The 124505-nt window shown below is 43.8% G+C and overlaps 2 protein-coding genes and 1 non-coding gene across 3 annotated transcripts; 2 read left to right on the plus strand and 1 right to left on the minus strand.

Annotated features, from left to right (window-relative positions):
• Positions 1–77630: 77630 nt before the first annotated feature.
• Positions 77631–77737, plus strand: LOC116764825. Its single transcript, XR_004353034.1, has one exon. It is a non-coding gene; the product is annotated as a U6 spliceosomal RNA (small nuclear RNA).
• A 3163-nt stretch (positions 77738–80900) lies between these two features.
• On the minus strand, positions 80901–95686 carry CMPK2 (cytidine/uridine monophosphate kinase 2). The gene is made up of 5 exons (XM_032653265.1): positions 94898–95686; positions 93375–93489; positions 92238–92439; positions 85660–85893; positions 80901–82567 (listed from the first exon to the last, which is right to left on the minus strand). The coding sequence occupies exons 1-5, from the start codon at positions 95570–95572 to the stop codon at positions 82450–82452; spliced, it is 1344 nt and encodes a 447-aa protein (XP_032509156.1). The 5' UTR covers positions 95573–95686; the 3' UTR covers positions 80901–82449.
• A 7955-nt stretch (positions 95687–103641) lies between these two features.
• Positions 103642–119181, plus strand: RSAD2 (radical S-adenosyl methionine domain containing 2). The gene is made up of 6 exons (XM_032651975.1): positions 103642–103995; positions 108348–108509; positions 110069–110298; positions 112367–112516; positions 115498–115530; positions 117259–119181. The coding sequence occupies exons 1-6, from the start codon at positions 103647–103649 to the stop codon at positions 117421–117423; spliced, it is 1089 nt and encodes a 362-aa protein (XP_032507866.1). The 5' UTR covers positions 103642–103646; the 3' UTR covers positions 117424–119181.
• Positions 119182–124505: the final 5324 nt, after the last annotated feature.

Genomic DNA, 124505 nt, shown 5'->3' on the forward strand with positions numbered 1-124505 from the left:
ACACTCTACCCTCTTTGAAAGGACATGTTGCTTTAGAGTAGAACAGTTATAGGCTCTGAAGCAAAATAGGTCTTTTTTATTTTTCACTGTTCACTAATTCTGCGATCTCACCCTCACTGTACCCATCTGTAAAATAGATCTTAAGTGGAGTAAAAGAGAAGACTTATGTGAAGGTCCAGATTCACAGCAAGACATCAATAGATCAAAAATATTAGCTCCTCTCCTTCATTGTAAAACAGAAAATTAAAAATTCATGGTAGTATATGGAGGAATTTTTCAATACATTCAAGCTAAGTAAGATTTAACTCTTACGTTATTCTCTTTTCTGTTCCCCTCAGGTTTATTGAGGTATAATTGACAAATAACTTTGCATATATTTAAAGTATTCAATGTGGTGCTTTGAGATTTGTCTACACTGTGAAATGATTACCACAATCAAGTTAATTAACACACTCATCACCTCACACAGTTATCTTCTTTGCAGGGTGAGAACTCTTAAGATTTACTTTCTTAGCAAATTTCAAATATATAATAAAGTGTTGTTAGCTGTAGTCACCATGCTGTACACCAGATACTCAGAACTTATCAATCTTATAAAAAAGTTTGTTTCCTTTGACCAACCTCTCCCCATCTCCCCCACCCCCCAACCCCTGGCAGCCACCTTTCTACTGTCTGTTTCTATGAGCTCAACTTTTTTTAAAAATTCCACATATAAATGATACCCATAGAGTATTTGTCTTTATTTCACTTAGTACAATATCCTTCAGGTTCATCTGTGCTGTCTCAAATGGCAGGATTTCCTTTCTTTTTCATGGCTGAATAATATTCCATTATATTTGAATAAATATGGAAAATGTAGCATATATTTTATAGGAATTGTGTTGGTACTGTTTGTGTGAAGGACCAGGGGTAGATATTTCAAAAATTCCTACAGGTCAAATACCAAAAGCTATTCAAAAGAGCCTTGTAAGTATGACAGTCTACACTTGCCAACACAGGTGGGACATTAATCCATGTTTATTGGCAGGACTATGGCATCCAGTTCACTTGGTTGAATGGTCACATTTCAAAAGTATTAGACACTTGATTCAAGTGGTGAACAGGTCTTCCTCTGGTCCTTGATCATCAACCCCACTGTCTGGAAATGTTTCAGAATGCAAGGGAAGCACAAGAGGGATTTTTGTGACATTTCCTTTAGCAGATTATTGTTTCCAGAGCACCCAGCTCAGTAAAAGCTTACTCCAGGATAACGAGTTTCATGTGTACACATATTGGTAGTAGCCCCCTTTCCTCCCACACCTATCACTGTATCATTCTAGACCCTGGATTGGGCACCATAGTGAAGCCAGCTGGCAGAGCTCAAGGATGCCAGCAGGGTAAGGGCACCCCCAGAACACAAGTTCATTTCTCTAATAAATAATAACCAAGGCAGGTTAATATCTGGCTTTTGTTCATCCAATAATCTACGATGCACTGAGTGATAAAAACCCTTGATGTTCAGGGCCCAGTGTGGTTTCATGTTTGGGCCACCCTGAGATGGTGAATCCCCACCCTATACAGTGTAATGAAACTTAGCTCTGAATGACTCTCCTGACACATCCCTTGAGTTTCTGTCTGTTCTGATCTGAACCTGCCCAGCAAATGGCCATCTGTTCATTTTCTTGCCTTTGAGCTCACCTTGCTGGTTGCACGAGGCTGACCAGGTAAGGCAGGCACTTTCTTGTTACATTCTTCTGGGAAACCTCCCCAGACCGACCGTGAGCACAGCCCCCTTCAAAGGGGCTTCGGACACACAGTGCTTTCCATCATGGGATGCTGCCAGCAGAGCCGCAGCCATGGGAAGAAGCAAGGTACCTGACCAGAGATGGTCAATCCTTAGAACAGCCAACTGCCTATAGTCCAGTAATGCTGACAGCTGCTCAAAGCATCAATAGAATCCACTCTCACGGAGTTTGAATAAGAACCACACCAAAAAATGAGCAGTTCATAACCAGGGCAGAAACTAAAAGATTCCCACGGAGAAGCTTTAAGCAGGAGCCCCATGAAGTGGGTCAGTATCACAGGCATCAGAATTAGGGCCCTGGGAAAGCTTCATCTCCGTTTTGGCTGTGGATGACAGAACAGCATGGATCCTGAATTTCCTCAAGGGTATGTCCCAGATAAGTAGCCAGCTACGTCTTCTCTGTTTTCCCATATCGGTACAACACAGTTGTCTACATTACCTGAGAAATTCTGAGTTTGTCTCATTCTTGCAGCATTCTGGTCATGACCTTGTTTTTCCTCAGTCACAGTTCTCATGGTCCCCCAGTTGTTCCACATTCACTAAGTTTCCTAGAGTGAAAACCAGCTCACCTGTTCTTTCCTCCTGCAGTCTCTTCCCCTTTGGAGCTGCTTGCATTCAACATGACCTGGACACCTGATGCTCCACCAGGAACTAGACACTTATCCAAGCTGCTCCTACATCACAGTGAATGTTGAAGGTGGGCTTTGAAGATCTCTGAGGTACTAATTCAGTTACCTCCAAATACCTATAACACCTAGGGTCATTGCTTAGGTTCAACAGGAAGCCACCTACCGACTAATTCTTGGCGAAATAGAAGACCCTCAAAATTACTGTGCATGTCCATCTTCTTTGATGTCTAGATTTCCTTGGTAATTGATTGTTCCAGGCTACAACTTCATAAAGTGGAAAGGCCAGTGGACTAGGAGTCAGAAGAACCTGGTCCTCTCCCGTTGCAGAGCACAGGCTCCGGACATGCAGGTTCAGCGGCCATGGCTCACGGGTCCAGCCGCTCCGTGGCACGTGGGATCCTCCCGGACCGGGGCACGAACCCATGTCCCCTGCATCGGCAGGCAGACTCTCAACCGCTGTGCCACCAGGGAAGCCCTGTTTTTTAATTTTTAAAGCCAGCTACTAAGTACAGCTTCGTTAACCTTTGTAGCTCCTCCGCATTGCTGAGCAGAATGAGAAGATAGGTCTGCATCCACACTTGAGATGAGGTCACAGGAAAGAGCATCTTTCCTTCCCACCAGGCATCCCTGAGGCCCCTGGAGAAGGTGGCAGGTGATCCAGGTGGGGCGGTGATCAGAGGTAAGCAAACAGGATTGAAGCAAGGAGCTCATGCACAGAACGAAATGTGACCAGTGGAAGGTGAAACCTACAGATTCAAAACCCAGTAGGGGAATTCCCTGGCGATCCAGTGGTTAGGATTCAGCACTTTCACTGCAGTGGGCTTGGGTTCGATCCCTGGTCTGGGGACTAAGATTCCATAAGTCACGCAGCGAGGCAAAAAAAAAAATAAATAAATGGTAGTTTTCAGAAAATCAGCAGGAGGGGCCCCATTACCAAACTCAAGTGTTTCACTGAATGTGAAACAGAGGTCCTGGGGATCCAGCAGACCTGGGACCTCTTTGTACATCCCCAGAGGTGGAAGTCTTACCATGAAGACAAGGCAATGCAATGTCCTTTGAGAAGCTGGCTTTGAGCCCTGTGGCCTTGGGTAAGGTGCTTACATTCGGGGGCTCAATTTCCTCAGCTGCTAAGTTCCTGCAGGGCTTCTGTGAGAGGCAGAGAGAACACCTGTCGAATACTTGGACATGGTTAGCAAATGGTAAGCACTTTGGGTATATGCAGAGGCATGCAAGTCCCATGCCAGCTGTAGGTGACAGCAATTCACGGAGGCAAACACTGAGAGTTTATTTTGAGACACACTTACGCTTGAAACACAGGCTTCCGGAGGGCAATGCCTGGCACACCGAGATTGTGTTGAGGGCCGTAGACACCACAGCATTCACTATTGAACAGCCAAGCTCTTTCCACACTACCTAGCAATTTATTTCTGGGTTAATATGAGGTGATGGTTTCAACATGTAAATCCCATTAAGTTTGAATCCTGGTTACTTCAAGGTAATGCATAAGAAGCAAGGTTGTCATGGCAATTTAGATCTGAGACTCACAGGTGATCATAGACCCTAGCTCTGAGGCTCAAGGGACAGTATATTTTCCATGCTTCATTTTTCATACTGGAATTCTCTTCCCCTTCCAACATCCAAAGACTCGATTGCTGGAATCTCTGTGGGGCAGAGATTGACTTTTTACATTGTTTGAATAATGCTCTGAGGTGGTAACTACAAATCTAATAGATACATTTTTATATCGGGAAATTTTATATTGGAAAATTCTATGTATCTGAGAGCTTTTAGTAATGACTGTCTTTTAATCTAACAGTTTGAGGTAAACATAGGGATAACCTTCAAGCATATTCCCCTTGATAAATGTGTGATATCAACTCTGCACTGTTCTAAATAAAACCCCTTCATTCTCTAGTTTGAGGCTATATTTTCAGCAAATAAAACGTACCTCTCACACTTGAGAACTCTCTCACTGCATTTAGCTCAGGTACATATTTCAGATTCCTCTTTGTGACACGATCACTTATATTATTGTAAGGCACACAAATGGCCCAGACTGTTTGAATTGTGACTTCTATACAAATAGGAAGATCACTTTGTCATGAGACCTTTCAGAGAGGTTAGAGGTTCTAAACTACTTACCCTGTTGGCCCAGAGTGTGGTAGCAAAGGAATTATGTGCTTTTACAGGCCAGCCTGGCTGTTTCCAGTACCCTTTTTGACAGTTTTGCTTGTTTTCCTACATTTATTGTTTTCGAAGAGCTCAGGTTTTTAGATGCAGGAACAGAACTACTGGCTTTTAGAAGATCGGCAGACTTCAAGATTCATCTACTGACATGAGGGCAGAGACGCCATGATTGCTGCCTGGTCCCAAAATTTTCTTGATCTTTCTGCTTTCAAGCACCACTTACCACTTTATGTAAGAAAATGCTTCTTCTTGAGGAGTATATTATTAATATGTCCAAGGGTATAAGATGACCTTCGGCTGTATCTACATGTTCTTACGTACATTGCCTAGAAATTCATTTAAAATGAAAATCGTTAGGTTCTGTCAGCCTCTTTATAATTATCAACCCCAACTGAGAAAAAAACATGGAAAAGGGCTTCCCTGGTGGTGCAGTGGTTGAGAGTCTGCCTGCCGATGCAGGGGACACGGGTTCGTGCCCCGGTCCGGGAGGATCCCACGTGCCGCGGAGCGGCTGGGCCCGTGAGCCATGGCCGCTGAGCCTGCGCGTCCGGAGCCTGTGCTCCGCAACGGGAGAGGCCACAGCGGTGAGAGGCCCGCGTACCGCAAAAAACAAACAAACAAACAAAAACACGGAAAATGTTACTGCATGATTATAAACATAATTTAGAAAGTATTCTTTAAAGAAAACAATTAACTTAATATTCAAAATAACCGTACATGTAGGTATTTCTGTTAACTCTGTTTTACGAAGGAAGAGAGTAGATTTCAGGAATGTTGTGAAGATTTCCAAACTCACAGTGCCAATAAATGGCAGGCCCAAGATCAAATATTCTTCGGTTGTATTAATGTATTCATTAAACTCTCCTGCAAAGCTCATATATGCCAGCCTCTTTGCAAGGTCAAGATTCCCTGCCCCACTCTTTAGGAAGATTCTGTCACAAGGCAGACAGATACACCAGCCAAGAAATTGCCATACTATGTGCTACATGCTACAAAAAAAGAACATTCATTGTCTCTGGTAGGCTACGAAAGTTTCCAGGAGGGTATTCTATCTGATCTGGGTTTGAAAGGGTGCTATTACCTCATGGACTAGAAAGAGCATAGACAGAGCCAGGGAAGCCAGGAGCAGCCTCACTTGCTTGTGGATGATAGTGGTTTGGGACTATGGGAACATGAAGAGTCAGGGCCTGAGTGGCAGGAGGTATGACTATCTTTAAGCTTTAACTAGCTACTTTTAGGGGCTGGATGATGTGCTCATATGGTCTGAAAGTCCTAACCCCCAATGTAAACTTATTGGTCTTTAAAAAGGTAATTAATTAAAATGAGGTCCTTAGGGTGCATTCTAATCTTATCTGACCTGTGTCCTGATAAGAAGAGATCAGGACCAACAGACACACACAGAAGGAAGACCCTGTGAGATCACAGCAAGAAGGCAGCCATCTGCAAGCCAAGGAGAGAGGCCTCAGGAGAAACTGCTCCCATCAACACCCTGATTTTGGACTTCTGGACTCCAAAAGTGTGAAGAAATACATTTTTATTGTTTAAGCCACCCAATCTTCTTTGTTACAGCAGCCATAGAAAAGCAATCAGCTGCTTCTATCTTTTGAAAATCTTTATTTAGACCACTCTATGCCTCCACCAGCAGCACAGGCAAATAGCACTCAGTTCTAAGGAAGAGGACCTGTGCTATAATCACCCCAAAGCAGGAACTGTCACCAGGACGGTAGGCAGGGTACGATGCAGCCACATTCCAGCACCAGCTGGATAAGCGCCTTGCAAGGAGACTTCTGCAGGTGCTAGGCAGAAGTCTTTGCAGGTGTACAGCTTCAGGGGCCATGGAAAGAATGGCCTGGGCAGAATGGCTGGTGGCATACCCCACAGAGGGCCTTGCCAGAAAGCGGCAGGGGCGGCCGGAGCAGAGCAAATCTCCCTTCTCCATCCAAGCTGATTTGTGGCCTGATATAGCCTTTTATACGGCTTCCCTCAAACTTCACATAATTCATGGCTGCAGCTCATTTTCATTACCATGCTCAGGACCAGGCTTCCAGAAACCCCTTTGAGGGTGCCCTCCACAAGGTCACCCTGCAAAGTGGAAGGAGGATGCACTCTGGCTTGTGTGACAGCCACTGGGAGGAACAGGCTTCTGAAGGTGTCATGTAGCCCCTTAAGGCTACCCCAGGTTTTATTTTTAATTGTTACAGACTTAACTATCTCTTTGAAATGCTGCAACAGGGCTGACCCAGCTACAAGTCAGCTCCTGCTAGGGAAATCATGTGAACCCGTAACTCTCCTCCAAAGACCTCCCAGTACATCTCCTGGCCTCTGGTCTTCCTCCCTGACTGTTTCATCCTCCAAAGAGCTGCTGGAGGGTGTGCTCCTCCCACAGGGCTGTCATGTCATTCCTGATCCTGAGTTTCATCTTTTAAAACAGTGTTTTTAAAATTTGGTGTCACTGTTGTTAAACACATTTTTTGAGCATGCATAATATGTGCATTTATATCTTTTTATAAATTAGACATTTAGGGCTTCCCTGGTGGTGCAGTGGTTAGGAATCTGCTTGCCAATGCAGGGGACACAGTTTCAATCCCTGGTCCGGGAAGATCCCACATGCCGTGGAGCAACTAAGCCTGAGGGCCACAACTGCTAGAGCCCACGCAACTAGAGCCCGTGCATCGCAACAAGAGAAGCCACCACAATGAGAAGCCTGCGTACCACAACGAAGAGTAACCCCTGCTCGCCACAACTAGAGAAAGAACGTAAGCAGCAATGAAGACCCAATGCAGACAAAAATAAATAAATTATTTTTTTAAAAATTAGACATTTACTACTATATACATATAATATATACTATAAAACTACAAAAGAAAAAGCAGAGAAATTAAAGGAAAATAAATGTAAAAGCTGAAGTCCAAATCCTTTCACCCTGTGTAAAAAACATCACAAACAACTCTGTCCTCAGATGACAGCCTTCCTTTCTGAGTGCCCTGAAATGATTGGCTCACACCAGCCTCTTGCCATTGTCCACAAGACCATGCTTCCTTCCCAGCTCTTTCCTTTGTAGACATTCTTCCCTCTGCCTCCATGGTCTATCTGTTCAAACTTCTCATCTTTCAAGATCCAGGTTAATTATAAACAATGAAAATCACATACCCAAGTAACAGGAAAACTTGTTACGCTATTCCAGAACTCAAACAAACAATACTATACTGTTCTTTAAAATTACTTAAAGACATTTTAATCACAAAATAAATATACAAATTAAGGACTTAAGAATGGAAAAGTAAAATGATAAGAATTTCTATAAGCATTGAAAATAGTTAAATATAAATCTAAGAGTTTTGGATCTGGTTATAAACATAACTGTAGGTGCCCAGAATTTATTCTTATAAAACATATGGAAATAATAATTAATAATATTAACATGAGTTCAAAATACCAAACCCTATTAGTAGAATGTATAAGTGGAAGAAGGACACTAAGAATACCCAATTCATTATCTAATTCCCAAATTCATTAGGGAATTTGAAATAAAATTTCATTTTGAATTTTACTTATAACAGAAATATACCTTCAAAAAAAAAAAGAAATATACCTTCATAAATTTCAGGGAAATTTAAATATAACTCCTAGTAGTAATTCAGATGATACTTGAGTCTTCCCAATTATAAGGTAAAATAAAACAATCAATACATAGTTTATAAAGCAAAATATAAAAAAGAAGAAATAATAAGAATGCATAAAAATCACCATGAAATAAGGTGACAGGATTAAAAACATGTAAATTGGTTATGGCATATATTCAAATGTTTTGGAATTTTTTGTTGATGTTGGGAAAGTATTTATTGAAAATATTAGTTTAAAGAAAACATAACACAAATATTTCTAAAGTAAGCACATACCTATATTTATACACACACATCATATACAGGTATATATATGTGTGTTTATACATGTATGTGTGTATGTGCATATATACAACTATACATAAAACTATATATTATATGCATGTATATATACACACACATATGTATATATTTATTTACATACATACACACACACACATATATATATTTTTTTTTACCTCTTTATTGGAGTATAATTGCTTTACAATGGTGTGTTAGTTTCTGCTTTATAACAAAGTGAATTGGTTATACATATACATATGTTCCCGTATCTCTTCCCTCTTGCGTCTCCCTCCCTCCCACCCTCCCTATCCCACCCCTCTAGGTGGTCACAAAGCACCTCCCTGTGCTATGTGGCTGCTTCCCATCAGCTATCTATTTTACGTTTGGTAGTGTATATATGTCCATGCCACTCTCTCACTTTGTCACAGCTTACCCTTCCCCCTCCCCATATCCTCAAATCCATTCTCTAGTAGGTCTGTGTCTTTATTCCTGTCTTACCCCTAGGTTCTTTATGACATTTTTTTCCCTTAGATTCCATATATATGTGTTAGCATACGGTATTTGTCTTTCTCTTTCTGACTTACTTCACTCTGTATGACAGACTCTAGGCCCATCCACCTCATTACAAATAGCTCAATTTCGTTTCCTTTATGGTTGAGTAATATTCCATTGTATATATGTGCCACATCTTCTTTATCCATTCATCTGATGATGGACACTTAGGTTGTTTCCATGTCCGGGCTATTGTAAACAGAGCTGCAATGAACATTTTGGTACATGGTTCTTTTTGAATTATGGTTTTCTCTGGGTATATGCCAGTAGTGGGATTGCTGGGTCATATGGTTTTTATCCAAAACCTTACTATAATATCAGCACAAATAAAATCATAGTAACAATGATTAACCAGAGTTTATGTTGCTGCCCTGCAGGCACTCATAGGGTATCTGCTTGTGCAGTCTTCTCTAAGGACTCAGATTTTCTGGAGTCAGATAGAGGTGTATAAAACAAAACAAATCAAAACAGCAAATATCCAAAAATATCAGTTGCCAATAGTTACTAATGGAAAATCAAAATTTCAGAACCAATATACTTTCATGCCACATATTTTATTTTTTTCTTGTTATTTATTTATTTATTTTTGCATCTTTATTGGAGTATAATTGCTTTACAATGTTGTGTTAGTTTCTGTTGTATCACAAAGTGAACCAGCTATGTATACATATATCCCCATATCCCCTCCCTCTTGCATCTCCCTCCCACCCTCCCTATCCCACCCCTCTAGGTGGTCACAAAGCACTGAGCTGATCTCCCTGTGCTATGCGGCTGCTTCACACTGACTGTCTATTTTACATTTGGTAGTGTATGTATGTTGATGCTTCTCTCACTTCATCTCAGCTTCCCCTTCACCCCCACCCGTGTCCTCAAGTCCTTTCTCTACATCTGCATCTTTATTCCTGTCCTGCCCCTGGGTTCTTCAGAACCTTTTTTTTTTAGATTCCGTATATATGTGTTAGCATACTGGTATTTGTTTTTCTGTTTCTGACTTACTTCACTCTGTATGACAGACCGTATGTCCATCCACCTCAGTACAAATAACTCAATTTTGTTTCTTTTTATCACGCCACATATTTTAAAAGGTAAAAATGAAGTTTACCCAAAAAAAGAAAAATATAATAATAGCTTAGTTCTTGAACAAAAATGACCCTTTAAGACAAGATTTCCCTTAGGTTTTCTGAATATTGTGAGTTTCCTTGTTTTCAAATGTATTTTAATCTATTTTTTATATTTGTATCATCCATGTTTCCCTTCAAATTGCCTACTTGAAGCTTGTTCAGTTCTTTCCATCTGAATCATAAAGCGATTCCTGGAAGAGGTGGGTGGGGAGCTCTGGTGCAATCCTTGTATATAAAAGAGGATCAATGGGTTTAGAAAGGAGCCTTAGGATCACCAAGCTCTGGCTGGTGGCACTTTTCACACATTTTTCCTGCATCAAACTTTTGAGAAAATAGTCCTGGTTGTAATCTAAGTCTAGGGACTGTGGTCTTTCTCTGCATCACTGCCCACATCTGGCTGCCATGTTGCTTCTTTGACTTCTAATTCCCTGAAATTGGTGTCTGGGGCTTCTTGGGCTCCCAGAAGGAGACACTCCCTCCACAGGTGAGTCTAAAGGTGCCCATCTCCCACATCCCTGACAAGGGTGACATCTCCTGATGCTCCAGCATGGCCATCCCTTGAGGTGCCAGAAGTGTGTTGGTTCCACATGGAAGCAGGGAGAAGACCCTCTCTGAAGCCTCCCACTCCTCACAAACGCACCAGGCACCTTCCACAATCCAAAAACTTTGGTGTCCCATAATGTCGTGCTGCCCTAACTGCCTGAGAGCAGCTTATTCCTTGAGGGAGGCAACCTGTGGAAGCTGAAAAGGTACGCTGAGAGGAGACACAAGCCATAGCTCTCAACACAACTCCATCACTCACCTGTCTGCAGGTTTGGCAAATAATTCAACCACTGCTTGGACACTATTTTTATCATCTGGAAAGAGGGGGTAATAGTTTATGTCCTCCCCGTATCTCAAGACTCTTATGAGAATCCAGCGAGGCAATACATGTAGTGGTACCCTGTACAAGTAAGACATGCCGGGCCAGCAGAGGAAACTGCTATGTGTACAGCTCCATGGTTGCACTTTGCATCTCCATTAAACATTTACAGGACATTCCCCAATCTCAAATGTGGGCTTCTTACAAGCATACAGTAAATCCAGGATTGCTATCTAATGCATTCAGTATTCAGAATGTGTGTTTTGTTATTGATTTATTGATAAATTCTCTATACAGTCACCCGGATTAATGATATCTATCCTGAACAATTGCTAAGCTAGTGGCCATAGACCTGCTTTCACTCAACTCTTCTACTCTGTTCCTGATATAGTTCTATGCACAGCTTGGTCTTCAATTCAGTACTTTTTGATTATGGGAAAATTTTTCTTTTTCTCAGTTCTAACCCTGCTAACAGATACCAGTAAACTCCTGATTAATGGAATTACACATCACTTTCCATCCCATCATTTGGAGACCAGTGGCAATATGCATAATGACATTCCACATGCTTCAGATATTATTGGGATGTCCTGGAAAGATTATTTATTGCCTATAGGAGGAATCCATCAATGGGAAGGGCTGGCATCCTGTCCGTGAGCTAGCTGTCACATACCCTGGGAAATGACTCTTTGTGGGAGAAATCAAAACATGTATTTTCTCCTTGCTGGCTGGCTTCTTATCCATTGTAACCCATCTTTTATTTGGCTTATTAGTCCCAAAGTAACACAAACTCAATCAGACTTACTGGCTTTCGTCATGTGGATGAACTGGTTAAGGATTTTCCCTAAGCACACTAAATGAGAGAAATGGAGTGAAATGCACGATATTGGTGAGACAAAAGGCATAGGGGCAGAAGTCAGAAGAGCTGTGAGTTACAGCTGGCTTTGGCGTTCACAAGTTTGGTGGCTTCAGGTAAGGTTGCACCTGAGTTTCCTCCCTGTAAAATGCGAAATGACCTCACTGGCTTATCCTGAAGGTTAGAGATGGCAGATGTCAAGTACACAGCCTGGTGTCTGGTACAGGTTGGTGCCAAGATCTCCATGTCTGTTCCTGGATTCTCAGGTCGTTCTACTTCCCAGGATTGTATGATGGTCAAGTGAAATAATCCCTGTAAGAGATTTCACTCACTTTGTAACCTCCAACATTATAGAACAAGATGTGACCATGCAGAAGACTGGTTAAAAAAAAAATTTCTTTTGCTTCACTTCAGCAAAATATTCAGAGTATCTTCCATCCAGCCACTATGATCGGTTCTGGAAATTCCAAAGTATCTGAAATACAACTTGACCCGGAGGAGCTCACAGTACACAAAAGTGTCAACAAATAATTCACTTATAGAATAGCATGTGTTACATTCATAAATAAACACAGTGCTATGAAAACTCAGGCAAGGGGATCTCATCCCGTGGGGCTCAGGGAAGACTTCCTGGAGGACAGAACAACTTATTGGAGTCTCAAAGGAGGAAACAAATTATAAATGTGATTTTTTTGTTTTGTTTTGTTTTGTTTTTTGTCAGGGGAAGGTAGTGGGGGGCAGGGAAGGGGGTCTAAATAAAGAGAACAACGTGAGCCAGATACAGGCACATGAAAGAGTGTGTGTGTGTGTGTGTGCACAGGAAGCCACCCTTAGTATTACTCCAGTGTGAAACTTGATCTGGACTACTGCAGGAGATGGGATGAAACCAAACACTCAGCTTTGAGGGCCATAGGGGGTCACTGCAAGATTTTAAGTCAATTTACCTTTTAGGAAGATTATCCTGAATGCAGTTTGGGGAATTAATTTAAGGGGAAAGAAGAAAGGCATGGAGCCAGTTAACTGGCTTTGGAACCATGTGAGAAGAGATGTCCTCTGATTCAAGGGTGTGGTAGATGGGAAAAGAGGAAGGGGTTTAGCAAAGGCCTGAGCAGTAGTTTGAAGACTGGCTGAAGAGAGGACAGAGGCAGAGAAGAGAATCTAGGACAATGGCCAGAGGGCGGGCTGGGTGCAGTGCCATGAACAGTGCAACGCTGACGGGCCAGAAGTTCAGGCTGCGCATGCATGCGTGAGTCAGGGGGCACTGGAGCTTGGAGACGGTGGAGAGCCCACGGAGCTGCAGTGATGCTGAACCATCTAGGAACTTGTAGCCTCTGCAGTTACAGAGCAGACCAGCCTTCGCTCAGCAGCAGTTGATTTCTTTCCAGCCAGCTCATTACCAGCCTCACGGCACGTGCTGGACAACCACAGATAATGAACAACCAGAGACACATTTTGCAAAACTAACCGAGGCTCCCAAACTCGGAGGGCCGTATCAGCTCCTTTGCAGAACAGGAGAGTTTATTGATACCTGTTTCAGAGTGAGATTAACCCCACTCTGGCAGGTTCTCTGTATTGTGCTTCTTTATTAGCTTTGGGATTCCCAAGAACATCTCACACCCAAAGTCCCAGTAGCCAATCCAGGGACGAGGTAAGTTAGTGAATACATAGGAAATACAGACGCAGGAGGAGATCCTTGTAGACCAAGGATGGGCCGAGGAGAAAACTCATTGTAAAGTTAGTTTACAGGAGTAAAGGACCGAGGCTAGTCGTCAGGGCAGCTTTGGGCAAAATGTGAAGAAGTGTTTGGAGCACTGCTTACTTAAGGCACCAGATGGGGGATTTGGAAATGGAGGGGAAACACAGAAGCAGATAATTACACAGCCTACACCAGGAGCTTACACCGCAGTGCCAGAAGTGTTTCTATCCACGGCATTGAAATAAGGCATGCTACATGTCACATGCAGGGTGTTTTGGACTGTGGTTTTCTGCCTCTTGTTTCTATGTAAATGCAGTAATTTGTTCTTTTAAAAATACTACATTTTTGTCGTTTCAAAAGGTTTGGCGTGGGAGAGGTTTGGCCTTGGTATTCTCTCCCACCTTGGTCCAGTCTCCTAGGGAATTTGATGGACCTTGGTTCTAATGTGTTGGTATATCTGTGACCTCCTGGAGACAATGCAGTAATACAAAGAAGGCTGTTAATGGTGGTGATTTCTAATGCATGGAACTACTTTGAGGCAAGTGAGCTGTGCCTCCCACCCCAAATTTCACTCCATGCTAACTTTAGGCTTTTCAGAAGATGACACGTGAGCCATATAGGCACTATGTGGTTATAATAGAAATAACACAGATTACTGAAAGGAAGACAAATCTGTATGTTGGAATACCTGTGCTTTTAGTTTGCTTTTTTCTGCTTGTTTTTTTATTTTAATTCTACAACTTTTCTAGCTCTGAAGATTTTGGAAGTCAATTGTCAAAATGTTTAACATTTTTTAAAATGTCAACTTACATGTCTTGATTATGTGGTTATCAATTGATTACATCCCGTAAATTCAACTACACCAAACATTTCATTTATCTTAAGGTAAAGATGGGAGTGGTTAATGACACTGACATTAACGTTTACCCTAATTATGATCTTAAGAAATAACACTTATATTTCCTAAAAATCAATATAATTAATAGCATCCTACACCTGCAGAAGGAGATGAGGGGACTTTCTCAAGACAGGGGCTTTCATGACAAGTTAACAACTATGGGCTTTGTTCACAAACTTGCCAGAATTCAAAACTGGGTTTCTACAACATCATGGCATTGCTCCTCATATCTGCAAAACTTTCAGGGTTCCGTGGAAAAGTAAACCGAAGTTCAAAACCGATCTTTGAAGCTAGAAAATAAATGCCGACCTACTATTTTCAAGACCTGATGATAAAGCAATATAGAAAAAAAATCAAGGAAGGAAGAAAGAAAAGAAGAGAAAGTGTTCTCTATCTCTACAGAGGCAACCTGCTGGAAAGCTCATCTGAATTCAAAGGGCAACACTCACCATTAATTAACTCTAAGGCTCTAGAGCCCAGGGCAGAACAGCAGAGCAGGAGAGCAGAAAACGAATTCAGGCAAAATGCTCACCGTGTATAATAACGAATAAGGAAGAGTTGTCTGACCAGCAAAGTTGTAAGTCACTACAATTCTCCCCAGGGAGAATTATGCCCATGGGAAAGGTACAGAGGAGGTGGGATGTCCAGAATCCGCACCTGCCTCGGGACAGCCCTTCAGGGTCCTGCTCACACTTGTCTTACTGACTGAGATTCGCCAGCTCACCTATATTTGGCCCTATGTTCTCTACTGTTTCTTCAAGTCCAGGCTTTAGACAATCCTCTGGCTTTGCTTTCGCTCTTCTCAGTCTGGAACATCACCCACTTTGACCCTCCTCATAAATGCGACTGTGTGTCCAGCCCTGTTTGGCATTTGCTGACCATGTTTGGTGAATATACTTCAGGGAATCATGTGTGAGATTGAAAACTGAAAGAAGGAAGGAAGGGAGGGAGGGAGGGGTGAAATCTGTTTTCTCAGCCTAAGTTGAAAAGAATAGGCAAGTGAGAAAAGGAAAGAGAAGAAGGTTCGAGCTACCATGTGCCAGGTACTAAACCAGGGCTCTATCTGTAGTAGCTGCCTAACATGCTCTCCCATCACTTAATCCTCAGAACCATGCCTATTTTGCAGGTAAGGAAAATGAGGTTTAAATAGATTAACTCACTGACCTAAGGACACACAGCTTGAAAGTGAAGAGCCAAGGTTTGAGGTCACGGGCATTTCTGGCTTCAAGTCCAGTGGCATTTCTAGAAGATTTTAGAGCCAAGGTGGCAGACGTGCTTACACCATTGGTGTGCAATGTTAAAAAATGTCTCCATCCAGTGCCCCAACCCCAACAGGAAAGGCTTCTGCACACCAGCAATTATGATTTCAGATCCACACGGCTTCAACTACAGTACCTCATTAGATCAAGACAGGAATCTTGACACAAACCGTAGTTCAAACCAGCTAATTAGATTAAGATCAATATGAAATCTTTAGACAAAGAAGCAATTGCATGTTTCTGGCAGAGATATCTGCAGGTTGAGTCAATAAGATAAGGACAAAAAACACATGTTAAAGAGTATCCATGAACCAGCATCCTTCCTCCATTCTCTAATGACGTGAACAAGTGAAGCTCCTTGGGAAACAGAAGCGAATGAAATAAGCAGGGAAGGCTGGGAGCTGCCTGCCAGCGCCTGGTGTTCAGGACTTAGAAGGCATAGGGCCTGGTTATGTAGCTTCTGACCTCAGTTTTCTCATATCTAAATGGGGTTTGACACATGAAAGAATGCTCAACATCATTAATCATTAGAGAAATGCAAATCAAAACTACAATGAGATATCATCTCACACCAGTCAGAATGGCCATCATTAAAAAATCTAGAAACAATAAATGCTGGAGAGGGTGTGGAGAAAAGGGGACACTCTTGCACTGCTGGTGGGAATGTGAATTGGTTCAGCCACTATGGAGAACAGTATGGAGGTTCCTTAAAAAACTACAAATAGAATTACCATATGACCCAGCAATCCCACTACTGGGCATATACCCTGAGAAAACCAAAATTCAAAAAGAGTCATGTACCAAAATGTTCATTGCAGCTCTATTTACAATAGCCCGGAGATGGAAAGAACCTAAGCGCCCATCATTGGACGAATGGATAAAGAAGATGTGGCACATATACACAATGGAATATTACTCAGCCTTAAAAAGAAATGAAATTGAGATATTTGTAATGAGATGGATAGACCTAGAGTCTGTCATACAGAGTGAAGTAAGTCAGAAAGACAAAGACAAATACCGTATGCTAACACATATATATGGAATTTAAGGGGAAAAAATGTCATGAAGAACCTAGGGATAAGACAGGAATAGAGGCGCAGACCTACTGGAGAACGGACTTGAGGATATGGGGAGGGGGAAGGGTGAGTTTTGACAGGGCGAGAGGGAGTCATGGACATATACACACTAACAAACGTAGTAAGGTAGATAGCTAGGGGGAAGCAGCCGCAAGGCACAGGGATATAAGCTCGGGGCTTTGGGACAGCCTGGAGGGGTGGGAGGGGGAGAGTGGGAGGGAGGGAGACGCAAGAGGGAAGACACATGGGAGCACATGTATATGTATAGCTGATTCACTTTGTTATAAATCAGAAACTAACACACCATTGTAAAGCAATTATACCCCAATAAAGATGTTAAAAAATAAAAAAATTAAAAAAAATAAAATAAAATCCCAGTTTGGCATTTAACTGTGTTAAAAAAAAAATAAATAAATAAAAAAAATAAATGGGGTTTGAAAACCAAGATGATTCATAAGATGATTCTTTCCTGGAGGGTTAGAAGCTCCTAGTTCGTTTTCACACACAGTGTCTTCTTGATCCTCAAAACAGCTCTTTAAAGGGGGTGTTATCATTATTATCTTCATTTACACAGTAAAGAGACGACTCGGGCTAAGGCTTTTAAGTGAATTTGCCCAACATTAGACAGCTAAAATGGAGAGACAGAGCACAGATCCTTCTACCTCTCTATATGATGTAGGTTTTCTACTTGAGCACACGTCCTTGGGTTGATGGCATACTGACAAGCCCAGAGACAGACCCCAGTCCTACCTCCACTTAATGCTTCTGTGTCCCAGAGCCCTCATCTGCAAGTCCAAAGTTTTAGATCAGTGGTTTTTAAACTTTGCGGGTCATAGTTTGCTCTGAAATACCAGTGAAAGCTGTAGACTTGACGCCTGGTGTGGGCGGGTTGGGGAGGAGGTCCTCACTCACACAACATGTGACATCAGAGCATCACTGCTCCCATGCACCTCTGATGCGGCGTCTACCCTGGAGTTGGGCCCCCAGCACGGGCTTAGCTCTAAGGCCATTCTCACGCTTAACATCTCAGTATCCTATGTGGTAATTTTCTCCTAAGGGACAAGTTCTTATATCTTATTTAACTCTTCAATGTTAAGAAAGGTGATGATTAAATAAAAAGAAGTAAAGCAAAAATGAAGTAGTTAAAACGTGCAAAAATGTGCAGTTGATGTTTCTACATGCATCATTGATTTAAAGTCAAATTATTTTCAGGTTTTCTTTCCCTCAAACTGTAATTCCCAACCTAGCCCACCCCCCAAAAAAATAGTAGAATAAATCCTTGTGAAAGAATTTATAAAAACAGAGATGAGAAATTAAGGCTCACTCTGCATTATTATATAAGTTGATTTTGTTTTACATCTTCCTGAATAACTTCCTTCAGGGAAGTGGGCCTCAATCCAGGAAAGAAAATCACAAGGAGGAGTGTAGCTGGAAAGTTTCTGTGAGTTTAGCTTGTGAAAAGTGTTCTCCAAAGAGCCAACATCTTCAGAAAGTGATGGCGACCATTCTGATTAAAGGATGCTGCAGTAAAGGGAGAGGTCACCTTAGTTCATATTTCACTTGCCCAGTATACTTTCCACCGGCCGCTCCCCTTGGGTGCTGGCAAGGTCCCTGTCGGGGATCGGGAGATGAGGACTCCTAAGGCTGCAAAAGATGGCAATTCATCCAGGGTGAAGCAAGCCAAAGCCTGGTTATTCAAACTAAATTTCAAACCCTGGAAATATGAGGTGCTGACAGTTACAATGGTCAGAGCAGGAGCTGCAGTGACCAGGGTCCTGAATCAAAAAAGGATGTCAGGGGAGGGAGAGCAGGACAAGACAAGAGTGAGAGGCCACGTGCACTCCATGGACACCCCAGGAGGAGGTCCAAAGCCTGCTTCTGAAGAGTGCACAGGATGAAGGAGGACGAGATTGGAAGCCGTCAAAAATAGAGAGTCGAGGTTGTACTGCAGGGAGGGAGTGTGGACCAGCATCATATTGGTTTCACCAGATCATGTGGCACCATATGCTGGATCTCAGGTTTTCTTCCCCAGTGGCCTGATACAGAATATCTTGCACATTTTTTGCAAGATCATATTTTTAACCAAGGTAGGTACAGGCCAGATGGTTTGCCCCCAACCCCTCCCTAACTAGATGCTCTTTGCATTTCCATTTAACCCACAAGGACCCATGAGGCTCTGAGTATAATTATAATGCAAATTCCACATCAGCTTTTACAGATAAATTCTTAGGCAGAAACACTATACAGTGATCAGCCTCTGCAGCAGAATGGGACTATTGAAATAATATATATGATTTACTTTTTAATTTTGGATATATCCACCTTTCTAAAGCTAATTCTTAAGTGCAAGTTTCCAACATCTTTACACTTTTCCTAGTAACCTCTGCCTCTAAATTCTCATGTGTCCCCCCAGAGGGTTAAACCTTAGCAGATTGTGACCAATAACCAAATAGGGAGATAAGTCTTAGATTTTGAAGAATATAAGGGAAAAATAAACTTTATACTTACAGATGAAAAATAATTATAGGGACTATTTTCCAAGACATTTAAATACTTCAAACATGGTTTATCTGAGTGAAATTGACATTTTTGTAGCTGAAAAGCAGTTGAGTGCAGGCAATTTCCTGCAGTAGAGACAACAGAAGTTTCTGAGAAGAGGGGCTGCCACCAGAGAGACCCTCCACGTCCTCTGCTGCTGTTCCAAACAGTCGCAATGGATGGGTCCAGATTTCGATGATAAGAATGTCTCAACATAAATTCCACTTCCTCTTTTAATTCTCACGTGAGAATCAAAACCCCATAGAGACAGACGTCAATTGGGCTGCCTCTTCCCTTATATCAGTCTTTCCATTCTGAGCTTGGGGTACCCCTGAGATGACACCCTAAGTCTGGGACAACACCTGGGACCAGGTGAGGGTGAGACAAGGGCAATGGTCTGGGGATGCTGGAGTCTCCCTTACCTCTTGACTCTTTCCCTATGCAGTGAGTTAATTGTTCCTTCTCGATTTTCTATGACTCCAGGAAACCTCTCAAGTCATGGGGTGGGGAGGGGAATCCCTGGAGAGCGGACACCCTGTAGGGCTGGCCCTGCACAAGGGGTCTCAAACCTGTGCTCCCACTCAACACTCTCCAGCAACTATAACTGCTCCCATTTCATTAATAAGGAGACCAAGGCTTGAAAAAGCTAAATAACATCCTCAGGGTCATAGGGCTCAAGAGGGCAGAACTGGCATGAGATGCAGTCATATCTGACCCCAACACCTCCCGATGTGATGTTTCCTGTCTCCTCCCTGACCTCTCGGCCACAAGCACCTGCACGGTCATCAGTCTTTGCTTTATCAACTCAGAGCAGTTTGACCCATTTGGTGCACACATCTTGTGTTTGAAATTCATTTAATGGTTTGTGGTACTTTAATAAACACAAAATGCATAAAAGTAAGGATTTTTTCCTTATTTATGGAGTTGTGATGTTTTCAACATTTAAACCAGAGAGCATTGCCAACTGTTAATGAACTGTTGCTCAAGTAGCTTAACCTGAATAGGAAAAAAACAAAACAGATAATGGATAAACAACAAGGTCCTACTGTACAGTGCAGGGAACTATATTCAATATCCTGTGATAAATTATAATGGAAAAGACTAAGAAAAGTATATATATGTATATATATACACACACACACACACATATATATATGTAACTGAATCACTTTGCTGTACACCAGAAAGTAATACGACATTGTAAATTACTTCAATTTAAAACAAGAGTGAAAAGGCAACCTAGAAAATGGAAAAAAAATATTTGCAAATCATATATCTGATAAAGGATTAATAGCCAGAATATATATTTTTTAAACCCCCTGCAACTCAACAACCACAAAAAAGAAACAACCCAATTTGAAAATGGGCAAAGAACTTGGATAAATATTTCTCCAAAGAAGACCTACAAATGGTCAATAAGCACATGAAAAGATGCTCAACCTCAATAGTCATTAGGGAAATGCAAATTTTAAAAGCACACACACAGATAATATAGAGAGATTCCTTTCCTAAGATAGGGTCATGTTAGTGACCAGGAGCAAACACACTCCAAGTTCCGTATCCTAACTTTCACATAATAAATGCTCATTATGTTACTATGTGCTAGACAGACGACTGGCAAATTTATATATTTTAGCAATCTTAATTTAACCTATATCCATTTAATTTATTGCATTTAAGCCTCATGTTCTGTGACATAAGCACCTCAGTTTCACAGATAGAAAAGGAGCTTGTACAACCAGATTGGTTCTATAAAGAGATCTTTCAAAGCAATCTGAGGCAACAGTTTTCCCATCATCTTTTCTGTGCCCATCCTCGATATCTGATTATTAATTTGCTGTATCCTAGAGCCAGAAATAAATTGTTTTATGTTGAAGTCACCAATTAAGTTTGTTTTATTGGTGCTGGGGAGAGAAAGGTCCTCATCTACCCGCATCTGTCATAAAACCCTTGCTTAAAAATCAGTTGGTGGAGACGTCATCCTCCAATACAGAGATAAAAGGAAGATTAAAAAGCTGTGACAGGGAGGGAGGGTGGCATGGACATATATACACTATCAAGCATGGAATGTATAGCTAGTGGGAAGCAGCCGCATAACACAGGGAGATCAGCTTGGTGCTTTGTGACCACCTAGAGGGGTGGGATGGGGGGTGGGGGGGAGGGAGACACAAGAGAGAAGAGTTATGGGAACATATGTATATGTATAACTGATTCACTTTGTTATAAAGCAGAAACTGGCACACCATTGTAAAGCAATTATACTCCAATAAAGATTAAAAATAAATAAATAAATAAATAAAATGCATGATGTGAATCTGTCCTAGAGGCTAATCACATGCAGTAGGAGGGAGAGAAGCCTGGTTTGCTGGTGTTATCAGCTTATCAGCCCCGTATTATCTCTCTCACCTATTTATCATCAGGGCTATCATTAGGAAGATTAAACACCACAGTCTACAAATAGTCCTGAAATTTTTGTCTTTCATTAGTGACATTATCATTACACAAGACCTCCCTTTTACTAGCAAAGACAATGATTTCTTAGTCTGTGTCAGGATGCAATCCATAGAGAATTCATCAGGACTGAGGAAATATTAAATGCTATTTCCAACTACTGCAACCTATTGTCACGAGCCATCTTGGATAATAATGACCTTAATTTATAGAAATATAAATAATACAACAGTGACACCAGGGATCTATGATCATATAAATCTGTCACAGAACAGTACAAATGAACATAGTTAAATGAAACTGAACTATAAATATATCTGTACATCAGCTTGTGATGGAAAAAAGCTTACCAAAAAAAAAAAAAAGCAAGAACCTCAACTGCAATAAAAATGGAAGCATCTTTAGTCAACAGAGGGCTTTCACCTTGAAATGTGAGCCATTGTTGCATTTTATTCTTTTGAAATCTTAAGATATATTGAAAGTGATTTTTTTTAAAGGAAACAGAGGTCGTGCATCTTGTAGTCTCAGACAATCCCCATGCCTGATGATGCATGCACCCTTTTATAACTTAAGTAGCGATAACACCTTATATTAGATTTTGTGATGCTCGTTGGAATAACTAGATTTACTATCTTACGAATAATCTAGTGCTGTAGTGTTGTTGGCTTGGGTGGGTAACATTATCTTTTTTTATTTCAAAAAATGCTGCATTTGCTGTTTTAAATGAATGAAATATGTTTCCAGGAATGTTCTCTTTATATAAGAAAAGTCATCTGCTTACAGCAGCTGAACAAAAAGATCTTCGTAATTTTTTTCTCTTCTTTTTTTTAAGATTTCATTTATTGATTACTCCGGGAAAATACCTACATTGCTTTCTACACTAGAAGGGAGAGCATGTACATAGAACTTTAATGCAGAAGATAAGTTGGATTGATCCCTTCCAAAATTCGTATCAAACACAACTTATTAGAAACACTTTCCATCGAAACAAACAGGATCAAGAACAAAATAAAATATGCAGAAAGGTTATTGTTGTTATAGGAACATGATATGTTCTGTTCATTATGGAATGTACATTCATGCAATGAGCTGGAAGAAGAAAGCACTCCACAGTTTCAAATGTTGCCTTGCAGATTTGCAATGTTGAAATTTTTAATTTGACATCCATGACAGAAGTACAAGATTTGAAATAATTAAGTTCTGATTTTACCAAGATGGAAGTGAAGATGCAGGAGCTAGAGGTGATATTTACCCAGACAAATCACAGCTGGTAATTTCACAACGAATCAGGCCACGATGGAGAATTATTCAGAGCTTTTCAATCAGAATACATCTTTAATTGGTAATCAAGATATAATTTTATTAACATGGTGTGTGGTTGGAGGAGGTTTTCTGGGAGATTTAATCCATTTAAAGAAAATGTAAATATATTAGAATCTCAAATCATCATAAGCAATTGCTACTCTGCTACCAGTGGAATTCATATATGTTCTGTGCCCTCACACAGTTGTTACATGGGATCTAAGTCAAGGGCACTGCTCGGGTCTGTTTTAGGGAAGGGAGTCCCTTCCTCATGGTGCCTCAGCCCCAGTCACCCTCACCAGCCATCCTGTATCCTGTGCCATGAACACTATGTCTCAGAGAAGCAAACTGCGTCCTGTAATGCCTGGGCTGGTGGCTGTCCCACAAAGCCATAGAACTGATTTCCTCTCTCACCATTCGCTGCCACTGCACTGGGAACGTGAGCATTACATTCTCCCTTTTATCACTTCCCAAATACTGCAGTTCCAGGAGACATGATCTTCCTCACCTGTCTCTTCATATCACATCCCTAGTTCTGGCTTTCACTCAGCATCGATCCATCTGTCTCAGGGGGCTAGCACCCTCGCAGTCGCCCTCTCTGTGTAATCATGGTTGGCCAAGAGGACGCACATATTATGGCTCATAAGATGTAACAGCAAATGGGTTTCCCTGGTGTCGCAGTGGTTGAGAGTCTGCCTGCCGATGCAGGGGACACGGGTTCGTGCCCCGGTCCGGGAAGATCTCACATGCTGCGGAGCAGCTGGGCCCGTGAGCCATGGCCGCTGAGTCTGCGCCTCCGAAGCCTGTGCTCCGCAAAAGGAGAGGCCACAACAGTGAGAGGTCCGCGTACTGCAAAAAAAAAAAAAAAAGATATAACAGCAAATAAAGTTCTGGAATTCAAGTGCCTGGGTTCTAACCGCAGCTCCAAAGCTCACTGGTTAGTGAACATGGACAACTGACTCGAATCTCCCCCCCATCAGGTTCCTCACCTCACACATAAAGTTGGTGTGCAGGACTCCCCTCAGGTCCCCTCCCCTCCTGTGTCCCTTGGAGGTCCCTCCCAGGCCAGCCATGCCCCCGGCTCCTGGTAGGACTTGGCAGGCCAGAGACAGAGTGAGAATGAGGGGTGTCTGGGTACTTGTTTTTCTGGCTCCTTCCAGAAGGAACTCTGAGGTTTCTTTGGGCTAAATCATCTCTCCACAGAAAGTCCTTGTTAGACTCAAGACCCCCAGTGTTGTAAGACTTTCTGTTCTTACGATGCCAAGTAGGCTGTACCAGCCTCACTCTTTTTTTAATTTTTTATTGGAGGATAGTTGATTTACAATGTTGTCTTAGTTTCTGCTGTACAGTAAAGTGAATCAGTTATACATATACATATATGCACTCATTTTTAGTGTCTTTTCCCATATAGGTCATTACAGAGTATTCAGAAGAGTTCCCTGTGCTATAAGGTAGGTTCTTATTAGTTATCTATTTTATATATAATAGTGTGTATATGTCATCCTTTCAGGCAGTGGCAGTACAGCTGCTTCTAGACCTACAAACTTCCACCCAACAGCAGATGTATGATCACTGCCTTTGTGATACCTAGAGACAAATGAGAATGAAAGCACGATGATCCAAAACCTATGGGATGCAGCAAAAGCAGTTCTAAGAGGGAAGTTTACAGCAATACAAGACTACCTCAAGAAAGAAGAAAAATCTCAAATAGCAATCTAACCTTACACCTAAAAGAACTATAGAAAGAAGAATAAACAAAACCCAAAGTTAATAGAAGGAAAGAAAACATAAAGATCAGAGCAGAAATAAATGAAATAGAAACAAAACAATAGCAAAGATCAATAAAACTAAAAGCTGGTTCTTTGAGAAGATAAACGAAATTGATAAACCATTAGTCAGACTCATCAAGAAAAAGAGGGAGAAAACTCAAATCAATAAAATTAGAAATGAAAAAGGAGAAGTTACAACAGACACCACAGAAATACAAAGCATCCTAAGAGACTACTACAAGCAACTCTATGCCTATAAAATGTACAACCTGGAAGAAATGGACAAATTCTTAGAGTGGTATAACCTTCCAAGACTGAACCAGGAAGAAATAGAAAATATGAACAGACCAATCACAAGCACTGAAATTGCAACTATGATTAAAAATCTTCCAACAAACAAAAGTCCAGGACCAGATGGCTTCACAGGTGAATTCTATCAAACATTTTGAGAAGAGCTAACACCCATCCGTCTCAAACTTTCGCAAAATATTGCAGAGGAAGGAACATTCCCAAACTCATTCTGTGAGGCCACCATCACCCTGATACTAAAACCAAAGATACTACATAAAAAGAAAATTACAGACCAATATCACTGATGAATATAGATGCAAATATCCTCAACAAACTACTAGCAAACAGAATTCAACAACACATTTAAAGGATCATACACCATGATCAAATGGGATTTATCCCAGGGATGCAAGCATTTTTCAATATATGCAAATCAATCAATGTGATACACCATATTAACAAATTGAAGAATAAAAACCATATGATCATCTCAATAGACGCAGAAAGAGCTTTTGACAAAATTCAACACCCATTTACGATAAAACCTCTCCAGAAAGTGGGCATAGAGGGAACCTACCTCAACATAATAAAGGTCATATATGACAAACCCCCAGCAAACATCATTCTCAATGTTGAAAAACTGAAAGCATTTCTTCTAAGATCAGGAACAAGACAAGGATGTCCACTGTCACCACTATATTCAACATAGTTTTGGAAGTCCTGCCATGGCAACAAGAGAAGAAAAAGAAATAAAAGGAATACAAATTGGAAAAGAAGAAGTAAAACTGTCACTGTTTGCAGATGACATGATACTATACATAGAGAATCCTAAAGATCCCACCAGAAAACTACTAGAGCTAATCAATGAATTTGGTAAAGTTGCAGGATACAAAATTAATGCACAGAAATCTCTTGCATTCTTATACACTAATGAAGAAAAATTTGAAAGAGAAATTAAGGAAACACTTCCATTTACCATTGCAACAAAAAGAATAAAATACCTAGGAATAAACCTACCTAGGGAGACAAAAGACCTGTATGCAGAAAACTATAAGACACTGATGAAAGAAATTAAAGAAGACACCAACAAATGGAGAGATATACCATGTTCTTGGATTGGAAGAATCAATATTATGAAAATGACTATACTACCCAAAGCAATCTACAGATTCAATGCAATCCCTATCACATTACCAATGGCATTTTTTACAGAACTAGAACAAAAAGTCTTAAAATTTGTATGGAGACACAATAGACCCTGAATAGCCAAAGCAGTCTTGAGGGAAAAAAAAACTGAGCTGGAGGAATCAGGCTCCCTGACTTCAGACTACACTACAAAGCTACACTAATGAAGACAGTATGGTACTGGCACAAAAACAGAAATGTAGATCAATGGAACAGGATAGAAAGCCCAGAGATAAACCCACACACCTATGGTCAACTAATCTATGACAAAGGAGGCAAGGATATACAATGGAGAAAAGACAGTCTCTTCAATAGGTGGTGCTGGGCAAACTGGACAGCTACATGTAAAAGAATGAAATTAGAACACTCCCTAACACCATACACAAAAATAAACTCAAAATGGATTCAAGATCTAAATGTAAGACCCGACACTATAAAGCTCTTAGAGGAAAACATAGGAAGAACACTCTTTGACATAAATCACAGCAAGATCTTTTTTATCCACCTCCTAGAGAAATGGAAATAAAAGCAAAAATAAACAAATGGGACCTAATGAAACTTAAAAACTTTTGCAAAGCAAAGGAAACTACAAACAAGACGAAAAGACAACCCTCAGAATGGGAAAAAATATTTGCAAATGAATTAACAGACAAAGGATTAATCTCCAAAATATATAAACAGCTCATGCAGCTCGATATTAAAAAAGCAAACAACCCAATCCAAAAATGGACAGAAGACTTAACTAGACATTTCTCCAAAGAAGACATACAGATGGCCAAGAAGCACATGAAAAGCTGCTCAACATCACTAATTATTAGAGAAATGCAAATCAAAACAATGTGGTATCACGTCATACCAGTTAGAATGGGCATCATCAGAAAATCTACAAACAACAAATGTTGGAGACAATGTGGAGAAAAGGGAACCCTCTGGCACTGTTTGTGGGAATGTAAATTGATGCAGCCACTATGGAGAACGGTATGTAGGTTCCTTAAAAGACTAAACATAGAATTGCCATATGACCCAGCAATCCCACTACCAGGCATATACCCAGAGAACACCATAATTCAAAAAGACACATGCACCCGATGTTCATTGCAACACTATTTACAATGGCCGGGTCATGGAAGCAACCTAAATGCCCATCGACAGATGAATGGATAAAGAAGTTGTGGTACATATATTCAACGGAATATTACTCAGCCATAAAAAGGAATGAAATTGGGTCGTTTGTAGAGACGTGGATGATTCTAGAGACTGTCATACAGAAAGAAGTATGTCAGAAAGAGAAAAACAAATATCGTATATTCACGATATATTTTGTGGAACCTAGAAAAATGGTACAGATGGACAGGTTTGTAGGGCAGAAATTGAGACACAGATGTAGAGAACAAATGTATGGACACCAAGGGTGAAAGCGGCAGAGGGGGTGGTGGTGGTGTGATGAATTGGGAGATTGGGATTGACATATATACACTAATATGTATAAAATGGATAACTCATAATAAATGGCTGTATAAAAAATAAATTAAATCATTTTTAAAAAAACAAATAAAAAAAGAAAAAAAAAAGAGTAGAAACAAAGTGAAAAGAGTGACACCAATTACTTTGCTACTACAGCCACCAGGCAGGAAAGGATAAGTAGCTTTGACTAGGATGCCTGTAGAAGAGATGGAGATACATTTTTAATGTGGGATTCTTTTTGATGGTAGAAGTAGCAGATTATGGTTCTGGGATAGAGGTGATGATGACAAGGTAGGCATCTAGCTTGGGGCCTGGGAAATCAGCTGCATCGTGACCTTGGCGACCCAAGGGGAGGTGGAGGTGTGAAGAAGGCAGCTGGAGATGGGAGCCTGGAGTTCAAAGTGAGATCTCGAGATGAAAGTGGGTGAGTCATCCTTTCAACCCATTTAAGGTTGCAGTCTTGCATGTAATCACCAAAAAGAAAGCATAGAGAGAAAGCTGCAGGGCCAAACTGAGCGACTCCATCCTTTTTTTTTTCTACTTGGAGAAGGTTGCTTTTTATCACTGAGATATAATTGACAAAACATTATATTAGGTTCAGGTGTACAACATAAAGATTTGATATTTGTATACACTGAAAAAAATGAGCACCACCATAAAGTCTAAGTTATCCTTTATCTCCATACAAACTTACAAAGTATGCAATGCAATATTATTGACTATAGTCACCATGCTGTATGTTACATCTCCATGACTTATTTATTTTATGAGTGGAAGTTTCTACCTCTTGACCCCCTTCACTCACCCCCTACTACTCCTCCCTTCTGGAAAATACCAATTTGCTCTCTGTATATATGAGCTTGGATTTGTTTTGTTTGTTTGTTTGTTAGATTCCATACATAAGTGCGATCATATGGTATTTGTCTGTCTAATCTATTTCGCTTAGCATAATACTCTCAAGGTCCATCCATATTGTTACAAGTGGCAAGGTTGCATTCCTTTTATGACTGAGTATATTTTCATTGTATGTGTGTGTGTGTGTGTGTGTGTGTGTGTGTATCACATCTTCTTTATCCATTTATCCATCTCTGGACACTTTGGTTATTTCTATATCTTGGCTATTGTGAATAATGCTGCAGTGAACATAGGGGGGCATATTTCTTTTTGAATTATTAAATTTTGTACTTATTTAAATTACTGTTTTTGTTTTCTGCTTATAAATACCCATAAGTGGAATTGCTAGATCATACAGTAGTTCTGTTTAGTTTTTTGAGGTTCCTCCATACTGTTCTCCATAGTGGCTGCACCAATTTACATTCCCACCAACAGTTCACAAGGTTTACCTCTTCTCCAGAGCCCTGCCAACACTTATTTGTTTTCTTTTTGATAATGAGTGACTTCATCCTTTAGGAATAAGAGAAGGAGGATGAAATAGCAAAGGAGGTGGAGAAGAACTTCCAAGAAAGGGAATGGACTCTCTGGACAGTCTAAACACTGTAAAAAAAAAAAAAAAAATTAGGGTCCAGGGAGGAAGGAAATGACATCATCAAAGAGAAGTAGTTGAGTTTTGAAAGATCCAGGGCTCTCGCATTCAGCTGTGGGGTCTTGTCCAGGAGAAAAAGTGTGAGGGGAAGTTGTTATTAATTGCTTTTAAAGGTTTCCATAAATTTCCGTAATGTTCTAGAACTAGTGATTTGACATAATTAGTATTACAAATACTGTATACACAAAAATAAATGATACTGTAAGGTAGCCCATTGTTCCTTGCTCTCTCAGTAACAAGTACCTGACACGATTCAAAGTTGCTGAAGCAAAAATTGGAAATTGTTCACTCACACAGTCAGAATTCTCTCCCTGTGTCTCTCAGCATTAGTCCTCTCATCGGTCAACATAATTCCCTGGTAGTGGACATTGTCATCCTCCGTCTCTCTGTGGCAGGGGACAGTGAGTTATGACAGCAGAAAGATGCAGGTATCCAATATCTCGGTCTCAGGCATCTAGAACAAGGACAGAATCTTCCTCCTGGAGTCCACATAGGAAATTCACAAGATCGTCTCCCTGGGACCTATGTCACCCCTTTGTTGACCACTTGGGGCAGAACAGAGAATAAGGAGTGACCCATCCTGGACTCCCATGGAGAGGAGGAGCTACACTCCCCAGAGGAAGGAGGTCCTCTTTCCAGCAAAAGACCAGGAGGGATGGGAGCTGAGGAAAGCACCAGCTGTCCACTGCAGACAGCCAGCAAATGCATTATCCTGTCAACAAATGCATGTCCAATTAAAGGACAATTCAGTCTTCTCACTTGCTACCAAGTAAATTTTAATAGTGACAACTATTCCTGCTGAAAAATAGATTATCTTCCTCTGGGGCGTTAATATGCAAAAACAGCAGCATCCAATAGAGGCTGTTCTTGAGTTAATTTCCTTAGGTGGCGGCAGTAGGAACATAAGATTTGGCTTAAAAAGAATCTAGCCTGCTGAAATAGTTTTGATATTTTCCTTCAGAACTGATGAATAAAACTTAAGACATTCTACAAGAGACCTCATGGACAATTTTTTAATTAGTTCACGTTGCTATCCAAATGGGAAACCATTGTTATGGTTATTACTACATAAAATGCATGATAAAATAAGAAAAGAATTCCAGAATCTCATAGTCTCATATTATTATGTGTTGAAAAAAAATATATATATATATATATAAATACCCACAGATACATACACACACACATAACTGAACAAAAGATATTCTAGAGCCACAAATATGTCTATCTGTTTTTATTAGTTCTGGGAGCTCATACAAGAGCCCTCGTCTGGCATTGACATGTAAATGAGTCAGTGATGGAACTATGCTTGCTCTGTCCCTGATCTACATGTCAATACCTGACTATTCTGTAATTTATGTACACAGAGAAATCAGCGACTAGGCACAAGTCTTATCACCCCTGAACACATGTTAAAAATTTACTCCCTGAAATGGGTATGCTCGAATCTAGCTTAGTAATATAGTCTAATGTACTTTACAAGTTTATTCACATGCAAAGTATATTTTGAAGCTATTTATCTTTCTTTTAAAAGAAATCACTGCCTTAAAAACATCTTTGGGGTCGGGAGCCTCTGATTTCTGCATTAAAATGTCCAGCTGCATATCATTGAGCAGAGTCAATCAAGCCAACGTGCACACCTGCTGACAAGGTTCCCCTGCAGCCTTTTCATTACCAGACACCCAAATATCACTGTTTATGTCCTGCTCAGATGACTGATACTTGGAGATCTGTGTTTTAGAGTTTATACATTAGACCAATTATGATGAAAAATCTGGTTCCATGATGGCAGTAAGGCTGTGCCCATCACAAGTCCTGTCACTTCAGAAAGGTGTGTCCCAAGGAGGCTTGGACCAAACTCCATTCCAGTGCCAGGCCTTTGGGCAGGGAGAGCAGCCCCTAAGCACTCTATTAAATGCCTTCAGGCAAATTGCCCTTGTCCATCGAGGTCGCCTGACTTTCCTGTTTCAGCGCCTCCTCGAAAGGCAGCAGCTAGCAGCAGCGTGTGACTTCAGACTTCCTGTGACAAAGTTGCGAAACCTATTTTCATCAGAGTCGGTTTTCAAACATCTGTTAAAACTGGGTAGGTTGAGAAAGAACCCAGCCTTATGAAATCATTTTTAAAAACTTTAAGATCGATATGTCCTCAATGAGAGAAGTATACAAATGTATTAGTTGCAGAAAATGGTCAGGTCTCTCTAAGGTGAAATAAAGCAAATGCTGATCTTCAATGTCTATGAAATTTCTTTGGAAATATTTTATGACGCTATCCCTCATATCTAATTCCCACTATTTTGATAATTTTAAACATTGCGGTAGGAAGAAGGGCAACATGCTGTGATGGGAAAACAGCTCTGGAAGGGGAATCAACAGACCTGGGTGCTTATCTGCTTGGCTTTCCTTGGGGATCCCAGGAGAACCCCCAGGACTTCTCTTGGCCTCAATTTATATTTATATTTATTTATTTGTAAATATTTATATCTTATATCTGTAAGATTAGGGGATTTTAAATATTTGTTAAATGTTCATATCTTGTATAATGCTAATTAATTATCACTTTCATTTAGGGAAAACCAGAATGGCACTTAGGTACTGACAGTGATGGATGCAAAGTCGTAGGGTCTTAAGTCCTCTGAGATAGAATTAGAGTTCCTGCTTTTCTCTTTGTATCTCATTGAACTTCTGCCTGTATTCTTGTAAAAATTAAGCAAAACAAAACCAAACAAAAAAACTAGGTGTGCTAGAGGTTGAAACTGTGGGAGAAGTTGTAATATTTAAAAGTAGGTCTGAACGTGACCGAGAATCTGCACTTCTGACAAGTTCCAGGTGGTGCTGCTGGTCCAGGGCCTACACTTTGAGAATCACTAGTGTTGTGTGTCTATCTAATTCCAGCACTAACTTGACATCATTAGGAGTCACTTTAGGGGTTTTCTGATTTTTTCCCTTTTTGAAGAGAGTTCTCTAAAGCCTAAGTAAGGTTCCTGAAGTTAGGAACGTATTTTTACTTATCAGAAGCATCTTCTACCATGAACAGATATTGTTTTTAGGAATACTGTGGCAGGCAGGCAGCATGTGCGTCACGATAGTATCGCCTTATACCCCAAATCACGTGCAGGCAGAGAGAGGCCGCAGCTCTGGGAACATATTCTTAGTCCTCCTTCCATAGTGCAGCTTCTGGGAGCAACCGTGAGACTAGGGGTTTTCCAAAGACCACCTACCAGGTAACAAAAACGTGCAGGGATGTCTCCCTCTCCATCCTTAGAAACCAAGGGAGGCACACGAGGTCCCTCGAAAGCCCATCATGTTTTCCACTTTCAGCTGGAATCACATGTGGTGCTCCCAGCGACCCTTTGTGCGCAGTTCTCCTCGGCCGGAACAGGGGGCTGCTTCTCACACCCAGGCGAGGCTCAGTTCCCTGTCCAGGAAGAAGGTCACTCTCCTGATAGGGGCACTATATGTTGTTGCAGGATCAGAACTAAGTATGTAACATACTAACAGTTACGTATTTTAGCTTACACATTTCGAAACATGCTTTGAGATGTCATTCTCAGGTTCTTTCTTTCTTTCCTGCAAGTTAAGTGTTAAAGTTTAGAGGATGATAGGAAGCTGCAAAGCAGTGCGGGGTGCAGGAGAGGGGTCTGGGCTTTGACAACAATCGAGTCCCCATGAAACATCTCATCTAACCATAGGTACCGCCGGCCTCCCAGCTTCCCCGCTAGTGAGAAGGGGGCTCTCAGCCCTGGGATCTGATTCAGAGACTCAGAGAGAAGGGGGCTGACTGGCCTGTCTCCTTAGGGGAGGGCTTGACAACCGAACCCCAGAGGCCCACCTCCCTTGGGATCCCCCCACACAGAGGCTCTCCCTGAACATCACTTTCTCCCCTCTTCTCCCCTTTTTGTGGGCTGGCAGAGAGCATCTCTGCCCCATGATCCTGACACATCTACAGAGTCCAAATATTTCTTTTACAGACAAGGAAACTGAGGCCAAATAAGTTAGAGGGTTTTCTGAATGGCAGGAAAGAAAATCAGCTTGAGGACCAGGCTGAATTCCGTGTCACCGCACTCCAGGCTGATGTCCTGGGAAGGAAGATACATAGATCTATGGTGTTGTTCTATTTCATCTGAGTTATTAGGTACTATGTTCCTTTTTTCTCCTTACTATGAAACTACATAAGGGTTTCTGAAACTGGGCACTGTGGACCTTTGGTACAACAATGTCATTGGTTGGGGAAGGGGCATTATGCACTGTAGGATGTCTAGAGCATCTTGGCATCTTCCTGCTAGATGCCAGTAGCACCAGGACTGACAGCTGTGATAACCAAAAATGTCTCCCGACCTTTCCAAACACTCTCCAAGGGCCAAAACCTCCCAGGATGAGACCCATTTAAGTTATCCTGTGGCAACTAATAAGCTGCTAATATATGTCAAGTAGTTTACATATGAAAAATAACTATTTTTTAAAATAAATTTATTTATGGCGGCATTGGGTCTTCATTGCTGTGTGCAGGTTTTCTCTAGTTGCAGTGAGCGGGGGCTGCTCTTTGTTGAGGTGCGTGGGCTTCTCATTGCAGTGGCTTCTCTTCTTGCAGAGCAAGGGCTCTAGGTACGCGGGCTTCAGTAGTTGTGGCTCTCAGGCTCTAGGCACGCAGGCTCAGTAGTTGTGGTGCACGGGCTCTGGGCACGCAGGCTCAGCAGCTGTGGCACACGGGCCTAGTCGCTCCGCGGCATGTGGGATCTTCCCGGATCAGGGCTCCATCCCACGTCCCCTGCTTTGGCAGGCCAATTCTTAACCACTGCACCATCAGGGAAGTCCCAGGAACTACTTTTAAAAGGGTATGTGTGGGAAGTATATTTGGGTGTGTGTCTGGATGTAGTTCCACTAGATTCTCTTTGGTTAAATCAAAATGCATTGAGACTTCTGTTTCTGGCCAAGATCGAGTCAGAGTGACTGGATTTACCTTTCTGCCTGAAACCATCAAAACTCCAGGCAAGTTGTCGGCAATAGCAATTTCAGATGCAGGGTTCTGGAGAGAGGATAATGGGGGGTCTGCCACCCCCTCCACAGCTGCCCCAAGTGTGTCCAGGAAGGCACCTCCCCAAGTTAGGAGGCAGGACGCAGCACATCTCGTGTTATCATGAGGGACCCAGCATCTCCACATCCTGCACAGCCCAGCTCATGCATGCGCGATGCTCTGCCCTCAACCTGAGAGATGCTGCCCTGGGGACAGGAGGCACGAGCCCTGGCCCCTCGCCTCCAAGTGGGCTGGACACGTTTGCAATCTGCTTACACTGCATCGAAGACACAATGATTTCCTGTTTCAGAGAAAATATCTCCTTTCTAGAAAGGCTATTCTCTTGGCGTACAATTTCCCCATGTAATTTTGGGGAAAAGTACTTGCAATCTTGTTAATAAATAGACTTTTTCTTACTGACTGAAAATAGTGGTAATTTCAATCTGGCTGTAATCACTGGTATTTATATATTTTCTGATGTGTATATCAGCAGACCCTCACCCCACCCCACCCCAGGGAAAGGAAGAGTTTCCCAGCCAAACAGAAACAGAGGGAGTGGATCGTGCTACCTACTTGCCAAACCTCAATTTCCCTTTCTTTTAAAAAGAGATAGTATGGTAATAATAATACTAACATGATCATGATGAGATCTTTCTCCCAAGTTTGCAGGGAGTGATAAATGAGTTCTTACACATGTGATGCGGAGCAGAGCCTGCTTGCTGTAAATACTGAGACTTTGGGTCCTCCAGTATTATCATTGTTACTATTACTACTTTTACTCTTGCTATTAGAAGAAAGACATTATATGGAGAAGGGTTGAAAACTGGGTTAGAATCCCAACTATGAGACCTACTTAGCCATTTAATCATAGAAAGTCAATGATCACCTCCTGCCCTATTTCCCTGTAAGCAAATGGCGATAATGATGAAATCTTTCTCTAAGCACAGGGGAGCCAAGATCCAAACCCAAGGCTGTTTGACTCCAAAACCCTTGCTGCTTCATACCCCATCAAAGTCAATTATTGGTGAATCTAATCTTAAAAAGCCACGCCGTCCTTTAGAAGGCACCCAGATGACAAAGCCATCCTGCAACATGTCTGAGTCCTGGAGTCCTAGATTTCACATATGAAACAACTCAGGATAAATGTGGATTTGTATCTGTTCTTATCTCCTTCCACAGAGTTGCTACCACTCCCAGAAAATTCCTTCTGAGCACTGCCTGGCCCACCATCTGCGATCTGCCGTTTACCTAGACAAACCTTCCTGCAGCAGGAAATGCAGGGCCGCGCAGACATGACTCAGAGCTCCAATTAAGAAAGGAAATTTGCATTAGGAGCACTAACCGCCTGTCTCTCTCCTCCTTCCTTCCGAAGGAGAGAGGAGCCTCAGGGGTGTGGGTTTGGAGTTTTGCGAGGGGGATGGGGTGTGATTGTCCGGGTTCGAACGGCTTATTGTGGCGGAGGATCGGAAGCCTGGCAACACGCAAAGGTGTGGGAGGCGCCCACGTGGAGAAGATGGGCTCCCTTCCCTCCGGGCCCTGTCTCTTTAACTCTTCTCCATCCGCTCTCTGTGAGACCCTGGCAGCCCCTCGCAGCCGTGACCTCTCTAAACTGTCAGCCTCAGATTAACTGATACTTCATCAATTTCGCCTGAACTACATTTGCAACCCGCTCTCAGGAGGACGGCCAAGTGCGTCAAATGCCAGGCATTAGCCTCCCAGAGCCAGATTTCCTTCGGAACGATGGGGCATTTTCCAATATTCTTGCAGGGGCCTGGGCAACAAGCCGAGGGGGACTTTGCCTGGAGGGGAAAAGCAAGAGCCTCTGATTATTCCTTGTAAATTTTTCATGAGGACATCTGCCCACCCTCGCTCCTCTGGAACTGCCCTCATCCCAGCCCCCCTCTGCATTCAGGCCTCCTGACAAGGCATGAAAAACGAGAATGACTGGGCTTGGCCCCCATTAGCCAGGAAGTGGCTGCTAGGAGCCTGGGATTTCAGTCTCTGGAGGGGCCAGGCTGCTGGAGAGGGGTCTTCGAAACAAAAGACCAGTGGGAGATGGATGATTCTTAGGTGAATCTACAGAGCGAGGCCACTCCTCCGGTAGGTGGCCTGGACACACAGATGGTCCTGGTTGATAAAGCCAGCCTGGCCCAGAGATAGCTGTTAGTCCTGCAGCCTGCGGACCCCACCGATCTTGGCCTGGGAAATTAGGGTCCTTGGTCCTACCTTCCTTGCACTTCTTGGGGGGCCCTCCAGCATGGGGTGGAAAGGCAGGCTCCCCGTGCTACCATATTCATATACCCCAAGTCAAAGCCAGGGAGGATTAAAGTATAGAGATGGGGGAGGGAGGTGCTTCCTTAGTTAAGTAATAAAATACATCTAACCATTCCTTTGGAAATACCAGCAACTCACAAGCTTCAGAATCCTCTCTCTCTCCATACAGTTCAAATCAAGAGCCAGCACCTCTTTCTCATTAATGCATCAAATCATGTCGATGTCCTTTTTGTGCTCCCTTTGAAGTGGCATGTGCTTCAATTTATTTTTAATCTTCTAAGTGATGTCGTAAGGGCTGCCACCCAGGTGACATATGAAGTCGGTTCTTCCAGGCGGAAGAGCTGCGAAGGCTGGTTGGACCCACACCGGACCCATGTGCTGAAAAGCGTCCAGGGTCAGAGATTGACCTCCAACGCGGGGAGATGCCTGGAAAGGAGGATTCCACGTTAGAGCGAAATTTATGAAGACACTCACCGCGCACACCTTGGAAAGGCCACCTTTTGTGCTGAGCCTGGCCGGTCCTCGGGGAGCCGGGGGCGGCCCTCCGTGGAGCAACGGTGCCCCCAAGCGGTCGCCCCTTACCGCTCCCTCCCTTCCTTCCCGTCGCCGCCAACGGGGAGATGACAGAGAGAAAATGAGTTGCTATGAACTGTTGGCCTGAACATCACATCTTTAAATAGTTATCCACATGAAAGAAAGCCTGGGACTGATTCAAAGCCACCTTGATGGGAAAATCTGAGAATGCCCGTAAAAAGCAGCGCACAGAACTGAGGAATTTTTTTTTTTTTTTTTGCTGTTGCTTTGTTTTGCGCTTTCCTCACCCCCCTCCCCCCCAAACAGCTATACTGGCGATTACATATTCCACAAGAAAATAAAATTAAATACATTTACTTAGTTGATTAATTAATTTGTGGATATCTACCACGATCCAATTCAAAGATTTGAACAACAGAAACTTAGCTGGGAGGGGTGAGGGGAGGACCTCTTTCACCCTAAAGCAGGAAAAGAGGACAGAAGTATCAGAGAACCAGGAGTCAGGCAGATGCAGATAAAACTCCTGCCCTGATGTGGACGGTACATGGTTGATGACTTTCGATTAGTCACTTTGCTGTTGGTGTTTTGGTTTTCTCGTCTGTGAAATGGACCATCTGTGAAATGATATTATTCGAGATAGTGCTTCTGAATGATGCAGTCAATACGAATGGGGGTTAAGCTTCCTTTCAAATCCCTGCCCATATTCCTGATGTCCTTCCTCCTGCTCTGCCTCTCCTTCGACCTCATGCTTTCTCCTCTTCACCTGAAAGTCTCACCTCCATCTTGCCCTCCTCCCAGGAAGCCTCTTCCCAGCATGTCCACGAGTGTCCACGACCCAGTTCCTTTCTGACCATCCATGTCCTCAGATGTTCTCATTTTCTATCCCTCAGTTCCTCAGCCACACAGTGGATGCTTAAAAATCCTTACTGGTGAATAGGTTGGTTCTCAAATTAGAAATGCCTGAATTTTGAGGCAGAAAGCACAATGACAAAATCTTTGGATCCAGAATCTAACTCCATCACTGGATTTATCTCTCTGTGTCACTGAGCAGTCACAATTTCTGAGAATGTTTTTTCCATCTATAAAGCAAAAGGTTGCGTTGGAAAAAATAATAGTATTATTTTTGGGGAAGTTTTCAACTCATTAGTTACTGAAGCCTTTAATAATCTCCCATGGTGAGTTTTTTCAGAAAAGGTTATTTAGTGAGTGCTGGGAATTACTAGATTAAATCATGTAAAGTTGCTATTTGTATGGGCTAAAATGATCAAATATGAGAAATTTTATAAGATATAGCTAAAATGGCTTTTCCTGGAGAATTGGATCATACTAAGTGAGTTTCTTCTCTCTGTCAGGCATTTTAGTACCAAGGCGATCGAGGAAACAGCCATGCCATAGTCTCTACTTTCTTGGATTATCAGGGTCTATGAGGATTGAACAACATTGTCTTAGTATTTGCCAGGCACATGTGAAAGCATTTCAACTTTAAAATGTATTGAGAATAAAAAGGTAAAAGTGTGAAGGAAAGTTTTAACAAATGCTGGAGGTCAGAATGTGAGGCAGTGTAAATATCATCTCTAAATACATACTGAGATGGTTTCTAGAAAGCACATCTGCAGACAGCTAACACTTCATAGTCGTTTCATACGAGTTTGTATATTGACAAAATCGGGTTCGTTAGTGGTAAGAATGTCTGATGGCCTTCGGTGTTCTTCCCTCTATACTGGCTCTTTTTCCTCCCAATCCTCTTCTGTTACGGTTCAGGTATATTACGATAGCTCTCATTTCTTATCTAGAATAACATTGTCCAATTTTGTTTCTTCTGATCATGCATATATTTAGGAAACCAATCTGAGAAACTAAAAAGCATCTGTGCATATTTATGTACTTATTCATTACATACACCTACTTCTGAAGAAGATGTGTACAGTATAGGTGAGATAAGAGAAAACAAATAATGTTTTGGATGAATTTTAAATTTTCATTTAAAAATAAACAAAAACTTTTGTACCATCAAGAAGAAATATTTTATTAATAATAAGATTATACTTTAGTGAAAGAAATATGAATAATATGATTTGGTATTTTTTTATGTTGGTTCGACACTTTGTGATACAATAAAGCTCTAAGTTCAGTTTATTTTTTATATTAAATTATTGTCATAGATGAAAAGTATATTTCATGGAAGTACATAAATCCAGATAGAAATGAATCGTGAGCCATGCTTTCGAAATTTGGGTGTCACGATTCAATCCCATTCAACAGTTACATGGAGACTTGCGGGGGGGAAGGTGGTTGTTAGAATCCAGGTACTAAATTTCCTTTTTCCTGAATTGTTCTTTAAAGCTTACATTTTGTCATTTTTATAATTTCATCCAAGTGGTTCAAAGCTCTATACCTCATTTTAGAAAAAATTTTAAAATATATATTTTTGTTGTTTTTACAATGCACAGATTTAAGAGTTTTGCTGTCATTGTTGATGTATAATATTTTGATAATAAAAATCACATCACAGTAGCATCACTTCCAGATATCTAATTCCAAGTTCCATGCTCTCTGTAGTATAAATTTCCCTCCAAAAGGAGTTACCTTCTCATTCATTGTTTTAAAAACACCTATGGGTTGCAGTATACACTTAAGATTACTCATTTAGTTATTCATTTTCAATTTCTTCATTAAAAAATACCTGGTCGGGCTTCCCTGGTGGCGCAGTGGTTGAGAGCCCGCCTGACGATGCAGGCGACACGGGTTCGTGCCCCGGTCCGGGAAGATCCCACATGCCACGGAGCGGCTGGGCCCGTGAGCCATGGCCGCTGAGCCTGCGCGTCCGCAGCCTGTGCTCCGCAACGGGAGAGGCCACAACAGTGAGAGGCCCGCGTACCGCAAAAAAAAAAAAAAAACCTGGTTGGCAGCATTGGATGACAGCTAATTCTTACCACTACTCCTCCAAAGCATAACTTGAACAAATAATTTTTATAGCTCCATTTCACATTTGACAACTCTTAAGAACTTTTCAATGTAATAAACAGTAAACGTGTGTACTAAAGATTTTTGTATTTATTTCCCATGTTTTTAAAAAGTGTTGCAACATTTTAAAGGATCACTGACTAGGAATACTGTGGGGAGTGAATGGCTTGTGCTAGCATCCTTTGTCATTGGCAGTTAGACAGAGCAACCCTGGTCACCTTTACATCAGTTTTTTCCATAAACTATCATTTTGTTAGCAGAATTGTGGGCTGTTCAGATCACAAAGAAGTTTTTCGTAGTGTATTTCATTAGTGAAACTGAATTTAGGAAGTACCAGAAGGTTGGATATACTATAAACATCTGTATTTTACCCAATTGTAGAGCACACCTCCCAGACTAATTTAATCACAAATTGGTTTCTTCCAATCTTGTATAATATTTTTATGCATCTTCCAGAAGCACTTGAAGACAAGGGTACAGGGACTTCCCTAGTGGTGCAGTGGTTAAGAATCTGCCTGCCAATGCAGGGGACACGGGTTCGATCCCCGGTCCAGGAAGATCCCACGTGACATGGAGCAACTAAGCCCGTGCATCACAACTACTGAGCCTGCGCTCTAGAGCCTACAAGCCACAACTCCTGAGCCCATGTGCCACAACTACTGAAGCCCACATGCCTAGAGCCCGTGCATTGCAACAAGAGAATCCACCACAATGAGAAGCCTGCGCACCGCAACGAAGAGTAGCCACGCTCGCTGCAACTAGAGAAAGCCTGCGCTCAACAACAAAGACCAAGGCAGCCATAAATAAATAAGTAAGACAAGGGTACGATTTCGTATATGACATATTGTTTTGTCTGCTGTTCCAGCCATTTTCACCAAAGGAGGAGAAGCGCTATCTTCTTAATGGATACGGCTTTTCATGTTTTCCCACCAAGGAAAAAAAATTCAGAAGAGACTTCTAAAGAATTATCATTGAGTTTATGGAATTTTGCAAAGTACAGGACTAAATAATGTAAAACCTGTAGCATTGGCAAAAGAGTTATATATTCTTGTCTTCATATTTGAATTCTTAGAGTACAATGTCTTCCTAATTCTGATGGAACTGCACTTTTGTAAGTTAATACGCCAAGGCACCAGCTGTCTGCCCACCAAAAGTGAGGATCATGGTTATCACGGTGGACTTAAACCTACATTTCAAATCATTTTTATAGTGTTGAAACTTGTGTTTGCTAGTTTCAGATTTTATTACCATATTGCCCTTTTAATCTGGTTATGACAGAGGAAGCTCTTGAATCATGAATGGGACATATAGCAGCTCTGTTATTTCCTTTTTGTTCATCTGTACTTGCAATATTAGTGTTTTCAATCCGTGGTTTTGTAGGAATACTTCTAATGTATTTATTCACTTTGAAGGGCTAGCAAAGCTAACACTAGACAAAATAATCTATAATAAATGCACTTGACCAGAGATAAGTAAACTGCAGTTACTCAAAACCCTAAAAAGTGGGAGTGCATGTGGTGCCGCCATAGACCCCCTGCCCTGGAGACCGCCCACTCCTCCTGCACGACTGTCCACCGCCCAACAGAGAGAGAGCCCCAGGGTCTCCCGCACCCTGACAGCCGTGGATGCGGGCACAGTCGGCTCCACTCCAATGCTTGCTCTGACACGCACGCTTGTTTCAACGAGATTATAGATTAAGGAACGATTTGAGAATGATGCAGATGTTGTGTCTTCAGACGCATGATTTCTCCTGCAAGAAACACTAGGTGAGTGCGATGAACTCTGCACCCAGCCGATCCGAGCCTAGGAACATGCACACATGCGCACACTCACACACCCCTCATCATCTCCCAGGTACCACCCACCACCAGATGTCTCTCGACCCACACCCACCGTTCCATTAGAACTGGGCCCCTTCCACATCTCCATCCTTCCTGTAAAAGCCACCACAGCTCACAAGAGGATCCCTCAGCACCCACGTCCTCAAGCAAACCTCTGGCTTTTCTCAAGTTTAAGTGCCATGTTTACTGCAGTACTGATGTCAGTCCTCATCATTTAACGAAGTGCAAAACTGTAAGACTCTTTTTTATTAGATTCTTATCCTTTTTCTATGTCACTGACAAAGATTTTGTTCAAGCATTGTGCCCCTAGATCCATTTTCCCCGTAACTGACTAATTGATTACCCAATTTGACATAGTTTGGTGACTTTTAGGGAGATATGCATCCTGTTGTAAGAGCACTGATTGTGTAACTTAACTTCTTTCTTTTTTGTCTCTTCCATCAATTTGCAACCAGAAACATCCCTAACATATTCAGGCATCTAAACGGCATGAAAGGAGCTAGAAGAGCTTATGAGAGAAAGTGGCACCCGAGTGAAAAGCAGAAGGATGGGTAGGAAGAGGGTGCCAGACCAAGGAAAGAGAAACTCTATTGATGTTCTCTGGGGCACTTTTTATGCATAATTTCAATTAATCCTCACAACAGTCCTATGAAGCAGACATTTGAATCCCTATTTTAGACACAGGGAAAGGAGCCGTGAGTTATCAAAGATTGACTGAAGGTCACGCATCTTTTGCAGCTGTCAGACACCAATGCCCTCAATATTTCCATCATGCCTGGCTGGCACAGTTCACCTTGGAGTGTCCCATCCTAATTCTGATCCAGCAGATATCCTAAGAGGAATCTGGGGCCCTGGCTCCTCAGAGAAAAGTATATTGCAAGACAAGTGAGCTGTCAGCTCCTGCAGGGAGAGAAAGACCCACCAGCAAAGCTGAACAAGGTGAGGAGATAAAGATGTTTGAGCCATCTGGTCTACCCACCCTGACCTCCTCCCTACTGTGACCAGTGGTGGCTCTGAGGAGCATATTTCCCACAAAGTTCACAAAAGGGGCAGGTCCTGGTGGAGGTACTTAGAATTTCACAGGCAACAGCTCCTGGTACCAGCTCTTCCTGCTGTCGCTGCCTGGTGGCCACAATCAGGGGTGGCCTCCACCAGAAGCGGCTCCCAGAGGATGCTCTAAGAGAGGTAACAACACCTGGAAGCAGCTGCTTCCAAGACTTGGCCCTGACAAGGACTCTCACCCCGCCCAGCACTTCACTCTGCTGAAGCAGATGTCTGTCTTTGGCTGCTGCCCAGTTTGGCATCATCTTCCCACGTGGTGGCAGGCACTGGCTGTGTGCGTTTGAGGAAGTCACTTTGACTTAGTTTCGGTTCCTCTTGCAGAAAATAGAATCAATGCCTATCAACATCGTTCTGAGGATTAATTGAGATAAGATATGAAAAGAGTGTGGCCATAAAGGCACTTAATCCATATCAGCTCCTTTCATGTTTGTCTGTTCATGGTGTGTGTGTGCGTATGGTGTGTGGTTTGTGGGTATGAGTGTGTGTGTGTGTGTGTATGCTATGTGTATGGTGTGTGTGTACAGTGTGTTTGGTGTATATGTGTATGGTGTGTGTATGTGGTATGTGTGTGGTGTGTGTGCAAGCATGTGTGCCTGTGCTTTCTCCCCTCTATAGCACAGACATGAGAAGACTCCAGCTGAATTACTCTGCTATGATGCAGCTCATACAGGAAGAGCCCTTTTTTGGAACTGAGAATCATAGGCTATTAGAGAAGGGATATTAAAAAAAAGAAAACAGAAACCCAGAGAAGTTAAGTCACTTGCCCAAACCAACCCATTATTTTAGGCAATGGGGTATGATGAAATGGATTCTCCCTCCACTATCTCCCAGCCAGGTGGCATCAGGAGAGAGCCTATGGAAGCTTTGGTGTCCTTGAAGCCCACAGAGGGACTGGCCAGATGGCCTGATGGGCAGCCCTATGGACCCAAGTTGCCTGGCAGTGGGCTGACCTGACCAAGTGCATTGGTGGAAGCAGCTGCCCTGAGCTCAACGTCCCACAGGATGGGGGTGGGGAAGGAAGGGTGACAGGTTGTGGAACAGCCGAAGCCCCGTCTCACCAAAGTTCCAATTGTCCCAGATGCTAAGCTCATGAGATACCATCACGTCCCACCATGACCACTGGACAAACCGTGTGCAGTGAAGGCCATTCCACGGGGAAAGAGCCCAAGGCTGGTCAGCTTTGCTTCTTCCTTGTTCCTGCCTCTTGCACAGCTGTTGCAGGCACCAGGCTCTTAACTTTCCATACGCTTTCTTCTCTCTGCTTGTTCCTTGGGGGATAGCACATGTGGATGCACTGATCTGATGACAAGTGTGTGCTGGTGCATCCCGGAGCATCTACACCCCTGGGCACACACCCCACCAGCCAATGGGCACTTGTACACCCCGCTCAGAAACCACCTGAAATTGGTCTCCTTGGCCGATGGCCCAGCCTGGTCTTCCCCAGCCCCTCTCCAGGAAACTGGGCAGACAGGATCAGTAACCTCATTAGTCCAATGCATTCTTTAGTTAAAATTTTTAATAAAAGTGCAGCTTCCTGTGCACGTAATTTGGCACACCTCATGAGGACATAATTCTTGTCTTTGCATTTGAAAAATAAGACAAAATGATTTATGGTACTTTTTTCTGCATATCCGAAGGAGCCCCCCTAGGGTTAAGTATTTCACAAATATCATTCAGGAGCCGGCAGCTCTTTAGAATGAAAATCACATTGTAAATCACCCTAATGAGAAGACCCCTCCGTAGGAGGCACCAGGCTTTTTACAGCGCACTTAGCTTCCCCTCATTTCCTGACCAAGGCATCTCTGTCACTAACCAGCTTCATTCAGTGTGCTGGGCACCAAGAAGCACTGGACAGAGAACTAGAGAGCCCGGCTGTGACCTTGAGTAAGACCCTGGGTCCCAACATCCAACGCTGTGAAAGAAAAGTCCTCATGTTGACACTTCAGAAGATATTGCTGGATAAAATCAGAACGGGAGATCCAGACACGAAATATCTGTTGAATGAATGGTGAAGTAACAATAACCAACAAGAAGGTCATTTCCAAATTGTACAATGTTTAACAAACAGAAGAAATCAGTATATCTGCTGTTAAAACTGATTTTCTGTCTTTATACTTGGATGAAACGGTAGACCACGCTATCATTGTTTCTCAGATATGCAGAAACAAAAGAAGACAAGCTGCAGAGAGAAAAGAGAGTGAGAAAGTGAAAGTGCTGCTGAGCTCAACTGAAAAGACAGAAGGACAGGAAGGCTCACTGACGGTGATGCCTGAATGTGCCGGACGTGCCTTCAGCTCTTGGCTTGGGGTTTGATGTAACAGCATCTCTTTCAATCCTGGCTACAGCTCAGGGCAGTAAGATCGTCTTATTTTAATTTTACACAGGAGGAAGGTGAAATCAGCTCATGCGTGGAAGTCGCATAGGCAGAGAAGCGAACAGAGCCCCCATCACAAGGCTCTTCCCACCACTTCACAAAGTCCCCCCATGCTGGGCTCTCCTCCACTCGCCATCCTCTGTCCAGGGACACTCCTGACACACTGACAAATGCGGAGGGCCGTGGGAGGAGGGTCTTTCCTCCCAGGCTGCGGCACAGTAGGCCCAGGGGGAGCTCAACAGAGGGGACAGGAATCTCCTCCCCACGGAAGCTCACAGAAGGAACTCTAAAATCTCAGCAGGGACTCGCGGAAATGGTGGCCTAAACCTCAGAAGGACAGTACAACTTTTGAGAAGAAAATTAAGCCAATGAGGCTAAGAATGTTTCCTCTGAAGAAACCTCCTTTAACAGAAAAGCTTGGGAAGCCACACTTTGAGGCATCGAGGCAAAAAATGATGAAGGTAATTAGAAGACTTGAGCCATAATGCTTGAACTTGACAAATGCGGACAGACTCCTGGTGCTTACGAAGGTTCAAGTTGGCTGAGCCCTGAGCATCAAGAAGTGTAATCCGGGGCAGGTGAGGGGGGCACAGTGCAGATGAAAAGGGTGGCTGGGTCTGGCCAGGGAGGCCCAAGGCTTCGGGTGCAGAGCGAGGGTGTCTGCTCTTCCTTGGGCTCTGCACGGGGGCCCTCAGCCAGCACTGCCTGGACAGTCCCACCCCAGAGGGGTCTTTCTTCCACAGCGGGACCAGCCCTGGGAACACAAGGGGCTACACATGGAGGGGTCCTGTCACCGGGATGTCCCCTCACTTCCTCCGTCCCCACCCCACACACACCCCTCACCTCCTTCACGACCAAAAGCCTGAAGACCTAATAGGAAGAGCTGCGTTTTCAGGAGATGCTGAGGGTGAAGCAAAGCAGAAAACAGAAGGGAAAGAGGGGGCAGCCCCGCCCACTGCCACCTCTCTCTGCCCCGATCCCACCAAATGACCCCTAGGTCTCTGCGGTCTCCCCTCCCGCCTCTGGGCTCTTCCGTGACCTCTCTCAGCAGCTCCTCCACCGTGTTGCCCTGACCCTCTCTCCACTCTACCTCCCTACTCGCCCCAATCCTAAGGAAGCTGCGAAGCCCCATTCAAACATTGCCAATGCCTCAAAGTTACAGCCTTTCCCCTGAGATCTGGAGGATGCGGGCTTTGATTCCAACACAGCCTGGGAGCTCTCGTCTGCTCCCTGAGCTCCGTGAGGCCAGCTCTTCCTCTGTAAGATGAGGGGACAGATGCAACGTGCCCCTCGGGTGTTGAGGAGTGAATGAGACCCGTGCTTGGCACGTGGCAAGCCCCCAGAGGTGCTGGTCCCCACTCTTCCCTGTGAGAAAGCCCAGCGGCCCCTTTTCCCATCTCCTGGTGCAGACTGCCTGCAGCCCTCTCTCCCCATCCTGCCTCCACTGCGCTGCAACCCCTGTGTCTCCTGCTGCCTCCTGGGGTGAGGGCAGCTTAGCTAATCACCTGTCAGTCTCTTCCTCCAGATCAAGTATCATTTGGGGCTTTTTTTGGGGGGACGGGCATTTATACTCCTTCAAGAATCTGACCACCCTCACCTTTGGCCTTGAACCACTCTCCCTTGACTTTCCAGTCAAGACATCACAGCTCATCCTGCTTCCAGCCCTCTCCTCCCCCATCATCACTCTTGCTCTTTCAGCTCCACTCCAGACTCCCCACCAGACCCCACGTAAGCTTCTGGCTAGTACCTTGGGTCCTCCTGACAATGATTTTGGTCCTGTTATCCAGCAACACTGACCCTGCCACCTCCAATCAAGAAACCTCTCAGATCTACCAGCCCCCTACCAGCACTCACAGTGGGCTCCTTTGAGGACCCCTTAGCCTGAGGGGACACCAAGATGCCCACTGAGTGTGCAGTCTTGCAGTCATTTAGTATTTGTAGAGTACAATTGTGGCAGAAAAAGAGGGCTCTTAATAGGTAGATAGGGATGTTCTGCTGAGGTGTGATGCCTAGCCCATGGTTTCTTATCACTAATAAAAATCTTGGCAAATGACCCATATTGAAAATAACACCATGTTATGATGATTGGAGAATGTCTATCTCCATTGAACACACTTTACCCCAGGAAGGACTCTGGAGTGGTATTCTTCACGGGCAGGATGGGAGTCCAGCAGGAGACACGGCAATGTCAGGAGCAGAGTGTCCTAAAGCCGTGCGAGGAGCTGGTAGACCCCACCATTGCCTCTCTTTCTCCACTCGCTTTGTTCTTTAGAGGGACCTCACTGAAAGCAGCATCCTGAAGGGAAGTCAGCTCACATCGCCTCACAGACAAACCCATCAAACCATCACGCCTGTTAACTGGAGCCTGGAATTCCGTGTTGAATTTCTCATGACATTAGCAAAGCACTCAGGCATCTCTCCATGGAATTACAACCCTATTATGTACAATTGAGTATACATGACTTCAATTTTCATGTCATTAGCTCAGATAAAGCTATTTCTAAAGCACTGAAGTATGTAAAAGTTACTTAGGGGCAGAAAAAGCTGAACCAGGGAGCAAGATGCAAAACACAAGTTGATAGAAGCCATAATTTTAGCTACACATTCGCACGTGGACTGGGGCAATTAAGCAAACATAAAGTGAGACAAATTATTTTATTTATTTCCATTTTAACTACTGTCTAGTCAATTCTGGATCTGAATGTACAAGTTATGCATTACGATGGCCCCATCACAGAGAAATGCTGTAAATGTGACTCTGCCTCCTCTGATGCATGTCTATGTAGATTTCCTTACAAGAAAGATACAAGCCTTGGGGCCAGATTGGGAAAAAGTGGCGTTTTTCCCAATACCCGTAACAAATTTTTACTAAAAGACAACAGCTGCCAGCTACTGAAATATTTTAGTATACAGTCTAGGAAAATAGACTATGGAGCTAGGTGAGCAGTTGGACTATCATCATGAATGTTCAAATCCTGGTTCCACCACAGGGGCATCTGGTCTCTCTTGGCCTCACTTTCTCATCTGTAAAATGGGGCTATAGCAGTGCCTATTGCATGGGTTTTCTCAAGACACCTGATGAATGCTTGTTATTTTTATTATTACTGAGTTGAAATGTAGGCAACTCATAACCATTTTGAGCCTCAATCATCTTATCCACAAAGTAGGAATAATAATAATACCTAAGTCACAGCATTACTCTGAGGACAGAAAATGGTAATGTTGGCCATTGCTGTTGATAGCACTGTGGGTTGAGAGGTCAAGGCGAGCTTCTGGAGGATGGAAGATTCCAACCTCATCTTGAAGAATGAGAAAGGTAATGGGGTTCATCCTCCAGGAGAGCAAACTGTCATGAAGGACGCTTGGATGCATCCGCTGTGATACCATCGCCTGAGGACAGAAGGGAGTGCAGGGCCCAGCTGGTCAATGGGATGAGATGACCAGTGATGTCATCAGAGCAGCTTGACAAGAGCAACGAGATGCGGCCGGATTACAGAGGACTTGACTCCACCGACCCGGGGGAGGCAGCCTCGGTGGACCCGTGTGTGGGAGGAGAGAAGAAGGGCTACATGCTCAGGTCTAAGCTGATCAGAAGAGGGCAGCTGAAGGAAGCAAAGGGAGTCAGTCAGCTGTACTTGAGGTTCTGTAAAGAGAATGCACAAGGAGATGAGGACGGCTATCCCAATGATGTCACAGTTCCTCTTCTGCTGTCACTCCAGTGCTTCTCCTCTGGTGACATGAGTGACACTTTCATCAATGACTACCCTTGCCCATGAAGCCATTGACCTATGGGTTATCCATAGACCTATGTCCTCCTGGCTAGATCAAAAGCTCCAGCTGAAGAACTAAGTCACGTAGCTGCTGAGGGAACCCTCCAACCAAGGTCAAGAGCAAGCCCAGTGTGGTGGGGAGGGACCGGCCGGCAGCCCCTGGTGGGGCCAGAGTGTGTGGTCCAGGTATGCTGCGTGAGGTCAGGGGAGCTGGGAGACGTGTGCATGGGAGGAGGGGTTGCTATGGGGTGGAATGAAGTCTTGTGCTTTTGTTTTTCAATGATCTGAAAGGCCAAAATAAAAGGCAGAGAATACAGTTACCATAGGTTTCCAGCATGACTCAGATCTTCTGGATGACCAGCCACCAAACTAAAAACACGACTGGCGACATCTCTGTAAGCCCGGGACACATTTCCCTTTCAGGCTTGACAATCGCTCCCCACACAGGGCAAGTCTTCAGGTTTGAGGGGCATGCACTCATCACCACCCTGCTCAGAATGCTTCAGGCTAGCTATAAATGAGAAACTGCATCCTCAAAAAATACCTGATCAAAGAGAACTCATCTGTTCCTCTCACTGTCCTACTGGCAGACAGACAACCTTGAAAGGATAGAAGGGGAAAAAAGAAGGAAAGAAAGACAGGAAGAGAGATCATGTTATATTGACAAAAGATTCCACCAAAATTACCTGGTAATTTACCCTGGCAGTTAAAGATGAGTGTCTGTTTACAACTGTCCTATCAGAATCCCCCCCGAGGTTTGTCAGCATGATTTCAGGAGATGAAAACAAGGATATCCACTCGAGGTTCCCATCAGCTGTCAGTCGTGTGCCATGCATCGCCCACTTTACACGGCGTAATTAAATCAGCAAGCCCTTCAGACTGTCTCTGTTTCTAAATTACATGAAATGAGGATCTTTCCAATTGTTGCTGTCACTGTCTGCCTTGAGGAACGGTGAAGAGAAAGAAGTCAAGTCCATCTGGGAATTGCATTCAACCAGGGATCCCACAGGTGTGAGCGGTACACAGCTATGAGCAAAATTTATAAACAGGGTCCCCTCTGGTGTCAAGTCCTGCAGAGATTTCTGGGGGTTGGCTCTCAGGAGCTCATATTTTTAATGAATGGGCTCCTACTTCACTTTCAACATGGCAAATGTGTTATCCTCTGTAACAGACTGAGGCTGTGCATGAATTATTAAGGATGCAGGTCAGAAACTCTCAGTAATTGCTTCAGTTTTTCAATAGAGATGCAACTTGTGAACAGACCAAGAAGATTTGAGGCAAAGATCAAAGAAAAATGGGAGATTACATACCTTCGTAGTTAAAAAGATGGCCCCATCCCTTAGTTCAAATGCTAACTCCGTCACTGATGAGCTGTCTTCTTAAACAAGTTACTTAACTCAGCTACGGGGGGCACCATTCCACTATCTGTAAAACAGACATCACATTAGTGGTTTATAAATCTTCCCTTGTGAGATTATTGAAGGACTACAGCATACATAATGAGTGTACAGGGTGAAGATTCAATAAACATTATCTATTATTAAAACTCAATTGCTTGTGAGCCAAGCAGGAGAGTTTCATGGATGGTGAAAGGGCTTTGATTTGCGATGAATAAAGCCCAGCATTTAAATGTTGTCTCTCCTGCCTCCTGATCTGTGGCTCTGGACAAATCAAGGTTTCCGAGTCTTAGTTTTCTCGTTGCTAAAGCGCTGAGAATGACACCAGCCTCGAAGGAGCAGTCGTGGCAGTTGGACAGACCGGTCAGAGTCTCCATGAGCACCCAATACTAGTGCCACTCGGCTTTCCTCCTCCATCCAAGAGGGAAGTGGGAAGAGCAAAAGCAGACCCACAGGTATCAATGGATGGGGAAAATCGGAGCACATGGGGATCATCTGCCTGTCATCATCTGACATCCAGTGGAGGCACAGCGCCCCCCAAGGGCACGTTCCCCAGCACCACACAGCCATCCACCTTTCCCCAAGAGCCCTACCAGGTGACCCTCGTGAGATCACACAGGAGGTACGCACCACTTTGTTCATGTTCTCCTTTGGCTGATCTCCTGAGTACTTCTGATGCTACAAAGTATGAGCTAGTAGACCAACCATGCTCACTGAACACCATGAAACTTCACAGTGGAGAAGGAACATCTCTGTATTCTGTGTCTGATGAAAAGAGAACACATGACTCACCCGAAAGGCCCTTCTGCCAGCCACATGCATCTTGGGTGTATTTCTTTTTTTCTTTTATTGGAGTAGAGTTGATTTTATCATAGGATATCACATATATGTGGAATCTAAAAAAAAAATAGTACAAATGAACTTATTTACAAAACAGAAATAGAGTCACAGGTGTAGAAAACCAACTCATGGTGACCGGGGTGGGATGGGGAGGGGAGGTGGATAAATTGGAAGACTGGGATTGACATATACATGCTACTTAGATAACTAATAAGGACCTACTGTGTAGCACAGGGAACTCTACTCAATACTCTGTAACGACCTATGTGGGAAAAGAATCTAAAAAGAGTGGATATATGTCTATGTGTAATTGGGTGTATTTCTGTCGGGCATAAACAGAAAGCAGTCCTTGAGCCGTTGCAGGCAATCACCACCCATGTCTGGTTCATGTCTCTGTGCCCCGGAAGGAGCCTGGGCCTGGTCCACCACAAGTTCAAGATGGCTGTATGTCTGGCGCTCGTTCTCCCTCTGCCTCTTTGGTTCTACGTATATTTTGGTTGATTTAGTAAGTGCACTGGGAAGGCTCTAGGGACGCAGGCAGTAGAGAAGTCAGCTCCCGTTTCTTGGTGCTTTTCTGTCCTGGAATCATGATCCTATACCAGGTCATGTGACTAAACTGGTCCCTGTCTCTGAGCAAGTCTAATAGCAGCTGCTTATTAAGTGCCTCCTCTACCTAATGCACTTTACATGAGTTATTCCGTTTAATCGTCACCATCTTGGGAGACAAGGGGGAATCATCCCCATTTTACAGATGAGCAAACTCTGGCTTGGAATGATGCATTTGCCCAAACTCTCACCATAAGGAAGTTCCTGGGACATCTGAGCAAGAAAACTACCTCACTTCCACTTTAGCGTGCAGATCACAGCATCTCATACAATCCTCAGGATGGCCTCAGGAAGCAGTGACTATTATCCCTGTGCACAGACGGGGAGAAGGCACTGAGGTACCCCTTGCAGATGGTAGAGCTGGAATTGACACCCAGGTCTTTTCACTTCAAAACCCAGAATTGTGGGCTTCCTTCCCTGGTGGCGCAGTGGTTGAGAGTCTGCCTGCCGATGCAGGGGACACAGGTTCGTGCCCCGGTCCGGGAAGATCCCACATGCTGCGGAGCGGCTGGGCCCGTGAGCCATGGCCGCTGAGCCTGCGCGTCTGGAGCCTGTGTTCCGCAACGGGAGAGGCCACAGCAGTGAGAGGCCCGCGTATCGAAAAAAAAAAAAAAAAAACCCAGAATTGTGCCACATCAGTGAGCTCCCCACTGGGTTCCATGTGCTCCTTAAATGGGGTTTTGTGGACAGGAAATGCCCTTTCAAAGGCACTAGACACCAAGAAAGAGCCACAAACACCCTACCTAGGATAGGGCCTTTTTGAACTGTCAGCACCACCAAAAAGAGTGGGGAGCTTGGGGACGTGAGCTCTGACATGTGGTCAACACTCCAGGAAGTGCTTTACCTGTGATCTCCCTTAATTCTTCAATTAGATTTTTAGATTTAAATTTCTCTTCTATGAATTTTGTTTATACCTATGAAATCAATTCAGCAAACTTTATACACAGGAATGTGTGTCAGGCAAATTGCTGCTGTCCTGGTAAACCCAAAGTTGAAACACAGCCATTACATTCTCCCAATCTTGCTGAGTTTTCATCCCCTTCCACACAACTCTACCACCAGTGTGCACAAGTGCACGTGTGCACACACACACACACACACACACACTCATTCATCACAGTGCCCTTGTTTTACAGGTAGGTTCATCTTGCAAACTTGACCTCATCTGTTTCTCTAAGGCTGTACTTCGTACACCAGCCATCTGCAAGCCCAGTTCCCTACTGTCAAACTTATTTTTTCTTTTCCAAAAATCCAATCCCCAGAGAATACTTGTCAAGTCCAGATCAAGAGTACCTGAATAATATGTATAAAATAGATAACTAATAAGAACCTGCTGTATATAAAAAAAATTAATTTAATTTAAAAAAAAAAGAAAAAGAAGAGTACATGCAGAAGACGTGCCAACAGTTTCTGCCAGATTAAGAAACGGGGATGTTCTGTGGATGCCAGAGCAAAACACCACAGTCCCCAAACAAACGGATTCCATCAAGATGGGTGCCATCGGGCTTCCCTTGTGGCGCAGTGGTTGAGAGTCCACCTGCCGATGCAGGGGACACGGGTTCGTGCCCCGGTCTGGGAAGATCCCACATGCCGCGGAGCGGCTGGGCCCATGAGCCATGGCCGTTGAGCCTGCGCATCCGGAGCCTGTGCTCCGCAACTGGAGAGGCCACAGCAGTGAGAGGCCCGCGTACTGCAAAAAAAAAAAAAAAAAGATGGGTGCCATCATGCAATAGTTAAGTAATATCTTATTCTCAAGAGGCATGGTGATGAGCTCTGAATCCCACTAATCAATAGAATATATCTGAACAAATGATAAATAGAAAGCAGATTGAGGGTGTACAAAATCATGGAAAATAGCACACATCAACTTATAGAATGATTGATCAAAGTATCTTCATGAAACTTCGAAATAGAAAACAGAGAGATTGGGAGATAGAATGTCGTTTAGACCTGGGGTCCCCGACCCCCAGGCCGCGGACCGGTGGCGGTCCACATCCTGTTAGGAGCCAGGTCTCACAGCAGGAGGAGAGCGGCAGGCAGGCAGGGCGGGAGAGCGGAGCTTCACCTGCCTCTCCCGTCGCTCGCATTACTGCCTGAGCCATCACCCCGACCCCAGGCTGTGGAAACACTGTCTTCCACGAAACAAGTCCTTGGGGCCAAAAAGGTCGGGGACTGCTGGTTTAGACTCACAGAAGGGAGAAGGCTTTCCTCTTGGCCTCCCTCACTCTCCAAAAATACAGGTCAGTCTTATTTATGTAGTTTAGTAATAGGCAAGGTAAAGAGATACATATTTCACTGTGAGCACTTAGAGGACGGCAGCTGTGACTGCATCCTCGGCTCCCTCTCTCTTCCACAGTGTTGATTATGCAGCTGGAGCCCGTAATGCACCATGATAGGTAAGGGGGTGGCCCTGTGGTAGATCAGAGTCCACCCAAGCATCACAGATAGGTCCTCTCAGAGGCACCGGGGCAGACACGCCCTCTGCCTAAGGATGCTGAAAAGGCATCTCAGCAGAGGAAGCATTTGTCCAAGGCAAAGGCAGTGGCTTTTTCAAGGGCACAAAGCATACCTTCTGTAAAAATATTAACCTTTCAGGGAAACAGAGATGTTTGACAAGGCTGTAGACCAAGGTGCCAGAGGAAGGGAGGGCAGATGAGGAATGCAAAGCAGATGAGAGGAAGGGTCTCAGTGTGTGGAGTGCTTGGGGGTGTGTCCTTCCTAAAAGGCACTAAGAAGTTTGGACTTCATTCTGGACGCAGTGGTGCTTAAGGGGCCACACACACCTTGGGAAGACTGAGAAAAACATGCCGAACTCTCCTCCAGGAGAAAAAATAGCATACAGACACTCTTGCCAAATCTTATATATAACTTCAAGGAGGTTGCAGTCCCTCTGAAGCCCAGCCAGGGACCCTTAGTCTATAAAAATATGCTGTAGGGCTTCCCTGGTGGCGCAGTGGTTGAGAGTCCGCCTGCCGATATAGGGGACGCGGGTTCGTGCCCCTGTCCGGGAGGATCCCACATGCCGCGGAGCGGCTGGGCCTGTGAGCCATGGCCGCTGAGCCTGCGCGTCCGGAGCCTGTGCTCCGCAACGGGAGGGGCCACAACAATGAGGGGCCTGCGTACCGAAAAAAATATATATATATATATGCTGTAGATAACATAAGACCGAAAACAATTGCTAGCAGGAAATAGACATACCTAAAGAGGAATGTTATTTATTCATAACTGTGTACACAATTCCATTATTGATATACATTTATTAATAAACATTATGATTTATAATATTGTTAGTTCCCACATAAAATGAGACTAAGGAATTATTCTATTCCTAATTATCTGAAGGGAAACTCAAAAAACTTGATTTTTACCCAATCTTCTTTGTGCCATGATTACAACTGCTCGAAAATCCCAAACCCTGAAAATTGTATGTTTTCTGTGAATACAAAGCAGTGAAAATAGTTGTTATGTGTGGATGGTGAGATTACGGGAGATGTTGAAATCCTTATTTATGGGAGGAATTATTAACTATATACATTTAAAAATTTTTGTTTTCTCCTTACTCAGAGTGGTTCTACTTTCCTTGATAAAAATTGTGGGAAAACAAAATGAAATATACCTCCTCACACCTTGCCTTTTGTCTTCTTCTCTTCTGTTGAATGTGTCTAGAAAACAATCACAGGATCTCAGAGTTCAAAGTGACATTTGAGGTCATCTTAGTCAAACACAACAACCCATGATATACTTAGGACACGACAGTCCAGTGATGGCTAATTCATTTCAAAATAGAGCTCTCCATTGTTGAATGAAGCTTAGAGTGAGCTGAAATTTGTACCCTCCACTGCCCGAAAATAAGATTTAGTTCTTCCCTTTGGAGCCACAAAGTGCATGGGTATTCCCTGAATTTTTCTTAAAATAATAATCTATCAGCTCTTTACAAATAGCTATCAAAATACCTCCGCCGCACCATCTAAGAGCTCCCGATCCAGCATAGGCCAGGTTTAATTCAAAGAACCAGCCACAACATTCCTCTTTCTTGTCAGGCTATCAGTTTCCACCATATTGATTTTATTATACTAATTATCAAAATGGGTGTATGGAGGCAGGTACTCCCCAGGCAAATATGCTTGTCTTATTTACAGCCTGAAATTTCAAGAGGAGAACCTCCAAGCACATTTGACAAACAGCATTGTGTGTTGATATAAATCAAAAGGTCCGGTGTTTCTTTCAATCCGTGAGCAACTTTATTGGCATATTCTGAAATAGCTTGTCTTCTCTGCTTCCATTAGGCAAATCACAAAAGCTGGAAGCATATAAGAGGTCAGATTCGACGTGAGCCATTCATAACGTCACAGGCTATGCCAGGACAGTCAGCCCACGAGGGCCGGTCAAGATACCACAAGCCTCTGACTAGGACAGTGGGTGGCCATGTGGAACAGAGGGTCAAGCAGTCAATAAAGGCATATCTGCAGCCCAGATGCCTCAGGCTCTGTCCCAGTAAGGGTAGAGCTCCCCTTTGACGGCTGCCGGGGATGCACTGTGTGACAGACCTCCTCTCCTCTCACACCGTGGCCAAGCGCATCACCTCGGGGTCTCCGAGCAGAGCTCCAGCTGCTCTGTGCCCACTTTCTCCCTCTTCTAAGTGCCTCTTGGAGGACTCCTACCTCACACTTGACTGCCACCTGATGTTGCAGGATGGCAGAGAATGCAGACGGGGCAGGGGGTCAAGATGTCCCATGACAGGTTAGGTCCCAGGACTGAGCTGGGTCAGTCGGAGCCAGAGGCCTCCAGGGTGAGCTCAGACTTTCACGGAGGTGGATCAGGGAACATCAGATCAAAGAAAACAAACGAGTCCTCTCGTATAAGAGTAAGAGGGTTGAGGAAGAGGGTAAAGCACAAGCCCAAAGTCAGGGAAACCTGGAAATGAGACTCAAGATGAGATCCCAAGTGACAAAGGCAAGAGTATCAGCAGTCTTGCTATGAAGAGGGCTGATGTATCAGAATCTGATTCTTATGGGATACAGACCATGTGGTCCTTGGAAGGGGCGACCTGGACCAGAAAAGGGATCAGGATGACTGGATGTGTCCCTGGCACATGGCAGTGTGACAAGATCTGGCTTCGTAACCTGTCTCGACTGGGTTAGAGCTATGTCGGCACACTTTGCCGGCTGTGTGTGTTTGGGCAAAGTCACGTCGGGGAGATGCCATGTTATCATCTCCACGTGAAGATGATCCTGCCTGGGTTGTGGTTTTATGAAGATCAGGTAACATACGCGAGCCCCTCCTACAGCATCTGGCACAGAGTGGGATGCTTGCATTTTGTCCATGTCATTGGCACAGTCGGAGGGCTTCCTGTGGCCAAGCTTAGCCTGTTTTCCGAACGTGCTTTAACCCGTTTCCCTCCCGAGGGCAGAGTTTTCAGCTGCATCAGCCCAGACTTCAGGATTCCTCTGGAGACTCCTAATTACAAACGGTCTGTCCCTTTGTCCCACCAGTAAACTTGTTTGCCCCGGTTTCCTTGTTCATATTCAACTTGTTCATATTCAAGGAGCCCAGAGGACTTTGTACAGCAGAGGCCTTCAGAGCCTCCAGGATGCTGCTAGTATAGACAGTGCAACACCACTGGGGACTGCTGGCAGGCACTGATGCAGAGGGGAGAATTTGTGTAGTAATGGGAAAGAGAGAGAGGAGTCTTGGTTGAACTGAGAGCTGGGAGTGAAGACGATGTAGCTGAGAGATATGGTAGAGCATATCTGATCCCCAGTGTGGCCAGAAAGACAGAGGTCTTTGCTAGAAACTTTGTGAGTCTAGACACAGCAAAAACTAATTAGAGTCTCAGTTAACCAAGATTGGTGCTGGATTGGGACGGTGGTCATTCTTTTGCTTTGGGCCGGTTCCAGCACCTCCCTGGCACACACTCCTACTGGTGGCTTGTGCACATCTGGCTACTGGCACATCTGCACAAACGTTGGACTTCTTTCCACGAGGACTTGATACTAACGCAGCAATAAGTCTCCTTCAGATAGCTCCATGGCAACAGGTATTGACAGTGTGAGGCGAGCAGGTGAGAGGGACATGGTTTTCCAGTAGCTGGAGTGGTTTGCTCAGCAATTGGGGCCACTCCAGGGAGTTGTGGCTGCAGTCACAGGCTGATGGAGCTGAAGATGCCAGGGACGAGAGTGACACGGAGGAGACGGAGGATTGGTGAGGAAGAGCACAGGATGTCTCAGTGTCACAGAGGGAGGGTCCCTGTCCATCCAGCGGCAACGGGCTCTGGAAAATTTCAGGATTATTTATTTGTCCCACACAGACTAAATTCGAGCCAGTAAGGAGGCTTAAGATGATCCAGTTAATGATATGCAAACAGCATGGTCCATTCAAGCCCACCCGGAACGTACATCTCTCCCTTGACAGAGGAGGGAAAGTGAGACACAACATATAGTGATGACATCGTCCAAACGAAACCCCTGCTCTGCAGGTTCCAGAAGGTATCAGTGCCCTCCCTGACCCTGCCCCCCGGGAGGACTGAAGCATGTGCCCATTTAATCAATATCTTTCAGAAAGCTTAATAGATTTTCTTTTTCTGCTTTCAGAAGACATTATTTCTAGGCTGTGAAAAATCATAGGTAATTTGCATTTAAATGTACAGTATTCTTTAGCAACAACATCAAACATCCTGCTCATTCAGGCTAAGATGCCAATCAGTTTCCCCATTTCTGAATCCACTGGGTCACGCAGCACCCACTGAAGATTTAGAGGGAAAAACCCCTCCCTCTCCAGCCCAGGGTGAAGCAGTGAGAGGGTGTCCTAGGGCAGGTCATGTGACCTGTTGTTGAGAGCCACTAACCCAAAGCAAGGAAATAATCAAAAATTTAAATAACTTTAAGTGTTCAAAAGAGTGTGAGTGAGAAATTGATAAAATGATAAACTGGCCTGGATTTTAAAATAAGATAAAGAAACATAAGCCCTGACACAAATTTTCTCTGAATGATTTTTTTTGTCCCGTCTCTCCTGACACAACGGAACACAGTAGCTGTTTTCCTTGTCCAGCCAAGTCCCTCCCCCATTCATTATAACAATCCCACCCTGTCTCCACCACTTTCAGGACTCTGCTTCAGCTCTGCTCTTCCCTACGCCTCCCATCTTGTTCCTTCCCTTGGTTCCTTTGCCCTGACCCTACGAACTTATTCAGATTTCTCCAATCCATGGGTTATTTTTTTTTAAAAAAAGGAGCTCAGGGCTTCCCTGGTGGCGCAGTGGTTGAGAATCCACCTGCCGATGCAGGGGACACGGGTTCGCACCCCAGTCCGGGAAGATCCCACATGCTGCAGAGCAACTGGGCCCGTGAGCCATGGCCGCTGAGCCTGCACGTCCGGAGCCTGTGCTCCGCGATGGGAGGGGCCACAACAGTGAGAGGCCTGTGCACTGCGATGAAAAGTGGCCCCCACTCGCCACAACTGGAGGAAGCCCTCACGCAGAAACGAAGACCCAACACAGCAAAAATAAATAAATTAATTAATAAACTCCTACCCCCAACATCTTAAAAAAAAAAAAAGGAGCTCAACCACCTTCCATTCTCCCTCCTTCCTTCTCATTCTAGAAAGATGGGCAGAGGAGGGAAGATCAGGGGCAGCCCAGAGAGCCGGCCAGGCCCGGAGGCCAGGCCGCGGGGGCAGGCGGGTCCCCAGAGCCAGCTTCACGTGCTCTGCAGACAGCTTGTCCTGGTGACTGAGGCCCAGCTGCTCCTCTCGGGGCTTCATCCACATTTGGAGAGACAGCCAGGTGTGGGGCACATGACCGGTAGAAACAGATGTGAAGAGAGGGGCGAACGCAGTCAGGCCCTGTCAAGGAGAGAAGGGAGTCTGTGTCTACACACCTCCTTGCTGAGATAGCACCATGTCCCTCTCTACCCATCTGGTCATAGGTGAGATTCGGCAGGTCCTTTTTTTTTTTTGCGGTACGCGGGCCTCTCACTGATGTGGCCTCTCCCATTGTGGAGCACAGGCTCCAGACGCTCAGGCTCAGCGGCCATGGCTCAGGGGCCCAGCCGCTCCGCGGCATGTGGGATCTTCCCGGACCGGGGCACGAACCCGTGTCCCCTGCATCGGCAGGCAGACTCTCAACCACTGCGCCACCAGGGAAGCTCCTGGCAGGTGCTTTTCAAGCGCCTCGGCTCCACCAAGCCTGGAGCTGGGGCCAGGGGCTGTGGAACTGGGAAGCAGGGATTCACATGGGGAGACAGACAAACATCCGGCCAGCAAGCCAAAGCCCCGTGCTGGGCAGAGCAGGGGGGCAGCCTGAGCCAGGCCTCAGCTCAGTCCCAGACCACGTGGAGGCTTAGCCAGGAGAAGGAGGGTGAGCAGGGAAGAGAGGAAGCTCCGACCAAGAGGGTGGGAGAGGACTTTACAGAAGTTGCGGGGGACACGCATCAGCTTACCCCAAGCATCCCCATCACACTCTTCCCGTTCGCTCAGCCCCATTGCTCCATGCTCAGCCGGGCTACTGTTTCCTCCCTGTTACGTGGAGTATTTCATTACAGCCTAATCTTCTCAAGGCCCTGGGTTAAGCCGACTCTAACACAAGGAGGAAAGGTTAATAAGCACAGACGTGAAAATTCCTCATAGACCTCACCACACACGCTGTGAGTCAGGAGACAGCAACCAAAAAGCACTGTGAGCCGCGCTGCTGAGACGGCCAGAGCACAGCCAGAGGCAGCCCAGTGTCCGGGAACCTCGGAGCTGGAAATGGAAAAGCTCAAGTGCCTCCAAACACAAGGTGAAGAAGCCAAGCTTCTCTCTGATGACCACGAGCCACGTTTGAAGAAAAGAGAAAGATCTTAAAGTGAAAAACTAGTATTGAATCTTTAGGAATCAATACATTTAAAACAAAACATGGGGGAAGTGGTCCAGTGGGTAAGACTCTGCACTCCCCAATGCAGGGGGTCCGGGTTCGATCCTTGGTCAGGGAACTAGACCCCGCGTGCCGCAACTAAGACCTGGCGCAGCCTAAATAAATAAATATTTTAAAAAATAAATAAAACAAAACATGGGATGTCTGGTTATCCATTAGATCACTCGGGATTCACATGGAAAGGAAAAAATTTATTAAAGAACAGAACTTGAGAGCTGTCAGGATACAACCTAAAATTATGACAATAAGCAAGAATCTGATAAATTTCATCCAGATAGCTGAAAACCGAATAAGGTATTTCCCAAACCACCTATCATTTGCCCAAAAATAAAGAAACATCATTCCCATTTATCATTTGACTTAACATTGCATCGAGTAATATAATGAATGGGAATTTCTTAGCCAATAAAATGTCCTATATTTCTCAGCAATGCTTTCACATACTGCAAACTAATTAATTCAAAATCTGTTTTGTCTGGTCCCTTGTGTTCTCAGTTAATGAGATTTCATGCAGTCCATCCTGGTAACAGCTTCACGTCCCTTCTTCATTTCCTCCGATGCTTAGAGCCAAAGGGCTTCCAACTAAAAAAATAAAATAGAAAATATTCCTCAATTTTGATAAAATGCTGGATCTACATAATCAAATTTCATCAGAAAGATTCTGAGAAGGGGCCAACCACAAACCATTTCAATTTCAAATATTAAAATAGTCAATATTTTAAAATTAAAATATTCAATACTTTAAAATTAAAATAGTCAATATTTTAAAATTAAAATATTCAATATTTTAAAATTAAAATATTATTTTAATTTCTCCATCATAAGTTTTGGAGTTATCAGACCAGGTCTCTGAATTTGAGTGTAAAAACCGTGGTCTCAGGATGAAGAGGGAGAGAATCGTAGAACTTACCCGGGTTGAATGGACTTCAGAACCACGAAGTCCAATAGGCTGGATTTCCAGAACAGGAAAGTGGCCGGTCCAGACCAGAAGTGGTGCCCAAAACCAGGCAAGAAATGAATGATGGTTCTGGAGCTCACATTTTGGGGATGCCAGCGCACACTTCTGACTTCTGATTGATTTGGAAAGGTTTCCTGGAAAGGCTGGAATTTTGGTGGAAAAGGCAATGAGGAAAGATAAGAATTGGAAGGTAGACAACTGCTTTTTCAGACTTAAATAAATCTTTTAACTTTTTCTCCAAATTTGTATTCTTTGACCTTTTCAACAAGCCCAAGAAAGCGACATGCTGACACAATACCACATGTGCACGGTGAGTTCCGTCTGCCTAGAAGGAATAGAACACAATACAATCATGATCACAGGGCCACACAGACAAAGAGAGCCATCAGAGCTGGTGTTAACCTGTGTACAATTACAGCTGCCATCTACGGAGCTCATTTTGGAAATATTAGACTACTCAAACTCTTTCCTAATAATTCTCAAAATAAATTTGGAAGGTAGATATTACTATTAGCTTTAGCAATCTAAAGTTAATCTAAATTCTCTTTTAACAGATGTCGAACATGACACTCAGACAGGTTAAGTCATTTGCTAATTTCCCCCCAGCTCAAGAAAGACAGAAATGAGGTTCCTTGTGGATCTTCCTGAATTTGTTTCCTCTCTCTCCTCTCTCTCTCTCTCTCTCTCTCTCTCTCTCTCTCTCTCTCTCTCTCTCTCTCTCTCCAATTCTGCTTCTCCTACAAAGTCCAGATCTTTCAAGCCTGTGGGTTTCAGCCTGGCCCCAAGGCACTGAGAATTCACACTACCATCAAGACGTCTTACGCAATTTTACTACAGCTGGTGTGGAAACTTTAAGATCCCTGGAGTACTGAAAATCACAGCTCAACAGAATATAAATCAGAGACAGAGAGAAAGAGAGACAGAGACAGAGAAAGAAGGGGGAGACTTAGATATGCAGAGAGATGAACTCATTGATATTTTAACAAAAAGAAAGCTAAAGGTGCCTCTCCCTCTGAAAGTTTCATGTCACCTCAACTCCTGGATCTGTCTCATATGCCTTCCCTTTGAGGCTCCTGATATGCCCTTCCAGGAATCAGATGTCCCCCTTGCCCAGGACAGCTGCCCCTGGCTGCAGTTGGCACTGCCTGAAGCGGGTCAGCTGGGCAGGTGGGTGGGCACTCCATATGTCCTCAGCCCCTGCCAGCCCTAGGAGCTCCTCATGGGGACACAGATGCCCTGACCACCCTCTACTACATTAGCTCCTTTCACAGGGGACTGGATGGCTATTGGTGAGCATTTATCTACCTCCTCCCATGGGGGCCGAGACTAACCCAGGTTACTTCCACCGGCTTCTCTTTTTTGCCACCCTCCCTACCTTCTGTTGTGCGCTGGCTGGTGGGAGTTCCTGGGAAGCCACTCAGGCAGCGTCCTCTGTGCTCGTTGTGCCAACCTTCATCAGAGCACATGCACTGGGGGCTCTTGGAGGTGGGAGAGAAGCGGTAAGCTCTCAGAATGTCCTCCCTGGAGCCATTCTGGGGCAGGCTCACTTTCAGTGGTTTGCATGTTGTTCGCCACAGAAACCATAAGATGGGCAAAGCAGAGAGCTATGGGCCTGAGTGGGAGCAGAGCACTCAGATCCCTCTGGCTCTCATTTCTTACTTACGATGACCCCAAGCAACCTCCACAGAGCACAGCTTGAAGTGGCAGATCTAACAAAGCTTCTCCATTTTACTTATGAGAAAATAAGCCTCTGAAGAAGGAAGACTAGCCCAGGAGACATAGTGACTTTGGCTCAGCTTTGCCTCTCCATTGGCCTCTCGAGTCCCAATTCCTGTTCTTCCAGCCATCCTCCCTCATCCAAAAGAGATTTCGTAGAAGGTGGCGGTCCACCAGGTCACCTACTGCCCACTCAGGCACATCTTTCTTCATCCCACTTGCCTCTCGCCAAGCTGTTTCTAGTGTGTGTAAATGTGCATTTATGTGGAGACCATGGTCCATTTGCTAAGGTACATTTAGGTAAGTGACAAATTCCAGAATGGCAGTGCATTAGTTACAACCAATTAGGAGAAAATTATCACTGCGAAGTGCTCTTATCCCCTGCACTGGGCCAAAAGCCAACATGTAGCATTTACTAAGTATTACCGCATTGGGCTCAGTAGACGGTAAAGAGGTTTAAATCCAATTCAATAAAATATTTGATGTTAAGACTGAATCCTTAGGACTATAAATTCCAGTTAGTGGACCAGAAAGAGGTTACTCTGTATTTCCATACATCACTCACCTCCTCTCTCCACTGTTATCTACAGCAATAGGTATTGGAAAATCTTGGTGTTTTGAAGATACATCAACTTGTGTTCAAGCCCCAGCTTTGCTACTTTTAAGATGTGTGATCTCAAGATCATCAGTTCTCTTATGTATAAAATAGAGACAATAATACATACTTTGCCAGGTTGTTGGATTTAAAACGGGTAAAGTTTATAGAATCTACCTAGCACATAACAACTGCTCGATAAATGGTAGCTATTACTACTATATTAGCAGCCTTTACATGTTAGTGGTACTGCTTAATACTTATTAAAGCAAATATGTATCATTACAGCTAATAAGTATTTAGTGCTATGTACATGCCAGGCATTTTGGTACATCTTAGGTAAATTCAAAGAAGTGCAAAATGTAACTCTTGCCATCAAAATAACTCAAAAGACAGCTGAAGAGAAACATTAATATATATTCTAACACTAAAATAATTTCAAATGGATTATAAAATAGAAGCAAATAGTAAAATCACAAATAGAAGAAAATTAGGATTTTTTTAAAATTTATCTTGGAAATGAGAAAAACTTTCAAAGCAAAACAAGAAAGGCAGAAGCACACAGATGTTTACAGCAGCTTTACTCATAATTGCAAAAACTTGGAAGCAGCCAAGATGTCCTGCAGTGAGTGAGTGGAGAAGTAAACTGTGGTGCATTCACACAACGAAATATTCTTCAACACTAAAGAGATACAATCTATCAAGCCATGAAAATACATGAAGGAAACTTAAACACACATCACCAAGTGAAAGAAGCCAATACGAAAAGACTACCTACTGTATGTTTCCAACTCTATGACATTCTAGAAAAGGCAAAACTGTGGAGACAGAAAGAAAGATCAGGCGTTGTCACAAGTCGGGATAGAAGGCGGGTGGGGAGAGGAAGAGGTAGAACACATAGGAGTTTTATGGCAGTGAAACTATTCCGATTAATACTGTGATGGTGTATATCTGTCATCATACATTTGTCCAAAGCCATGGAATGTATAACTCCAAGAACGGAGCCTGTTGTAAACTGTGGGTTGATGTGATCATGATGGTTGACAGAGGCCCCTCGGTTGTCACAAATGGACCACTCTGGCGGGGGATGCTGATGATGGTGGAGGCTGTGCCTGCGTGGAGGCAGGAGGATTATGTGAGCAGCCTCTGTGCCCACCTCTCAATATCGTTGTGAACCAAAAACTTCTCTGAAAATATAATGTGTTTAAGAAAAAAAGCAAAGACAGAAGCTATTAAGGAACAGATTTCAATACACTAAAATTTTAACACATTTTCAGAAAAAAAATAGCATAAGACAATACATATAACCTAGGACTAGCACCTAAATATATAAAGAAATCTTACAAATCAATATTCTAAAAAGACAAAGACCCAACAGAGTACTCAGCAGTGTATGCGAACAGACAGAAAAAGCAAGACAAAAGACTTAGAAATATAAATTGACCCTCAGAGTCACATATATTTTAAAAAGTACAAATTAAAACAATGTGATAAGATTGTTTACCTATGCAACTTGAAAAACAAAATGAGGGAATATTAAACATTGTTGGCTGACTAAACTGATGCAACTTTTTTGGATGCCAAATGAATCGATGTTGAGCAAATTCAAAGTGAATTAAATGAATGTATTCTTCGACTCAGTGGTTACTTTGTTATGCATTTATTCCACAGATAGACTCACCGAGTTGCACGATTATACGTAGGTATACACATATATTCACCCATACACATACACACGCATACACACACACACTCAAGTTCATTTGCAGCATCAATTAATATAGCTAATGACTGGAAGCAACTGTCCATCCATCAAGAATCCATTAAATAAATTATGATTTATGTATACAATAAAACACTATACAGATGTGAAAACGAACCAGGTAGATATCTGTGTTGTCACGTGAGAAAATTACAAGATGTATTTTTTACCTTGTGAAAAACAAGGTGTAAAAAAATAGGCATCGTAAGTTGCCATGTGTTTTAGCAAAACGAACATAAAACAGAATACATACCCCTGTGTAGCTATTTTATGCATGGAAAAAGAAAAGGGCTTTGATGAGAGCTCTTAACTAGTGAAGCTGTTTTCAGAGAGATTATTCCTGTAACTGGGAAGAGGCTACAGTGGCTTCGTTTTTCCATGGAAAGAGGACAAGGGGACAGAGAGTGAGAGAGAAACACAGGGTCACTTCAGAGGAGGAAGGTCAGGGACCATGATCACAGACATCCAGGACCGCACGGGCAAAGCATCCCGGACTCCAAGGACGGAGGGGCCGTTGACCACATGGACCTGAGTCGACCTGACAGGAGGTGAGGCTGAGGTTCAGCTGTATCAGAGCTGCGGGTGAAAAAGGCCGGCAGTACAAAGGAAATTCAAATCTGCAGCTACGGTTCAGGAATAAGATGTACTTTTGTCTGCAAAAAGAAAAAAAGGAACCTTAGAACCCTAGGAACTGTCTCCAGAGGTCCCCAGAGGAGGGGTGGAGCTTCCCGTGGGCCCCTCGAGAGGTGAAATGAAGTAGGAGCTGGAAAAGAACCCCCCGCAGGTCCGGCCTCAGTGTGGCTTGCAGACTTATGTACAGGGGGCTCTACTTCTTTGTGGGGCGCTGTGAGCGTGTTCCAGCTTCCGGGGGAGGAGAGAGGGCCAGCGGGCAGCAGGAGAGGAGGTGTGCTTGTGGTTCCTCCTTAACATAACTTAACATCGAGGGGAGTGAGCGCTAACGACACAGTCTGGGGTCATCCCAGCAGAGGTGAGTGGAACCAACAGGGGAGCAGGTGAGCTCATGAGAAAGGAGAGGGGGTCCCAGGGCCAGGCACCTCACCTACATCAGCACCTACAGTCTCCTAGCTTAAAAATAGAAATCACTGGTGATATCAGTATACACAGAGGCCCTGAGTTCTCACCTCTGTGTAAGTCAGCATCCCGGCCAACTCACACAGTGGACGTTTCCGACACCAACACTGCCTCAAGGGAAGGCCGGGTGATCAGATCAGAGCGTGCAGTTTGATGTAATGGATTAGAGCAAGAGTTCCCCGTATGGGCTGAAATCTCAGCTCATAAAATTACCCTCGCCAGATGGGAGAGCTAAGAGGGAACGTACAGATCTTGCACTGGGAGGAGGCAGAGTGAGAGCTTAAAGCCAGATGATGGCGCCAGCCTGCTCGGATTTGAATTCCGGCCCTACGAGGCACTAGCTTGCGGCCCTGAGCAAGCTGCTTCACCCTCCCGTGGCTTCCTTTCCCCACCAGTAAAATGCGGATAATAGTATGACCTACCTCAGGGGGCCGCCTGCAGAATTAAACAAGTTAATGTCTGTAGAGTGCTTATAACCACAACTGGCCGGAAATAAGAGCTATAGAAATGTTACTTAAATAAATGTAACGTTAACTCCCCCCTTTACAGATGAGAGAAGGGCAGGCTGAAGCGGGAGCGTGATTTCCCCAAGTTTGTTCAGATGCTCTGTGTTCTTCGGGTCCTGGACCCTGGTCTCCAGATGCTCCGTCCACCACCCACGTGGCCTGGGAGCCGACAGGGCTGCACAGAGGGCCTGCAGATTCTGGAAGGGCCCCCGTTGTCCCGCCCCACACTGTCACAGCCTGACCTGCCACAGTGTCCCCTTCTGGCGGGGTCTGACCAGGCCACACAGAGGAAGCCACTGAGGTCTCTGGAGTTCCAGCACTTCCCATCATATCAAATACCATTTCACTTTCCATTTCCTCCAGGGAGGGAGGGAAAGAGAGAAAGACGATATCGCTCGTACTCCCCTACTTCACAGTTTTGCTGTGACAATAAAAAGGGATAAGATACTTTACATGGTAAAGAGGGCCACATAAATGTCAAATAGGGAAAAAATGGGATCCATAGGGCTACCTTCCAGTGAGAACTTATGAATCCTATTAATTAAAAGGACTCACATGACTTTGCCCCATTTGACTTCACTCTAGATAATTCATATATGCGGACCCAAAGCAGCCGAGCTCTTCTGGGAAATTTGATAAAAATGCGTGGTCTCTGCCAGGAAGGTTTCAGTCTGTGGAGAGAGACGGCCATTTCCTGCTAAGGGCTTTTCCTCAAATGCTCGTAACTGGTGCTCATCCAGTCGGGCTTCACCGTCCTCAGTGAACGCTCATCACATTTACGATACACAATTCACTCCTTTAAGGAGAGGCTGAACATAATCTGTGCCTGAATCACTTTTGAGTTCCCGCTACTTCAGGGCCCCTTCTCTACCTGCTGAGGGCGGTTCCCTCCACGTGCCTGTTTGTCAGCACCAAAGCCTCGGATTTGCTGAACTTACCGGTGCTTGCCCTCCACGGTGGAAGACACAACCCTCGGAGTTGTAGACTCATCTGCTGCCTGGCTGATGCAGCTCCCATGGCCTCCTTCTTATTCCTCATACACATCAAGAATCCTCCTATCACCTCAGGGCCTTGGCATGTGCAGTCGTGTCTGTCTGGAGCCACATCACTCCTGATAAGCGCACGGCTGGAACTTCTCACTTCTTCCAGGTATTCAAATATCTCCTTAGCAGAGCAATCTCCTCACACCACCCAAGTTAAAACTTCAACCCTCTCCCCAACCTGGTTCTCCCTGTCTACTTCACATATTTTAATTTTGTCTGTGGCACAAACACCACCAGGGCACTAACATCGTATGTATTTATTTGTTTTTTATCTGTGTCTCTGACCTCCGGAGAGGAGGGATAGTGTCTGTGTTTATCTAAGACCTGTGTGCTCACAACAGCTACCAGAGTAACTGACACTTAGAAGATACTCTGTCAATGGGTAACAAGTCTCTCAGTATAGAAGAGGAGGTTTTCTCCTAGAAAGTCAAGGAGAGCAGGGGACAGAACAAGGATCTACAGTCAGAAGGTGGAGTCCAGGCTCTATTCATTATTACCTGGGGGCATTCAGTGAAGTCGTATAACCTCTCCTCCTTCATCTATAAAGTGATATAAAGTCTCACCCAATCCTACATAGGATGGACTGAGACAACTTATAAAGGGACCCTTTGTAACTAACAAAGAGCTATACAAATACAGAGCTATACAAATACAAAGCTATACAAATCTGGGTATATTTGTTTTTCGGTTTTCATCTTTGGTTTTGATTTAATTATATATTTAGATTGAACGGTCGCTGGGACTGGCTTTGCTGTCACCTGAGGCCTTCAAGTGCAGTGCTTAGGGGCCCTCGCTGGGTCCAGGGTCAGTCAAACATAGCATGATTCCTGGCTCCACCATTAACTAGCCCTGTGACCTCGGGCTGGTTAAATCACTTCAAAATAGATATAAGTTTATAGCAGTATTATGATTCATAGATTTAATGTGAACAATATGTGCAATAATGCATGTGAGACTCTTAGCAGATGTTTAGGGTTAATATTTTTATTGACTAAAGTGGTTTCTCTTTCTAAGGGAGATAATTCTATGTTGGAAACATTTGGCTTTTAAATACAAATGGAAAGAGGCCTTCCTGAAAGTTTTTCATTTTTGAAACATGATCTCTTGTGCTGGGTGATGGGGTAAATGCTTAAGCTCATGTCACCTAGATAGCAAAAGTACAGCTCTTAACTCTCAATTTTTGTCTATTAATAAAATTAAATAATAAGCTGCCATTGTTATTGACTTTATATACATATATATATTTACCACTGCCATGCTTAAACTCGTGGGCAAATCAGTTCTGTGTTTTGGCAGTCTCTCCTGTGGAAAAGAGTGTTTATGTTTATAATCTTCCAGAGCTGGAAAGGCTCAGTTTGCCAGCTCTGGAAATGACTCAGCAGTGAATACTAATAGGTGTGTTTCCCTTTGAGCCCACAGATTTGTGAAAGTCAGAATGTGCTCAGCAAGACAGAAGGAGGAAGTAGGGAATTAACCTTAACTTGGTGCCTTTTCTGGGCCAGGACCAGCAGCTCCTCTTCCTTGTATCATCTCACTTCATTCTCACATCAGATCTCTGAGGGAAATGATGACATCCTTGATGGAGAAATGAGAAAATAAAGTCACACTGAAGTTAAGTAACTTGTCCACAGAGCTAATAAAAGCCAAAACCCAAATCCTGACAAGCGGGATATTTGTTCCTCGGTTTGACAAATACTTATTTTGCATCTATTATATGCCAGGCACTGTCCTAGGCACTGGGATTAAAGCAATGAGAAAAAGAAAGCCTCTGCCTTCATAGAGGGCATATTCTAGTGCAAAAGTACAGATAAACACGCACATACTATACACAGAGATATAGCTATAAGTATGGGTGTGGACATATATAGAGATATGGTTATGAGTACAGATATATGGGTATGGATATAAATGTGATAGTTGTAGACAAACACACAGGCACGGACACAGACATGGAGAGACACAGGTAGTCATGAGTTAGCGCTAAGTGGAAGAGGATGATGAAAGGTATTTCAGATCAAGTAATGTGGAAGGCCTTTTAGGAGAAATACCAAAAAGAGACTTAAAGGAAGACCCCTGAGTGTGATGAACAAGGTGACTTTTAAGGATCACACTGGGTGCTGCACAAAGAGCAGGCTATAGGGGACAGCAGAGTGTCAGCAGAAACACCAGGGTCGAGGTTACCGCCGCAGTTCTTAGGAGGAAAACAGAGGGTCCACTGAGCGGGAGTGACAGCTGCATCCTCCTTAGTCACACTGTAAGTCACACTAGACTCCCCTAAGGAATTTAAAGGTAATTTTTTACAGAAGACTAATTTACCTAGACGTTTTGTGGGAACCAACACACAATGTAACACATTACATACCAACACCAGGCTTTCCCAAGTTATTAAAACAGTAACAAAATGGTATAAAAACAACAAACCCTGTGTTACAATCTTGTTAAAAATTATGAGGGATTTAGGGTCATAGGTGAATTCCATTCATTATGCAATTATGAAACTATGGCCAATGGGAGTGGAGGGCCCTTGGTCCTCTTCCAGCCTGATGGTTTTGGTTTGCAAACAGAGAGAGTAACTTACGCACGGTCACAGATCCACCCAGTTGGGAATGACACCTACGTCCGCTTACAGCCAGAAGTGCTTTCACTCATTACTTCACTTATATTTATGCACAAAAAAGTGGAAGATGATACATCTTTTCATTAAAAGAGTGGCCACCATCAGATTTGTGGTTACCAGAGGCAGAGGAGGGGGGAGGGGAATAGGATAAAAGTGGTAAAAAGGTACAAACTCCCAGCTGTAAGATACGTAAGTACTAGGGATGTGACGTACAACACGATAACTATAATTAACACTTCCGTATGTTATAAATGAAAGTTGTCCAGAGAGCAAATCCTAGGAGTTCTCATCACAAGGAAAAACATTTTTCTATTTATTTAATTTTATATCTATAAGAGATGATGGATGGGACTTCCCTGGTGGCGCAGGTAAGGAGAAAACTCCTTATTGAAAGTTCTGACTAGAGAAAATGTTGAAAAATCTTTTATGGCTTCAAAAAGCACTCATTGGTTAATGGCCTCGCTTTGTTGTTTTTTTTAAAAAAAACTTCAGAATAGAAAATTTGGGTGTGTGCATATGGTTGTTTTTTCAGTTAAAACTCAGAAAATAATCTTTCCTACCTCAAAGATGAGCACAAAATGCATTATGTTTGTAAGAGCTTACAGACCGGGTTCAGCCAGAAGTGAAATATGAGAACTCCCTCAAATGCCTTATTATTCTAGAGAAACGGGACACACCCTCAATTATGGCAAAATAAGTACAGCCACTAATGTCATGCATGTTAATAAAAAATTTGGAGACTTCACAGGAAAGTTTATAGTGTGTTTTTTAAACCATGGTATTTTGGTGATTGGTCAGTAATTACCAGCTCTTGGACCATGCTGAATCCATTAGCCATACCCTACATAAGCAATGCTTTTTGCATCTAGAGTAATACAAGGAGGGGAGTTGGGATGGGGAGGTTTTAAGAGCAAGTAAACAAGGACACATAAAAGCCCCAGAATATTTCTTAATGCCAGATCTCAAATCATAAACATCAGAGGGAGGAAAATATATGCATACATATACATGTACAAAAACATATATGTAGGTATGTGTCTATAATATTTATAGCATCAGATATGCTGACCAAATCTATTGCATTATAAAGAGCACTAGAAAAAGAACTGGGCAACATTTCTATTTTTGCATCTGCTACTAGCAAATTCTCCAACCTGGCGGGGCAGGTCTCTCTCTGGGCCTCATTTTCCAGAACTATTAAAGAAAGAGATGGAGTTCTCTGATCACTAAGGTCCCCTTTTGAAAATGTTTCTGACCCCAGGGCTGTGTTTAGAATTCTTGAAGCAAGAAATTAGCCACTTTTCAATACTTGCTACTTTGACCTAGAAATGTTCCACGGTTTGTCCTTTGTTCTCCCATTAGAGCAAACATTTAAATAAAAATGAAAGAAAAAAAAAAGAAAGAAAGGAACCACCGTTGTTTTTCCAAGCACAGTTTGTGTGTAATGAAGGGAGTGATTATCTCGGCAAAAAGAACAGCTCCTTCCTCAATGTTTAAAATTAGCACTTCTCCTCCCTCTAGTGGAAATGCCATGTACTTACTCTAAACGAAATTGATTTGTTTTCATCAAACAAAACAGAGAAAAAGAGCTAGCATGACTGAGTCCTAATACAGGATCAAACAAACACAATTTGCTACAGTGTTGTCCCACACACATGTCTTAAATATTTTACTTGTTTAAAACAATTCAAGATTAACAATGAAAGCCTGCAAAGTAGATTTAGACCCACCCAGGGTCTGCAAATGAAATACACGGGTCCAAATTCGATATTTTGTATTTAATTTATGCCCCCAAGAAGGTTAAAATCAATTCACTTATGAAAATTACTGAGCCAAAGCAGTCACTAAACAGGACAAGTTAAGCAAACCCTAAGACAGGAAAGCTAAAGACAGGGCTTTTGGGCAAGAAATGTCCATTTCAATCCAGGTTACGCGTAGGTACTTATTTTATGTGTCTTCTGATTCCATCTCTGTGAAACCTTTCTTGACTCCCCAAAGTAAACTGCACCCTGACTTGTCTTAAACACCTCCTCCAGCCTCAGAAAGCAAGTCGACAATGGTGTGTGTGCGTGTCCACCTCCCCATCTGGACAGGGAGCCCCTTACAGGGAGCTTCTCACCCTCCTTGTGTTTCTCTTCCGGTTGGAGAAGAATAGAGTGACACAGCTGGAGAGACTGTGACTTCAAAGGCACTCACATTCAATTGACTCAAAATCACTGTGCTGAAAAGTTATTTTTTCTTTAAGATAAAATCAAATAACACTGGGCTGGCTCCATTCAGCCTGCTAGCCAATCCGACCAGAGCCCTGCTGGGTCCTCTTTCCCAGGTAAGGGTTGTAATAAGATCTACACACCCTAAAGAGTGAACAAGGTAAAGGGCGATCACTAAGGAGGTCGGCTGGATGTCTACAGCAGTAATTCAGAAGATGAGCGCTTCCCTCAATGCGATCACACCAATCACGTGTGGCAAATCTTCCACACCAATCATGAGCCCCTGCCAAGCATCACCAGAATCTGAGGGGAGCATCCTACCTGGAAGGTGCAGATAAAACAAACAAAGCAACCTAAATGTCCATCGACAGAGGAATGGATAAAGAAGATGTGGTCTATACAGACAATGGAATATTACTCAGCCATAAGAAAGAATGAAATAACGTCATTTGCAGTGACACGGATGCTCCTAGGGAAGACCATTACTAAGGAAAGTAAGTCAGAGAAAGACGAATTCCATATGATATCACTTATACGCGGAATCTTTAAAAAATGATACAATGAACTCATTTACAGAACAGAAGTAGACTCAAAGACACTGAAGACAAATTTATGGTTACTGAAGGGGAAGGGGGGAGGGATAAACCAGGAGTTTGGGATTACACACTACTATATATAAAATAGATAACCAACAAGGACCTACTGTAGAGCACAGGGAACTATACTCAATATCTGTAATACCCTATAGTGGAAAAGAAACTGAAAAAAGAATATATATATACACACACACATATACATATATATGACTGAATCACTTTGCTGTACACCTGAAACACTGTAAATCAACTAAACTTTAATTTTAAAAATTCCAAAAAAACAAATAAATAAAAATTCACCTTAGGGGAAATGGAGATTTTGCATGAGGAACTTTTTTTTTTTTTTTTTTTTTTTTTTTTTTTTTTTTTTTTTTTTTTTTTTTGCGGTACGTGGGCCTCCCACTGCTGCGGCCTCTCCCGCTGCGGAGCACAGGCTCCGGACGCGCAGGCCCGGCGGCCATGGCCCACGGGCCCAGCCGCTCCGCGGCACGTGGGATCCTCCCAGACCGGGGCACGAACCCGCGTCCCCTGCATCGGCAGGCGGACTCTCAACCACTGCGCCACCAGGGAAGCCCGCATGAGGAACTTTAAACAAAGCCATCACTAAAGTCTCAGAATAGTAAGTAAAGACACTGCATCCAATAAAAAAGAAAAAATATTATTTTAAAAAGAATATTTAGGGCTTCCCTGGTGGCGCAGTGGTTGGGGGTCTGCCTGCCGATGCAGGGGACACGGGTTCGTGCCCTGGTCTGGGAAGATCCCACATGCCGCAGAGCAGCTGGGCTCGTGAGCCATGGCCGCTGGGCCTGCGCTTCCGGAGCCTGTGCTCCGCAAAGGTAGAGACCATAACAGTCAGAGGCCCGCGTACAGGAAAAAAAAAAAAAGAAAAAGAATATTTACATAACAAGAGAAAGAAAGGAAGAAAGAAAAAATGGGAGAGAGTAGAAGCTTTTAGAACTTAGAAACTTGAGAGCAGAAATGAAAGTCTTCGTAAAAGAGTTGAAAAACAAGTTGAAAACACAAAGTTGAAAAAATATTATAAAACGTAGTAAAGGTATAAAAAGGAAATATGTGAGAGAAAAGACAAGAAAATTGGAAAACCAGTCCAATATGTCCAACATCTGAATAGCAGACAATACAGAAAGAGAGAAAAGAAAAAAAGTGGAGTGGAATTCATCAAAGAAACGAGCCAAGAAAATTTCCAAGAATTCAACGACTTGAGTTACCAGACCCATCAAGGGCCCAGCGAAAATGGATGAAAACAGACCCACATCAAATTACACTGTTGTGAAATTCAGAACCCAGTGGGCAGATGGAAGATTCTACTTGCTTTCTAAGGGGAAAAAACTGAAGTGTGAGATGGTGAGGTGCGTGTCCCCCAGTTTCCTGTCTCCCGGCTTTAACACAGAGCCACAGCTCAGTGCGGGGGACATGGGGAGCATCCATCTCCTCTGAACTAACCTGGAACGAGGTCAGGTTAAACCAGACTGGGCAGAATGATTAAGCAGAGGAGGTCTTAACATCTACTTTCTTGACTGTTCTCTGTTCCGGGACATTTGAATACGCCCTCAGAGTATGTGGCCCGTGGGGGTGGGTCCAGTGCCCATGAACCTAGAGCTGGAGGGGGACTGTGGGTGGGCCTGCATGGAAGGATGACACTCAAGAGATCCCAGCACCAAGGAGACCCAAGCTGAGGTCAAGTTCGACAGAAACAGCCACAAGAAACAAATTTCAATTGCCTACGTGGGCGGGGCAATCCACATCCAGTTAGAGAGAGGATAATGTGACCATAGACCCACCCTCCGCTCAGCCCCAATGTTGCCTAAATTGACACTTTTGGCCCCAGGCAGATGCCATTCTGGGGAGAGGCCAGCATGGCCTTTGAAGACTGAGAAATCTGAGATCCTGATCTCTCTAAAAAAGAGCATGCATCACCTAAAGGGCCTGTTAAAAGATCAAATGATATTAAGGCTTAAACCTGATAGGACTAAATATTTTTGTGTCTACTGACCAGTTAGGCTGCTTATGAGAAAGACCAGATTATTTATAGGCAATATAAAGGGACAGTGTTTCTTCCTAGTTGTAGATTGCAGCTGTAGGCTGAATGAGTTTCATGAAATTCCTATGCTTTTAAAGTGAGAGAAAAGGAAAAAAAAAAAAACCTTCCTGGGGAAAGAAAAAAAAGGCCAACATGGATTTCTCCTCTCCCTGTTCATACTAAGAAAACAAGTATATGAACAAAGCTGCATTTACAGAAGCCTGAAGATTAAACGAGTCTGCTAGTGGATATACGTGCCCATGTGAGGCATAGTTATAGTTTAGTGCCTGACCTCTGCGTTCAAAATTCAAAGAAAAAGAATAGCTTGAATGTGAAACAAACCAAAGACATAAAAGACCCTGTCTCCCAGCATACCTGAAGCCATACTTCTGCTCTACGTGGAGTTTCCATTCTGAATCAGCCAAACTTGTGTTGGTTAAAAGGGTTTTAGCTATATCCTCAGTTGTTGCTGAAATTTAAATCACTGGCTATCACTGAGAGAAAAGTAGTTTTGATAATTTACACCTTCTCAGGTGCATTCCGCTTAGCATTTCATTAAAAGGATTTACCCAAATGTATTTAATCAGTACATGTTATACCTAAGCACACATTATGCATACACGCACACCTCGGAGATATTGCAGACTCAAATGAGTATCACAATAAAGCCAGTCACATAAATTGTTCGGTTTCCCAGTACATATAAAAGTATGTTTACACTAGACTGTAGTTTGTTAATTGTGCAATAGAATTCTGTCTGAAAAAGCAATATACAGACCTTAATTTTAAACAGCTTTATTGCTTAAAATGCTAACCCTCATCTAAGCCTTCAGTGAGTCTAATTTTTTGCTGGTGGAGGGTCCTACCTCCACGCTGGTGGTGCTGACTGATCAGGGTGGTGTTTGCTGAAGGCTGGGGTGGCTGCAGAAATTTCTTAAAATGAGGCAAGAATGAAGTTTGCTGCATGGATTGGCTCTTCCTTTCATGAACCATTTCTCTGTAGCATGCAATTCCGTTCAATAGCATTATACCCACAAGAGAACTTCTTTCTAGAGTCAATGCTCTCCAACGCTGTCACTGCTTTATCAGCTAAGTTCATGTAATATTCTAAACCCTTTGTTGTAGTTTCAACAGTCTTCACAGCATCTTCACCAGGAGTAGAGTCAAAAAACACTTTCTTTGCCCACCAATAGAAGTAGCTCTTCATCCACTCAAGTTTTACCATGAGATTGCAGTAATTCAGTCCCATCCTCAGGCCCCACTTCTAATTCTAGCTCTCTTGCTGTGTCCACCACATCCTAAGATGCTTCCCCCGCTGAAGTTCTAAACCCCTCAAAGACATCCGTGCAGATTGGAACCAACTTCTTTCAAACCCCTGTGAATGTGGGTGTTTTGGCCTCTTCCCATTACTCATGAATGTTCTTAATGGCATCTAGAATGGTGAGTTTTTTCCACGAGGTTTTCAGTTTACTTTACCCAGATCCATCAGAGAAATCACTGTCTATGGCAGCTATAGCCTTATGAAATGTATTCCTTAAATAATAAGACTTGTGCTCGCTTTGGCAGCACATATACTAAAATTGGAACGATACAGAGAAGATTAGCATGGCCCCTGCACAAGGATGACAGGCAAATTCGTGAAGCGTTCCATATTTTTGATGTGGCACATATACACAAAGGAATATTACTCAGCCATAAAAAGAAACAAAATTGAGTTGTTTGTAGTCAGGTCGATGGACCTAGAGTCTGTCATACAGAGTGAAGTAAGTCAGAAAAAGAAAAACAAATATGCTAACACATATATATGGAATCCAAAAAAAAAAAAAAAAAGGTCATGAAGAACCTAGGGGCAAGACTGGAATAAAGAGGCAAACCTACTAGAGAATGGACTTGAGTATATGGGGAGGGGGAAGGGTAAGCTGGGACAAAGTGAGAGAGTGGCATGGACATATATACACTACCAAACGTAAAATAGATAGCTAGTGGGAAGCAGCCGCATGGCAGAGGGAGATCAGCTCAGTGCTTTGTGACCACCTAGAGGGATGGGATAGGGAGGTTGGGAGGGAGGGAGACACAAGAGGGAAGAGGTATGGGGACAGATGTATATGTATAGCTGATTCACTTTGTTGTAAAGCAGAAACTAACACACCATTGTGAAGCAATTATACTTCAATAAAGATGTTAATAAATAAATAAGTAATAAGACTTGAAAGTCTCCTTGATCCATGGGCTGCAGAATGGATGTTGTGTTAGCAGGCATGACAACAGTATTCGTCTCATTGTACAGCTCCATCAGAGCTCTTTGGATAACCAGATTTACTGTCAATGAGCAGAAATTTTATTTTTTTTGGACAAGCCACGTGGCTTACGGGATCATAGTTCCCCGACCAGGGACTGAACCTGGGCCCACAGCAGTGAAAGCACCAAGTCTTAACCACTGGACTGCCAGGGAATTCCCAGCAGTAATATTTTGAAAGATTTTTTTTTTTTTCCTGAGTAGTAGATCTCAACAGTAGGCTTAAAAATATTCAATAAACAGATGATCTGTCATCCAGGCTTTGTTGTTCCACTTACAGAGCACAGGCAGAGTAGATTTAGCATAACTCTTAAGGGCCCTGGGATTTTCAGAATGGTAAATAAATATTGGCTTCAACTTCAAGTCACCAACTGCATGAGCCCCTAAAAAGAGTCAGCCTGTCCTTTGGAGTTTTGAAGCCAGGCATTGACTTCTCCTCTCCAGCTATGAAAGTCCCAGATGGCATCTTCTTTCAATAGAAGGCTGTTTCATCTACATTGAAGATCTGTTGTTTCATACAGCCACTGTCATTAATTATCTTAGTTAAACCTTCTGGATAACTTGCTGCAGCTTCTACATCAGCACTTGCTGCTTCACTTTGCACTTTGTTGTTACACAGACATGGCTTCTTTCCTTAAACCTCATGAACCAACCTCTGCTAGCTTCAAAGTGTTCTTCTGCAGCTTCCTCGTCTCTCTCAGCCTTCACAGAATTGAAGAGAGTTAGGGCCTTGCTCTGGATTAGGCTTTGGTTCAAGGGAATGTTGTGGCTGGTTTGATGTTCCATCCAGACCGCTCACACTGTCTCCGTAGCAGCAAGACAGCTGTTTTGCTTTCTTCTCCTTCATGTATCCACTGCAGCAGCACTTTTAATTTCCCTCAAGAACTTCTTTTTTGCATTCATAACTTGGCTGTTTGGTACAAGAGGCCTAGTTTTTGACCTATCTTGGCCTTTTGACATGGCTTCCTCACTAAGCTTCATCCTTTCTAAATTTTGATTTAAAGTGAGAGACATGCAACTCTCCCTTTCACTTGAACACTTAGAGGCCATTGCAAGGTTATTAATTGGCCTGATTTCAATAATTTTGTGTCTCAGGCAATAGGGAGGCCCAAGGAAAGGGAGAGAAATGAGGGAAAGGCCAGTGAGTGGAGTAATCACATCAGACACAACATTTACTGATTAAGTTCACTGTCTTATGTGGGTGTGGTTTGTGGCATCCCAAAACAATGACAATAATAACCTCAAAGATCACTGATTACAGATCACCAAAACAAATATAATAATAATGAAACAGTTTGATGGACTGTGAGAATTACCAAAACGTGACACAGAGACACAAAGTGAGCAAATTCTGTGGGAAAAATGGGGCCAATGGATTTGCTCAACGCAGGGTTGCCTCCAACTTTCAATTTGTAAATAAGTGTGCTGTGAAGCTCAGTAAGGCAAAGGGCATCAAAACAAGGTGTATCTGTCTGCACATTATGAAGGACATTATGCAGATATGATAAAACATTTCTATGTGCATCACTGATCATTTCCTCGGTATATATTCCAAAAAGATACCAGGGTCTAAACATTTTTAAGATGCTTCACAACGGCTTCTAGAAAAGAGAGACATTTCAGAGAGAAGAGTCAGCAAAAAGGGGGATTCTACCGTAGAGATTCTACCGTAGAAAATGGAACAAACAAAATGAGCGAAAGAAACAGACACCTGCCACTGAAAGGGGAAGCAAATGGAGAAGGTGGATACTGAGCTTTGTGCACAGAAGCTGCGTCCCCAGGTGGACACGCCCTCTAGGATGGAACTCCAGACACTTCCATACCCATTCCTTATTGACTTTTCCTAAGTGAAGGCCGTCCCCATTCTCCATCTGCATAGTGTCACCCTCATCACTCGGTCCCCAAATGCCTCACCACCATCGCTGAATACCAAGCAGGTTAAAAGGAGAGAGGGACACCCTCCCCCTGACATTCCTGATGTCCCTTCTGCTCACAGGAAGAACCTGTAAGTGGTCCCTTGGCCACTCCAGCTGTAAGGGAGCCTTGGAAATGTACTCGTAATTCTTGGCAGCCACGTGTTGGGCTCAAAGTTCTATTGCTGTGGAAAAGATGAAGAATAAATATTTGAGACACTAAAGGTCTATTACAGGAACAGAAACAAACCTGGTAATGAAACAAAGCCAAGCAAATGATGCCTTGTCGTCGGTTTCTGGGTAGGAGGCGCTGTCTGTTCCCATACTCAGTAATCTTATACGTATTACAGTGTATAGAGAGCGCAAGTGTATGAAGAATTCTTTCTTATTGGATTAGGGGAGAAAATCCCTTTAATACCTGCAATGAGGAAGGAATTGCACTTTCTTGAAATGATGTTTAAAACAAAACAAAAATGCCCTCCTCTTCCTCTGAAAGCACTTTGACCACAAATTCACACCTTTGCACTTCTTTAACCCCAAATCGCCTCCTGTACAAAAGCCTCATTGGGGGAGCCCCTTCAGAAAAACCAACACACACTGTGACAACAGCATAGGTTAGAAAATCACAGCAAGTTTATTCATTGGCAAGAGACATAAAGAAAGCATTAAATGTTTGTGTTTCTAGGCTGCCAGCATAAACTTTTCAAAGTGTTTAAAGTGAATAACACCAAGAGCATAATTAGCTATCACATCTTAAAGAACCCAAACACAATTTATCAGCTTTAAAAAATATTTTCAACTGAAAGTACATCTTTACATAGGTACATATATTATGTATAAACCACCTACAGTTGTTTTGAAAAATAATATGATAGGATTAATAGAAACTTTATTATAATTTAAGAGTCCATGTGATAAACCTGTTAATGCCATAAATTTAATTATTTTGGGGGAAATGTCTTCTTTAGACACTTCCCTAAAATAATTCACAGATTCAATCTATCTTAGAACTGGAAGGAATTTTAAGTAATCACCTGGTTCAGTCAACTCCTAAAGACAAATGAAGAATCGCTATCACTTTTTAGATCAAATTACATGATGCTAAATGACTCATCCAAGGCCCCGTAACTATTAAGTTTCCTCTTTTCTCAGCTCTTTTTTTTTCCTAGCCAAACAGATCTCAACACTGATTTCACGTGTAACCATAAGACATTCAAGTGCAAGATAAATTCACCATTCCAGGATCCACTGTGCTTACTCAGTAAGATAAATTAAACCTGTCTGATGAAAATACACAACAAGCATTGCATTCAGCTTCTCGTCTTCAATTCTGATTAGTAAAGCACAGCCCCTACACTGAGGACAAACAAGACATAAACAGCAGTATAAGTACGTTGCTGGATTCGCTAAGTTTAATGCATCTTCTTCGGTGCAAAACACTCATTCTATCCAAAGCCATGTTTTCAGAGGAAAGAAGACGAAAGTAACTAAGCAGAATAGAATCCAAGGACTGTTGGTGTATTTGTATTCAGAGCATTGGCCTCTCAGGGGCTGTAAGCCTCAGACACAAGTCAGATGCCTTCTTGGTCAGTGTCCCCCACCCACAAGATGGGTCTGTGGGAGGGTCTTCCGACAGCCAGGACACACAGACACGTTCTTCGGGAGTGGTTGTCTCTAAGAATCGGGGCTGAGCTCACAAAGACAGAGTGTGATTGGACTAGGAGGAAACCAGCTCCGAGCACATCCCCAAGATCTCACCCGGGAGCCAGCAGTGCAGGTGCAGGAGAGGCTGGAGGAGCTTCTGCTGATCTGGAAGGTCTTCTCAGTTGCTTCTGTCCACCTCATGCTTTCTAGGGGAGACAACCCTTGGAAGGATTTGGTAGGGGTGTAGTTGAAGATCTGTTCCAAGAAAACGTTTGTTATACTTGGCAGAAAGCGATCACCGTCTCTCACTGGAATGTGCCCAGTCTCAGTCCCGATGGGTCCATCGGGCAGAAGTGAGAACAGTGGTTCAGGTAAAATCAAAATGTCCCACCTTCTGCCACACGACAAGCTCATGCAACTGAAATCTGGGAAAACTGCATAACCAGTCGTGGGCTTAGATGTATCAAACAACATCAAATCTAGTAAAATGTGTCTCCTGGACCAGAGGAACTACAATTAATTGCAATTATTTTGGATCTCGCTTAACACCATCTGGAGGACCCTTTCTCTTGAAGGGCTGGCATCAACCACGTGGCAGCCAGGGTTCTCCATCCGCTGGTAGGACACTTCTACCCTGGAGACAGGCAGAATGAAAAGAGTTGGCCCATTTGTTAACACGGCTCTTTACGCAAATGTTATTTTCCTACCATAATATAGACAGCTTGAAGCCAGGTCCCCATCTGGTTTATCGCACTTCCGCCACCCAGGCAACTCGCTTTGCATACAGCAGACATCCGATACATTTAGTTTCATAAGTGAGAAATTAATAATACTGTTTAATAGCGTGCATTTACTCAAAACCTTTTATCTGCCGAGCATTAGCATCCTGCGTGGTCTTCTCATTTCATATTCAGAGTAACTTCAGGAGGACAATCAATGTCATCCACCCCCACTTTGCAGAGAAAGGAGCAAAGGCTCAAAGAGATTAACTAAGTTGCCCAATGGCAAATTCCTCCAGAGTCTGCGCCCTGAAGGATTTCACAGAAGCCAGAGGTCCTTGGCATATACATTGTTTTCGCTTAGGAGTCTTCTACAATCGCACTAGAATTCTACCTCTCCTTCCAGTCTTAGCTAGCCTTGGTGTGTACAGAATAGCCAGGGCTGATTTGAAACAGGAGGGAAGTGGGCAGGGCACAGCCTTTGAAAGAACGACATAGCCCGAGGACATGACATAAACTGATGAGAACCAAATGGGCCCAAGATGGCAGACAAGTCAAGTTCCACTGGACCTCAGTATACGCTCACTGTGACAAATCAGCAGGCTAAATGACACACCCACAGGCACCATGACAGTTCCAAAGTCTACCATAAGGATCAAAAAGCGGGTGGTGGCCCAGCTCCTGGAAATCCCCACCCCCTCCTGAAATAGCTGGAATATTCCTCCCACTCATGAGCCTATGAAATTACCCACCCCTATAAAAACTGACAACCCCATATCCTGGTGCCTTTCTCACCTTCTGAGATGGCCCACAGTTTGACTGTGGAATGTGTTTCTCTAAATAAATCCACTTCTTACCTATCACTCTGTCTGTCACTGAATTCTTTCTGTGATGAGACATCAAGAACCTGAGCGTCATTAAGTCCTGAAACCAGGTGTGTGATCTCAGTTGGAGACTGTGGGTTTTGGCCGGGTTCAAGTCCCAGCCTCTTGGGTTCAAATCCCAATCTGAGGTGCATGGTTTCAGATTATATGACCAAAGCTCTAGAGCTTTGCGGTTAAAACAAGCACCCGGACTCAGCCATATAAAAGAACGAAATAATGCCATTTGCAGCGACATGGATGGACCTAGAGATTGTTACACTGAGCGAAGTCAGACAGAGAAAGACAAATACCATACGATATCGCTTCTATGTGGAATCTAAAAAAAAAAATCGTACAAATGAACCTACTTACAAAACAGAAATAGACTCACAAATGTAGAAGAGAAAGTTATAGTTACCAGTGGGTAAGGGGTGGGAGGGATAAACTGGGAGATTGGGAGTGACATATACACACTACTATATATAAAACAGTTAATTAATAAGAGCCTACTGTATAGCACAGGGAACTCTACTCAATGCTCTATAATGACCTATATGGGAACAGAATCTAAAGAAGAGTGGATATATGTATATGTATAACTGATTCAGTTTGCTGTACAGCAGAGACTAACACAACATTGTAAATCAACTATACTCCAATAAAAATTATTAAAAAAGAAAAAGTCCTCAGAGTAGATGGTGAGAAATGGAATATTTCCCGCCATTATCAGTAAACAAAGGATGTCCCAGTCATCAGCGATTGCAGCCACCACGGCTGGTGAGCTGGTGAGCCCTGAGGGAACTCAGGGAGGAAAAGAATACCTGCCATCTAGCAGCCATCACACTGCAGCCACTCCCTAACGTGAGCCCTGAGGGAACTCAGGATGGGAAAGCACAGGATACTGGCCCCAGATAGCTGAGGTGCTTTCAAAGGAATGATTTCAGTGACCCCAGACTCTTGCATCTTCCCACACACAGAAAAAACGCTAAATTCCTTAACTTGACTTATCTGGTTTTCTTTAACAATAATCTTCTGACATTCAGACTACCTGTCCTTTGTTGCAAAACTCTTATGTGTCCTAGCTCTCCTGTCACCTCCTCGGAGCAGTTCTCTCAGGGTTACTTGAGATGCTGCCTCCCGGGCTTGAAGTCCTAAAAATTCCCGCCAAATAAAACACAACTCTCAACTTTTAGGCTGTGAATATTTTTTAGTCGACAATGGTCTGGGGCCATAGCTCTGCCTCACCACCTACCAGCTAGGAGAACATGCCACATTTCTTTCCCACCTGTGCCTCAGTTTCCTCATCTGTGAAGCGAGGACGGAAATAATGCCTTCCTTGCAAGTTTGCCGTGAAGTTTAACTGAATTAATACTAACCAGTCAATCCTTTGACATGGTTTCTCTGCACACAGCTGAGTGGTTAATTATTTATGTTATAACAGCATTAAGTTAGGATAACAGTGTATCAGTGTTTATTTATGTAAACAATTCTGCTTTGGCTTTTCAAACCAGTCCTACAGAAGTAATTTAGTCAGCCGTGAAGCAGTAAGATGGTCCGGACACTCCTGCTATTGTGTTCATAGCTTTCTAATGAAAATGAAAGCACTGCCTTAAAATCAGAAAGGTCTTGAATTTAAACCCAGTTCTACTACTCAGTAGATATGCAAGTTGTAGACAAATCACTTAATCTTTGAGCCTCAGTTTTATAAACTGTGAAGTACAGCTAACATTGTCCTTGCAAGGGTTACAGAGCATCAGAAGTAAAATGCCCGACACACAGTGAGCCCCTAACGGGTAAAAGTCACTGTGAGGCCGTCAGACAGTGCTTGGGACCATTCTGTACGACGACCCAGAAAAGTGTATTGTCTCACTCAGGTTCATGCTGGTGCTGGCACAGCCAGGACTAGAAAGACTAGGAAGGAGGTCTGATCCCCAGTCAGATATCCTGTGGCTATAAAACCACCACGCAGTGGCCCCATGGAACAATCCCATTGAAAGGAGTGAATCTAACTTGGAGGATACTGCCTCTCAGGTTTGGAAAATGGGAACCGTGTCATGTCCTCCACTTTACCAGAGTCAGGGCTGTTTCTGGATCGTCGCCACAGCCAGGGACCCCTGCCCCTCACATGGCATCGGGACACCTACTTTTGACGAAATATGCTGTTGGCCTCCAGTTCAGCCTCCTCCTTGGTCTTCTCCATGCCCCGGCCCTCGATCCTCTGCATCCTCTCCTCGGGACTCACGGTGAGCAACAGGACCAGGTCGGGTTTGAGCAGGTCCCTGGGCCACTGGTATATAGGGTGATGGGCAGGAGGCAGGTGCTGGAGACCCCCACTTACCTCAGTGGCTATGGCGTAGGTGGCCGTGCTGTGCCAGTACCTGAGAAGGAAAGCGGTAGTGAGTTCCCCGTCCACAGAGGAAGTCAAGGGAGCACCTGAAAACCAGCTGCTGAGGACGCTGAAACCAGAGATGGCTCTGCTGAACTTGTCCTAGTACTGTACACATTAAAGAGGTAAAACTAAATCTTATTTTTTAAAGTATTTATAAAATGTAAAAAGAAGTTAAAATCAACAACCACAATAAGAATCAGGTGCACACCACCCAGAGCTCCATTTACTCAGTTAAAACTGCATGTATTGTGAGACTACTCTGTTGCCTTGGCCTTGCAGGATGCTTTCTTTTGTGATGGCAGGTTGGCATGGGATGGTAGATTTGTTCGGTAGTCCACTGGTATTTAATGCTGTATCTTGGCCAAACAAAAATCTGCAGGCCCATTCAGTTCCTACAATGTTTTAAAACTGAACTTGCTGGGCTTCCCTGGTGGTGCAGTGGTTGAGAGTCCACCTGCTGATGCAGGGGACACTGGTTCATGCCCCGGTCCGGGAAGATCCCACATGCCACGGAGCGGCTGGGCCCGTGAGCCATGGCCGCTGAGCCTGTGCGTCCGGAGCCTGTGCTCCGCAACGGGAGAGGCCACAACAGTGAGAGGCCTGCGTAACACGCACACACACAAAATAAAAAACTGAACTTGCTGACAAGACATGGAAACAACCTAAACGTCCAACAACAGAGGAATGGATAAAGAAGATGTGGTACATATATACAATGGAATACTACTCAGCCATAAAACAGAATGAAATAATGCCATTTGCAGCTACATGGATGCAACTAGAGATTATCATACTAAGTGAAGTAAGTCAGAAAGAGAAAGAAAAATACCATATGATATCACTTATACGTGGAATCTAAAATATGACACAAATGAACCTGTCTATGAAACAGAAACAGACACAGAGAACTGACTAGTGGTTGCCAAGGGGGTGGAGTTTGGGAGGGATGGAGTGGGAGTTTGGGATTAGCAAATGCAAACTATTATATATAGAGTGGATAAACAACAAGATCCTACTGTAGAGCAAGGGAATTATATTCAATATCCTGTGATAAACCATCATGGAAAAGAATATTAAAAAAAGAATGTAAATATATATATAACTGCATCACTTTGCTGTATGGCAAAAATTAACACAACCTTGTAAATTGACTTCAATTTTTAAAATAAATAAATGAAAAATTTTTTAAATTGGACTTGCTGATGAAATCTGCATTCTAGGAACCCTGGATAGGAGGCCTTTGTCTTTCCCAGCTCTCCACTCATCCAACTGCAACTGTATGGATCAGAAAGAGAAATAAACCCAGACAAAATCTCTGAAACTCTGTGAATGTCCTCCCTGAGTGACAGCGGTCACTCTTGACTGGCTGATCTTAAAAAATGCTTTGAGGAGAGGAAAAGAAAATCACAACCATCAAAGAAAATCAAATCAGCCCACTCTTTCAAAAAGCCCAATGGGGCTTCGCTGGTGGCGCAGTGGTTGAGAGTCCGCCTGCCAATGCAGAGGACACGGGTTCGTGCCCTGGTCCGGGAAGATCCCACATGCTGCGGAGCGGCTGGGCCCGTGAGCCATGGCCACTGAGCCTGTGCTCCGCAACGGGAGGGGCCACAACAGTGAGAGGTCCGCACATGGCAAAAAAAAAAAAAAAAGCCCAATGGCTTTCCACCACCTGCCAGAAAACATTCAGCCTCCATCTAAGACACAGCCTCTTCCCAGTGTGGACCCAGGCACGTTCTTCCGTGGGGGTCTGTCTTCACACTTTTCCTCCGGCTGGAATGAGGGTCTCAGGCAGCAAAGTGCCTCCTCTTCCTTCTGCAGGCCATGCAGAGGGAGACCCCAGCAGAATTCACTGTTTCCTCCTCTGGGCTCTCTATGCCCTTCATACTCAGCTCTACTGAAGGACTTATTCTAAATTAGAGCCAGTTGTGTACAAGTTTCTCTCTTTCATCTCCTCCATTAGATAATTCATTTTTCAGTCATCTCTGTGTTCCAAAATCTGAAACCAGCATCTGGCACACAATAGGTATGCAACTAATAATGTTTTTTGGATGTAGGAATAAATGAATTAGAATTATTTTATTGATTGGCATAGTTTATTACACTCTTGCCCTGTTCATGTCATATTCCAATTTTAAGTGACGAAATGCACAACTCCAAATCCAGTATCAAAGGACTAACACCTACGAAAACATTTATGAAACAATTATAAACATCCCAATGTCGAGAGGCACCCATGGCCCCATCCTTGTCTGTATTTTCAATTTACTGCCTGTACTGTTTTAAAATCCTAAATTCTTAATCACTTTAGGTTTAAACTGCTTTTCACAGTGAAAAGGACATACTGGTCCTTTATCTACAAAATAAATGCAGAGTGTTATCCAAGCTGTGTATTGTTTTACTCTCTGCCACCTACTTGCTTTGTGTACATTGGTTAAGTCTCAAATTCCTCTTCTGGAAAATGAAAATCATGAAAGCTTTGTTTTCCTCCCATAGTTTTTACAAAAATAGTCAAGTGCTTTTTAAAAATGTATCACACTTGAATTGGGAGATTGGGATTGACATATATACACTAATATGTATAAAATGGGTAACTAATAAGAACCTGCTGTATAAAAAAATATCTAATATCATTCATTCTTCAAAGCCCTTTTCCACCTCCAAAAGCGTGGCCAGTGTAGCTGCTAGCGCCTTGAATTCTGCCTGGGGCCATTCCTATGTATCACTTACCAGACTTTTAATCACTCACAAACTTGTACCTTCACCTTCTCAACCAGATACATCTTGTCTCCCAAGCTGAATAAACCCAAGCAGGTCCAGGTTTTCTTCTTCTTGGCAACAAAACTACAATTTACACTGCATTTTGCACACGTGCCGTGTTCACTGAATTAAATACTTAGCTATGAATACAGAGGCTGATATCATCTAAATGTAAAAAGCCTTCTTTATTGTAGAAAAACTATCAGCAAGAATAGATTTTTTAAAGGTAATGAGGGTGATTAAGTTGCCAACCTTAACCGCAGTCACTATCAAAAATTATTCCATCTCCCTTCTTTTTTCAGCTAGATGATGGTGTTGTCTAAAATGGATTTCCTTAAAATCTTTAAACATGAACAAAACCCATCCAGACAACAAATAACTGCGCTTTTCTTCTCATCTGACAAGGTGATCTAGCATTAGCTCTTTAAAGAAACAAAATTGCAGACAATTCACAGACATAAAGAAGAAAAATCAGGGAAGAATGGGAGCCCTGTTCTGCAAAGCCAGAGTTCTCTCACTGACAACACTGCTGCTCATTTTAAATAATCATACCCTCTGGCCATCAATTTCAGACTCATTATTTAGTATTCTCCATTCCTGCCATAGGGAAACCACATTAGCTCAAATCAAATGCAATTTGTTGACACATTATACATCACTTATAAAATAATGCTTTATATTTTTATGGCAATGTGCTGTTTTCAAAGCACGTCCACCTTCATCAACTCATTGGATATTCACCACAAGTCTTTTAATTTTTATTCTGTATTGGAGTATACTTGATGAATAACGTTGTGTTAGTTTCAGGTGTACAGCATGGTGATTCAGTTATACATATACATGTATCTGTTCTTTTTTCAAATTCTGGTCAGCAGGGAAGGGATAAAGAATATCATCTTTGAAGAGATTAGGAAACAGGATGCAGAGAATAAGTGTCTACCTACATGCAGAAACCCGTGCTGCTCCAGGATTTTTGGAAATCCTAGGAAGTAATGTGCCTTATGAAGTCACACTTTATTAGGAAAAGCCTAGTCTATCTCCTTGAAATAAAGAGAGACTAACAAAATATATATATATATATATATATATATATATATATATATATATCAATATGGTAAATCCAAGGAGTTTAACAATAGGGTGGATCCCACAGGTGAAGAAGTCCCACAAAGGAAAGCAATGTCTTACCCTTGTCTAGGATTCCTTGTAACTTGCCAACTTTGAAATCACTATCTTGCCATCCCCAAAGTTAAGAGTACCCACTGGCATTATAGCTTAGATGACAGCAAAGGCCTTCTAACTACTTTGTACGGTTTTCATCTTCCCCACCACCACTCAGCACCACACACTTTTTCTTAGGTCCAGTCACCTTTCCCCAGGCTTCCCACGCCTCAGACCACTCTGCTTCTTCGTCCCATAAATATCAAGCCCCTTGCTTTGGGGAAGGCAGATTTGAGATGTGTTCTGCCGTCTCCTTGCTTGGCGGCCTTATGAATGAACCCTTTCTCTGCTGCAAACAAGAGTCTCAGTGTTCGGCTTGGGGAACATCGAACCTGGTTTGGTAACACACGTGGGCACCAAAGTTGTGTAAAAGAATGGTCATGGCAACAGGGACGATTCTCACAGGTGGCGTGAAGGAAGGCAGATGCAAACAGCAGTCAATGTCTACCTGCTTGTAGAGACAGTTCAAGAACACGCAGAACTAACCTGCGGTGACGGAGTCAGGGTCATGGTTCCCACGGGCGGGAGGATGGGTCGTGACTGGGAGGGAAGGAACTTACCGGGTGGAGTAAGGTTCTAAGTCACGACCTGGGTGCAGGATGTACTTGAACATGTTCACTTTTTAAAATTCCTTGAGATTTCCATTTATAATTAGTGCTCTTCCCTGAACACTTGTCAGGTTTCAGTGCAACTGCTCATCTTTCCAAAAATAAGTCAAATTGCAGCAAGAACAAGATGTACACTGGAGTCATGTTAAGGACGAATGCAGCTGCAACTGAAGCCCTTTGGTACTCCCCACCAACTGCATCTCTCTCTCTTTCCCAGGGGACAGCACTCTCCTAAATTTGGTGCTCAACATCCTTCCATCCCTTTTTTGGTATTATGTTTTGTATTATTTTGCATGTGTTCTACTGAATATCTTTCTGCAAGTTGATTCCTTTCATTTGAAATTATAGTTTTGTAACTTAGGCACATTGATGCATCCTACGAGTGCATATGGCTGTCCGGTGCTCCATTTTATAAGTATATGCCAGTATTAACTTACCCTTTCTTCTGCTGATGCCTTTGGTTTTTCAAGTTTTTCAATATTATGAACAAAGCTGAAACAAACTGTATTTCTTCAGGAAGTGGAAGCAATCTTCTCAAATTGCTCCCCAAGTCACCCTATAGGTGCCCACTCCCACCAGCACCATGTGAGTTTCTATCAATCCACATCACCTCCAACTCTGGGCTATCAGACTTTTCTAATGAGTTCTCACCAACCTGATGAGAGTAAAACGGGCTCTCATCATCGTTTGAATTTCCATTCTTAGTAGGACTTGCCTGCCATTCCCTTTGTCCATTTTTGCAGCACTTTTAAGCTACTTCTTATATATGAAATTTCAAAATATAACTCAGCTTCTGTCACTCCATTATCTGAAACCTCCCAAAGGCCCCCCTCTGCACTCAGAACAAATTCCACACTCTTTTGTCACAGCCACAGACCCTGCTGACCTGTCTCTGCCTTTTTATCCATCCAGAAAGCAGCCCCTCGTCCACATGTTTTCCTCACGATGGCCTGTTTCTAGCCCTGGAATGTGTTCGCATTTTCCCGTCTCTACACTTTGCTTTTGCTGACCCCTCTCCCACAAAGCTTTTACTCCAGGATTTTCAGGTGTGTCTCTCTTTGGTCATTCAGGGCTCAGACCACTGGTACCCCCTCACGCAGGCCTTCCTAAGTCACATCTAGTGGGGGGTTAGCCATCCTCCACCACACGACCTTGATCTCTCCTCTTTATACTATTTATCACTCTCTGATATTACCTTATGTATCTGTATGCTTGATTATTACCTTCTCCTTCAACAGAATGTTTGCTCCATGAAAGCAGGGCACTGCCTAGCTCATTTACCACCGAATCCTCTAAATTGAGAACTGTCTTTGGCAAATGGTAGATGCCCAATATATGTTTGTTGAATAAGCCAATAAACAAATGAACCACCGAAAGCTTGATTTGTGAAGCAGAGAGTTTTGTTAATATCCCCCATATGCTATTTCTAGCTCTGTCACTTTGGCAAGTTACTTAACTTTTCTAAGACCTGTGTTTCTCATCAGTAATTTTAGTATCTATGTAGTAGTTGTTCCAGATGTTAGTATAGTATGTATAATGTCTTTAGGAAAATGCCAGCCAATGGTGTGATTAATAAATCATAGACATTATTCCTGTTATTATGATAATACACTTTGTCTTAAACACTGTTGTGTACTTGCATGTATATGTACACACACACACACACACACACACACACACACACACACACACACACTACTCATATGTTAGGAAGAAAATGCCGAATTCAACGCATCTTTATACCCACCTGTCTACAATCACAGGCGATTTGGTAGATTCTTTAGCTATTTCAGAAGCCACGATATAATTGCCCAAAGAGTAAAAAGCTCTTCTAATGATAGTTGGTTCATCATCAAAGATTTTCCTCCACTGGCTGATGCAAGAGGGTGGTGACTTCAAGAGAACAGCCTTGAGTGAATCTGAAACTGACTGGGTCACAGTGGTTTTACCTGCAGGTCGGATACAAAATGCAGCACATCTTAACCACAGCCACGGTATCACTCCCAAAAGTTAACATTGATGCCAGAGCAAAGACATTCTTTCCACCTGTTACCAGAAGGAGTTGATTAAATAATACAGTTCTTTACAAACAGTTGCCAACCCTTGGGAATTCAGGATTCCTGTTTGGTGTGAGAATGCTTGAAAGTAAAAAACAAATGGTCATCTCGTTTACAGACTAATGATAAACTCTGCTATCAGCTTCCAGGAACTCACTCCTCCCATCACGCCTCATCTGACTCAGGAAGGAGACTCACAGGGAACCCCATGACCCTGTGGTTCTCCCAGATCCACCCTGTCCTTGGGTATTCCCTGTGGCCCTTGGAGCCACCCTTTTCCTGCTGTCGTGTGTTGGACTAAGTGTGGGCACGTCCACTGTATCCTGACGCCTATTTGGCAGCTCCAAAGGCTTCTGCCCTCCACTCCCTAGCTCTTCCACACTTTGTTTCCACAGGGGCCTCTGAACTGCCTGCAGTTCCTGGACACACCAGGCCGGTTTGGGTCCCCAGCTTCACCCTGCTGTTTCTTCTGTCTGGAGGCTCTCTCCTGCCTTCCTCACCCGACCAACTCCTGTCCTACTGAAAGCCCAGTCCAGGATCCATCCTTCCAAGGTCTCCCGGACTGTGACCGCCCCTCATCTCCCACACCGAGGCTGTACCCAGTGCCCTCCCATGTTCACCGGAGCACCTGAGGCTCCCCCCACCTTACGGGGATGGATAACGGAAGTTATCTATCTTTGTGTCCCAGGCCAGCCTTGCTCCGTGCCTGGCACACGACAGAGGCTCACAGGAGGCTTATGAATTGAACCCTGTATAAAGTTTTGTGTGTCAACAATTGTCTATTCCTACAACTCACTGCCTGTAACTAGAAGGTAATATTCTCTTACCTGTGGCATCCAGGCCTTCAATGACAATAACGGGGAACTTTCCCTTCTGGACCTGCTCTGGGCACTGGTCAAGCAGGTCCAGCACAGCCCGGGCTTCAGGAATGAAGGATGTACACTGTAAAAGAACGTCCGTGCATCAGCAGCAAAGCGACGGGGCCCTGGCAGAAGCTACATCTAATTGCTGAGAAGAAGACCGCACAATGCTACTAAGGCATAAGCTATGTTTGGCGCCATGCCAAAATGTGAAGTATTTTGAACCTGAGCAAGGGCTGCCTTGCTTTATTTTGTCCCGCGTAGCTGAGGCTCAAAAAGGCCGTAACTGTCGGGACCACCCAGCCTGCAACTCTCATGGACCAGCTTCCCCCAGAGGAGGAAGGGCAGAAAAGACGTATAATTGCAAAGCAGTGTCACGTAGCGACAGTGGAACCATGGGCCCTGTGTGTCACAAATGTGGGAAATCAGCCACACTGTAGGCTCCAAAGAAAGCAGTCAGCATCCCGTCCTTTGCTAAGCTCTTGGGGGCTCAGAAGAGTGGCAAGCACTGCAATCACCAAGCGGGTAGGGCGGCGTCTCCGGGAGATTCCAGGTTTTGAACCGTGCATGACCTCATGTGTACTCACAGCACCTCTACAGAGAGGCCCAGACATGTATTTTCTTCTTACGTGCTTACTCTGAGCCAGGCAACAGTCTAAGTGCTTTCACAGTATTAACTTGGCCACTGTTGAGGAGAACCCTGTGAGCGTGCTACCGTTATTAACCCCATCTACGGATCAGGGAAACCAAGGCAAAGAAGCATGTTTAATAAACTCACTGAAAGTAACACAGGTAATACATGCCAGAGTTTGGATTCAAACCCAGGTCTTGCAATCTTAACCACTCGGAAATACTATCCCAGGGCTCATACAAAGTATCTAAGACCCATAGTGCAGCCTAGGGACCTGCCCAGGCTGCACTCAGGCAGAATCTTAGCTGTCCCGCACCGCACCGAGCACCTCTTGTGGGTCAGATGCTTCCCTGTCCTAACACTGCAAGGCAGGTATTTTACAGATGAAAAGGCACAAAGCAACACGGAGTAGCCGAGGGTCTGGGTGGCAGCCAGTAAGCAAGCAGGCACCGCTTAATCTAAGTTTCTTAAAACCCCAAGCTCATGCCCTTTCTCTACACCCCGACCTCCCGGAACAGGGTCCTCACTTCCAAGATGGCATTGCCTTCCCTGTACCCAGCGGCACCCCCCCACCCCCACCTCGGGAACCGCCAGCGCGGGAGCCGCACCGCTCCGGTTGGGATTTCAGTTTCCCCCATGGGGTTGGGGGTCCCTGGCGAGCAAGAATCTGGAAAGAGCCACGGTGTCTAAACAGAGGCTGGCCCACCGGCGACCTTCACCACCAGATTTGCGCTCGGGAGTAAAGCAACTCCCTGGCAAAGGGAGGTCTGGACAGGCCAGCCCCGCGGAGAGCGCACGGTGTCCACTTCCCTGGCCTGGGGGATCCACCCTGAGCGCTGGGAAGAGATCCAACTCTTACCGCCTCCAGAACGGCGCGGGCGGCCTCCCGGCAGGGGAAGACCCCGGAGCTAGGCAGGTCCGGCACCACCGGGTGCAGCACGGGCTCCGGCACGGGCACGACGCGCTCGCGGCCCAGCTGCCGCCACCCCAAGCCGTCCTGCCGTTCCCACGGGAGCTGCCACAGCCGGCAGAGCGGGTCGCCGGAGAACTCGGCCAGGCGCGGGCGCGGAGCCTCCGGGCAAGCATCCAGCAGTGCCAGCAGAGCGCTCCGGGTGTCGGGGCTGTCGCGGGGGTCGCAGAGAAGGAAGCCGTGCTGCAGGCCCCCCGCCCCGCCGCCCGGGCGGTAGCACAGCAGGCGGCGCAGCTGGCACCGCCGGAAGGGGCCGCGCCGCAGCTGGTGCAGCAAGCGCTGGTGCAGCCGGGCCGCGCGCACCCGGGCCGCGCAGCCCGCGCTCCCGGCCACCGGCACGCTCAGAGAGTAGCTGCGGCCCGGGGGGCCCAGGAGCGCGGCCACGCCGGGGTCGGGGCGCGCGCCCGGGTCCTCGTCGCCCACTGCGAAGTGAGCCAGGGTGCAGCCGGGCAGCTCCAGCGCGAAGCAGCGCGGCGGCGCCATGGCCCGACCGCAGGCCCCGCGCCGCAGCCCCGAGAGACGCGCGAGCAGCAGTGGGGCGCGCGGGCGGCGGCCAAAGACCATGGGCACCTCCCGGTCCCGCCCCGCGCGTCGAAAACGAAACCCGGGACTCGGCGGGCGGCGCCGCGGGGAAAAGCGAAAGCGAAGCGGCGGCGGCGGCGGCGGCGGCGGCGGCGGCGGCGGCGGGGGGGCGGCGGCGGGGGAAGCGGGCGGGGCCCTGGATGGGGCGCCCTCCCCGGCCTCCGCTTCCGCCTCCGCCTCGCCGCGAGGTCGCGCCGGGAGCAGGCAGCTGCCGGGAGGGGATTCCCGCAGGGGCCGGGCCGCAGGCTGCCGCCGATGGGGACCCGCGCTGCGATCGATGGGGAGCGGGCAGGGGGTGCCAGGCCCCGTTTGAATAATTCCTGGGAGTGTGTGTGTGTGTGTGTGTGTGTGTGTGTGTGTGTGTCTCACCTGCGCCACCACGCTCACCGGCTCTTGCTCGCTCTCTGGTACCGCCGACGCCTCACCTGGGGTCGCCTTGCGGGCCTCGCAGACGCGGCCGCTCGCGACCCCAGCCCTGCGCCCCGAGCGCCCTCCCCGCCCGCGCCCGGACTCCAGGCCTGGGAGCCGCTGTAGCGTTTTCACCCCGCTTTGCACACGCTTTCCCCTCTTTTGGAATTAACCCCTCCTTTTGCTGACTCTCAAACTGAGAAGTGTCCCCAGACCGGCATCTCTAAGTTGACTTACGCCAAATTAAGGTCGTGCACGCAGGTCCAATGAGACAGCAGCTTGATGGCCTGGAAGCGCCTTATCAGCCAGCAGCCGGCGTCAGATGCATCGCTGCCTTTGTATAGTAAAGCAGCATTGACAAGATTATTTGGGTGTTTTGTGTTTACTCATTGACTGATATCTTTGAAAATGATTGTCCAGCAGACCCAAAAGTTAGAATTGAAACAAAGATGGAAAACATTAGATAAACTGAAAGCATATAGTTATGATTTAATCAAATGTGCATTTAGCGTGGGATTAAGTGTAATTCTGAAAGGAAAACCCTTTATGATAGACATGAACTATTACAGATATGTGGTTGAAGTATGGTTAATAGGCAAGGAATAATTCTGAGATTAAGATGTTTTTAGCTCTTTGAGAACAGGATCATTTTTATACTCTGTGAGCAATTTGACTTTTGGACATTTAGGGAGCAGAGATGTTGTCACCTGTGTGGAACATAAGAAAATAGGAAAAGAACAAAGTCCTTTTGGTTCCTTAGGACAGGATTGCATCCTCCCGTGAGCCTTTCTTGACCTTTTTTCCATGACCCCCCCCCAATCATATCTGCTCTTAATTTAAGTTTTCCTCTCCATTTTCACTCACCCTCCTCCCTACCAGAAGACTGCGAAATTAGTGACACTGCAGGATCTGGTCTCGCTCAATGTTAACGGGGAGTCGAAGATTGAAGATACAATGTCTTCATTCATGAAGTGAAAAAAATCTCTGTCATATTTTTGAGCTCCAATTTCAAATTCCCAGGACAGAGAATCTGATGGACCCAGCTTGGGTGCATGTTTAGATTGAATAAACTTGCCTGTAGTAACCTATCCAGTGGGTGTGGAGGAAAAAAGCTGGGCCTGGAAAGACACTTGAAAGAGGTCCTTGAATGAATGAACAGCACGACTTTATTCATTTAAAAAGCCAGAGTCTTCAACACTGACAACGTCAACCAGGAAAACATGAAAGATCCTAGTCATTCTGCTCCTAAGGAAAAAAGCAGAAAGGGAGAATTAACTAATATAAATGTTGTAATTAATAAACAATAAAATGACAAAATAACATTTATTTTGAAAAAGAGATTGGTTTTTTGGGATCCCTTCCATGGCCAGGCTCTGGCCTCCAGAGACCAGCTGGCACCGCATAAAACTGCTCTGGGGGCCAGACCCCTGGGTTGTGGGCTTCTGATTTGAAGGGTACACTATCTTTTCTCACTAAGAAATATAGTTTATACAGCTCCCTGTGAGAAGAGAGCTAACACAGCAGGTGCAGGTACTTACTCCTGGCATCTCTACTGGGGAGCCTGGAGCCATGGTTCATCGTTGCCAAATCCTAGAAATATGCCCTCAAAAGCTTCTTTATATCAGTCATCGATGGTTCTGTGTTTGCACCAGCAACAATGGACACGCCACGGCAACTTGTTGGGGTTGCTTCACACAAACATCAAGATTGGTGATGGGCACCTCATTCACAGATGGGGTCCTGAGATTAGTTGACCAAGACTGGTCACAGCAGGATGTGCCTACGTGTCCAGCCCACCACGTAATGGCAAATCTGAGACCCAAGCGGGCTTTCCTGACCGGCCATCTCACTCCTGTACCCAGGGTGGGAGTGCTTCTAGAAAGAAAGCACATCTATCTATGCAACCTAGATGGTGAAGGACTCAGAAGCTGTGCCCGTCTCTCCAGACTCCTCTGATGTTCATCTTTTTCCTGTTATCCTTGCTCTGCATCTCTTCCCTGGAATAAAGCCCACCTGTGAGTGTGACCTGTTCCTGTCCCAGGAGTCCTTATAGACGATTAGCAAACACGTGAGTGGTTTTAAGGCTCCTAAAACACAACCCAATACACACACACACACACACACATGGAAATTAAATTAGAAGTTCAAGGAACTCTTACTTTGAAGTGCTTTGATATTCCATTGTATTTATTTAAATACACACACTCACACACATAATTACAACTCTGTAAATTAGTGAAATGGCACTCATTGGATGAATTAAATTACAACCAGTGAATGAGTGAACAGGAAAGACAAAGAGTTAAAGAAGATATTTGCAAAACATATAACTAAGAAAGTACATCTATACAATGAATTCTTATAGATCAATCATAAAAATGCAGAAAATCCAGTACAAAAAGGGGCAAGGGATTTGAATAGGCACATCACAAACGAGAATATCCAAATAGCTAATAAATATATTAAAAACATGCTTAACATCATTAGTCATCAGGAAACTGGAAAGTAAAACCACAAGACACCACTCCACAGCCACTGAGATGGCTAAAATTAAACCAGGTAAAACAAACATCTTACAGTGACAACACCAAGTGAGAAGAAAGATGTGGAGCAATACTTACATTACTCTGGTCGGAGTGTAAATCGGGCCAGCACTCTGGAAAACTCTATGGAATTATGTACTAAAGGGGAGTATATATGTATATATATATATATATATATATATATTTTTTTTTTTTTTCGTACGCGGGCCTCTCACTGTTGTGGCCTCTCCCGTTGCGGAGCACAGGCTCCGGACACGCAGGCTCAGCGGCCATGGCTCACAGGCCCAGCTGCTCCGCGGCATGTGGGATATTCCCGGACTGGGGCACGAACCCGTGTCCCCTGCATCGGCAGGCAGACTCTCAACCACTGCGCCACCAGGGAAGCCCTATATGTATATTTTTTAGGAACCAGTGATCCCGTTCCTGGGTGTATACCCAACACAGATACATACTTATGTTGACCAAACGACATGTACAAGAAAATTCATGGCCTAATAGCAAAATAGTCCAAATGCTCATTATAATTGAGCAATTAAATGGATTGTGGTATATTCCAGCAATAAAATCCTAGATGATTATGAAAATGAACAAAGTACTGGTAGACACAACAAAATGGGTAAATACACAAATATAACATTGAGTGAAAGAAGCTATACAGAAAACAGTACATAAGGTGTTATTATATCCACAGGAACTTCAAAAGCAGGCAAACCTAGAGGATGGTTTTAGAAAACAGGACATGGTTATCTTTGGGGCAGAGGTAGGGTTTAGGGCCTGGGGCAAGGTACTGGACACGTGAAGGTCTGAGCAAAGTTCTGTTTCTTGATCAAGATGGTTTTTACACATGTGTGCTCATTCGGTCCAAATTTGTTCTGCTGTATGTGTATGAACTGTGCACTTTTCTTTATGTACAAGATGCTTCAGAAAAAGACTTACCAAAGTAATAATATGAAGATTGCAAGTAACTGAACCGATTCCGCAATCTGCTAATGTGTGCCAGCCACTGTTTGATGTTACTGCAGGATGGTCCGCATCAGGGAGCAGGGAGTACCCTGGGGATGTGCAAGTCTTTAAAGAAAAAAGTCCCTGGCTAATGAAAAATGGTAGTGACATTTGGCTGTTACCTGTTTGCATTTAGATGTCTTTAGAGATGGCTGACTCCCGAGAGGTAAAGACCAAGAAGGGGCTGCCTTGACCTCCCTCCAGCCCACACCCATCTTGAACAGTTGCGAGAAGAAATCCCTCCCTGGCCTTTGTCAGCCATGACTTTGAATAAGAAAGTCTACTTCTCTTGAGCCTTACTCTTGGATGCATGGCGGAAGACAGGTTTTGAGTGAATAAGCATATGTTCAGAGGATATCAAAGTGACGTTGACTTTTGTGAGCTCTTTGCCAGGAGGGACTTGGACTTGTTTATTTTATTCATATTTATTAATATTTTATCTGATACATAGGAGCTTCTCAATAAACCATGGTTGAGGAAAAGAAGAAAGGAATGAAAGAAAGAATCCTTGAATGAATGAGTGAATAAGTGAATGAATAAACAAATGAATGAATATAAAAGAAACTGGCCTGGATAGAACAGACTTAAGAAGTAATAATAGGGCTCCCCTGGTGGCGCAGTGGTTGGGAGTCCGCCTGCCGATGCAGGGGACACGGGTTCGTGCCCCGGTCCGGGAAGATCCCACATGCCGCGGAGCGGCTGGGCCCGTGAGCCGTGGCCGCTGAGCCTGCGCGTCCGGAGCCTGTGCTCCGCAGCGGGAGAGGCCGCAACAGTGAGAGGCCCGCGTACCGCAAAAAAAAAAAAAAAGAAGTAATAATAAAATAATGTGATAGTAATTATCAATTATTAAGCAGTATTGCAAGTGTTTAAGTCCCGATTCAAATCCTCACTCCCTGTGTGACATAAGTTTCCCCAGCTGTAAAATAAGTTAGTGCCTGCAAAATATAGCCCAGTGCCTGGTACATAATGTTATATACATGCTAGATGTTTCTAACTGATAATGTCGAACTCTACTTTCAGTGCTTGATAAACTTCATGTCATTTAATCCTTAAAATGCCCTGGGTGAAATAGACATTAATACCCATATTTCCCAGGTGTGTTAGCAAAATCAGGCAGGTAAAGAAAGTTACCCCGAATTAAACAATACTGGCTGACCTAAGATTCAAACCTTAAAATGTTTGGCTTCAAAAGTCTGTGTGGTTACCCTTTATGACATATTTGTCATAATCATATTTGATTTGTAATGGAAACTGATTTGATTTTCGTTTCTTCATACACATGTGATCTAGGAAAAAAAAAAGTATTTCTTGATTGAGCCAGGCCATGGTAAGGTTATGAAATACTTCTGACTGAGTCATGTTTCTCATTGCAGGCTTGGTAATCATTAAGCATACACTGGTTATGGTGCTGAATTTGCTTTCAGTTTCCTCCTCAGTGAAATAAAAGTCATCTTTGCTCCTATTCAAAACATAACACGAGTAGAAGAACAAAAGCTGACCCTAATTGAATGATTTTCCCGGCACTGTTTTAAGTGACTCACATAAATTAGAATTCTCACTCTTCACAAATATCCCTTGAGATACCTGGTCTTACAGATGGGAATTGAAGATCCAGAGAAATAGAGTCACTTAGTCACCCAGCTAGTAAGTGACAAGCTAGGCTTGTGGTTTCATAAACTTAACCACTAGGACTATCCCAACTTCCTACAAGTCTCATGAAAACATAAAACCACACACTCAAGATCAAACCCAATTCCCATTAAAGAGGGCTAAAGGATAGAAAATTTCAGTACAAATCTCAACACTTACTAGGAAAACTGTGAAAATAGATAATAAAAAACACAATAATTCTTGCCAACTAAGAAGAATCTTGGTTATTAGAGAAACGTAGATCAAAACTACAGTGAGGAACCACCTCACACCAGTCAGAATGGCTGTCATCAAAATGTCTACAAATAATAAATGCTGGAGAGGGTGTGGAGCCAAGGGAACCCTCCTGTACTGTTGGTGGGAATGTAAATTGGTACAGCCACTATAGAGAACAGTATGGAGGTTCCTTTAAAAAACCAGAGTATAGAATGTGGGTATTATGTACTGAATGTTGTGTAAACTTTATATATATTTGTACTTACTTGTATTTGCATAAAGAAACATTGGATGGTGTAGTCACTATGGAAAACAGCATGGAGCTTTCTCAAAAAACTAAAAAAAATAGATATGATCTAGGATATGACCATATGATCTAGCAATTCCACTCCTGGGCATATATCCGGAAAAAACCCTAATTCAAAAAGACACATGCACCCCAATGTTCATAGCAGCACTATTTACAAGAGCCAAGACATGGAAGCAACCTAAGTGTCCATCGACAGATGAATGGAAAAAGGAGGTGAGTGGGATGAATTGGGAGATTGGGACTGACATATATATATTACTGATACTATGTATAAAATAGATAACTAATGAGAACCTACTGTATAGCACAGGGAAATCTACTCAGTGCTCTGTGATGACCTAAATGGGAAGGAAATCCAAAAAAGAGGGGATATATGTATACATCTAGCTGATTCACTTTGCTGTACAGTAGAAACTAACACAACATTGTAAAGCAGCTATACTCTAATAAAAATTTTTAAAAATAAATAAAAAATAAAATAAATAAATGTATGTCTAAGACACACACAAAAAAGATGTGGTATATACATACAATGGAATACTACTCAGCCCTAAAAAGGAATGAAATAATGCCATTTGCAGCAACATGGATGGACTTATATATTATCATACTAAGTGAAATAAGTCAGACAGAGAAAGATAAATATCATATGATATCACTTATATGTATAATCTAAAATATGATACAAATGAACTTATTTACAAAACAGAAATAGACTCACAGACAGAAGAAAAAACATACGGTTTTCAAAGGGGGAAAGGCAGGGAGGGATAAATTGGAGTTTGGGATTAACAAATACACACTACTATATATAAAATAGACAATCAACAAGGACCTACTGTATAGCACAGGGAACTATATTCAATATCTTGTAATAACCTATAATGGAAAATAATCTGAAAAAGAGCAGATAGATATGCATAGGTGAATCACTTTGCAGACATCTAAAACTAACACAATGTTGTAAATCAACTAGACTTCAATTTTTAAAGAAAGGAAGCATCTTAGAAAAGCATCCGATTTTCCTATTGTCTATTTAAAAAGGTATAGAAATGCATAGACATGCAGGGAAATACAATGTCTAAATTTGAACATGTAAAAATGCGTACATTAAGATAAATTACTAAAGAAAGATTCAGGCATCAGTGTCATTATGTGCCTATGCGTTTTTTTGTTTTTGTTTGTTTGTTTGTTTGTTTTCAGTACGCGGGCCTCTCACTGTTGTGGCCTCTCCCGTTGCGGAGCACAGGCTCCAGACGTGCAGGCTCAGCGGCCATGGCTCACGGGCCCAGCCGCTCCGCGGCATGTGGGATCTTCCCGGACCGGGCACGAACCCGCATCCCCTGCATCGGCAGGTGGACTCTCAACCACTGCGCCACCAGGGAAGCTCTGCCTATGCGTTTTGACTGTGATCTGAAAGGGGATGCTGAGGCTCATGGAGTAGGGTCTCATCCTCCAAGGGTCATTCATTCTTTTCACTATTTGGCTCTTCTAACAAACACCTGAGTGCCCCCAGGTGAAGGGTGCTGGAGTGGAAGCTTCTACATGTTATGTCATGCACAAGCAATACAAGAGCTACAGACGTGGCTAAGTCTCTGTCTAGTTCTACTGCTATCTGCTAGATCGAGATAGAGCTTAGCTATCAATACTTTCTCCATCTGTATCCAGTTAGGAGGCTGTTATTTATACCCCTATTATTTATAGGCGGGGGAAGCAGCGGGGCAGGGAAAGCAGATATCAGTCTTAGTCTTGAGCTTTCAGTCTTGGCCCTGTTCCAACTTTCATTTTCATGAAAAGAGAAATCGAAACTTGTGCTCAGCTGAGAGTTGGTCAAGGGAGGTGTGTCCCTCCTCCCCGTGTGACAGGTTGCCGGGCACATATAAAGTGAGCCTGCAGCTGCAGGGCGGCCTCAGAGAACCTGGCCACCATGTGGATGCTGGTACCCGTGTCATTCACTCTCAAGCTGCTGAGCGCCTTCGTGCAGCACCTGGGCTCCATGTGGAGCAGCCTGGGGACCCTGTTCCCCCTGCTCGGGGCAGCATTCTGGCTGGCAGGGGGCAAGAAGAGCCAGCAGCAGCGGGGCAGGAGAAAACCAAGGAAGCCCAGCAGGGAAGACGAAGAGGACCGCGATCTGCCCATCACCCCCATCAGCGTAAATTATCACTTCACCCGCCAGTGCAATTACAAGTGTGGCTTCTGCTTCCACACGGCCAAGACGTCCTTCGTGCTGCCGCTGGCGGAGGCCAAGAGAGGCTTGCTGCTGCTGAAGGAAGCGGGTGAGTCCGGACCCAGTACGAGATCAGGGGCTCAGCTGGTACGTGGCTGGCTGACAGGAGGGGGCTGGGAGCGCGCATGGGCTGGACGGTTCCCCCAGAATCCTAGCGGTTCCCACAGCACAGGGAGGATGCCCTCCCTCCAGAGGATGTGGAGGTGAATTTGGGGATGGGTGTCTAGGCCCTCCCAGCCTGCAGAGTCGGCCGACCTGGGGGTAAGTGAAGCAAACCCATCCTCCTGACGCTGCTAAGCTAAGCGAGCCGCGCCTGCACCTGCCGGGTCCCGGTCCGCCCAGCCCGCGGAACGAGGCAGGTCGGGAAGGTCGCGCTGCACTCTGAGTCGGCCCGAAGCACTTGGGGTTTCCCAGAAACAGTTAATGAGGAAGGTTGCAAACAAATACAAACATTTTGACTTAAGAAACGCAATAGCTGAATCTTTTATTTTGGATTATTTACCTGTTCTCACTATGAAACTTTAGAGAAGCTATTTACAACTCAAATAAGGCAATGACTTTGCTCTGGAGACTCTCACTCAGTGTCACCACGTCAGTAACTCGAAGGCATATCAGAGAGACCCCAGCCTGTCCAGTTCTACGGTGACATCTTCCGCTCCAGATCTGCCCTCCTGTCTTCCCTAGAGCAAGTTCAGCCACATGGCCAACTTTTTTCTCAACTTGCTTGCCTTTTTCTTTAGTAATTTATTTATTTATTTTTGCTGTGTTAAGTCTTCGTTTCTGTGCAAGGGCTTTCTCTAGTTGCGGCAAGCGGGGGCCACTCTTCATCGCGGTGCCTGGGCCTCTCACTATCGCGGCCTCTCTTGTTGTGGAGCACAGGCTCCAGACGCGCAGCCTCAGTAGTTGTGGCTCACAGGCCTAGTTGCTCCGTGGCACGTGGGATCCTCCCAGACCAGGGCTCGAACCCGTGTCCCCTGCATTAGCAGGCAGATTCTCAACCACTGTGCCACCAGGGAAGCCCCAACTTGCTTGCCTTTTTTACAGACATGTAACATACATTTGCACAGACCTGCACACACCCAGGTAAACAGCACACAACTCTAGACAGAAAACAGCAGGGCATCCAAAGCGCACGCTCCCTTCAGCCCCTGCCCTTCCTGCCCAGGATAACCACTAGCTCTTACTCTAACACACACAGTAGTTTTGCCGGATTTTGTGCTTGATATGGTGAGATCGTAGGCTTGCACCTTACTGGATCGGACTCATTTTGCTTCCCATACGCCTGCGCAGTCATCCACAGCTCATCCAATGCCTGACCCACCTTGCCGTTCCCATTGGGGTCTGGTTCAGGGTCTCATTATTTCTCACCAGGACTGCTGCAATTCATCTCATTGTCTCTGGGTCCCCTCTGAAAGCACGTTATCTTACTAAAATACATATTTTGATCACTAACTCCCCCACTTAGCTCTCTTGCATGGCTTCCAAGCCCAAACTTGTCAGCACAGGCTTCAAGCTCAGTGTTGCCATCCTTCACCCCAATTCCTGAAGGGCCCCAAGCTGTGGACACATCATGTGACACAGTTCTCGCACAACACCTGCATCGTGGAGCCTGTGATCGCACTGTTCTCTCTTTCTGGAATGCTTGTCACCTCAGTCTCTGTTGGTGAACTTTCAAAGCTCCTTAGAATTATCCCTGGTCCTCGTCATGCAGAATGAATGGCCTCTCACCTTCCTTTGTGATCCCATGGCATTTGTTACAAATGCATGTATTATAGCATGTTTTATTTATTTTATTTTTTTACTTGAATGAAAGATTCTTTAAATCCTATAATGCTTTACAGTTTTCAAAAGTTTCACACACATGATTTCATAGAATCCTTATTATAACCCTTTTTCTCCCTAGCCCTATCTTGCCCCTCCCCACTTCCCTCTCCCCACTGGTAACCACTAGTTTGTTCTCTATATCTGTGAGTTTGATTCTTTTCTGTTTTATTCACTAGTTTGTTGCGTTATTTTAGATTCCACACATAAATGATATTATACAATATTTGTCTGACTTATTTCACTTAACCTAATGCCCTCCAAGTCCATCCATGTTGCTATAAATGGCAAAATGTCATTATTTTTTATGGCTGATTAGCATTCCTTTGTGTATATATACCACATCTCCTTTATCCGTTCGTCTATTGATGGACACTTTTAAAAAAATGTAAAAGCTTTTGCACAGCAAAGAAAACCATTGACAAAATGAAAAGACAACCTATTGAGTGGGAGAAGATGTTTGCAAATGATATGACCGATAGAGGGTTAATAGCCAACATCCATGAATAGCTGAGACAACTGAACATCAAAAAACAAACAACCCAGTTAAAAAATGGGCAGAACTGAATAGAAATTTTCCAAAGAAGAAATGCAGATGGCCAACAGGCACTTGAAAAGATGCTCAACACCACTAATCATCCGGGAAATGCAAATCAAAACCACAATGAGGTATCACCTCACACCAGTCAGAATAGCCATCATCAAAAAGTCCACAAATAACAAATGCTGGAGAAGGTGTGGAGACAAGGGAACCCTCGTACACTGTTGGTGGGAATGTAAATTGGTACAGACACTGTGGAGAACAGTATGGAGGTTCCTTAAAAAACTAAAAATAGAGTTACCATATGACCCAACAATTTCACTTCTGGATATATATCAGAAAGAAGTAAAAACACTAATTTGAAGAGATACATGCACCCCAATGTTCATAGCAGCATTATTTACATTGCCAAGATATGGAAGCAACCTAAGGGCCTACTGCAGCATATTTAAAATTGTGCTCTTGTGTTTTGTTTTTAATATCTGGGCCCCCAAAGAGTTTGAGTTCCAAGATTGAAACCTAGCATTCTGCTTATCTTACTGCTTAGCAAAGTATCTAGAAGGTAATAGGAATCTAATGAATGTTTTTGAATGGATGAATTAGTGCATTAATGAACAAATGAAGAGAGGTCTGGGGTTATGGAACAAACTTAGCCTCTTGATTCACACGGCCAGGATTTGAGTTCCTGCTCTAGCACTTAAACAATGTGTCAAGACATTTAACTTTCTGAATATCAGTTTAATATTCTTTAAAATACAGACAATAGTGATAACTCATATATCAACCTTAAAAGGTTGTTACAAGGCACAAATAAATAAATGCTCATATGTTTTTTAATAGAGTATAAACTATTACAGTTATAATTAATACTTTTATATCATGACCTCTCAGTTTTAAGTAAATAAAACCAAAGTTAGTTAAAATGGTTAAGGTATAGTATGGGTGATGTGTCCTGTAAGTAAGATTTCTGGCAAATAGAGGAAAATCTATTTTGGTAGCTATTAAAATTTTCAATTTATTTTTAAATTAAAACAATAAAAGTACATTACATTTAAAATTACTGCTCTGGCTGAAGATGCTTCTAAAATATATTATTTACTTCTTTGGGTTTTTTTTTTTTGGCTGAGTTGGGTCTTTGTTGCTGCGCGCGGGCTTTCTCTAGTTGCAGCGAGGGGGGCTACTGTTCATTGCGGTGCACAGGCTTCTCATTGCGGTGGCTTCTCTTGCTGTGGAGCACAGACTCTAGGTGTGCGGGCTCAGTAGTTGTGGTGCACAGGCTCAGTTGCTCCGCGGTATCTGGGATCTTCCCAGACAGGGGGTCGAACCCTTGTCCCCTGAACTGGCAGGTAGATTCTTAACCACTGCATCAGCAGGGAAGCCCACTTCTTTGGCTTTTGAACAGAACAGACTGAATAGAACTCAAGCATTATGAGCATCAGCTATTGATCCGTGCTGTGACAGGATGGCTTGTATGTTGGCACCGCTGTGAAGTAATTGCTCCTCGTCTAAGCTCTTAGCAGCATCTCTACATCCTGTTTGTTCAGTTTTCTCATTCTTTCATCACCTCTCACCTAATCCTCAAACTCCTCACGGGCTACACCACTGGCCAATACACTGTTTCACTTTCTCTAGTTATCTGCTCCTATTTAACCACACTTCTAGGGAATCGTATTTTTATTGGATAATAATGCTCATCATATAAGCCACCTCCTAGCATGTTAGCTTATAAATAGTGAGGTGTTATAATTTACCACCGCCCCATTGTAGAAACATCTGAGAGTAAAAGAGGGTGCTAGTAAAACTAACTGATGAGATTTGGTCCTCCATAAACCGGGACTGTCCTGGGAAAGCTAGGATGGAGGGCGACCCTGCACACTTAGAAAGATCAAAGGCTTTGGAGCTTGGGCGTACGTCCTAGTGCCACTTTTCTCTCATCTCATTCTATTACATTGAGAAAATACTACTTTTGCCATTAAAATAATAATGGATGTTGATGAAGTGGAAAACTAGAAGGAAAAGCCGTGCTCTGTCTGTCCCAGGTATGGAAAAGATCAACTTCTCCGGTGGAGAGCCATTCCTCCACGACCGGGGCAGATACCTTGGCCAGCTGGTGAAGTTCTGCAAACAGGAGCTGCAACTGCCCAGCGTGAGCATAGTGAGCAACGGGAGCCTGATCCGGGAGAGGTGGTTCCAGAACTACGGTGAGAGCCTCGCGTGGCACGGGACGGCCGCCTCTGTCACTGTCTGTTGCTCTATTTCCCTCCATCCCGGGCTTTTGGCCAGGCCTGCTGGGGATCCAAAGGGAGGAGGAAACAAGTGGGCTTACTCTAATCTCTTTTCAAGCTGGTAGGACTCTAAGTCAACAAGTATGGCAAGGCAGATAACAGAAGAGACTAGCCCCAGAACTCTTCCGTCCATTATCAGCGTAGCTAGTTTTAGCGGAGCCGCTAGTGGGGAGAATTAACGCAGTGTACAGTTTTGCAAGCCCTGACCTTATCGTTTGCTATTCATGTTTAATTTTTAAAGTATTTTCGGAAATGACTCTATTTTAGTAGTCTCGTATACAAATTAAGTGATTAGACTAGAACAGTCGTTCTCACCTTTGGCTGCATATTTGGCTACTGAGGAACTTTATAAAATATCTGTACTGGGACTGGACTCCAGACTAATTATATCAGAGCCTCGTGGTATGTGGACAGGCCAAGCTGGGGTGCTCCGAGGGATTCCATTATACGACCCAGGGTTACAAACCCCTGGTCCTAAGACTGGGAAGCTAAGTTTTACATAGATGTTAATATTCAGAGAGCAGTACCTGGAATTTAGGAGGCACTTGAAAAATGTTAGCTATTATTACTACTATCATTCTGGGAAACAGTTCTAACTGAACTGTTAGAGTGTGCTTTGCTTTGTGTAAGTTGTTTGAGCCTTGAAATCATCCAAAGGGTAGTTGCACTTGTGATCTGTTGAGGACACTCACAGGAGATCTCTGATGAAATCCTCCTTCCAAGATGATGAAGAAATGGATGTGGATCTGGGTGTGGATGTGGGTAGAACAGCCCACCTGAGGAAGGTTAACAGGAAGACCACAGGGCAATGAGTCAACATCAAAATGACCGTGAAGGGAGTCACTCAGTGAAAGAGGGGGTTCAGAAGTTCAAAAGTAAGCTTTGGGAACCAGATTCAGAGCAATAAGACAGGGTTAGGGAGCTGTGTGATCAGAGAAGAACTGGTTGGGTTTGCTGTCTGTGTCCCCAGGGCAGCGTGCTCTCTCCAGGATGGGCTCTACATGCTGTCAATATGGTGTAAAGAGTAGGGACCAGGAGGGTTGCTGCACCTTTGGGTCAAAAGCTTAAATGTTGTACGGGAGAGGTGGTGCAAATTAGTGAATTTGGAAGTGCATAAGAAAAAGGATCATTAGCAGTAGGGAGACAAAAAGAAAGTGTAAGGACTATTAATAGTGGACACGTGGACAGTCATTTATGAACTTCCTCTGATCCTGGTCCTATATGGGAGTTCAAGGTTAGTGCTGCCATATGCTCAAATTATTAAAGATACACCATAAATCTACATTCTATGTTAAATCTATCCCCCCCAAAAATAGTTGCAAACAGTTTGAAATATTTTTAGATGTCTGGAGGAACAAACAAAACGTTTATGTCTACCTATGTGGTCCATAAGGCTCCAATTCTCCACCTCTGGCTTAAAGGCCTGTGTCTGCATCCTTGGATGGAAAAGCCTAATGGTGACGGTTTTCCCTCAGGGGAATATTTGGACATTCTCGCCATCTCCTGCGACAGCTTTGACGAGCAGGTCAATGTCCTTATTGGCCGTGGTCAAGGAAACAAGAACCACGTGGAAAATCTCCACAAATTGAGGACGTGGTGCAAAGATTACAGAGTGGCCTTCAAGATAAATTCTGTCATCAATCGATTCAATGTGGATGAGGACATGACGGAACAGATTAAAGCCCTGAACCCCATCCGCTGGAAGGTACGTACCGAGTTGCTTTTGCTGGTTGTAATTAAGAGAACGGTCAGGAGACACTTGCTTCGGCAAAACCCGAAACGATAAGGATACAGAGAACTATGGACTCAGAAAGCCAGTTGGGAAAGCAGGCCCTTGGTCCTTCTTTCAGCTCTGCTAAACGTTAACTACTTACATTCTCTTTGCCTCAATTTCCCCCTTATAACTGATTTCCTTCTGGGAAATTGTGAAAGTAAATATAAAAGAATATGAGAAGTGCTTGGAGATATTCTGAAGAATATGTTCATCGAAAGTCTAACTCGTATGCGTTTATTAAAATAATAAGACTGATTTGTCTTAAAAGCTCTTGGCCTATTTATAAATGGGTATGTGTTCTTCATAAATTCTGTTACTTCATTTTTCATAGAATTATTAGAAGCTATTAGGAGAAAGGCCATCCCCAAGTGGTAGCAAAATTCATTCCCAAGATTCATTCACCCAGATGTGTGCTTTAGGACTTAGCCCCACTATCAGCTACTAAAAAGTCTAAGGTTCAAATACTCGTAAGCCAATTCACAGTGACTTACAGCACCCACCATGCACAGATGCTTACAAAGAATTATAAACTGAAGGTTTCTGCCCCTGGATGTTCTTCAGAATGAACTCAGGGAACTGTTTCAAATCAGCTTCTTGGGCCTCATCCTATACCCACTATCCTGAAACAGATTAGCCGGAGGGTTTGTGTGAATATGTATTCTTAACAAGCTGCCCCAATGATTGCTATGCAGGTATCCAAAGTCTGTGCCTGAACCCCAGACTAATGCAACTAAAGATAAGATGTAGAATTCAATTCTAGCAAGTAAAAGAGTTAAAGAAAACTCTTGTAATATAAAGCTATGTGTGCTGGGATAATGTGGCAAGGTGAAACAGGCAAGGTTTATTTCTGCCAAAGAGCCAGGAAGACTTCGTGTAGGAGGAGGTATTTGGCTCCTGCTTGGACAGAGGGACAGAATTTCCACAGGTAGGGAAGACCTAGGGAAGGAATTCCTGTCTAGACACCAAGAAAACCTTTCCTATCAAAGCTGCCTGGGATGTGCTGTTAATCCCACGTTAGCATTCAGAGAAGGGTTGTGGAGATGGGAACGGGATTAATGTATTATTTTCCTGAGGTTATCCTGTAACATGTGGAAATGGGTTATGGGAAACAAGAAATGTTTCTTACTTTAAAAAGTTTTAATTTGTATGTTGAACTTGATGTTTGGTTATATATGTAAGTAAGCTGGAATATCAGCCACTCTCCCAGGTCCAGAAGGAACTGAAAACAGCTACAGAAACAGGTGTGATGGGAAGACCCCAGGCTATGACCCACTGTGTGGAGGTGTCAGAGGAGAGCCAGAGGGCTAAGCTCTAAGCTCTTAGATTTCCCTTCTAGAGCCCCCTGCCAGTCATCACTCATGTACTATACTTATATATTATAAATACATATATATATATTTTTTTTCTCATAGCTTTGGTTTGCTCATGGCTCCTTGTCACTTGTTCTCTATCTCTTTTCTCCAATCTTTCGACCCCTACTCTGGCTTCCACTTGCCTGATTCACTCCAGAATTGCCTTTTCAAAATTCTGACTTGTTTTGGAGGGAGAGGATTAGCTGCTGTCCATTTAGAAAACAGTTTTTGCATCAGATCACTGAGGTCTGCAGGATGCAAGTTGATGTAAACCTGGATCAGGTGTCAACTGTCATGCAATTGCTCACGTGGTTCAGAACCCGGTCCCCCAGGCAGCCTCCTCCGCGGGAGGCCCTGGGCTTGCAGGCAACCATTATTTTGTAGTCTGAAAATATTAGGTTATAAGACTAGATCAAATGTAATCTAGATCAGTTTTTAAAAATTTATATTTTGGGAATGTTTGGGCTTCTAGTACCATATCCTTAAATTTCAGGGCATGTTCTCATTTCCCCAGAGCAGTGTCTTTCTAGAATGTTCCCTAGTTGGAGGAGTCTTCTTTGCTCAGGAGAGGTTCAGGGAGAAATGAGATTTGGGGCAAAAAGAGATGGAAAGCTCTTCACAAAGCCAACACCACACTTGTGTTTCAGGTCTTCCAATGCCTCATAATTGAAGGTGAGAATTCTGGAGAAGATGCTCTGAGAGAAGCAGAACCGTTTGTGATAAGTGATGAAGAGTTTGAAGCGTTCTTGGACCGCCACAAAAACGTGCCCTGCCTGGTGCCCGAGTCTAACCAGAAGGTTGTATGAAGCAAATGTTGTTTTGTTCCCCATCACACATTTAGCTCCAAACAGGAAAGTGTCTCCACCAAGGGCTGCACACACTGTGGCTTTGGAGGGTTTGTGTGGAGAGATGGGAGTAGTCTCAGGGCTGAGGTGGAAGTTTCACTAGATCTTTAGGTTTCCAATGTGAAAAATTGGATCCATCCTGTTAGTCCAAATGTATGTATCATGTAGTTTAAACAGTGTCAGCCAAAGCACGTCTGCAGTTTGGAGCTTCCAGGTGTTATCAGAGACAGAGTAAATAATCAGTGTGTTCTCAGAAGGTAAAGAAAAAAGAACTTATTCAAAGCTACATTACTGCAGTGTTAGGAACAGGAGTAAAAAATTGAAGGTAGCCTGATATTCAACATACAGAGAACAGGTAAGCTCATGTTCCCTGTATGGAATGTTATACTGACTATATAACCTATTTCAAATAATATTAGGGAACAAGGATAAATTTGCATGATATGATATTAGGTACAAATGAAGAACTATAGGCAAAATTCATTTGACCTTTAATCCTAATGTGCAAAAATTGTGTGTATGTACACATCCCATGGTCATCTTGGGATCATGGGATTATCAGTCATTTTTGTTTACCTTGATAACTGTTTGGACTTTAAATTTTTCTAAATAGGTAGTTTTATTATTTTTAAAGTATTTAAACATCAAAACTTTCCCCATCTTCCGCCAAAAAATATACATGCAGCAAAATCTCTCCCTCATATGCTTACATCATATTAGAAATTTGAGAACAAGGATTCATTCCTTATACTTCAGACTTCTGAGTAATGTTGACCAGAGTACAAATAAAAAAATTCCTGAATGGGGTCAGAGCAGCTTTTGAAAAGAAGCCAGAGAACAGAGGAGAATACTCATATCTATACACTATTTTATTTGACTTTTTAAAATTTGCCTTAATTACATAGGTAATGTGAGATCAAAGAAAATACGTCATAAATTACTGCTTTTTGAGCACTTCACAGAGGCTTCATGAGCCAGAAATATTACCCCCCTTTTAGAAACTCTGAGGCTGAGTCATAGGGTTAACTGACCTCACCTACATGACAGAAAGGGTTAGCTGACCTCACTCATGTCAGATGTAAAGTGAGCTGATCTCACCTACATGAGAGGCATGGTTAGCTGACCTCATCTGTGTCAGAGGTACAGTTAACTGACTTCATCTATGTCAGAGGTATATTAACTGACATCATCTGTGTCAGAGGTGAAGTTAGCTGACCTCGCCTGTGACAGAGGTAGAGTTAGCTGACCTAACCCATGTCAGAGGCAGAGTTAACTCACCTCCCTTAGAGCCCAGCAAGGGACAAACTGGGGTTTGGATAACTCCAAAGCCTGAGAAGCTTACTAGTCAGTTCATTTCAAACTTCATTGTACAGACCCGCCCCCCCCACCCCCCCAGGCAGGGTCTTGCTAAAATGCAGATTTAGAGTCAGCAGGGTTGGGGAAGTTATTGAGAGGAGGTGACCACTATTTGACCCAGAGCTGTACTGGGGCAAGTGGAGGCTCCTAACCCCTCCTCTGTCTTCAGGACGTACCCTCCCACGGTGAGACCATCTGGATGGCACATGTGACTGAACCCAGCTCAGGCTTCTCTATAAACTTTTAAGACTAGCAGAGGGTGCTGAGGTCTTCTTGTCTTGCAGGTCACCCAAGACAAGCTTTGTGTGTGGGTTCCCTTGCATTGGTGAGGTCAGCTCACTTCACCTCTGACATAGGTGAAGTCAGCGAACCCTGCCTCTCATGTAAGTGAGGTCAGCTAACTATACCTGACGGAGGTGAAGTCAGTTAACTATATCTCTGACATAGGTGAGCTCAGCTAACTTTATCTCCAATGTAGGTGAGGTCAGCTAACCATGCCTCTTATGTAGATGAGGTCGGTGAACTCTGCCTCTGACATAGGTGGAGTCAGCTCACTTTACCTCTGACGTGGGTAAGGTTTCACCCAGGGAACTCCCAAGTTTGCAAACCAGCAAGCAGGTCTTAGGTGGACCCATGATTCAGCATTTTAACCAGCTCCCAGGTGATGCTGATGCCTGGCCCACCTCCAGACATTCAGGAACAAGGTCCCGAACTGGCCATGCACAGGAAGAGTTGGCAAACTACAGCCCGTGAGACAAACCCAGAATGCAAGCCAAGAACGGTTGGAAAAAAAATCGAAACAAGAATGACATCTGTGACTCATGAAAAGTATACAAAATACAATTTCAAGGTCGATAAGGAAGGTTTTAGTGGAACACAGCCATGCCTCCTCTCTAAGCATTGTCCACAGTGGCTTTTAGTTGCCACAGAGACCACATGTTCTATGAGGCTGAAAATATTTACTCTCCGGCCCTTTACAGAAAAATGTTTGCAGACTCCTACCTATATGGGGTATGTATAGAGGGTATACCTTCCTATGAGAGTGTAGGCACACTCTCTATATACCTATAGAAGGCATAACTAGTTCCAAGTAATGTAAGTAATATTAAAATCTTCAGATAAGCTCCCAGGTAATAGCATTAAAGGGATTCTGCTTTATTCACTGAAAAGGGGGTCCATCAGAGGCATGGCGGACACAGGGAATATTGAACAATGAAGGACAGGGTTCCCCAGAGCTGGAGGAAATGGGGAAATTAGCCTGGGGGTTTCACTGTCAGAGGAGCATTCAGAGTGGCATGTGACCCTTCCAGCATGGGGCAGAAGCCAGCCTGCTAGAATCTGCTAGAATCCGAATGGACACAAACAGATGGCTCGGAGATGAGTGTTAGGTGGGTATGGGGCACTGGCAGATGGCTCACCTTGTAAGGGACGCATCTAAAGACACTCAAGAGATTTAAGAAACGTGGCCTCCAGAAATAATAAAGCACAAACGCACAAACGCTGTAAGACAGACAGTTGAGCATACATCCTGAAAAATATGCTTGAAACTAAATTGGTATGTGATTTCTGCTTTGCAGATGAGAGATTCCTACCTTATTCTGGATGAATATGTGAGTATGTCTAATGCGTTATAAAATGATCCCTTAAAAATTCATTAAGCAGCAAGGTCAGGGTTGAGTTATAATCAGCATAACCATTTAGTCCATATTCATTCTTTCTGGCCAGCATTTCATATTTTCATTGTCACTGACTAACATTAATATTATAGAGCCCTTACTTCGCTGTGTCCATCTCTGAGCTAAGGGGTTGGGCAGGCATTGGCTTGCATCTGATCCCAGTGTTTGCACACACCCGCACTCGATGGTCTTTTCCCTATGGCTATGGATCCATGGATGTCGCACAGAGCTGACATCACACAAAGCAGTGTCCTTTGTTATGCCATCTTTGTCTGGGTTCTCTGGTCAAGGGGCACCCAGGGATCTTTGCAGGAAGGACATGTCACACTTGACGTTATTGCCTTTAATACCTCAGATGCTGCCAGCTTGTCCTCTGACAGATAGCTCTTGGCTTTGCAGAGAAGAGGTTACAGTTCCTCTCCAAAAGCCACTGGTACCTTCCTACCCCACTGCCTTCCAAAGGAAGAGATATGCCATCATTCTCTAAATTGAAAAACAAATCACTTCTCCCTTTCCTTGTGTCTTTTTCTTTTCTTTTTCTGTCCCAGTTCATAAACTTTTGCCAATATTTCTAGCACTGGACAAATAATTCCATTCAAAGATCTGTTTTTAAGAAATGAGCTCCAACAAGAACCATGGCTTTTCCATATTTAAACTGAATTTGGTGTTTCGAGAAATGCTTGCTGTGACTTTTGATATTTTATTATTTTCAAGTTAAATAGTGATGATTCACAGTCATTCATTTGTTGTCAATATGTGCTTTCTTTAAGGAACAGAGGGGAAAGGGTGGTAACACAAATGTTCAGTTTATGGGTTCAAGGTAGAGAGGAAAAGTCAAACAGAATTTATTTTTGGAGTACCATGACTGGCTGGGGATTGTTTTTTTTTGGCTGGGGATTTTGACCAATGTTCCTCCACAAACTCTCTGGTTTCTGTACAGTTGGAATAAATAGAGTAGGAACAAAATTTACTTTTGGCAATCTAAGAACATTTTGATTCAACAAGTGTTACTACAAAATGCTGTGTGCCATGGTAGGTCACAGAGGTGTGAAGATCTGGTTCCTGTCTGTAAGATGCTTAATCTAGGATAAAAACCAAGACCCTTAGCAGGGCATGTGCTACTCTTCTTGATGTGGGACCTGCCCGCCTCTGTATCACCTTTCTTACCATGCTATCTCCCTTTCTTAAAAGAAGCTTTTACACTTTTTTTTACACTTTTTTTTTTTTTTTTAATTCCTGCACACACAGTTTTCACTCCAGGAATATCATCTACCTGAAATTTCCCAAACTCACTGTACTGTTTCACGCTTCTGGGCTTTTACGATATTGTTCTCTCTAGCTTACAATTTCAAAACATAACTTAGATGGCAACACATTTTGGAAACCTTTCCTGATTACCCCGCCCCCCAGTGGAGGGACAGGCACGTGTATATAATTCTGTTTATCATGCCCTTACCTGGTCTCAGGTGTTCACGTGGGTGATGGGAGCTGGTTGAGTACAGAGATGGTGTCCCCAGAGTTCAACGTCCCCCAGTGAAGCATCTGGTTCACAGCTCTCCACAAACATCTGTTGAAATGATTGGAACATCAAAAGTCATTTTGAGTTGATCCCCGAATTGAGTTTTACAGGAAATATCCCAATTTCTGTCATGAATTTCCTAGATGCGCTTCGTGAACTGCAGAAACGGGCGGAAGGATCCTTCCATGTCCATCCTGGATGTTGGCGTAGAAGAAGCTATAAAATTCAGCGGCTTTGATGAAAAGATGTTTCTCAAGCGAGGAGGGAAATACGTATGGAGCAAGGCGGACCTGAAGCTGGACTGGTGAAGCTGAAGGCTGAACAGCCTTCAGCCCATCTGTGGGGACCGCCCTGGCACTCAGCGCGTGGCTGCCCTGCTTCCCGTAGGCACTGCCAGCGGCCCCAAATTCGATTCTCAGTCGCACGTGGAATCTGATTGCCTGTGGTAACTGAACAGATAAATAACTGGGAAAATTGAAATCCTTAGAACATGGAAGACCATCAACTTTAGTTAATTAGCTTATTATGGATTTGATTTTTGAGTAGTATTTACTGACTCCTATATTTCCATTTTGAAGTTATTTTTCTAGTCCTTTCATTTGATAGTTATTTTCCCATATGGAAAAATTACAAATTATCTCCCCCGATTATTTCTGCTTCCTTTTTGGCCTTCATATCACTGCAATCTTGGACTTTTTACCCAGAAGTTTAGAAATAGTCCATACATGTTTCAAAGAATAAGAAATGCTCATCTTGCCAGGCTTTGATAAGTACCTAGAAGGAGATAACTCATCTCCCCGGGGCTCCTCAGGGCCCTGACCCACGCTGACTATTCCAGGAATGTGAGTGATCTCTGCTGCTCCCCTTTCTCTTCCAAGATGCTTAACAAAACCAAGGTGTGCTTTAAATTTAGTGAGGAAGTTGACATGGGGTCAGGGCTTGGGTTGCTGTGTGAATCTGCTGAGTCTGTCAAGCAACAGCATATGAGTTTACTTGCTTGGTTGTCCCCGTGTCCCTGAAAAGCAACACGTTCCTGGACTGGCATGAACTCATCTGCAAAAGCAGCAGGCAAAGGTGGAGCAAAGGGTGTGGCGAAGAGTGTAGGATGAACCAGAATTTTCTGTAAATGAAGCTGTGGCACAATATAATATTTCCCATTTAACTCTGAATCACTTGAAATAAGAATGTCATCTAGGTCAATATAAGATCCAGAGCCTTCCTTTGCTAGGCTAAGAAAGAGCTTGAGGGAAAATGTCACTTGAATTGGGTCAAGAAAAAAAAAATTCTCCTCTTGGAAATACCACATTCAGTTTGTTCATGCTACCTAGACAGTATACCATTTCCTGGGAAATAATAAGTTCCTATCATTGTTTTACAAAAGCAAAATCATGGACAATTTTTTGCTCAAAGAACTCTTGTAATCCAGCTGCAGTTCCAGAGTTGACCACTAGGTGGCATTTAAATGTTGCCTGATTCCGCTATGCAGCCATGCAGAAATTCCGCTTCAGAATCTTTTTTCAACACTTGGTGATTTTGAAAGTGGTTTATGTGATTTTTTTTTTTTCCCAGAAAAGATATTCCTACTTCAAATTTTAAATCACTGTAATTCAACTGAAATATGTCTTCTGTGATAGAATTGTTGTCATGTATTTTCCATTTTATTTTATGTTTTTAAGAAAAAAAAAAGAATTAGAAAGTATTTTTCCTCTGTGGGTCTTGATAGTATCTAAACCATGACGACCTTAATATAATCAGATAACCATAAAACAGGTTTTTTGTTTCTTACTTAACATGAGTTTACTTTGCTGACCATTACATTATTCTACAGAGAAAGGGCACATATGTGAAAGCACAGAAGACATTGTGTGGTATCCAGTAGAGGCTCAATTATTATAATCTGAAACAAAATCTGAATCTGAAGCGCAAATCCTTTGAGTTGAAGTGAATTTCTCTCGAGCTGAGGGAAACTGCATTTCTCTTTCCCCAAAGGGAAGTATAAAACAAAACACTACACTTGAAAAAAAAAAAAAAAAAAATATATATATATATATATATATATATATATATATATATAAAGAGAAAAAAACAAAAAAAAATACAAAAATGAACAAAAATCAGAAAAAGAGAAAAACAAATAAGCTATTTTAAATGCACTTTCCAGCTGTTTTTACACCACAACCCCCTTTCTTATGCACTGAGAGAATTTTCAAAGCCTTCATGTTTAAAATATTCAAACGTTCATTTTTCTTAAGTGGGAGAAGTCAGGACATTTATCATTAGAGTAAAATTCAAGTTTGGATTATATAACATTTTGCTTTATAGTTTCAGTTTTTAAATATGTGTATCAGCTTTGTGAGACACATTCCTTTTTATTAGGAAAATAAAAGGTAATTTAAGTGAGGTATCTCAATTTAAGTGTTAAAGGCAAGTATTTTGTGGTGCTTTCAATTATTGCTTAGTTTGGCTTGTGATACTATGAATAGAATTTTGTCTTAAGAAACCTAGAAAGGTCAGACATTAGTAACAGCGTACTGGTTTAGAAAGGATGAACCATCTCTGCTATTTAGTGATAAATGCTATGAAAGTTGCCTGTTTAAGTTTGAAGATGAATGAGATCATTTGGCTGAATCATCTGAAATGTCGGTTCCTATTCTATGACAATCCGGAGTTTGGAGTCTAGTTGTTGGATCAGTAACAAGAAGCATGATACTAAAACAGGCGGACAAATTCTCAATGAGGCTCCATCAGGCAATAATTCATCCCGCAGGCTGCTCTTCTGTTGAAAGGACTGTTTCATTCACTGCGATTAGTTGAAGACTAATCACGCAATAAGATTTTAAGGTTTTTTTCTTGAGTATATTTAGGACATTCTTAATTTTAGAGAAATATATGTAAATATGTATATTTTTTTCTCCATATACGATGCTCTTGACTACTGGTCTGTTGTATTGTAAGATGTTATAATACATTAAAGTATTTTTTGTACATTACCTTCACTTTCAGTGGGTCAATGTAGTGAAGTCTCTCCCTGGCGTATGTTTTAAAGTAATGACATGCTTTTACAAACCACCCTCGCTAAAGGCAAGTACACTTTAAAAATCAAGAAGGTTATCGATAATTAATAAGCACATCTCAACCAACCCACTGGGCAACAAGATGGAGCAGAGGTGAGCCCCTGGGGAAAAAACTCCTTGTGTTCTAAAATAAAAGCCAGCCTCTTGGGGGCCCAGTGTCCAAAACTTGATCCCTTCTGAAGGAATGAATTCCTGCAGACAGGCAGCAGGAATAGTACCAGCCCAGGGTACGAGTGGTCGTAGAACCACCATTCTGAGTGTGACCTGGTCAGCAGTCCAAATGGCAGGCATCTGGCACCCCGGAGTCCAAGGACGTGCAGAGCTCCCCCCGAGCACCCAGTTCCAAGCCGTCTATTCAGTCACCTCAGGTGCATCAGGCCGGCCCTGCCGCTGCTTCCCCTGTCAGCCTGTTTCTCCCTCCCACCTGCTTCCTGGCTGTGGGAGCTAAGAGTTTCACATCCCTAGCTCCAATGCCGACCTCACATCCTCCAGACGCAGACTTGTTCTCCGCGGACATGCGGCATTTCCCAGACATGTACTTGCACTTGATCTCCGGTTACAAGCACTCACTTCTTCAAGAAGGATATGGCCTCACTACCTTTTCCCATCCTGGATACAGGCCAACACTGGGCTCCAGCCCCCAGGACAGAGGTCAAATCCAGGGGCTTGAAGACAGTGAAAGAGACTCAAGGGGCAGCCAAGGTCCTCTGTCATCGTGGCTGGGACACGGACAGCCACATCTGGGGTACACAACCCAGTGTCAAGCCACTGCTGGCACACGTCGTACCAGTCAGGGGAAAAGGATGGGAAATTACGCAGAAAACCCACATAGCAGTTTCAACTCAGATGCCATTGAGCTGGGTTTGAAAGACCAGAAAGAGTTTAACCACATTCCCCCCCACCCCCCCGCCATGATTCTAAAAAGAATATGCATTTGGAGAATATCTGAAAAACAAAGTAAAGCAAAATGAAGAAAATAAAAATTACCCATAATTGTATCACCCAGAGGCAACTGCTAATTAATTTCATGCATATGTCCAGTAATGCATAGTTTTAATAGAATTGAGCTCTTACTCAGTTTTATTTCCACTAATATCTTATGAAGGGTTTTAAAGTCAATTAGCATTCTTACACTTTAATGAGAACAGCCAGTTCTTAACAATTCACACAAAAAGATGAGAAGAGATTCAATGGCATTCTAAAAATAGCAGTTAATTTGAAAAAAAAATCACTGGATTTCGTTTTTGAGTTGTTTACATGTTTGATTATGAATGTGAGTGCAACTTGTGCTCTGGGAATTCACTTTATCTAGAAAATATACATATAATAATGAAAAGAAAGGTTCTCTGCGCAAGTTCATTCCAGGAGGATCCAGGGAACTGCCCAAAAGTGATTTAGTTTTTCACCTGGGGCCATCTCGGCTTGTCTTTGCTTGATTCCTTACTTTTTTTGGGGCTGCACCGGGTCTTAGCTGTGGCACTCCAGGATCTTCCTTGAGGCACGTGGGATCTTTCAGTTGCGGCACGCAGACTTCTTAGTCGTGGCATGAGGGCTGTTAGGTGAGGCATGTATGCAAAGTCTAGTTCTCTGACCAGGGATCGAACCTGGGCCCCCTGCATTGGGAGCATGTCGTCTGACCCACTGGACCGCCAGGGAGGTCCCGTCCTTGTCTGATCCTGCTCCTAATTCCCATGTGTGAGTTTTTCCACACCACCAAGCAGTTCTCCCACACCAGCTGGATGTCCTACAATTCAACTCAAGTCTGACACTCTCTACCTGGTGGTAGCATCAGACTCTACAGGTTAAGGGCTCTGTCCTACAAGACTGTCCCTCACCACCTCTCCCCCCAATGCAGATGCCAATCACAAGTGCAGGTTGTCACCTGTGCTTCTGACTGACCAGCTATATTGAAGGTTCCAAGGACCCCCTCCTAGGATTGGATGAATTTGCTAGATCAGCTCACAGAACTCAGAGAAACATTTTACTTATTAGATTACCAGTGTACCATGAAAGGATATAGCTTAGGAACAGCCGACGGAAGAGGTGCAGGGGGCCAGGTATGGGGAAAGGGCCCAGAGCTTCCATGGCCGCTCCAGGGGCACCAGTCTCTCCCAGTCTCCACATGTTCAACAACCTGGAGGCTCTCTGAACTCCATCCCTTTGGGTTTTTACGGAGGATTCATTACGTAGCATGACTGATTAGATCATTAGCCACTGGTGATTGAACTCCCCTTCTGGAGGTCTGAGGGCGGGACTGAAAGTTCTAACCCCCTAATCACATGGTTGGTGCCCTGGCAATCACCCCCCACCAGAGGTGGCCTAGGGACTTTCCCAAAGTCCTCTCAATAGTGTAGCAAAAGACATCCATATTGATGTCATTGAGATAGGCTGGGACCTGGGACCTGGGACCCCCTTACCTAAATGCTTGCACCTGCACAAATGTCTCCTACAACAGTGGAATAAAAAGAAACTATAGGGGCTAAAAGTAACTGTGCACTTGCACCGCTGGGGCAAATTCTGAACAAGATACAAAAAGGCTAAAACCCAGCTGCCACTTCTGAGGTGCTGGGAGCAAAAGCAGGGGACCGCACGTGTCCCCTGTACACAGCACCACCAAAGGGGTGGGCACACCATCCAAGCCACCCCTCCTGGACCCATCTATGCCCCCCCCACCCCATTTAAGGGACCAGCTCGCCCCCTCTGGGGAGCAAACAAGGAAACCTGTTACTTTTTTTCACTCCCGCCTGCTGTAGCATGAGTTCCAATAAAGCCTTGCCTCAATTCCTCATCTGACCTCTAATCAATTTCAAGTGATTAAAGTGATCCAAGAACCTAGCAATATCATCACTTAGAAAAGTCCAAGGGTTTTAGGAGCTCTGCACCAGGAATGAGGATGAAGACCAAATATGTATTTCTTATTATAAATTATGATCTGTCACCCTGAACCCCCTTAGCTCCATGTCTGAATAGACTGACTTCTACCAGTTCTCTCTTGGAGTTTGGGTTGTAATAAGTTTCCAAGAATTCCTCCCCATAAGCTGTTACTGAGGAGTCACAAGACGTGTGTGAGTGTGTGTGTGTGTGTGTGTGTGTGTGTGTGTGTGTGTGAAGCAGGAGCTGTGTATTTTCTCAAGGGATACCTCGTCACTCCTTCCATCATAACACAGATGTCACTTTATTCAAGTGTTGTTTGCACTGAACTGACCTGTTGCAGTCAGCTCAGGTGGCCATAATAATACACCTTAAACAACAGACATTTATTTCTCACAGTTCCGGAGGCTGGAAGTCCAAGACCAAGGTGCTGGCTGATTGCGTGCCAGGTAAGCAATTCCTGCTGCCCTCAGGTGGCAGAGACCACCGGTCGGTAACACTGGGGAGGACTCGCCTGGGCTCCAGGCTCTGGGAGGGGGGTATTCCCTCTGCCTCCCCACCTCCCAGGACACCCAGACTCAGCAACTCCGGGTATTGTTTGGTTGTTATTTGTTTGTTTGCTTGAGTCTGTGGAGCCTTCTCTCGATGAACAGATGTTCTAAATGTGCATCTTCTTTCAGGGAAATGAGATGTGGCCTTACCCTGAGATCCTGTGATAAGAAAAAGTTCTCAGAAATACAGCCTGGTATCCAGCATTCATACACAGATATGAAATAAGACAGGGAGGAAAGGGGAAGACAGAGAATTGATACAGACCTTCATACACATGCAGGATGGGGACGGAGGAAGAGGAAGCTGCATTCCTTCATCCTAACATGGACCCATGGTGTCAGAGCCATGGACACCACGAGAGTGAGGAAAGTATGAGAGCTCGGGTCAGGCACAAAGGCTGATGACCTAACGACACCAAAGGCAACAGCAGTGAACTGAGGTCTGAAATATTGGAAGTTTCCCAGCTTGTCTGGGGTTGGAGAACTTAAAGAGATTGAATAATCTCCTTAACATAAAGTATCCTTAAAATCATAGCAGAATAAAAGTTAAATACAAAGAAATCAAATGGTTCTTAGAAACAAACAGAAACAAGAATCTCCAAAGGGGTCTCCAGGTCTGTTTAGATCCAGAAAGGGTCTTTGCAGCCACGGTTCTATTCTTACTCCCACGGTCCCTCAGAACTGTCCATCCACAGGTGGTACCCAAGGCCCCGTGGATCCTGGCTGTCCATGACCCACCCTTCACCCTCATTTCTGGTAGACAAACCCACTGCCTCGCCCAACCAGTTGACCCCGCCTGATGTGTCCTGGTTCTCCCCTCTGTGGCTGTGCTGGGGCTCTTCCCGCTGTTCACTATGTCCGGGTCAGCTCTCTGGGAGGCAGGCTCTGCCATGG

This window comes from Phocoena sinus, chromosome 13 (assembly GCF_008692025.1).
Source record: "Phocoena sinus isolate mPhoSin1 chromosome 13, mPhoSin1.pri, whole genome shotgun sequence".
NCBI lineage: Eukaryota > Metazoa > Chordata > Mammalia > Artiodactyla > Phocoenidae > Phocoena > Phocoena sinus.

Coding starts and splice junctions, on each gene's coding strand:
- CMPK2 (XM_032653265.1), bottom strand. CDS start 95,572: ATGGTCTTTGGCCGCCGCCCGCGCGCCCCACTGCTGCTCGCGCGTCTC. Junction 93,490..94,897: donor CCCGCGCCGTTCTGGAGGCG/GTAAGAGTTGGA, acceptor GTTCTTTTACAG/TGTACATCCTTCATTCCTGA. Junction 92,440..93,374: donor TGAAGGCCTGGATGCCACAG/GTAAGAGAATAT, acceptor TCCGACCTGCAG/GTAAAACCACTGTGACCCAG.
- RSAD2 (XM_032651975.1), top strand. CDS start 103,647: ATGTGGATGCTGGTACCCGTGTCATTCACTCTCAAGCTGCTGAGCGCC. Junction 103,996..108,347: donor GCTGCTGCTGAAGGAAGCGG/GTGAGTCCGGAC, acceptor TGTCTGTCCCAG/GTATGGAAAAGATCAACTTC. Junction 110,299..112,366: donor TGAACCCCATCCGCTGGAAG/GTACGTACCGAG, acceptor CTTGTGTTTCAG/GTCTTCCAATGCCTCATAAT.